Here is a 144,179-nt window from a genome sequence, read left to right on the forward strand (position 1 = left end):
TTTTAGCTAGGACTTCCAGAACTATATTGAGTAATGGCAGGGAAAGTGGACACTTGTGTCTTGTTCCTGATCTTAAGGGGAATGCTTTCAGTTTTTCACAATTGAGAATAATGTCTGCTGTAGGTTTATCATATATGGCCTTTACTATGTTGAGGTAGGTTCCTTCTATGCCCATTTTTTGAAGAATTTTAATCATAAATGGGTGCTGAATTTTGTCAAAGCCTTTTTCTGCATCTATTGAGATGATCATATGGTTTTTATCTTCAATTTGTTAATATGGTGTATCACAGTGATTGATTTGCATATATTGAAGAATCCTTGCATCCCTGGAATAAACCCACTTGATCGTGGATTATGAGCTTTTTGATGCATTGCTGAATTCTGTTCACTAAAATTTTGTTGAGGATTTTTGCATGTATGTTCATCAGTAATATAGACCTGTAGTTTTCATTTTCTGTGTTGTCTTTGTCTAGTCTTGTATTCCTTTTTAGGATGTCAGGTGTCATCATTCCTAAACCCAGGCTACTACAAATTTGCAAGTGACTTCCCAGAATACGATCAGTGATAAATACAGAGGATGCTCTTCAAAGAGGCATAATGATCCTACAGAAACCAACAAAACAGGGAGCCAATCCTGGGAATGGATCTTGGGACCACATCCTAGAAATTCATGGGATGTTGTTAGGACCTACAACTTGTTTTTTCAGAATTATTAAAATAATTGCTTTACAAAAATATTATGAACTTTCAGTTACTTAGAGGAAGATGGGATATTGTTTTTCCCATTACAACTTAATTGTCAGGTGTCCAGTTATAATGAAAGAAGTCTCATATCAAGTTCTATCAGACATAAATATTTATCATTATGTGACCAATAAAACAGTCATTCACCCTCTTATGGGAGCTCACTGAAGCCTAGCTTTGCACTTTCTGCTGCTATGACAGCACATACCACAAAAGATTTACCAAGACAGCTCTAAAAGTAGACTAATGGCAGAAGGTGATTTATTTTCCCTCAAGGAGAACAAGATGGTAAGAGCATAATAAAGGTGTCCTACAATCTATTTCAGCTTTATTGACTACGCCAAAGCCTTTGACTGTGTGGATCACAATAAACTGTGGAAAATTCTTAGAGATGGAAATACCAGACCACCTGACCTGCCTCTTTAGAAACCTATATGCAGGTCAAGAAGCAATGGTTAGAACTGGACATGGAACAACAGACTGGTTCCAAATAGAAAAAGGAGTACATCAAGGCTGTATATTGTCACCTGCTTATTTAACTTATATGCTGAGTACATCATGAGAGATGCTGGGCTAGAAGAAGCACAAGCTGGAGTCAAGATTCCCAGGAGAAATATCAATCACCTCAGATATGCAGATGACACCACCCTCATGGCAGAAAGTGAAGAGGAACTAAAAAGCCTCTTGATGAAAGTGAAAGAGGAGAGTGAAAAAGTTGGCTTAAAGCTCAACATTCAGAAAACGAACATCATGGCATCTGGTCCCATCACTTTATGGGAAACAGATGGGGAAACAGTAGAAACAGTGTCAGAATTTATTTTAGGGGGGCTCCAAAATCACTGTAGATGGTGATTGCAACCATGAAATTAAAAGATGCTTACTCCTTGGAAGGAAAGGTATGACCAACCTAGATAACATATTCAAAAGCAGAGACATTACTTTGCCAACAAAGGTCCGTCTAGTCAAGGCTATGGTTTTTCCTGTGGTCATGTATGGATGTGAGATTTGGACTGTGAAGAAAGCTGAGGGCTGAAGAATTGATGCTTTTGAACTGTGGTGTTGGAGAAGACTCTTGAGAGTTCCTTGGACTGCAAGGAGATCCACCCAGTCCATTCTAAAGGAGATCAGTCCTGGATGTTCACTGGAGGGACTGATGCTGAAGCTGAAACTCCAGTACTTTGGCCACCTCATGCAAAGGGTTGACTCTTTGGAAATGACCCTGATGCTGGGAGGGATTGGGGGCAGGAGGAGAAGGGAATGACAGAGGATGAGATGGCTGGATGGCATCACTGACTTGATGGACATGAGTTTGGGTAAGCTCCGGGAGTTGGTGATGGATAGGGAGACCTGGCGTGCTGCAATTCATGGGGTCACAAAGAGTCGGACAAGACTGAGTGACTGAACTGAACTGAACTGAAAACCTGAGTGTCATTTTGATAGGTGTGTGCTTCCTGGTCACTGTATTCTCACCCCTACCTAAGCGAGACCAGGAAGGCTCACATGGTATTCCCTGTCACTCCACCTCCCTCAAACACCATGATTTCCACCAAGAAGCAGTAATTTCTAGGTATTTCCATGCTATTTAACACAATTTCCTGTTTGTGGGAAATAAAGATAGCTAATGCTCTGAAGCAGCCTGTTTGGGAACATGAACTTCTGTTATTTTGGTTGACTTTATGGATTTGTTTCTTTGCTTTTTCAAAATGCTGGCAAACTAACAATGCATTTTTTCAAATGCTAATGAAACACATGCAGTATGAATTCCCAACTAAAAAACTTAAAATGTCAATAAACTGCTCCTAAGGTGTGAACTGAGATAAATGTGTATGTCAGACACTCAGTATGTGGAGGTACTTTAAAATAAATGATAGATAATCTTGCAATTGTCTTGGGTCACAGATTTCTGAGTATCCATTTCTTTATCTTTAACTCTACTAGTTTGAAATATCCAGTGGAAATCAAGTCTATAAATGTTCCTTAGATAGGAACTAGCACAACATTTTGCTCTTTTTGTTAATATTTAAGGGATATGCTAGTCAACTTCTTCTTTTGAAATATCTGACCTGTTTGCAAATTCATAAAGTAGATTATGTGGAAGCAATAATATATCATTTGTTAAGGGCCACCTATATGCTATTCCCTCTAATCCTCATCACAAATCCAAAAGTTAGACATCAGAACCCACTCATGTGATGACAGATCCCCACCCAGTTCATCATGCCTTTCCTGACGCTTTGGGGGCACCTCCTCTTGCAACATGGAACCAGGAGAGCCTTGGAAGTCACAGTATCAGCTCTGGGACAAAAGTGATCTCTGCCACCAACCTTTGTGGCTCAAGGTAAGAGCTGTATTCTCACTATCAGCCAAGGGTAACAGAGGTAGGAAGCCAGTGCAGTCTTGTTTCTGTGGATGTTAATACAGCTCAGCACAGCTGAAGAACATTCTAAAGCATAGGTCAGGCCATAAGCTCCACCTCTGTCATGATGCAATAGGTGATTTGTGAACTTTCCCTTTTCATTTTTAATCATAAGAGGAATGTTGAGCTCTGATGTTAGTGGAATTCAGAAAAGTTTACAGAGCTGAGGTATTCCTCAATAACTTAGTGTTATCTTTAATAAAGGCTTTCCTGATGGTTCAGACAGTAAAGAATCTGCCTGCAATGTGGGAGACTTGGGTTCAATCCCTGGGTTGGGAAGATCCCCTGGATAAGGGAATGGCTTCCCACTCCAGCATTCTTGCCTGACGAATTCTATGGACAGAGGAGCCTGGCAAGCTACAGTCCATGGAGTACTAAAGAGTTGGACACAAAAGAGTGACTAACGCTCTCACTTTTCATCTTTAAAAAGTGAGATGTAGTTTTAAAGAAACTCCAAAAATGAAGAGAACTCAAGTGGCCTTTAAGAGTGGACGCTTGGATCCTGCTCTGACCCCAGTACTAAGTACTGGCACAGACCCAGGAAAGAGAAATCCTTCATATTTATTTAATCGATTCCTTCTTTCTGGGCTTCCCCAGTGGTTTGGTGGTAAAGAATTCACCTGTCAATGCAAGAGACACAGGTTCAATCCCTGGGTTGGGAAGATCCCCCAGAGAAGGAAATGGCAACCCACCCCAGTATTCTTGCCTAGATAATCCTATGGACAGAGGACCCCGGTGGGATACACTCCATGGGGTTGCAAAAAGAGTCAAACATGACTTAGAGACAAAGCAACAACAAGTTCTTTCCAGAGCCTGGTAAACATGACAGATGCCTGTTTTCAGATACCCCCTAAATTCGATTTTATTTTAAAAGCTGGATCTACTCTCTTAAATGCTGTTCTCTGAAATTGCAGGGAATCTGAGTAACCCAAGGGAGACTCTGAGGAATCTAGTACAGTATTTCCAGGACAGAAATTGTCCCATATTTTTTGCAACCTGCTTTCAAGGACATTTCAGCTTTTTTTCTAGGGCTTATACAGGAGCAGAGAAAAGAAAGTCATGGATGTGTCACTGCATTGGGCTTCCAGGGACACCATCTGTGTCTCAGCGCTTTGCCACTTCCTCAGCATCCGGAAGTCACGCCAACTGGAGCTGAGCCTCCAGAGCAGACGAGGCAGTTGTGGGCATCCAGCACACATCCCTTCTAGTCCCCGGCCCAGTGCCACCCTCAGCAGGTTTGGAAATACAGGGGTGACTGTACCCCTTGTACCATGTTCCCCATAATGTCAACAGGCTCATGTATCTACCATGAAAAAAATTATCCAGGACTGTCATGACTGTTCTGTCCTAGGTTGACCTGTCACATTGAGAGGTCCTGATGACTCACCTGAGCTGGATCCTCAGGAGCTTGCCAACCATGAAAGACTGTTCTGGGACTTCAGAGGAACAACTGAGAAGTTACCTTTGCTCCTGATGGATGTCAGCTACAATTTGACATTTTACTGAAAGCATTTTTTTCCTGATGGTTCATGAGATGTAAAGTGCAGTTGCAAAGATATGTATAAAAGTAGCAGGCTTTTTTTTTTTCTTTTTTTTGCACCATCTGCTTCTTAGGAAGAATAACCATTTTCATATTGCAGATACTTTAGTATTTGTTGTTGCTATTGTTTTATTAGGTCCATGAATCAAGGCAAATTGGAAGTGGTCAAAAGGAGATGGCAAGAGTGAACGTCGACATTACAGGAATCAGCAAATTAAAATGGACTGGAATGGGTGAATTTAACTCATATGACCATTATATCTACTACTGTGGGCAGGAATCCCTTAGAAGAAATGGAATAGCCATCATGGTTAACAAAAGAGTCCAAAATGCAGTACTTGGATGCTTCTCAAAAACGACATGATGATCTCTGTTTGTTTCCAAGGCAAACCATTAAATATCACGGTGATTCAAGCCTATGCCCCAACCAGTAATGCTGAAGAAGCTGAACGGTTCTATGAAGACCTACAAGACCTTTTAGAACTAACACCCAAAAAAGATGTACTTTTCATTATCAGTTCAGTTCAGTTCAGTTCAATTCAGTCGCTCAGCCGTGTCCGACTCTTTGCGACCCCATGAATCACAGCAAGCCAAGCCTCCTTGTCCATCACCATCTCCCAGAGTTCACTCAAAGTCATGTCTATCTATTTGGTGATGCCATCCAGCCATCTCATCCTCTGTCGTCCTCTCTTCCTCCTGCCCCCAATCCCTCCCAGCATCAGAGTCTTTTCCAATGAGTAAACACTTCACATGAGGTGGCCAAAATACTGGAGTTTCAGCTTTAGCATCATTCCTTCCAAAGAAATCCCAGGGCTGATCTCCTGCAGAATGGACTGGTTGGATCTCCTTGCAGTCCAAGGGACTCTCAAGAGTCTTCTCCAAAACCAGTTCAAAAGCATCAATTCTTCAGTGCTCAGCCTTCTTCACAGTCCAACTCTCACATCCATACATGACCACAGGAAAAACCACAGCCTTGACTATATGAACTTTTGTTGGCAAAGTAATGTCTCTGCTTTTGAATATGCTATCTAGGTTGGTCATAACTGTCCTTCCAAGGAAGAAGCATCTTTTAATTTCATGGCTGCAGTCACCATCTGCAGTGATTTTGGAGCCCAGAAAAATAAAGTCTGACACTGTTTCCACTGTTTCCACTGTTTCCCCATCTATTTCCCATGAAGTGTTGGGACCAGATGCCATGATCTTCGTTTTCTGAATGTTGAGCTTTAAGCCAACTTTTTCACTCTGCTCTTTCACTTTCATCAAGAGGCTTTTTAGTTCCTCTTCACTTTCTGCCATAAGGGTGGTGTCATCTGCATATAGGGGACTGGAATACAAAAGTAGGAAGTTACACCTGGAGTAACAGGCAAATTTGGCCTTGGAATACAGAATGAAGCAGGGAAAAGGCTAACAGAATTTTGCCAAGAAAACGCACTGGTCATAGCAAACACCCTCTTCCAACAGCACAAGAGAAGACTCTACACCTGGACATCACCAGATGGTCAGCACCAAAATCATATTGATTATATTCTTTGCAGCCAAGGATGGAGAAGCTCTATACAGTCAGCAATAAACAAGACCAGGAGCTGACTGTGGCTCATATCATGAACTCCTTATTGCCAGATTCAGACTTAAATTGAAGAAACTAGGAAAAACCACTAGACCATTCAGATATGACCTAAATCAAATCCCTTATGATTATACAGTGGAAGTGAGAAATAGATTTGAAGGACTAGATCTGATAGAGTGTCTGATGAACTATGGACGGAGGTTCATGACATTGTACAGGAGACAGGGATCAAGACCATCCCCATGGAAAAGAAATGCAAAAAAGCAAATGCAAATGGCTGTCTGAGGAGGCCTTACAAATAGCTGTGAAAAGAAGAGAAGCGAAAAGCAAAGGAGAAAAGGAAAGATATAAGCACCTGAATGCAGAGTTCCAGAGAATAGCAAGGAGAGATAAGAAAGCCTTCCCCTGCGATCAGTGCAAAAAAATAGAGGAAAACAACAGAATGGGAAAGACTAGAGATCTCTTCAAGAAAATTAGAGCTACCAAGGGAATATTTCATGCAAAGATGGGCTTGATAAAGGACAGAAATGGCAGGGACCTAACAGAAGCAGAAGATATTAAGAAGAGGTGGCAAGAATACACAGAAGAACTGTACAAAAAAGATCTTCACGACCCAGATAATCACACCTAGAGCCAGACATCCTGGAATGCAAGGTCAAGTGGACCTTAGAAAGCATCATTATGAACAAAGCTACTGGAGGTGATGGAATTCCACTTGAGCTATTTCAAATCTTAAAATATGATGCTGTAAAAGTGCTGCACTCAGTATGCTAGCAAATTTGGAAAACTCAGTAGTGGCCACAGGACTGGAAAAGGTCACTTTTCATTCCAATGCCAAAGAAAGGCAATGCCAAAGAATGCTCAAACTACCACACAATTGCACTCATCTCACACACTAGTAAAGTAATGCTCAAAATTCTCCAAGCCAGGCTTCAGCAATACATGAACTGTGAAATTCCAGATGTTCAAGTTGGTTTTAGAAAAGGCAGAGGAACCAAAGATCAAATTGCCAACATTCACTGCATCTTGGAAAAAGCAAGAGAGTTCCAGAAAAATATCTATTTCTGCTTTATTGACTATGCCAAAAGCTTTGTCTGTGTGGATCACAATAAACTATGGAATATTCATAAAGATATGGGAATACAAGACCATTTGACCCGCCTCTTGAGAAACCTATATGCAGGTCAGGAAGCAACAGTTAGAACTGGATATGGAACAACAGACTGGTTCCAAATAGGAAAAGGTGTACGTCAAGGCTGTATATTGTCATCCTGCTTATTTAACTTCTATGCAGAGTACATCAGAGAAATGCTAGGCTGGAAGAAACACAAGCTGGAATCAAGATTGTTTGGAGAAATATCAATCACCTCAGATATGCAGATGACACCACCCTTATGGCAGAAAGTGAAGAGGAACTAAAAAGCCTCTTGATTTAAGTGAAAGAGGAGAGTGAAGATGTTGGCTTAAAGCTCAACATTCAGGAAATGAGGATCATGGCATCTGATCACATCACTTCATGGGAAATAAATGGGGAAACAGTGGAAACAGTGTCAGACTTTATTTTTCTGGGATCCAAAATCACTGCAGATGGTGACTGCAGCCATGAAATTAAAAGACGTTTACTCCTTGGAAGGAAAGTTATGACCAACCTAGATACCATATTCAAAAGCAGAGACATTAGTTTGCCAACAAAGATCCGTCTAGTCAAGGCTATGGTTTTTCCTGTGGTCATGTATGGATGTGAGAGTTGGACTGTGAAGAAGGCTGAGCACTGAAGAATTGATGCTTTCGAACTGTGGTGTTGGAGAAGACTCTTGAGAGTCCCTTGGACTGCAAGAAGATCCAACCAGTCCATCCTAAAGGAGATCAGTCCTGGGTGTTCATTGGAAGGACTGATGCTGAGGCTGAAACTCATAATTTGGCCACCTCATGTGAAGGGTTGACTCATTGGAAAAGACCCTGAAGCTGGAAGAGACTGGGGGGAGGAGGAGAAGGGGATGACAGAGGATGAGATAGCTGGATGGCATCACCGACTTGAGGCACATGAGTTTGGGTGATCTCCGGGTGTTGGTGATGGATAAGGAAACCTGGCGTGCTGCGATTCATGGGGTCGCAAAGAGTCAGACATGCCTGTGCAACTGAACTGAACTGGACTGAACTGTTTTTTGGGGTGGCTATTGACCAGGCATCAGGACTTGAAGTGATCAGCAGGGAACCTTAGTTCCTGTCCTGGCCTCATAGTGACAGGCTCCAGGTTCATAACACAGGACAATTGCTTGGCCTTCCAGGAAAATCCTAGGAATTCATAAAAGACCCTTTTAATATGCCCTTCAGAGAGGATCAGTTTGCCCTAGAAAGACAAAATAGATTCCTTTTGAAGAATATCAGAAGAAACTGCTTAGTTTTAACTCAGAAAACATATTAAAAAACAGAGGCAGCAATAGAGAAACATAAGCCACCACATCAGGCAGATGGACCCAGGGAAAGACAATCATGTTCCCCAATGAAACAAAGAATTTCTTTAAGCACTTTAATACAAAGCCTCTAGGGTCTGTCTCACATTTCACATGTGTAATCAACTCTAAAATATTTATGTTAAAAAACAAAGCCAGGTTAGTGTTATTTTTTTCTGCCCCACTTCCAAAAAATCTTAAAACCTTAGCATTCATTTATAGATCCATTTTTTTATATAGATCCATTTTTAATCAGACACTTCCAATATTTATTTGACCCTTGTCTTTCAAAAATGTCATTAAGCTCCAACTCTGAGATTTCTTTCAAATATAAGAGTCTAATTCTACTACAAAAGGGAAACTCTTGCTTCTATAATTTTTGATACATTGAGGTCCACTACATTTTATTGACTGTGCCAGTCTCTTTATTGCCTGGAATTTGATTTTATAATTCTTGTCCCTTATAACTGCATGAAAATGCAGCTTCTGACTTTCTTTCCCTGAAGCTTTTAGGCTAAGGAGCCAATTGTGTGTGTGGATGACGAGGATGACAGTGCATCTCTAGGTTTACACACAAGGTGATCAAGGTAAATCTGAAGCTTCAACTCACCTGTAGGATTCAAATATATCAAGTTGTGGGTATGTATGTGAGGGGCTATTGTGTGACTATACTTGGGTGATTAAGTTAAAATCCCATTCAGCTCTTTGGAAAGAATGTAGTCCCATATAAACTGTTCTGACCCAGACTGTATTGCTCTTTAAAAAAAAAAAAAGTAGAATATTAAGCAAGTTTCCCACTAAATTCAACTCTCTAAGATGTACTGGCAAACAAAACAAAGTTCAAAGCAAATTACCACAGCTTTCTCCTAAGTTTGCCAACTCACTTTACAGGCAGCTGGGTACTTTGAACTTTTAATTTCATTTGTGAAGCATAATTGAAGTATCTAAACCATTTTGGTTTTAACATCCCCAGCCTATAAATTGCAGCTGAATGTGGTGATTGGATCACAAAGTGATGAAGCATCAGTCTTTGAAATTTGTTAATACTCCTCAGTCAGTAAGACTTCAAAGGGGCTGGGGTGTACCTCTGTCACCCTTGCTTACCTGGCCAGGTTCTTAGCACAACTTTATAAACAAGTAGGCTACAGGGCACTTGTGTTCTGCTAAGAATACATCTCTATCTCTTAATAGTAAAGCTTCAAAGTGAGCTTGAAGTGGTAGTCATTCAGTCATGTCTGACTCTTTGCAACCCCATGGACTGTAACCCATCAGGCTACTCTGTCCACGGGATTCCTCCAGGCAAGAATACTGGAATGGGTAGCCATTCGTTTCTCCAGGGGAACTTCCTGACCCAGGGATTGAACCCAGGTCTCCTGCAATGCAGACAGATTCTTTACCATCTGAGCCACCATTCTTGCTACTTGCAAACCACTGGAAGTGAAACACAAATGTGTATTAAGGATAGCTGCATCTCCTTGTGATCCATTTATCTGTGTCCATCTAATCAGCTTGCAAAGATTAGCTGTCCTGCCACTGAAATGTGAATATCTTTCTCTTTGATCTAAAGTTCCACATATCATGTTTTAAAAAACAAAAACAAAAACTTTAGACTATTATTCCTATACCTAGATACTCTACTCTGACTCTCTTCTCATACACACACACACACACACACACACACACACACCAACAGACCAGGGCTTTTCCTTCTTCATTTTTAAGCCTTTTTGTTCTTGAAGTTTCTACTAGCAGTTAAAGTGACTATCCAACAATTTGGTTGGATTCAGTATGATTAATAGCTCAAAAATGAGAGTGTTAAAAATTATAATTTATTTTATTTTATTATTAAAAATTATTCTGAGCAAGTTTTTAATATCCAGAGGCTCTCCATCCAAGGCCCAACCTGAGCTTATGGATTTCATCATTCAGAGATGCATCTAAATGAGACTTTAACCTGAGAATATACTCCCTGGCAGCTGGTCAGGGTAGCAATTCCGATGCCTGACTCAGACACTATAAACTGGTCTGTCCTAGAGAGTTTAGGTGAAGTCTTGTCTGGAGGTTGTGGAATAAGCTGAACAATCTCTTAAAGTCCCACGGAGCCCTTTGATTCTACATTAAGTGGGCCCCAGACCACACACAGGCTCTTTTTATGACATTGCTTCCTTGAATATTTGTTTTCTTTATGGAGCAGATGGGAAAACAGAAGAAAAAGTCCTCTTTATCATAACAGATTCCCTCAAATGAAAATGATTTTACAATACAGATAAAATGACAACAATAAAAGATAAAATATTTTTATTTATCAGCTTGATGTTGAATTCAATCCAGAGTTTAAGAATAAGCCTTAAGAAAAGCATAACATTTCTGCCTGGTTTCGTGTCAGGATATATATCTTCTCAGAAGTGACCACACCAAGAAAGAACATTTTCCTTCTGGTCAGGGTGGTGGAAGCATGATGTTCATGTTTAGTCTGTATCATTACAGAATTTATGGTCTGGTTTTGACTCAGAAGGATAACTCCAAATAAGGAACTATGAGAATTTATAAGCTCTGTGCTGCAGAGAAAAAACATATGTTACATTCAAGCAAGGGAAAAAGTAGGGAATTTCCTACAAATGATGAATTCATGGCTCTGCTATTTCTGCGGTCCAATAATGATTTGTAAATAGGTCTGGAAATACATATAATGAGTTTTCTCTTTCCTTGTAAGGATCAAGGAGCAGATGGTGTCTCACTGAGAGCCTTTTCACAAGCTTATGAGATTTTGAGGATTTTTCTAAGTACACAGCTACTCATGAGAAATTGATCCATATATTCTAGACCAAAGAGTGCTGATAATCCAGAACATCCTTTTTCTCCAAATAACATTTTTATGAAATACATTTATTACAAAAACTAAAATTAAGAGTGGGAAGCTTGCCTTAGATTAAGTCACACCTTTTCAGAAAACTTCATTCAGAAGTATTCACTCCATCTTCCCTTCTCCAGGGCATCACCCTGTACCTCCATGGTCCAAGGTCACAATAAGTAAAATCTTTTCATGTCCTGATGTTTCTGTGCTATGTGTGAGTTTCTGACTTGTCCGTACCTGAAGTCTCTGAAAATTTGGTTTAATAATATGTAACTTACATTAGTATTAACTAATGAGTATATAAATATAATTATCACAGTTATTAATAAAAATAGCAAAATAATTCACTAAAATCCCCATTACATGGCAGGTATTCTACTAGGTACTTTATCAACATCATTTCACACAACTCAGAATGTTAGCCTGTGAGGTAGAAATTATTGCCTGCATTTACATAAAACAAACTGAAGCTCAGACAGTTTTAGCAAAATGTAAAGTCGACACAGCCAGCAATGCACAGAGCAGAGGTTCAAACAAAGGCTCATTAACACTCAAGGCAATGCAATTTCCCTTACAACCATATCTTCCCACTACTTTCATTCATATATAAAGAATGCTAGATCTCCCCCTTTTAAGCAAATATATTTTTTACTATAAAATACCATTAATCTTTTCTTGGTGTTTAATTGAAGTATAGTTGATTTACAATGTTGTGTTAGTTTCAGGCTTAAAACAAAGTGACTCAGTTTTGTTGTTGTTGTTCAGTTGCTAAGTCATGTCCAACTCTTTGCAACCCCATGGATTATAGCACACCAGGCCCCTCTGTCTTCCACTATCTCCCAGAGTTTGCTCAATTTCATGTCCATTGAGTCAGTGATGCTATCTAACCATCTCAATTTCTACTGCTCCCTTTTTCTTTTGCCTTCAATCTTTCCCAGGATCGGGGTCTTTTCCAATGAGTCAGCACTGCATACCACGTGGCCAAAGTATTGGAACATCAGCTTCAGCATCTATCCTTTCTAAGAGTATTCACAGTTGATCTCCATTTAGGATTGACTGGTTTGATCTCCTTGCTGTCCAAGGGACTCAAGAAACTTCTCTAGCACCTTAATTCAAAAGCATCAGTTTTCTGACACTCAGCCTTCTTTATGGTCTAACACTCGCATCCATGCAGGACTACTAAAAAAAAAAAAAAATAGCATTCACTATACAAACCTTTGTTGGAAAAGCGATGCCTCTGCATTTTAATACACTGTCTATATTTTTCATAGCCTTCCTCCCAATGTGCAAATGTCTTTAAATTTCATGGCTGCAGTCACTGTCCACAGTGATCCTGGAGACAAAAAAAATAAAATCTGCCACTGCTTCCACTTTTTCCCCTTCTGTTTGCCATGTAGTGATGGGACCAGATGCCATGATTTTAGTTTTTTGGATGTTGAGTTTCAAGCCAACTTTTTCATTCTCTTTCACCCTCATTAAGAGGGTGAAAATTTCACCCTCATCAAGAGGCTGTTTAGTTCCTCTTCACTTTCCGCTATAAGAGTGGTAACATCTGCATATCTGAGGTTATTGATATTTCTCCTGGCAATCTTGAATCCAGCTTGAGCTTCATCCAGCCCAGCATTTCACATCATGTACTCTGTATAGAAGTTAAACAAGCATATTGTCATATTCCTTTCCCAACTTTGAATCAGTCCGTTGTCCCATGTCCAATTCTAACTGTTGCTTCTTGACCCATATACATGTATCTCAGGAGATAGATAAAGTATTCTGGTTTTCCCATCTCTAAGAATTTTCCACAGTTTATTGTGATCCACACAGTCAAGGGTTTTTCATAGTCAATTGAGGAGAGGTAGATGTTTTTCTGGAATTCCCTTGCTTTCCCCATGATTCAATGAATGTTGGCAATTTGATCTGTGGTTCCTCTGCCTCTTTGAAACCCAGCTTGTATATCTGGAAGTTCATATATATGTGTGTATACACGTATGTATATGTATATACATCTATTTTTTGTTCAGGGTTTCCCTACTGACTCAGATGGTAAAGGATCCACCTGCAAAGCAGGAGACTTGGGTTCAATCCCTGGATTGGGAAGATCCTCTGGGGAAGGAAATGGCAACCCACTCATATTCTTGCCTGCAGAATCCCATGGACAGAGGAGCCTGGGTGGGCTACAATCCATGGGATCGCAGAGTTGGACATGACTGAGCAACTAACATTTTCACTTTCAGTCTTTTTCAAATTCTTTTCCCTTAGAGATGATTACAAAATACTGAGTGTAATTCCCTGTAAAATAAACAGGGTGACAATATATAATTTTGGTCCTTGTTGGTTACCTGTTAGTTTGACTCTGCTAATTCCAAACTCCTAATTTATCTCCCCTACCCTTTCCCTCTTCATAACCACAGGTTTATTTTATATGTTTGTTTCCAGGTCCCCAAACTAAAGTTTGACCACATCTTTGTGTATGTGTGTGTCCTATCCTCTCCATGACCCATTTTGTTAAGATGTCATTTTTCTTGTTGCCAGTCCTTCCTGGCTTCCCTTTCACTCCTGAGCCCCACTGGGTTTCTACCTCTGATGCTCTAAGTCAGCAATGACTTCCTAGTGGATGGTCTGACAGGTTTCTTTCAGCTCGGTCATATGACTGAACTCACATCTAGCCTGCAACCCTGGACCATTTTATGTTCTTTCCTCCCCATCCTCCTTCATGGGCTCCCACCTTCAATCCAAAGCAGCACACTGTCTTGTTACTGCTCCTACATCTGGAACTCCATCTGCTCTTTCATCTAAGTCCTGACCCATCTTCCTTCCTCTGTTTTGCAAGCTCTTCCTCGGTGACCCTCAACCACCAGATTGATAATATGTCAATCTGTCTTTCTAGACTAGACCTTCCCCTCCAGATCTGGACTCACATAGGAAAATGAATTCTCAATTTGGCCAATTATTTTTCCATAATCACCTCAAACTCTACAGGTTTTGGACAGAATTCATCATCACAGGTCTTCCTCGGATCATCCATTATGAGTCTCCAATCTTAACAAGTGACATCAGATACATTTTGTTTTTTTGTTTTTTTGTTTTTTTTAGTATTTATTTATTTATTTATTTTTTTTATTCTTCCAATTTTATTTTATTTTTAAACTTTACATAATTGTATTAGTTTTGCCAAATATCAAAATGAATCCGCCACAGGTATACATGTGTTCCCCATCCCGAACCCTCCTCCCTCCTCCCTCCCCATACCATCCCTCTGGGCCGTCCCAGTGCACCAGCCCCAAGCATCCAGCATCATGCATCGAACCTGGACTGGCAACTCATTTCCTACATGATATTTTACATGTTTCATTGCCATTCTCCCACATCTTCCCACCCTCTCCCTCTCCCACAGAGTCCATAAGACTGTTCATCAGTGTCTCATCAGATACATTTTGGATGCCAATCCAACATCTGTTCACAATCAGGCACTCCTCTTATTCCATGTATCCAATCAGTGATCTTGCAATGATATTACAAATTTACAGCCTCTCAAATCCATCTCTCCCTTTTCATTCTCACTAATTCCCTTGACCTCAAGTATAGGTCTGCAGAGAATTTCATGTCTAACAACTTCATAGCTGCTGACCTGCTTCCATCCTTGCCAATCTGCCCCTTCATTCTGCACAAGGCAGCATTACTTCTAGATTTATGCTTATTTATGTTCAAATGCCAACATCTGCTGGATCATGGAAAAAGCAAGAGAGTTCCAGAAAAACATCTATTTCTGCTTTATTGACTATGCCAAAGCCTTTGACTGTGTGGATCACAATAAACTGTGGAAAATTCTGAAAGAGATGGGAATACCAGACCACCTGATCTGCCTCTTGAGAAATTTGTATGCAAGTCAGGAAGCAACAGTTAGAACTGGACATGGAACAACAGACTTGTTCCAAATAGGAAAAGGAGTTCATCAAGGCTGTATATTGTCACCCTGTTTATTTAACTTCTATGCAGAGTACATCATGAGAAACGCTGGACTGGAAGAAACACAAGCTGGAATCAAGATTGCCAGGAGAAATATCAATCACCTCAGATATGCAGATGACACCACCCTTATGGCAGAAAGTGAAGAAGAACTAAAAAGCCTCTTGATGAAAGTGAAGGTGGAGAGTGAAAAAGTTGGCTTAAAGCTCAACATTCAGAAAACGAAGATTGTGGCATCCAGTCCCATCACTTCATGGGAAATAGATGGGGAAATAGATGGGGAAACAGTGGAAACAGTGCCAGACTTTATTTTTCTGGGCTCCAAAATCACTACAGATGGTGGCTGCATCCATGAAATTAAAAGACACTTACTCCTTGGAAGGAAAATTATAACCAACCTAGATAGCATATTGAAAAGCAGAGATATTACTTTGCCAACAAAGGTTCATCTAGTCAAGGCTATGGTTTTTCCTGTGGTCATGTATGGATGTGAGAGTTGGACTGTGAAGAACGCTGAGCGCCTAAGAATTGATGCTTTTGAACTGTGGTGTTGGAGAAGACTCTTGAGAGTCCCTTGGACTGCAAAGAGATCCAACCAGTCCATTCTAAAGGAGATCAGCCCTGGGATTTCTTTGGAAGGAATGATGCTGAAGCTGAAACTCCAGTACTTTGGCCACTTCATGCGAAGATTTGACTCACTGGAAAAGACTCTGATGCTGGGAGGGATTGGGGGCAAGAGGAGAAGGGGACAACAGAGGATGAGATGGCTGGATGGCATCACTGACTCGATGGACGTGAGTCTGAGTGAACTCTGGGAGTTGGTGATGGACAGGGAGGCCTGGCGTGTTGCGATTCATGGGGTTGCAAAGAGTCGGACACGACTGAGCGACTGATCTGATCTGATGAACTTTTTTTTTTTTTTTTGACTGGATTATTTTATGTTTATTTACAACAGTGAACTTTTAAAAAAACTTTTTAAAAAATTAAGGCTGGTGCACTGGGATGACCCAGAGGGAGGGTATGGGGAGGGAGGAGGGAGGAGGGTTCAGGATGGGGAACACAGGTATAACTATGGCAGATTCATTTCGATATTCGGCAAAACTAATACAATATTGTGAAGTTTAAAAACAAAATAAAATTAAAAAAAGAAAAGAAAAGTGAAAGTGAAGTCGCTCAGTTGCGTCCGACTGGGGAAAAAAAAAAATTATCTTCATTGAACCTGGACTGGTGACTCGTTTCATATATGATATTGTACATGTTTCAATGCCATTCTCGCAAATCATCCCACCCTCTCCCTCTCCCACAGAGTCCAAAAGACTGCTCTATACATCAGTATCTCTTTTGCTGTCTCGTATACAGGGTTATTGTTACCATCTTTCTAAGTTCCATATATATGCATTAGTATACTGTATTGGTGTTTTTCTTTCTGGCTTACTTCACTCTGTATAAAAAAAAATTATCTTCATGATAAAATTCAAAATGTTTAGAAAGGTTCTACTTCATCCAGCCTAAAATTTAGCAAAAGGGTGGCCACATTGAGAATATTTTAGGCTCTGAGGAAGATAAAGTCTCTGATAGAGCTTCTCAATTCTGCTGTTGCTGTAAGAAAGGCCATTGAACACATGTCAATACACAGGCATGGTTGTGTTTTGGTAAGGCTTTACTCACAGGTCTAGACTTCAGGCCAGATTTGGTTAGCAGGCTGGAGCTGACAGTCACTGGTCTAGCTGACCCCTTCACCTGCTTCTCCAGCATGATCTTCATCTTTCCCACCTCTCACATCACATTCTGACCAACATAAACAATTTTCAGTTCCTTGACTTGTCATGCTTTTTCTTGCTTCTAAGACTTTGCATTTGTTCTTTCTTCTTTCTCTTAGAAGAATATTCTTCTAAACATTTTTCAAGGATATAATTCCTAGTTCTGTTTCAAAATTCAGTTTAAATATGACATCTTAAAGGAAGGCTTCTTCACCTTCTCCCACACCATAATCATCCACCTAATTGCATTTTCCTCCCATTCCAATGTGTGTTCCCTAAGGACAGGGACTATGGTCCTGTCTTTTATCTGATTATTTGCTAAGGTATCCATACACTTTTCTCTGTGATATATGTCATAAACTCTTGGTAGTAAATGAATTAAAACATGACCATGTAAGACTTTCTGGTGATCTAATGATTAAGACTTTTTGCTTCCACTGCAGGGGACAAGAGTTCCGTCCTTGGTTAGGGAACTAAGATTCCACATGCTGAGTGGCATTGTCAAAAAACAAAAATAAAACAAACAAACCCCCCCCAACGATGTGTTTCTAAATCCATTTGGGATCAAGACAGGCAAAGAGAGGATTTTTAGGGGTTGCTTAGCAAAGGAATTTAACAGGTTCATGCATGCATGCTAAGTCACTTCAGTCATGTCTGACTCTACAACCCCATGGACTGCAGCCTCCTAGTTTCCTCTGGCCATAGAATTCTCCAGGAAAGAATAGTGGAGTGGGCTGCCATGCCCTCTTCCAGGGGATCTTCCCGACCCAGGGACAGAAGCCATGTCTCTTACGTCTAACCTGCATTGGCAGGTGGATTCTTTACCACTAGCACCACCTGGGACAGTAAATTTCAAATCTCTACACATCATCTACTTTTGGCTCCAATAATACAGAGTTCACCAGCTAATAGCTATCATCTTTAACTGCTTCACAGAGGTAAACTTTTTAGGAAAACAAACAAAGATGTGACTTCATCTACAGATACTATACCATAATGTCACACATGTTGGAGAATGTTCAAGGATCAAGAATATGTTTCTCAAGATACCTGAATCCATGGGCAGAAATCAGCTCTACAATAGAAGGATCAAATTTTAGAATAGCCATCACTGAAAATACAATAGGAATGAGGAAGTTTTAGTTAGTCTCTATTAAAGAGAAACATGCAAAGTAGAAAAACAGAAGCAAAGCTGAAAGCAGGCTAGTGTGAAATATTTTGATCAAGAAAACACTTTTACACATGTTTCTTTGGTTAGGAAATGTATTTGTGTGTAACAGGACAGTGAATCTACTTTTGTCTTCAAATGAAGAGGTTGTTTTAGATATGTTATCATCAGATAGGGGCTTCCCTAGTGGCTCAGCAGTAAAAAGAACCTGCCTACAATGCCAGAGATGCAGGAGACTCAGGTTCAATCCTTGGGTCAGAAAGATCCCCTGGAGGAGGAAATGGCAATCCACTCTGGTATTCTTGCCTTTAGAAGCCCATGGACAGAAGAGCCTGGTGGGCTGTATAGTCCATAAGATTACAAAGAACTGGACATGACTGAGCGACTGAGCAGGCATGCATGCATTATCAGATAGACAGCCTTGGTGTAAAGTAGCACTTTTTCACACTGAAAAGAATAAAATATCTACATTTTCAGTCACCACTGCAGCCCTAACTCAACTTGCTTCTTTTTTCCCCATAAAGCTTACTTTTTAATCAGCCCCAAGTTTGGACCTCACTTGCCAATAATGGTGTCAGGTACAGTGTGCACTGCATTGAGAGCTCTGATTCTGCACTGGACTCTGTTGGTACATACACAACATCATTTATGAGCTATGTAACTATATACATTTTACTCAACCTTTTTTGTCTTTTTGCAGGAGATAGCAGTTGAAAATGTGTGACATTACTTCCATTCACATATTTTGGAATCACCCTGTCATTGCCATAATACAATTTATATAATACAATAAAATCATTTGATTAGCAAACAGTCATATAGGTTTCACTCTGATTAAAATAATAATAGCAATGATAATAATAACAATAATAGCAAAAGCTCATATAGCACTTACTATATAGCAAACATTCTTAACACTTTACAAGTATCCATTCATTTAAAGTCCTTTCACAGACCCTGCAATTTATGGCAGTGGTTACTATTATCTTCCCCAGATGAGAAAATTGAATTATGCATAATTTAGACTTTCCCAAAGTCACACAGTGGCAAGGCTAGAATTTAAACCCAGACAGCCTGGCTTCCACATGCATGTATGTACTTCACTACTATACTCTACTGACCTGCAAGCATTAAGTAGAATGTCTATTTTGGAGTGTGAAAGCTACTGTATTTTTATGGACCTGATCCACATTCAAATAATGAAGAGAACATGAATGAACTGAAAGCTTATGATAAACATTTGCTATTTTACTGTCAATGAACCAAATTCCAATTCAAATATTAGAAGCCACTGGCCTGTTTCTAATAAAAATGGAATACAAAGTAAAGCATAAATCACCCAAACACTTATAAAGCACTTCCTTAAAATCAGCATCTAAAGGAATATTGCCTCTCTATTTGCAAGAAGCAGTAAAGGAAGTAAAATATATACTCAGATCACCTTGGCATACCTTTCTGAAACCTTATAGAATGTCTATGGTAGCAAGTAATCTTTGGGAAATTCAAAAACTGTCATTACCTTCAGTGCTGGCAGGCAGGAAAAATGGAAGTACCCTGAAATGGCATGCAGAAGAGGTTAGCATGTTCACTGAGGATATTTCAAATTGAAAGATAATATGCTCCTTTCTGCATTAACATTCAAACAGCTCTTTGAGGGAAATGGAAAAGCTGCAGTTCTGTAGCTGGGGTGAATATTACATTGTCTTTAGTGCTGATCACCCAAACAAGTGGTAAGGCTGCGTTTCTTACTTTTGAACTTGAGGGAGATGGTGTGACAGGTGTCACCTCTGAGCACCACCTCTGAGTGCCCCTGAACTCTGGGCCCTTTCACTTCCCCTGCTGTGCTGTTTCAGACAGACACGGCAAACAGCTGTCTGTGGGGCTGAGACTCTCCTGGCACCAAGAGAAATGCACATCTGTTGTGTTAAGTCTTGGAAATTTAGGACTTGGCTGGGGATGATATACTTCATCACAATCTAACCTAACAAATACACACTGGCCTCCACAAACTCAGGTTTCAAAAGAAAAAAAGAAAAGGTCATTCCTTTATTTTCTATCATGGAACCAGAAACCAGAATTTAACTTAAGGCCTCCATCATCTTGCGTTGACAGTAAATTTAATGTTATTCTATATTGGAGTTCACTTCCCATTTCCTAAATTTTATCAATATTCTGGTATTTTATACAACAATTTAATGTCAGGGGATCCCCTTTGGTTTCCTCTACCAGACAGTTATCTCTGGTAAAGACCATCCAGGGCCATCTGATGCTGAACAGTGAATGAATTCAGAAGATGTGCTGTGTGTGTATGTTAGTCACTCAGTCGTGTCCAACTGTTTGTGACCCCATGGACTGTAGCCCGCCAGGCTCCTCTGTCCATGAAATTCTCCAGGCAAGAATACTGGAGTAGGTTGTCATTTTTTGCTCCAAAGATGTGGTACATATGCACAATAGAATATTACTCAGCCATGAAAAAGAATGAAATAATGCCATTTTCAGCAACACAGATGGATCTTAAAAATGATAAAAATGAACTTATTTATAAAACAGACTCACAGATTTAGAAAATAAGTTTATGGTTATCAGGAAAGGTGGATGGGGGGACAGGTAAATTAGAAGTCTGGGATTGACATGTATACACTACTACGTGTAGAATAGGTAACCAACGAGAATGTACTGTATAGCACAGGGACCTCTGCTCAATATTCTGTAATAACCTAAATGGGAAAAGAATGTGAAAAAGAATAGATACATGTATATGTTTATGAATCACTTTGCTATACCCCCGAAACTAATACAACATCGTTAATCAACTATGTTCAATATAAAATAATTTTTTAAAGAAGACCGTTGTCTGAATCCTATTTGTATCCAATAATCTTGTTGGATGGTGGGAACCTTGCTTCCCTCTGGGCACACCAAGGGTGGGCAAGATATAAAATAAAAGCAGAGAGAAAAGACCTATCTCCAGACACCCTTACCTTAATTTCAAGTTCTGTCTCTTTTTATGTTTAACACCTGTTAACAGGTAAGAGTCCAAGTGTTATGGGGAGCTGAGCATATATAGTTTGAAAAAGCTATTTTTGATCAAAGGAAACTATCAATATAATTTCTTTATCTTAATCCCAGTGGTAGTTACAAGGATACATGCATTAGGATGAATTCACTTAGCACTTCTGTATTTTGCCATCTGAATGTTATATGACAAGAAAAAATTTAGGAATAAAAATATTATTTTGAAATTAGGCTCAGGACTTTGTAAGCCTTCTCAGTGGCTGAGAGCTCCACAGGGTCAGATTCATAAGTGGTCAAATTCATGAGTGGTCAGGTAAAGCAGTGTCTCTGACCTTAGGCCTCCCTCCTGACCTCTGTTGCTCTGTTAAAGTAAACCCACTCCCTCTTATCCCAGGATACTCCATCCCAGCAGCAGGGAAATTCAAGAACAAAAGTCAGAAAGGGGCTAGTCCTTAATTTCCCCCTGAGACTAGGGGGGTGTACAGTAACTACTGGGAGTGGATAAAAGATGATTATACCAAGACTGTGAGAAATAATATCCAAGTAAACGACCCGTCACATATAGATGTCAGGAGAGAGCTATATAGATCATGCGGAGCTACATTGCAATCAATCTTGTCTGTTGTCACCTGAAATATCACAATTTTCTTTAAATCAAAGGTCCAAAGAATCTTATCTAGGATATGTCAACACTGGTACACACCACCTTGGAATGTCTATAATTATAAGAGAAACTGAGAAAAATGCACAGTTATTCCATATGCATATTCATTTCTGTTATAGTGGTTAAAGGAAAACATAATGCAAACAAGGGATATCCTATTAACAGACATTTCTTGTCTTAATTCTGCAATATAATAAAAAACATTTTCCAAGATGACTTCAAAAATTTATTTTTTAATGTATTTCCTGATGTACAGTTGACTTTCAGTGTTGGGTTAATTTCTGCAATACAGCAAAGTGATTCATATACATATATATGTGTATGTATATGTATGGTATTTTCCATACTCTTTTACATTATGGCTTACCATAAGATATTGAATAGAGTTCCCAGTAAAGAAAACTATTAACTTAAGTGAAAGTTAGAGATCCAAAAAAGTGTGAAATATTTGTACTGTTAACTGGAAAATAATCACCATGTGGCTTCTGAAGCAATGACAAATCCTCTGTTGTTTGATTTTGAAATATCTATAAATGCCACAACTGACTTTTTTTTTAACTATTATATATAAATTTATTTTGAAAATAAAATTTACAATGTAGTACTATGATCCAGAAATATCAGCAGTTCTAAAGCTGGACAGAGAAGAAAAAAGTTTAATCCTTTTTTCCCTCTGCCCCACCCTGTCTCACCATCTATTTGTTTTTTGTTTGTTTTTTTTTATTAATTATTTTTTTCTAAATTTTTAAAAGAAAATCCATCCTGAACCCTCCTCCCTCCTCCCTCCCCATACCATCCCTCTGGGTCGTCCCAGTGCACCAGTCCCAAGCATCCAGCATCATGCATTGAACCTGGACTGGCATCTCGTTTCATACATGACTTTTATTCTGCATTTGGCTTTCCCAGGAGAACAGAATTATGAATTCTATTTTTAATGTAAAATTTTCTAAGGGCAGGTAGCAAAGCAAGATCTCCAAAGTTTCACATCATGGGGCCCAATGTTATTTCAATAAATTGCAAACTTTGTTATAATCATCAGTGGTCTTAAAAGCTGGTTTACTTAGGCCAATTACTTTACTTATGTTGTGCTTATTTTTTTTCTGTCTCTGACACACTTTCCTATAGTGAAAGAATTCTGTTCTTTGTAGTGAATTTGACGTTATTAAAAGCCCTGGCACATGCTTCCTATCTTATACAAATAGCATTAATCTAGGATACATCTTTATTTCCAACACATGAAGCTTGTTCTATTATCTTCATGGTAAAAATGTCATATAACATTACACATCCCCTCATGTGAACTGGATGTGTGCATACAGATAATTTCTAGTTCAAAATTATTTAAGATATTAAATTTCAAAAAGGGTATTAAAATTCAAAGCAGGAAATTGATAGTAGAAATTGATGAATATTCATAGAGAGGATTTTTAAAACTTCTGCTTTTAAAAATTAAAAAAATTTTTAAAATCATGTGTAACTTTTCACACATGATTGGTGTAAGTAGTTTTAGAAATGTGTATAAACTAACACCAAAAATACAAATGACTGATTCTAGGATGCTATTATTTAACAAACAAGGCATTGATATTCTCAATGAGATCATTAGCAACACACATTTTAAAAGTTTTCCAGAAATATGGTATTTACAGTCTCAAGTGCACCAGCAAAAAAGCACAGCTTCAGCTGCAGGAACCATATTATCTGAGAAAGCAAAAGCTGCCTTGCATGTTGGTTAGAACTTATGGATCTCTCTCTCTCTCTCTCTCTCTCTCTCTCATTCCCTAACAAAACAGTAAAGCGCACTAAACAGAAACACCTGGTTGGCCTCTGGTATTTAAGTCGTTCACTAGGAAAGTTCAAAGCTTTTTATAAACATCTTGCTGCCTGACTAGTAATTAAATTATGTCCATAATTTGTGTATTGCTCACCTATGAAAGTTAATTAACCCTTTCCATGTACTAGGGCATCATTATTATTTTATTATATGCAAACAATCATACCTTTAGAAATTGTATAAATTGAAATATGAAGGCAGAGTTAGGGGTTCAGAACCTAATTACTAGGCATTTTAGTGCAAATAGAATGAATAAAACCTTCATTCAGACCATTAAGAATGCTGCCATAACTCTTATTTCAATATAATGCCCACATATAAGTCATTAAGATTTTAGCAATATGACAATGTTTTAACATTGCTTATATGGAAATGTAGGATTTTTTTTCTCCACAAACACATATTTTAAAGAAAACATTAATATTCCTAGGAGATCTGAAGAGAAAATAGTAGATACTATAGCATAAATTACCAGAAAGTATAAAGGTAAAATAAAAACTTTAATGAGAAGAAATCCTCATCCACCAGGATGCTCCAATGGGACAGATCCAGAATTTTGCTTTACACTTCTGGCCAAGTCTAAGCCCTGATTTTTTTTTCTGTAGAGTGAGATGCTGTCCCATTGGGGTTTCCAAAACTGATATTTAAAAAAAGAGAGAGAGAGAGTAGACATCCACCAGAGAGCACAGAAGAAGCAAGAAGAACTACAATCCCACAGCCTCCAGAACGAAAACCACAATCACAGATAATTAATCAAAGTGAAAAGGAGGAGGATTCTGACACAGATGAAGGAGCAAGATAAATTACCAAAAAAAGAAAACAAAAAACCTAAATGAAGTGCCTAGATGAGCTGGACTTAACTGATATTTATAGAGCATTCCATCCAAAAGCAGCAGACTGCACATTCTTCTTAAGTGCACACAGAACATTCCCTAGGATTCACCACATGCTGAAAATAGGCAACATTCCATGAAAAAAGAATTCAGAATAATGATAGTGAAGATGATCTAGGATCTCAAAAAAAAAGAATGGAGAAGACTCAAGAAATATTTACCAAAGACCTAGAAGAACTAAAGAACAAACAAACAGATATGAGCAATTCACTGGAAAGAATCAATAGCAGAATAACTGAGGCAAAAGAATGAATAAGTTACCTGGAAGACAGAATGGTGGAAATTACTGCCACAAAGCTGAAAATAGAAAAAAAGAATGAAAAGGAATGAAGATAGCCTAAAAGACCTATGGAACAATATTAAATGCATTAACATTTGTATTATTGGGATCCCAGAATTACAATGGAGAAGGCAATGGCAAACCACTCCAGTACTCTTGCTTGGAAAATCCCATGGATGGAAGAGCCTGGTAGGCTACAGTCCATGGGGTGGCGAAGAGTCAGACACGACTAAGCGACTTCACTTTCACTTTTCACTTTCATGCATTGGAGAAGGAAATGGCAACCCACTCCAGTGTTCTTGCCTGGAGAATCCCAGGGATAGGAAGCCTGGTGGGCTGCTGTCTTGGGGTCACACAGAGTCCGACATGACTGAAGCAATGTAGCAGCAGCAGCAGTAGCAGCAGAATTACAAGAGAAGGAGATAGGAGCTGAGAAAATATTTGAAGACATAATAGCTGAAAACTTCCCTAACATGTGAAAAGAAATAGTCAACCAAATCCCGGAATCCAGAGTTTCAGGCAGGATAAACTCAAGAAGGAACACACTGAGATACATAGCAATCAAACTCACAAAAAGTAAAGTCAAAGATATAATATTAAAAGCAACAAGGGAAAAAAGATAAATAATATACAATGGAACTCTCATCAGGTTATCAGCTGATTTCTCAGCAGAAACTCCACAGTCAGAAGGGAATGACACGATATATTCAAAGTGATGAAAGGGATGAAACTACAGCCACGAATACTCTACCCAATGTCTCTCATTCAGCTTTGATGGAGAAATCAAAAGCTTTAAAGACAAACAAAAGTTAAGAGAATTCAGTGCCACTAAAGTAGCTTTATGACAAATGCTAAAGGAACTTTTCTAGGCAGGAAACACAAGAGAAGGAAAACACCCACAAAAAATAGACCCAAAGCAATTAAGAAAATGGTAAAAGGATCATACATATCAATAATTATCTTAAATGTAAATGGATTAAATTCACCAACCAAAAGAGAGAGACTGGCTAGGTGGATGAAATAAGGAGACCCAAATATATGTTATCTACAAGACACTTTCCTCAGATTTAGGTTTACTTACAAACTGAAAGTAATGGGATGAGAAGAGATATTCCACACAAATGGAAATCATAAGAATGCTGGAATAGCAATATTCATATCAGAAAAAATAAACTTTAAAACAAAGAATGTTATAAGAGACAAAGAAGAACACTACATAATGAACAAAGTCCAAGAATAATATATAACAATTATAAATATATATGCAACCTATATAGGAGCACTTCAATATGTAAGGCAAATACTAACAATCATAAAGGGAGAAATCAACAGCAACACAGCAATAATGGGGGACATAACACTCCACTTTCACAATGGACAGGTCATCTAAACAGAAAATTAATAAGGAAACAGCCCTTAATGACACCTTAAATGAGATGAAGTTAATTGATATTCATAGACCATTCCATCCAAAAACAGGAGACTATACATTCTTCTCATATGCACATGCTGGGCCAAAAAAGTGAGCCTTAGTAAATTTAAGAAAATTGAAATCATATCAAGCATCTTTTTGACTACAATGCTATGATATTAGAAATAAGCTACAAAAAAAACTCTAAAAAAACTAAAAATCACAAACATGTAGTGGCTTAACAATATGCTACTAAACAACCAATGGATCACTGAAGAAATCAAAGAAGAAATAAAAAATACCTAGAGACAACAGAAAATGAAAGCTCAAAACTTATGGGATGCAGCAAAAGCAGTTTTAAGAGGGAAGTTGATAGAAGTATAATCTTACCTCAAGAAACAAGAAAAATCTCAAATAAACAACCCAAACTTACACCTAAAACAACTAGAGAAAGAACAAACAAAACCTAAAGTTAATCAGTTCAGTTCAGTTCAGTTCAGTCGCTCAGTCATGTCCGACTAAAGTTAATAGAAGGAAAGAAATCATAAAGATCAGGGCAGAAATTCATGCAATAGAGACCAAGAAAACAATTGCAAAGATCAATGAAACTAAAACTGGTGCTTTGAAAAGATAAACAAACTTGATAAACATTTAGCCAGACTTATGAAAAAAAAAAAAAAAAAGATGTGGGGGCGGGGGAGAGGACTCAAATCCATAAAATTAGAAATGAAAAAGAAGAAGTTACAGCTGATTCTACAAAAATACCAAGGATCATAAGAGACTACTATGAGCAATATGTATGGCAATAAAGTGGACAACCTGGAAGAAATGGGCAAATTCTAACAATGGTATAATCTCCATAGACTGAATCAGGAAGAAATAGAAAATATGAACAGATCAATCTGAAGCACTGATATTGAAACTGTGATTAAAAGCCTCCCAAGAACCTGATAGTTCAGTTGGTACAGAGTCTGCCTGCAAATGCAGCAGACCCCGGTTTGATTTCTGGGTCAGGAAGATCCTTTGGAGAAGGGATCGGCTACCCACTCCAGTATTCTTGGGCTTCCCTTCTGGCTCAGCTGGTAAAGAATCATCCTGCAATGCTGGAGACTTGGGTTCAATCCCTAAGTTGGAAAGGTCCCCTAGAGAAGGGAAAGGCTACCCACTCCAGTATTCTGTCCTGGAGAATTCCATGGACTATACAGTCGATGGGTTGCAAAGAGTTGGACATGACTGAGTGACTTTCACTTTCACTTTCAATAAACAAATGTTTAGAATCTGATGGCTTCAAGGGTGAATTTTATCAAACATTTAAAGGAGAATTAACAACAATCCTTCTGAAACTGTTCCCCAAAAATTGCAGAGAAAGGAAAACTACATCTGTAAGAAAATATAGGCAGAATACTCTCTGACTTAAATCACAGCAATATCTTTTCTAATCCATCTCCCAGAATATTGGGGAAAAAACAAAAATAAACAAATGGGACCTATTTAAACTCAAAAGCTTTTGCACAAAGAAGGAAACAATAAACAAAACAAAAAGACAACCCACAGATTAGAGAAAATAGTTGCAAATAATGTGACCGATATTTTGTGATTAGCCTCCAAAATTTACAAACAGCTCATATTTAATAATATCAAAACAAAAAATCCACTCAAAAAATGGGCAGTATACCTAAATAGACATTTCTTCAAAGAAGACATAAAGATAGCCAACAGGCACATGAATAGATCTTCAGCATTGCTAATTATTAGAGAAATGCAAATCAAAAATGCAGTAAGATATCACCTCACACCAGTCAGACTGCTGCTGCTGCTGCTATGTCACTTTAGTCGTGTCGGACTCTGTGTGACCCCAAGACAGCAGCCCACCAGGCTTCCTATCCCTGGGATTCTCCAGGCAAGAACACTGAAGTGGGTTGCCATTTCCTTCTCCAATGCATGAAAGTGAAAAGTGAAAGTGAAGTCGCTCAGTCCTGTCCGACTCTAGCGACCCCATGGTCTGCAGCCTACCAGGCTCTTCCGTCCGTGGGATTTTCCAGGCAAGAGTACTGGAGTGGGGTGCCATTGCCTAGCTATCACCAAAAAAAAAAAAAAAGTCCACACATAAGTGAAGGGAACCCTCCTCCACTGTTGGTGGGAAAGTAAATTGGTACAGCCAGTATGGAGAACAGTATGGAGATTCCTTAAAAAGCCTAAACATAGAGACACATATGATCCTACCATCCAATTCAAGGGTGTATATCCAGAGAAAAATATGATCCAAAAAAATTAATGCACTTGAATGTTCATTGCAGCATTGTTTACCGTAGCCAATACATAGAAGCAACCTAAACATCCATTGATAGAGGAATGGATAAAGATGTGGTACATATACACAATGGAGTATTGCTCAACCATTAAAAATAATGAAATAGGCCATTTTCAGTAACATGGAAATACCTAGAGATTCTCATAGTGAGTGAAGTAACTCCGAGAAAGAAGGAGAAATAGTATATGATGTCCCTTTAGTGAAAGTGTTCATCACTCTGTTGAGTCCAACTCATTGCAACCCCATGGCCTGTAGCCTCTGTCCATGGAATTCTCCAGGCAAAAATACTGGAGTGGATAGTCATTCCCTCCTCCAGGGGATCTTTCTGACCCAGGGATCAAACTCAGGTCTCCAGCATTGCAGGCAGATTCTTTACTGTCTGAGCCACCAAAGAAGTCTGATATGTCTTATATGTAGAATCTTAAAAAAAAAAAATACAAAGGAACTTACCTAAAAAACAGAAAGAGACTCAGAGACTTAGAAAATGAACTTATGGTTGCCAGGGGGAAGGGACAGTTAGGAACTTTGGGATGGTCATGTACATACTGCTGTGTTTAAAGTAAATAACAAACAAGGACCTATTGTATATCACATGGAACTCTGCTCAATATTATGTGCCAGCCTGGATGGTAGGAGGGTTTGGGGAAAGTGGATACACGTATACATATGGATAAGTCCCTTCATTGTTCACCTGACACTATCAAAATATTTTTAATCAGCTACACCCCAATACAAAATAAAAGTATTTTTAATTAATAAATAAAAAACTTAATGTAAAAATATTAAATTTTCATTATTCAATTAACAAAGTAATTATAAAAATAATGTCTGCTTGCTCTTTAAAAGAAAATCAACCTAACTTAAAGTGATTTGGGTGGAGAGTTCTGATAAAATTTGGTCCACTGGAGAAGGGAAAGGCAAATCACTTCAGTATTCTTGCCTTGAGAACCCCATGAACAGTATGCAAAGGCAAAAAGGTATGACACTGAGAGATGAACTCCCCAGGTCAGTAGGTGCACAATATGCTACTGGAGAAGAGTGGAGAAGTAACTCAAAAAGAATGAAGACCCAGAGCCAAAGCAAAACAATGCTCAGTCCAACGTTGTAAGAGCAATATTGCATAGGAACCTGGAATGTTAGGTCCATGAATCAAGCTAAATTGAAAGTGATCAAACAGGAGATGGCAAGAGTGAACATCAACAATTTAGGAATCAGTGAACTAAAATGGACTGGGATGGGCAAATTTAATGAAGATTACCATTATATCTACTACTGTGGGCAAGAATCCCTTAGAAGAAATGGAGTAGCCTTTATAGTCAACAGTCCTAAATACAGTTCTTGAGTGCAATCTCAAAAACGACAGAGTGATTATAGTCAACAGTCCTAAATACAGTTCTTGAGTGCAATCTCAAAAATGACAGAATGATCTCTGTTTCCAAAGCAAACCATTAAATATCACAATAGTCCAAGTATATGCCCCAACCAGTAATTCTAAAGAAGCTGAAGTTGAACAGTTCTATGAAGACCTACAAGACTTTCTAGAACCAACACCTGAAAAAGATGTCCTTTTCCTTATAGGGAGCTGGAATGCAAAAGTAGGAAGTCAAGAGATACCTGGAGTAACAGACAAATTTGGCTGTAGAGTACAAAATGAAGCAGGCAAAGGCTAACAGAGTTTTGCCAAGAGAACTCACTGGTCACAGCTAACATCTTCCAACAACACAAGAGAAGATTCTACACATGGACATCACCAGATGCTCAATACCAAAATCAGATTGTTTATATTCTTTGCAGCCAAAGGTGGAGAAGCTCTATAGAGACAGCAAAAACAAGACCGGGAGCTGACTGTGGCTCTGATCATGAACTCCTTATTGTCAAATTCAGACTTAAATTTAAGAAAGTAAGGAAAACCACCAGACCATTCAGGTATGATCTAAATCAAATCCCTTGTATTATACAGTGGACCTGACAAATAGATTCAAGGGATTAGATCTGATAGACAGAGTGCCTGAAGAACTATGAACAGAGGTTTGTGACATTGTACAGGAAGCAGGGATCAAGATCATCCCCAAAAAAAGAAATGTAAAAAAGCAAAATGGTTGTCTGAGGAGGCCTTACAAATAGCTGTGAAAAGAAGAGACATGAAAGGCAAAGGAGAAAAGGAAAGAAATACCCATTTGAATGCTGAGTTCCAAAGAATAGCAAGGAAAGGTGAGAAAGCCTTCCTTGCAAAACCAATAAAATATTGTAAAGTAATTAGCCTCCAATTAAAATAAATAAATTTAAATTAAAAAAAGCCTTCCTCAGTGATCAATGCAAGGAGAGGAAAATGATAGAATGGGAAAGACTAGAGATCTCTTCAAGAAAATTAGAGATACAAAGGGAACATTTCATGCACAGATGGCCACAATAAAGGACAGAAATGGTATGGACCTCAGAAGATATTAAGAAAAGGTGGCAAGAATACCCAGAAGAATGATACAAAAAAAAAAAAAAAAAAACATCTACATGACTCAGATAACCATGATGGTGTGATCATTAACCTAGAGCCAGACATCCTGGAAAGTGAAGTCAAGTGGGCCTTAGGAAGCATCACTAGGAACAAAGATAGTAGAGGTGACAGAATTCCAGTTGAGCTATTTCAAATCCTAAAAGATGATGGTGTTGAAATTTTGTTCTCAATATGCCAGCAAAATTGGAAAACTCAACAGGGGGCACAGGACTGGAAAAGGTCAGTTTTCATTCCAATCCCAAAGGAAGGCAATGCCAGAGTGTTCAAACTACTGCACAATTGCACTCACTCATACACTAGCAAAGTAATGCTCAAAATTCTCCAAGCCAGGCTTCAGCAGTTCGTGAACCATGAACTTCCATATGTTCAAGCTGGTTTTAGAAAAGGCAGAGGAACCAGAGATCAAATTGCCAAAATCCGTTGGATCATCAAAAAAGCAAAAGAGTTCCAGAAAAACATATACTGCTGCTTTATTGCCTATGCCAAGCCTTTGACTGTGTGGATCACAACAAACTGTGGAAAATTCTGAAACATATGGGAATACCAGACCACCTTACCTGCCTCCTGAGAAATCTCTATGCAGGTCAGGAAGCAACAGTTAGAACTGGACATGGAACAACAGACTGGTTCCAAATTGAGAAAGCAGTATGTCAAGGCTGTGTATTGTCACTCTGCTTATTTGACTTTTATGCAGAGTACATCATTTGAAATGCCAGAATCAAGCTGGAATCAAGATTTCCAGAAGAAATAATAACCTCAGATATGCAGATGATATCACCCTTATGGCAGAAAGTGAAGAACAACTAAAGAGCCTCTTGATGAAAATGAAAAAAGAGAATGAAAAGTTGGCTTAAAATTCAACATTCAGAAAACTAAGATCACAGCATCCAGTCCCATCACTTCATGGCAAATAGATGGTGAAACAATGGGAAGAGTGGCAGACTTTATTTTCTTCAGCTCCAAAATCACTGCATATACGTTACTTTGCCAACAAAGGTCTATCTAGTCAAAGCTTTCGTTTTTCCAGTAGTCATGTATGGATGTGAGAGTTGGACTATAAAGAAAGCTGAGTGCCACAGAGTTGATGCTTTTGAACTGTGATGTTGCAGAAGACTCTTGAGAGTCCCTTGGACTGCAAGAAGATCCAACCAGTCAATCCCAAAGGAGATCAGTATTGAACATTCATTGGAAGGAATGATGCTGAAGCTGAAATTCCAGTACTTTGGCCACCTAATATGAAGAACTGACTCATTCGAAAAGACCCTAATGCTGGGAAAGATTGAAGACAGGAAAAGAAGGGGATGACAGAGGATGAGATGGTTGAAAGGCATCACTGACTTGATGGACATGAGTTTGAACAAGCTCTGTGAGTTGGTGACGAACAGGGAGGCCTGGTTGCTGCAGTCCATGCGTTCAAAAAGAGTTGGATACGACTGAGCAACTTAACTGAACTGATAGTTTAGATACCTTTCGATATTAATTTATAATATTTTCAATCAGTTCAGTTCCTCAGTCGTGTCCGACTCTTTGGGACCCCATGAATCGCAGCACGCCAGGCCTCCCTCTCCATCACCAACTCCTGGAGTTCACCCAGACTCACATCCATCAAGTCAATGATGCCATCCAGCCATCTCATCCTCTGTTGTCCCCTTCTCCTTCTGCCTCCAATCCCTCCCAGCATCACAGTCTTTTCCAATAAGTCAACTCTTCACATGAGGTGGCCAAAGTACTGGAGTTTCAGCTTTAGCATCATTCATTCCAAAGAAATCCCAGGGCTGATCTCCTTCAGAATGGACTGGGTGGATCTCCTTGCAGTCCAAGGGATTCTCAAGAGTCTTCTCCAACACCACAGTTCAAAAGCATCAATTCTTCAGCACTCAGCTTTCTTCACAGTCCAACTCTCACATCCATACATGACCACTGAAAAAACAATAGCTTGACTAGACAGACCTTAGTTGGCAAAGTAATGTCTCTGCTTTTGAATATGCTATCTAGGTTGTTCATAACTTTTCTTCCAAGAAGTAAGCATCTTTTAATTTCATAGCTGCAGTCACCATCTGCAGTGATTTTGGAGCCCCAAAAAATAAAGTCTGACACTTTTTCCACTGTTTCCCCATCTATTTCCCATGAAGTGATGGGACCAGATGCCATGATCTTCGTTTTCCAAATGTTTTACTTCATTCTTTATAAGGACCACTCAGTGATTCATTATATGAATATAACACATCTATTTAAACTATTCTCCAGTGATTAAGATTTAGATTGTAGTTTTTTACTCCATTTAACAATACTGGAAAATGTAGTTAATAATGTGGGTACATATGACTATATGTAAAATATATAAAAAACAAGGACCTATTGTATAGCACAGGGAACTGTATTCAGTATTGTGTAATAACCTATAATTGAAAAGTATTTGAAGAAGAATATATGTATGTGTTCATGCAAAGATGGGCTCGATAAAGGACAGAAATGGTGTGGACCTAACAGAAGCAGAAGACATTAAGAAGTGGCAAGAATACACAGAAGAACTGTACAAAAAAAGATCTTCATGACCCAGATAATCACGATGGTGTGATCACTCATCTAGAGCCAGATATCCTGGAATGTGAAGTCAAATGGGCCTTAGAAAACACCATTACGAACAAGGCTAGTGGAGGTGATGGAATTCCAGTTGAGCTATTTCAAATCCTGAAATATGATGCTGGGAAAGTGCTGCACTCAATATGCCAGCAAATTTGGAAAACTCACAGGGGCCACAGGACTGGAAAAGGTCAATTTTCATTCCAATCCCAAAGAAAGGCAATACCAAAGAATGCTCAAACTACCGCACAATTGCACTCATCTCCCATGCTAGTAAAGTAATGCTCAAAATTCTCCAAGCCAGGCTTCAGCAATATGTGAACCATGAACTTCCTGATGTTCAACCTGGTTTTAGAAAAGGCAGAGGAACCAGAGATCAAATTGCCAACATCTGCTGGATCATGGAAAAAGCAAGAGAGTTCCAGAAAAACATCTATTTCTGCTTTATTGACTATGCCAAAGCCTTTGACTGTGTGGATCACAAGAAACTGTGGAAAATTCTGAAAGAGATGGGAATACCAGATCATCTGCCCTGCCTCTTGAGAAGCCTGTATGCAGGTCAGTTAGAACTGGACGTGGAGCAACAGACTGTTCCAAATAGGAAAAGGAGTACATCAAGGCTGTATATTGTCACCCTGTTTATTTAACTTATATGCAGAGTACTTCATGAGAAACGCTGGACTGGAAGAAGCACAAGCTAGAATCAAGATTGCCAGGAGAAATATCAATAACCTCAGATATGCAGATGACACCACCCTTATGGCAGAAAGTGAAGAGGAACTCAAAAGCCTCTTGATGAAAGTGAAAGTGGAGAGTGAAGACATTGGCTTAAAGCTCAACATTCAGAAAACGAAGATCATGGCATCTGGTCCCATCACTTCATGGGAAATAGATGTGGATACAGTGTCAGACTTTATTTTGGGGGCTCCAAAATCACTGCAGATGGTGACTGCAGCTATGAAATTAAAAGACGCTTACTCCTTGGAAGGAAAGTTATGACCAACCTAGATAGCATATTGAAAAGCAGAGATATTACTTTGCCAACAAAGGTCTGTCTAGTCAAGGCTATGGTTTTTCCTGTGGTTATGTATGGATGTGAGAGTTGGACTGTGAAGAAGGCTGAGCGCCGAAGAATTGATGATTTTGAACTGTGGTGTTGGAGAAGACTCTTGAGAGTTCCTTGGACTGCAAGGAGATCCACCCAGTCCATTCTGAAGGAGATCAGCCCTGGGATTTCTTTGGAAGGAATGATGCTGAAGCTGAAACTCCAGTACTTTGGCCACCTCATGCGAAGAGTTGACTTATTGGAAAAGACTCTGATGCTGGGAGGGATTGGAGGCAGGAGGAGAAGGGGACGACAGTGGATGAGATGGCTGGATGGCATCACTTAACCGATAGATGTGAGTCTGAGTGAACTCTGGGAGTTGGTGAGGGACAGGGAGGCCTGGCGTGCTGCAATTCATGGGGTCGCAAAGAGTCAGACACAACTGAGCGACTGAACTGAACTGAACTGAATATGTTTGTGTACTAGGTCAGGAAGATTCCCTGGAGGGCATAGCAACCCACACCAGTATTCTTGCATGGAGAATTCTATGGACAGGGGAGCCTGATGGGCTACAGTCCATAGGGTCACAAACAGTTGGCCATGACTGAAGTGATTTAGGACACACGTGCATTCACATGCACACACACACATATGTGAATCACTTTTATATACACTTGAAACTAACCCAATATTCTAAATCACTATTTGGTTGTTTTTGTTTCATGATCAATTTGTGTCTGACTCTGTGCGACCCTGTGGACTGTAGCCCACCAGGCTCCTCTGTCCATGGGATTTCCTGGCAAGAATACTGGAGTGGGTTGCCATTTTCTTTTACAGGGTTATCTTCCCAATCTAGGGATTGAACCTGCATCTCCCGCTTGGCAGGCAGATTTTTATCACTGAGCCACCCAAGAAGCCCACTACTTCAATTAAAAAATAATAATGTGGTAGAACCACAATAATTTCCAAAGTGGAGCTGATATATATATGTCAAACAGTTTGAGCCTTTTAAATTTTCAACTTACTGTTGAATTTCTTTCCCATAAACTCTGTGATGGTCCTTCTTTCTCCCAACACACACTGCTAAGAAGTGACTTAGGTAAACTTTGCAAATTTGATAGCTCTATATCAATACCTCAATATTTATGCATTTATACCTACTTTATTTTGATCGATGCTATTCATTATTAGCCATTTGTATTTCTTTTCTATTCTACAGAGGTTGATCCTTTTTCTTCTGATGTTTAAATACTTTTTATATGGAGACGATGTTTACATCTTTTGTATTAAAATGGAATAAAGTTTTTATGTTCTGAAATGTATACTTCTATTGTTCACAATTTTATATTTGGGGATGTGGAATTATGTTTTCTATATAAATGTTCTTTTGTAATATATGTGTTCTTAAAGAAAACTTTCTTGAAATATAGCTGATGTACAATATTATGGTAGTTTCAGGTGTACTCTATAGTGCTCTGGCATTTGCATCAATTACGAAATAATCTCCATGAAAGTCTAGTGACCATCTGTCCCCATAAAGTTCTTATAAGATGATTGATCATATTCCTTATGTTGCATATTTCGTCTCAGTGGCTTATTTTTTATCTCTGTATCTATGAGTTCTGTTTTGCTTTGCTTTGTTTGCTTATTTATATTAAAATAATCTCTTTATCTTTAATTTTTTCCCTTTTAATTATAAGATGGCTTGTTATGGAACCTCTTTTATTTCCTTTTTTGGGAATCTCTCTGCTTCTGTGACCTAGATGTCTGCTTCCTTCTCCAGGTTATGGAAGTTTGGAGTGAATATTTTTTCACATAAATTCTGTGCCATTTTCTCACTAATGGATTTGAGTGCTCTTAATCAACACAGCCTTCTCAGCTGACACATTTTTACAGCTCTTCCTAAAAGATAAATCCAAAATTACTCTATGCTTATAAAAATTGTCCCATGGTTAACCCTCTTTAATCCTTTTGTTCCTGCCTAATCATTCTAACCACCAAGTTACTAGTGGTCTTCAAATGAAAAAATTTCATAATAATTTCTCAGGATCCATCATGTGTTGAATACTGTTTTGAAGGCCAGCATCAGTCTCAAGTGTGTACTGTAAGTGCAGAAATGGCTGAGGCACGTGCTCCAGATCTTGGTTACTTCACATAATCAGTGACCCTGAATTGGATAACCCATCTGTCTTCAGCTATCATATCTTTATTTGTAAAAGATGGACATTAATTCTACTTAGGAGTGTTGTTTCAAGGATTACTTACCATGGACTAGGTGCTCAACAAATGGTACTTTTATTATTTCTAAGGAAGTTACGTCTTCATGTACAATGCATTTATTATACATGATTCCAAATGGATTCATTTTCCCCAAATTATTCTAATATCAAAGTCTAGAAATCTTTGATTCAGCCACTTACATTTTTTCCTCTGTTACTTCTTACAATCTATATTAAGTTTTAGTATACATTACTCATGTATAACTATTATTCACTGTATCCCTGACTACCACTCCATTTTAATCCAACAGTGCTTTACAAACGGATTCCACGATAAAACCCTTCCACTCCAACTCTGGGCTTCAAAAGTGCAGAGCATTTTATAAACTGTAAAATTGTTAGTAAAAACAGTAATAGTGTCATTTTTAGGCAATGCATTACACTTTCATTAAATTTAGTGTCTATCTCTTCAGAACATCTAAAAATTTAAAGGTCCTCAGGGTTGTGCATGGGTTAAAAATAGAAAAAGAGGAAGTACTGAACAAAGATGCAGTCAGTCATAATTCAAAAACTAATGTTCTTTTCTCTTGGTTTCATAAACTATACTATCATTTTTTCAATGAGCTGGCAAGATTTAATAAAGATATATAATATAAAAATACATAAAGATTAAATTATATATATGATTGTTATCTTCTACCAGATTATTCTTTCAACATTACTTTATGATGCCATTTCCCAACTCCAGTAAATAATTGTTTTCCTCTTTTCTGCTACATCCATGTCTAAGTGTGGGTACCCATGTAACCTGGATGAATCTGAGCAATTAAATCTCATGTTCGTCTAATCCCCAGTAAATTCTCCTTTAGTTATCCTGATCTCATCACTCCATTAGTAAGCCCTGCTGGTAGAAAGATATGTAATTCTCATACAAATGGGACACTTTTCAGAGTGTGAAAGGGAGCTAAAAATTAGAGGAGAATCACAGTTAAACTCAGGTTGATTCCATACAAAATGGAATGTTTGGTCAATGCTACCCTTGGCCTTCAGGGCACTCCTCCTCTTTGATTCACACATGTGATATATTTCCTGTAAAACCTGGCCCAGAGCCTACCTTCTCCACACATCTCTCATCACTTAGATTTATCTTTTTTCTGAATCCCTTAAGCATCCAAGCTACTGGACCACTCTGTGGTCCAAGTTGTGAGCTCTTTCATGGAAGACTGTGGCTAACGATTTTGTTTCGTTTTCCAGAAGCCCATCCAGCACAGGGCAAGCAACAGATAATCAGTGACTACTTGTGAAATTAATTGGATAAGTCTTTCAGTTTTAAAGCCCCCACTGCTAGCTGGGGAGGGGGAGAGAAAAAGAATTGCAATTAGTTATAGTTTAAACTTAGTAATTAAGGAATAATTTAACTGATCCCCTTCTAAAGGGAGTTTAAACTAGAAGCAAGGGAGTTTAAACCATGGGCACAGAGTGGATATATTTTAATAATATTAAACCGAGGGTCAGAACATGAAGTGCTCTCTGGAACAATGGTTCTGGTGTGAAAAACTTCTTAGGCTGACATCAGCCAAGAAGAACTTTCATTTCTGAATTTAAAAAATAAATAAAAATAAACAGCATAGGAAAGAAAGCCAAGAATGGGCTAAAGACAAATTCTCCTTATTTCAGAGTTTTTCTCAGACTGGCACTGTTTGGACCCTTTCTTTCTACGCAGACACAGCAGCTTCTTCTCAACTTACTACTCAGAGGCTTTATGTAAGTTTGCTGCCCTCTGTCTGTTCTTCCTGCCCAGCCTGTGGGTTGAGGGCAAGCCCAGCATCTTTTTACCTCTTCACATATACTACAAATCAAAACAGCAGTATGAATGATTCCATATTGGAGCTTGAGATTATGGTTCACAGAAGAAGAACCCGGGTAGTAAAACAGAAGCTATTTTGGTAGTAACAGGCTTCCAGAACTTGAGGACAACTGTCACCAGGCATGAGCACTTATCTGCTAAGAATATGTTCTGTTCTGAGTGCATTTCAGCTGAATGCATACAATCCAAGCTCATTTTAAAGGCTGGTGGATCAAGGGCTTGTTTAAAGTTCTGTACAACTGCTAAAAGGACCACAGATGGATTCCCCACGTTCAGATAATCATGATGGCACCTTCCTCCACTTTCTCTCCAGTTTAGAAGACTGCACTTCATTTGCTAAGCAGTACATTATCTGACTCTGCTCATTTCCTATGATCAGTCTTGGGACTGTTTAACTTCATTAAAGGCAGGAAATATAATGAAAGCCGTGTTTGGCCAGGCAAAGCTGTGTAGAATAGCAATGTAATTCTCGCAGCTCACCTGCCCCACCAACCTGACACTCAACAAAGGACTCTGCCTTGTACGTGTACCTAATAATACTGAGTACCAGATCCCAGACCATTTATCGCAAGCCCGTATATGAAGAAATAACTTAGATATGGCTGAAGGGAACTATATGTACCTCTAAGTTAGAAAAGTAGCACAGTAGTATATACAGCTGCACAGTCAATATAACCTAGAGTCTATAGAAACATACAATACTCAGTTGTATATATACATACATCACATGCATATCACGTCATTGCATAGATAGAGAAGATCCTGACAAAATTCCTCAAAATGGTGATAGTTAGAAATATTAGATGGTTTTATTTTCTTCTTTTTGTTATTTTATTTTCTCAATTGTCTAAAATCAGTGAGTCATGTTTTCTCTTTGTTAAGAGATCTGCTGGTGATGCTGGTACAGGTGTAAATAATTCCTGAGGGATTCTCTGTGGCTTCTGCTGAGTGAGGGAGAAGAACCTCAGTTACAACTCCTTCTCCTCTCTGAGAGCTTGTAGAAATCAAATGTGAAATTATGCCCCCCCCCTTTATGTCTAACCTACTTTCCAGATGAAATCTGATATTCTAGAAGGAATAGGCAGTTATAAATGCCCACGAGCAGCTCTTCTCCTGCCCCTCTCCTTTTTGTTTGCTTTCCTAGAATCTAGGAGGATGTTCTTATCAGCCTTACATATGGTTATATACTTTTAATAAAACATTGCAAGCATTTAAATAATATCTATAAGTATGTATTATTTTAAATTATGGATTGACTTGTTGCTTTTGAAATGTCTAGCATCCATTACCGGAGAAGGCAATGGCACCCCACTCCAGTACTCTTGCCTGGAAAATCCCATGGACGGAGGAGCCTGGTAGGCTGCAGTCCATGGGGTCGCTAAGAGTCGGACACGACTCAGCGACTTCACTTTCACTTTTCACTTTCCTGCATTGGAGAAGGAAATGGCAACCCACTCCAGTGTTCTTGCCTGGAGAATCCCAGGGACGGAGGAGCCTGGTGGGCTGCCGACTATGGGGTCGCACAGAGTTGGACAAAAGCAACTTAGCAGCAGCAGCATCTAGGTACTAGCTTCTGAAAAGAAGAAAATTTTGTTATTAAATTATATGATGATAATTATAATCAGTTTGTTTAATACACCAGTATCTATATTTGAAAAAAAGTACACTCCATACTTTTTATGTAACAGAAGTACTTTACTTTAAAAAACAATGCCAACAAAACACATGCATGTAGATACATACATATTTAACACATCATAAATATTAGCTCACTACATATATTAATATATATGGATAATCAATAAAGTGATAATGATGCTGTTGTTTAGTCGTTAAGTCATGTCTGACTCTTCTGTGACCCCATGGACTGTAGCCTGCCAGGCTCCTCTGTCTATGGGATTTTCCAGGCCAGAATACTGGAATGAGTTGTCATTTCCTTCTTCAGAGGATCTTCGCAACCCAGGGATGGAACCCACATCTCCTTTATTGGCAGATTCCTTCACTGAAGGGGGATTCTTTACCTCTGAGCCAACAGGGAATCTCTGATAATGATATGGAAAAATTCAAAGGCATTAGGGACACCTTTGCTTAAATAAACTCTATGACAAATCCTTTTATAGACTTACATACACCTTTGATATAATAAATGAATAGTCCTGATTTGTATATTTTTCAATGAGTATTATTTTCTATAGATTGAATTTCTTAATGATCATGATATAAACTTGGTAGGAAAGCAATAGAATTTTGAAGGTTGCCTGTACTTTTCTTCCATTTCTGAATTTGCCTTGTTGGCCTCCTTCAGGAAATCTTGTTTTCTAAATAGTAAAGATACAGTGCTCAGACCTCGTTACATCCCCCATGGTCTCTCCAATCAATTCTGGCATCACTTATGCAGTGATAACTCCCCAATCTCTATCTTCATTTCAGATGTCTTCCCTGGGTGACAGATTTGTAATAATATATATAAATATCTGCCCCTCATCTCCAGCAAGGACCCAAAGCTGAGTGGATCCTGGGGCAGACCATATTGACTCACACCAGTCCAGATTGAACACAAACATCAGTTCAGTTCACTGAACTGTTGTGTCCGACTCTTTGTGACCCCATGGACTGCAGCACACCAGGCTTCCCTGTCCAACACCAGCTCCTGGAGCTTACTCAAACTCATGTCCATCGAGTCAGTGATGCCATCCAACCATCTCATCCTCTGTTGTCCCCTTCCTCTCCTACATTTAATCTTTCCCAGCATCAGAGTCTTTTCCAATGAGTCAGTTCTTCGCATCAGGTGGCCAAAGTATTGGAGTTTCAGGATCAGCATCAGTCCTTCCAATGAATAATCAGGACTAACTTTTGTTACAATTGACTGGTTGGATCTCCTGGCAGTCCAAGGGACTATCCAGAGTCTTCTCCAACACCACAATTCAAAAGCATCAATTGATTGGCGCTCAGCTTTCTTTATAGTCCAAATCTCACAACCATACATGACTACTGGAAAAACCATAGCTTTGACTAGACAGACCTTTGTTGGCAAAGTAATGTCTCTGGTCTTTAATATGCTATCTAGGTTGGTCATGGCTTTTCTTCAAAGGAGCAAGTGTCTTTTAATTTCATAGTTGCAGTCACCATCTGCAGTGATTTTGGAGCCCCCTCCCAAAAAAATCTGTCACTGTGTCCATTGTTTCTCCATCTATTTGCCATGAAGTGATGGGACTGGATGCCATGATCTTAGTTTTCTGAATGTTGAGTTTTAAGCCAGCTTTTTCACTCTCTTATTTCACTTTCATCAAGAGGCTCTTTAGTTCTTCTTTGCTTTCTGCATAAGGGTTGTGTCATCTGCATATCAAAGTTATTGATATTTCTCCCCACAATCTTGATTCCAGCTTGTGCTTCATCCAGCCTGGCATTTCGCATGATGTACTCTGCATAAGAGTCAAATATGCAGGGTGACAATAAATAGCCTTGATGTACTCCTTTCCCAATTTGAAACCAGTCTGTTGTTGCACATTCAGTTCTAACTGTTGCTTCTTGACCTGCATACAGATTTCTCAGGAGGCAGGTAAGGTGGCCTGTTATTCACATCTCTTGAAGAATTTTACACAGTTTGTTGTGATCCACACAGTCAAAGGCTTGGCATAGTCAATAAAGCAAAAATAGATGTTTTTCTGGACTCTCTTGCTGTTTTGATGATCCAACAAATGTTGGCAATTTGATCTCTGGTTCCTCTGCCTTTTCTAAATCCAGCTTGAACATATGGAAATTCACGGTTCATGAACTGCTGAAGCCTGGCTAGGAGAATTTTGAGTATTACTTTGCTAGTGTGAGATTAGTGCAATTGTGTAGTAGTTTGAACATTTTTTGGCATTGTCTTTCTATGAGATTGGAATGAAACCTGACCTTTTCCAGTCCTGTGGCCCCTGCTGAGTTTTCCAAATTTCCTGGCATATTGTGTGCAGCACTTTAACACCATCATCTTTTAGGATTTGAAAAAGCTCAGCTCGAATTCCATCACCTCCACTAGCTTTGTTCATAGTGATGCTTCCTAAGGCCCACTAGACTTTGCACTCCAGGATGTCTGGCTCAAGGTGAGGGATCACACCATCGTGGTTTTCTGGGTCATGAAGATCTTTTTTGTATAATTCTTCTATGTATTCTTGCCACCTTTTCTTAATATCTTCTGCTTCTGTTAAGTCCATACCATTTCTGTCCTTTATTGTGGCCACCTGTGCATGAAATGTTTCCTTGGTGTCTCTAATTTTCTTGAAGAGATATCTAGTCTTTCCTATTCTGTTGTTTTCCTCTATCTCCTAGCACTGAACACTGAGGAAGCCTTCCTTATCTCTCTTTGCTCTTATTTGGAACTCTGCATTCAAATGGGTATATCTTTCCTTTTCTCCTTTGCCTTTCACTTCTCTTCTTTTCACAGCTATTTGTAAAGCGTCCTGAGACAACCATTTTGCCTTTTTGCATTTCTTTATCTTGGGGATGGTCTTAATCCCTGCCTCTTGTACAATGTCACGAACGTTTGTCCATAGTTCTTCAGGCACCCTGTCTATCAGATCTATTCCCTTGAATCTATTTGTCACATCCACTGTATAATATAAGGGATTTTATTTAAGTCATACCTGAATGGTCTAGTGGTTTTCCTTACTTTCTTCAATTTAAGTCTAAATTTGGCAATAAGGAGTTCATGATCAGAGCCACAGTCAGCTTCCAGTCTTGTTTTTGCTGACTGTATAGAGCTTCTCTATCCTTGGCTGCAAAGAAAATAAATATGATTTCTGTATTGACCATCTGGTGATGTCCATGTGTAGAGTCTTCTCTTGTGTTGTTGGAAGAAGATGTTTGCTGTGACCAGTGGGTTCTCTTGGCAAAACTCTGTTAGCCTTTGCCCTGCTTCATTCTGTATTCCAAGACCAAATTTGTCTGTTACTTCAGGTATCTCTTGACTTCCTACTTTTGCATTCCAGTCCCCTATAATGAAAAAGACAACTTTTGTGGGGTATTAGTTCTAGAAAGTCTTATAGGTCTTCATAGAACCATTCAACTTCAGCTTCTTCAGCATTACTGATTGGGGAATATACTTGGATTACTGTGATATTGAATGGTTTGCCTTGGAAATGAGCAGAGATCATTCTGTCATTTTTGAGATCATTAAAACATTGTTAAAACTAGATTACACAAAGTTACAGTCACATGAATTACATTAGAAACAAAAATATTAAACCTGTCAACCCATCACTTCTGAATTGCTTAATTATTTTAGTCTTATCTTTGTCTTTGTCCTCGAGGTTATTTTCATCTGTTGTATTTGTGTAGCAGAAATGCTCTACACTGGTGTGTTAACCTACATCTTTCTGAACCTGTGGTCAGTAATGGGGTGTTTGTTTCTTGAAATCAGTCTCTTAAGAGTAATGACACCAGGAAAACAGACAAATGCTACAAAGCAGGGCTTTCCTTTTTCCTGGAGAGCTGATTGTGGAGCACTTACCACCAGACTGCTGTTTAGACCAGAGTCAGCCTCTGCCAGTCACTGGTCTTCTTGCTCCAGATACATCCACAGCCCTTCTCTTGAACACAGTGTGTTTCCAAGAAGCTGGGACTGGGCGATGTATTCCCAGACTCCCAGAACTGCTGTTTCAGCTGACTGCCACCAGCAGGAAGCACCTACATGGAACTGTCTGGTGAGGGAAAGCAAGATGCATGCAAAGCATCAGACAGCAATGCCCCTAGATCTAGCTGCAGGGGTGAATTTGGAGCTAAGAGGCAATTTATTGAAATTGGCACAGTTCATGTTGTGTTCCTGATAAGGATCTGGTAGATAAAATTCTCAAAGTTAAGACCTTCATTTTATAGTATTGTCTTCCTATAATCTCTCCCTGTGTTCGTGTGTGCTCAGTTGCTTCACGTGTGTCTGACTCTTTGCGACCTTATGAGCTATAGCCCGCCAGGCTCCTCAGTCCATGAGATTCTCCAGGCAAGAATACTGGAGTGGGTTGTCATGCCTTCCTCCAGGGAATCTTCCTGTCCCAGGGATTGAACCCAAGTCTCCTGCAGTTCCTGCATTGCAGGCTGATTCTTTACCTCTCAGCTACCGGGGAAGCCCAACCTCTTCCTAACATCCAATTTTTTTTAAAAAGAGAATTTCAGTGTCTCCATTGATGACTCCCAGTCAGTCAAGGCTTTGTCTTGATTTAATATCTGTCTTGAATGTACTGTCTACAGGACTTATTTAAACTTTAAAGCTTTGGAGGGAGGAGGGTTCAGGATGGGGAACACATGTATACCTGTGGCGGATTCATTTCTATATTTAGCAAAACCAATGCAATAGTGTAAAGTTTAAAAATAAAATAAAATAAAAAAGAGAACCATTGGCAAAATAAGAAAACAACCTATGGAATGGGAGAAAATATTTGGCAATGATGTGACCAAAAAAGGGTCAATATCCAAAATAAAATAGCTCTTATAACTTTGTAGACAAAAACAAAAACCAATCCAATCGAAAAATGGGCAGAAGACCTGCACAGACATTTTTCCAAAGAAGACATACAGATGGCCAAAAGGCACATGAAAAGATGCTCAACAATGTTAATTAGTTTCAAGTATATATTAAAGTGATTCGTGTGTGTGTGAGCACATGTGCATGTTAAGTCACTTCAGTCATGTCCAACATTTTGCGACCCTATGCATTGTAACCAGTCAGGCTCCTCCCTCCATGGGATTCTCCAAACAATAACACTGGAATAGGTTGCCATGCCCTCCTCCAGGGGATCTTCCTGACCCAAGGATCAAACCTGCATCTCTTGAGTCTTCTGCACTGGCAGGCTGATTCTTTACTGCTAGCACCAAATGAAGGGTACCTAATGTGAAAAGACAGGAATTTGCCTTATTTAAGCATCTTCAAGGAAGATAGAAACATATCTGAGAGAGAGTGAGGTAGGGGAAGAGAGAGAAGCACAGAAGTATTCAAGGAGATGAGGCTTAAGAGGGAGCCAAGTCTTGGACCATGTGAATCTTGAAAGCAATGCTAATGTTTGGGATGTTATCCACAAGCGAAGGGAATCAGTAGTCTCCTAACTTGTTTAGTTTATGTTTCATAAGTCTCTTCTGCCAATCTTCCAATCCAAATTGTCTATATATTTTTCTGGTGTGATTTTGGCATCTTTCCATCCTCAATATCTCCCTCTTCTCAGGCCTGGAGGAAGCCAGTTGCCATATTATGAGAACACATAAAAAGCCCAAATGGGATGCTAATGAAATGAATATCTGAGGTCTCCTGCCAACAAACAATGACGAATTGAAGTCTCTTTTCAATAGTCAATAGAAATGGGGGCTTCTGCCACTAGCCACATGAATTAATCATCTTAGAAATGGATCCTTTTCCAATCAAACCATGAATAATTGACACCCTGCGGCTGTTGCTAAATCACTTCAGTCGTGTCCAACTCTGTGCGACCCCATAGACGGCAGCCTACAAGGCTCCTCCGTCCCTGGGATTCTCCAGGCAAGATCATTAAAGTGGGTTGCCATTTCCTTCTCCAATGCATGAAAGTGAATGAAGTCGCTCAGTCGTGTCCGACTCTTCATGACCCCATGGACTACAGCCTCCAAGGCTCCTCCATCCGTGGTATTTTCCAGGCAAGAGAACTGGAGTGGGTTACCACTGCCTTCTCCAATTGACACCCTAGCCAACATCTTACCTGCAGCCTCATGAAGGACTCCAAATCAGATCACCCAGCTAACCTCTCCCAAATTCTAGATAACTGATATGCTCCTAGTTATTCATTTTTACTCTTACCCAGTCAAAACTCTCAGATTCAAGATAAATCTATCAATTAAAATGTCAGAGAGGTGAGTCACATGAAGTCATCTAAATGCCAAGTTTCTTTGTCCCTAATATTTTCTATGTGACTAAGGTCAGGGAGCAGATCCCACAGGATACTGTGGTACTTAGAGGCTGTCACAGGCTTGGCCATATGTAGAGTCTCATCGGTAAGTAGCCATAAGATGTTATTAACAATCAATCTTAATCAATTTATACATTAGTAAAAATCTCAGCTCGGACACTGGTTCCTCTGGGAAAGTTTCCCTCTTTGCTTAGGATGTACTATAACCTCTTGTGTTATGTGTTTCATAGAACTTTTTTGAAAACCTCTATCACACATTTATTAGAGTGCATTATGATTCATTTTTGTTTGTTTTTAAGACTCCTTATTAATATCTAAGCTTTACTACTTTATGAATCAACTGGAAAATTTAATGGATAGAGAGAATCATGGAGCATGGGTTACAACATACTCATTATATCAATTGTTTGCAAGGTTCCAACAGTGAGTGTGGATGGAGTGAGGTTGGATGGCATCACCAACTCAATGAACATGAGTTTGGGCAAACTCTGGGAGATAGTGAAAGACAGGAAAGCCTGGCATACAGGCATACATGGGGTCACAGAGTTGGACACAACCAAACGACATGAGCATATAAGTATGAAATATATATGGGATCAGGCCAATACCAGAAATCAGGAAAACAAGAGTTTGCAAAACAAAATATACTAACAAGTTGTATGACAAACAGAGAAAACCATTAGCTAAAATCAAAATTTGTTCCAAGTCTGAGAGAAGAAATAGAGCAAGATAATTGGATAAATCACCCAGACAGATGTTGAAATGATGATATTTTGTCTGCTCTTTGAAGCCAGTATTTACAACTATTGAACCTTGTGGTTGTTGTAATATGTGACAACCAGAAAAGCTTTTGGAAAAGTGAGTTTTCCTGCATATGGTTAAATTATATCTACCCCGGTAATGCTGTAGTCAAAGGTGAAATGTACAGTCCTCCACATGTGTCTTCATTCTACCACTTGGTGGGTGAGGATAGTCTTTATTTAAGTTATCAAACCCAGTATAGAAATTTCCAGGGACAGATTCTTCTCTATGACTGATGTCTCTCCCAGGGAAGAGAGCTAGTTCATGAATACTGTTCCCTGAGTGGGTATCACAAAGGGAATTAATTTAATAGCCGCCTAGGTAACTAAATTATCATTAAATTCTATCTCTGATATTCTAACATATGTAGCATTATAAAGGAGAAGGCAATGGCACCCCACTCTAGTACTCCTGCCTGGAAGATCCCATGGATGGAGGAGCCTGGAAGGCTGCAGTCCATGGGGTCGCTGAAGGTCGCACATGACTGAGAGACCTCACTTTTACTTTTCACTTTCATGCATTGGAGAAGGAAATGGCAACCCACTCCAGTGTTCTTGCCTGGAGAATCCCAGGGACAGGGGAGCCTGGTGGGCTGCCGTCTATGAGGTCACACAGAGTCGGACACGACTGAAGTGACTTAGCAGCAGCAGCAGTAACATTATAAAAACATCTAATTTTAAGAACTACACCTGTGAATTTATTTTAGCCAAAAAGAAAACAAAAAAGTTAGGTTTGAATTCACTCTTTTTTTTTTAAATTAATCTCTGAGTCATTTCCTCTACTGCCATTGTTGCTAAGGTCTCCTGGCAACACCCTGGGCTGTAAAGCTGAGGGTAAAAATTGCTGTAAACTAAAACAGGAGCAGGAAAGTTACTAAAGAGAATATTCTACAGCTGCAAAAAGACCTCTAAGCCTTCCTCTGACAAGATGCAACCCCTCTGTGCTCAGAGACAGCTACAAGGTCATAGCATCTGAAACACTCCAGAAAAAAAAGTCTGGTTGCAGCTTTCGGAGGTTGCCAGTAATTAGAAAAATTCCCACTCTCATAGAAAAATCATAACAGGGATTCTTCACACTGAAACTACCAAGTTCTTAGAATCAGACAGTCTAGATAGTAGAGCCAAATGATGCTCCCTCAGGCCCAGGAACCTGATGCGAATAAAACACAGTAAGCAAAGCTTAGATGTGTGATGTTCACGGTTTGACTCCCTGCTTTGGAAGTGTTCATGAGATAACTTCATGAAGGAATTGGGTTAAGTATGCTGGAGGTTGGTCTAGATCAGCAGCTCTTGAATTTTAGGTTTGTATCAGGTGACAGAAACATTGTTAAACACAGATTTCTGGGCCTTATGCCTAGAGCTTGGGATCAGTAGGTGAGGGCAGGGGCTGGATAAGTTCCACTTCTAACAAATTCCTCAGTGCTACTGCTTCTGCTGCAGTTGTGGAATCAGAAGCTACTATTGGAGAATCACTATTTAGAGATAATTGCTTGAGAAGTTAGAATTTTGTCCTAATGAAATACAAATATTTGCCCATTCAATTAACTGAATTTTATTTCAAAGGGATTATAATCCTGAATTTTATTTCATAGGGATTACAACCCTGAATGCTATAGTTACTTGTCTTAGTTCTAACATGTTTCTATGGGAAGCTAAACTCTAGTCTAATTTTTTCTGAATAATATCATTGTGATGGCTAACATTTATATAGTCTTGGATCTGTATGCATCGTGTTTCTAACTGTTTGAAAATTATACCTGGACAGGTTTAGAGTTTCTTCCCAAGATGCCTCAGTGGACTCGTCTACTGGAGATAATCAAACAGCATTCCCAGAGTACTTCCTTTCCTGGCTTTTGGTCCCCAAACCTTGGGACCTCCAAAGCCCAAGTGCACCAGAACTTGATCTTTGATAACTGTCTGCTTCCCAGGTTACCCCCCTCCTTTTTTAGGGAGAGGGAGGTTGTTTCAAGTTCTTGGCCAAGTCCGTTAGTCTGTCTGTGCATTATCTAACTCATTCATGGCCAGAGGCAAGGATTTCCTGGAACCCACTCAGCCAGCCTCCTGGCAGTTTTTGGAACATCCAGTGTAGACCCAAGTGAGTTGTGTATGCATCAGTGACTCAGAATCTCCACCAGAATGATGGGAATCTAGCCCATCTGGTGAGAGGAAACAGAATATCTGTTTTGTTATCATTTGTTTGTTCATTTTGCTGTATATTAACTCAAATCAGTTAAGAAAATATTTTTGAATATAGAATAGAACAGACCCCTGAGATTCATATTTCTTTGTTTATTCTTGACTTGTTGCTAAGCTTGTGGAATTAAAACTGAAAATTGCCTATATGTCTGTAAAATGAAAAAAGTCTTTTCCTATCATTATGTGAATTTCCTGTTATCATGTGAATATATCTTCCTACCTCTAGAGAATAATTATTACACTGGATTATGAGCAACAACAACAAAAATAAAAGCCCCCAAATTAAAGAAATTCTGGTTTAATTGATATTTAGAGAAAAATAAATGATTCGATACATCTAATATTTTCAGAACAATAATGAAACCAAATTTTTAATACTTTAAATATGCTAATCTTTTAAGAAAAAGTCCTCATGAAACCATTAACAATCATCAACATTTTTACATAAAAATTCAGGTTCACTAATTTGAGGTAAATCTTTGAACAAACAAGACTGTCTTAATAATTTTGCTTTAAAAAGTATATATAATTCACAGACTTGATCAGTACATTATACAAAAACAGGCATACATTTTAATTTTTTTCTTTTCTTTTTTTTAAACTTTTTTATTTTTTAACTTTACAATACTGTACTGGTTTTGCCATATATCAACATGAATTCACCCCAGGTATACACGTGTTCCCCATCCTGAACCCTCCTCCCTCCCTGTACCATCCCTCTGGGTCGTCCCAGTGCACCAGCCCCAAGCATCCAGTATCAAGCATCATTGAAACATTTTAATTTTTAATAGGATTTGGGTTTGTAATTTTATGAAGCTAGTTAATCTGGTTTGCTTACATTTCTTATACTGATTTACTGTATAGAATATATTATTACTTCTACAGACTGTTTAGGATTGTGAAAATGGAAAACTAGTGTTCTGTCAAATTTAATCATTATCCTGGCAATGTCTTCATATTTATTATATTCTGAAGTATGTCTATTTAAAGTCTGAAATTTTTGGTTAACTCCTTGGAAATGACTAATAGATGATTTTTAGTTATATGGATAATTTTTAAATAAGAGATAATATTGAAGCCTCACTACAGAGCAGATGAGGCTCTGATCATATTAATGTGTGTTTGCTTCTGCAATAACTTGCAAAAGTGATGTGAGTGGCTGTAAGCTTTGCTGGACTGCTGAAATACACTGCATATCAGACAGTACTTAGTCACCCACTCCCCAACCCCAGTGTTGTCTGTGAATTAGAATGTACTTTATTTGGTTAAGAGTCATTTCGACTCTCCTAGAGATCACAATGGTAAAACGTATAACTTTAGATATGTTTCTGTTTATCAAGTAGAAAATTGAGAGAAGTTTGTTTAAAAGTAAAGTGCTTGGTTTCTCCAGAAAGGGAAAAAAAAAAATGGCAAGATAAAACTTGAATAAATAAATTGCCATAGGTTTTCAGAAAATTTATTTCATTTTTCTTAGTTTGTAATAACTATAAGTAATGTGTCTAAAAAGAAGTAATGAGATGTGTTAAAATTTTGGCAAAGCTCTCTTAGTTGATGTGCTTAGCTGATTCATGTTCATGTATGGCAAAAACCATCACAATATTGTAAAGTAATTATCCTCCAATTAAAATAAATGAATTAATTTATTTTAAAAAGAACTTTTAAATGGGGGTTGTGGAGGGGCGGTCCTAAGATGGCAGAGGAATAGGACAGGGAGACCACTTTCTCCCCCACAAATTCATCAAACAACATTTAAACACTGAGTAAATACCACAAAACAACTTTTGAGTGCCGGCAGAGGACATCAGGCACCTAGAAAAGCAGCCCAGTGTCTTCAAAAGGAGGTAGAAAAAAATATAAAAGACAAAAAAAGAGACAAAAGAGGTAGGGATGGAGCTCCATCCTGGGAAGGGAGTCTTAAAAAGAGAGAAGTTTCCAAACACCAGGAAATACTCTCACTGCCGAGTCTGTAGTGAGCCTTGGAACCACAGAGGGCAACATAACTGGGAGGAAAAATAAATAAATAATTAAAACCCACAGATTACGTGCCCAATGGTAACTCCCCCAGAGGAGAAGCAACGCAGACGCCTGCACCCACCACTAGCAAGTGGGGGCTGGGCAGGGAGGCACGGGCTGTATTGCTTAGACTAAGGACCAGGCCTGAATGCCTCGAAGGCAATCTGAGGGAACTAACCGGCTAGCAAACCAGACTATGGGATAGCTACCACGCAAAAAGCCCTAACCTAAGACACTGACAGGCCCGCTCACAGAACAAAGGACTGAACAGAGCTAGCCAGCTGCAGACCATACCCCTCCAGTGACAGGCAGCCAGAGCCGGAAGGGGACAATTGCAGCCCCAGAGAGACATTATCTACCAAACTGCAAGCAGGTGTCTTTGCCAAGTAAGACTTCTTGAGATTCTGGACAGTCAACATCCACCTGAGAAGGTGCACTGGGTGTACACCCAGAAAACCAAGCAGCAGGGACGGGGGAGGTGATAAGTCGCAGCGACCACGCTTGCCAAACACCTGATCACCTGAACTGCTCGGACCTGGGAAGGGCACAAAACGCAGGCCCTACCGAGTCTGTGCCTCCGAGGACTACCCGAGCGCCTGAACCTGAGCGGCTTAGACCTGGGAAGTGCATGCAGCCCAGGGCCGGCCTCAGACGGTTCCCGGAGAAGCAACCTAGAGCCTGAGCAGTGTGGGCAGGGAGGGCACACGTGCTATGAGCGGGGGCAGGCCCAGTGTAGCTGAGACACTGCGAGCACACCCCAGTGTTATTTGTTTGCAGTGTCTCTCCCTCCCCACAGAGCGACTGAACAAGTAAGCCCAAAAAAAGTGTCTACCACCGCCCCCTTGTGTCGGGGTGGAAATCAGACACTGAAGAGACCAGCAAACAGAAGCTAAAACAGAGGGAACCGCCTTAGAAGTGACAGGTGCAATAGATTAAAACCCTGTAGTTAGTACCGACTACATAGGAAGGGGCCTATAGATCTTGAGAAGTGTAAGCCAGACCAACTAACTATCCGAAAATGAACTGACCCCACAACAATACCAGAGAAAGTCCTAGATATATTTTTTTACTATTTTTACTATCATTATTTTTTTAATTTTCTTTAATTTTTAAGTCCTCTATTACTCCTTTAATTTTCATTTTTATAACCTACTATTACTTTGCAAAAAAAAAGAGACCCTATTTTTTAAAACAAACTTCATATATATATATATATATTTATATTTATAATTTTTGTGACTTTTTTCTTTTCTTTAATATTATATTTTTGAAAATCCAACCTCTACTCTAGATTTTTAAACTTTGCTTTTTGGTATTTGTTATCAATTTTGTACCTTTAAGAACCCAATCTTCAGTACCCATTTTTACTGGCTTGACTGCTCTCTACTCCTTTGGACTCTCCTTTTTCTCCACCAGGTCGCCTCTATCTCCTCCCTCCCCCTTCTCTTCTCTACCCAACTCTGTGAATCTCTTTGTGTGTTCCAGACGGTGGAGAACACTTAAGGAACTGATTACTGACTGGATCTGTCTCTCTCCTCTTGATTTCCCCCTTTTTCCTCCTGGACACCTGTCTCTGTCCTCCCTCTTCTCTTCTCTGTATAACTCCATGAACATCTCTGAGTGGTCCAGACTGTGGAGCACACATAAGGAAGTGATTACTGGCTAGCTTGCTCTCTCCTCTTTTGATTACACTTCATCTCATTCAGGTCACCTCTAACTCCCTCCTCCCTCTTCTCTTCTCCATGTAATGCTGTGAACCTCTTTGGGTATCCCTAACTGTGGAGAAACTTTTCATCTCTAACCTAGATGTTTTATCAATGGTGCTGTATAGATGGAGAAGTCTTGAGACTACTGTAAAAATAAGACTGAAAACCAGAAGCAGGAGGCTTAAGTCCAAATCCTGAGAACACCAGAGAACTCCTGACTCCAGGGAACATTAATTGACAGGAGCTCATCAAATGCCTCCATACCTACACTGAAACCAAGCACCACCCAAGGGCCAATAAGTTCCAGAGCAAGACATACCATGCAAATTTTCCAGCAACACAGGAACACAGCCCTGAGCTTCAATATACAGGCTGTCCAAAGTTACTCCAAAACCATTAACATCTCATAACTCATTACTGGACACTTCATTGCACTCCAGAGAGAAGAAACCCAGCTCCACTCACCAGAACAACGACACAAGTTTCCCTAACCAGGAAACCTTGACAAGCCACCCTTACAACCAAACCCGCAGTGAGGAAACTCCACAATAAAGAGAACTCCACAAACTGCCAGAATGCAGAAAGGCCACCCCAAACACAGCAATATAAACAAGATGAAGAGACAGAGGAATACCCAGGAGGTAAAGGAACAGGATAAATGCCCACCAAACCAAACAAAAGAGGAAGAGATAGGGAATCTACCTGATAAAGAATTCCGAATAATGATAGTGAAAATGATCCAAAACCTTGAAACAAAAATGGAATCACAGATAAATAGACTGGAGACAAGGATTGAGAAGATGGAAGAAAGGTTTAACAAGGACCTAGAAGAAATAAAAAAGAGTCAATATATAATGAATAATGCAATAAATGAGATCAAAAACACTCTGGAGGGAACCAACAGTAGAATAACGGAGGCAGAAAATAGGATTAGTGAAATAGAAGATAGAATGGTAGAAATAAATGAATCAGAGAGGAAAAAAGAAAAACGAATTAAAAGAAATGAGGACAATCTCAGAGACCTCCAGGACAATGTTAAATGCCCCAACACTCAAATCATAGGAGTCCCAGAAGAAGAAGACAAAAAGAAACACCATGAGAAACTACTTGAGGAGATAATAGTTGAAAACTTCCCTAAAATGGGAAAGGAAATAGTCACCCAAGTCCAAGAAACCCAGAGAGTCCCAAACAGGATAAACCCAAGGCAAAACACCCCAAAACACATATTAATCAAATTAACAAAGATCAAACACAAAGAACAAATATTAAAAGCAGCAAGGGAAAAACAATAAATAACACACAAGGGGATTCCCATAAGGATAACAGCTGATCTTTCAATAGAAACTCTTCAGGCCAGGAGGGAATGGCAGGACATACTTAAAGTGATGAAAGAAAATAACCTACAGAACAGATTGCTATACCCAGCAAGGATCTCATTCAAATATGAAGGAGAAATCAAAAGCTTTACAGACAAGCAAAAGCTGAGAGAATTCAGCACCACCAAACCAGCTCTCCAACAAATGCTAAAGGATCTTCTCTAGACAGGAAACACAAAAAGGGTGTATAAACTCGAACCCAAAACAATAAAGTAAATGGCAACGGGATCATACTTATCAATAATTACCTTAAACATAAATGGGTTGAATGCCCCAACCAAACGACAAAGACTGGCTGAATGGATACAAAAACAAGACCCCTATATATGTTGTCTACAAGAGACCCACCTCAAAACAGGGGACACATACAGACTGAAAGTGAAGGGCTGAAAAAAGATATTTCATGCAAATAGAGACCAAAAGAAAGCAGGAGTAGCAATAATCATATCAGATAAAATAGACTTTAAAACAAAGGCTGTGAAAACAGACAAAAAAGGACACTACATAATGATCAAAGGATCAATCCAAGAAGATATAACAATTATAAATATATATGTACCCAACATAGGAGCATCACACTATGTAAGACAAATGCTAACAAGTATGAAAGGGGAAATTAACAATAACACAATAATAGTGGGAGACTTTAATACCCCACTCACACCTATGGATAGATCAACTAAACAGAAAATTAACAAGGAAACACAAACTTTAAATCATACAATAGACCAGTTAGACCTAATTGATATCTATAGGACATTTCACCCCAAAACAATGAATTTCACCTTTTTCTCAAGCACACACAGAAACTTCTCCAGGATAGATCACATCCTGGGCCATAAATCTAGACTTGGTAAATTCAAAAAAATTGAAATCATTCAAGCATCTTTTCTGACCACAGTGCAGTAAGATTAGATCTCAATTACAGGAGAAAAACTATTAAAAATTCCAACATTTGGAGGTTGAACAACACTTTGCTGAATAACCAAAAAACCACAGAAGAAATCAAAAAAGAAATCAAAATATGCATAGAAATGAATGAAAATGAAAGCACAACAATCCAAAACCTGTGGGACACTGTAAAAGCAGTCCTAAGGGGAAAGTTTATAGCAATACAGGCATACCTCAAGAAACAAGAAAAAAAGTCAAATAAATAACCTAACTCTATACCTAAAGCAACTAGAAAAGGAAGAAATGAAGAACCCCAGGGTAAGTATAAGGAAAGAAAGCTTTAAAACTAGGGCAGAAATAAATGCAAAAGAAACAAAAGAGACCATAGCAAAAATCAACAAAGCCAAAAGCTGGTTCTTTGAAAGGATATATAAAATTGACAAACCATTAGCCAGACTCATCAAGAAACAAAGGGAAAAAAATCAAATCAATAAAATTAGAAATGAAAATGGAGAGCTTACAACAGACAACACAGAAATACAAAGGATCATAAGAGACTACTATCAGCAATTACATGCCAATAAAATGGACAACTTGGAAGAAATGGACAAATTCTTAGAAAAGCACAACTTTCCAAAACTGAATTAGGAAGAAATAGAAAATCTTAACAGACCCATCACAAGCACGGAAATTGAAACTGTAATCAGAAATCTTCCAGCAAACAAAAGCCCAGGTCCAGATGGCATCACAGCTGAATTCTACAAAAATTTAGAGAAGAGATAACACCTATCCTACTCAAACTCTTCCAGAAAATTGCAGAGGAAGGTAAACTTCCAAATTCATTCTATGTGGCCACCATCACCCTAATACCAAAACCTGACAAAGATGCCACAAAAAAAGAAAACTACAGGCCAACATCACTGATGAACATAGATGCAAAAATCTTTAACAAAATTCTAGCAATCAGAATCCAACAACACATTAAAAAGATCATACCCCTTGACCAAGTGGGCTTTATCCCAGGGATGCAAGGATTCTTCAATATCCACAAATCAATCAATGTAATACACCACATTAACAAATTGAAAAATAAAAACCATATAATTATCTCAGTAGATGCAGAGAAAGCCTTTGACAAAATTCAACATCCATTTATGATAAAACTCTCCAGAAAGCAGTAATAGAAGGAACATACCTCAACATAATAAAAGCTATATATGACAAACCCACAGCAAACATTATCCTCAATAGTGAAAAATTGAAAGCATATCCCCTAAAGTCAGGAACAAGACAAGGGTGTCCACTTTCACCATTACTATTCAACATAGTTTTGGAAGTTTTGGCCACAGCAATCAGAGCAGAAAAAGAAATAAAAGGAATCCAAATTGGAAAAGAAGTAAAACTCTCACTGTTTGCAGATGACATGATCCTCTACATAGAACCCTAAAGACCCCACCAGAAAATTATTGCTGCTAAGTCGCTTCGATCATGTCTAACTCTGTGCGACCCCTGAGACGGCAGCCCACAAAGCTCCGCCGTCCCTGGGATTCTCCAGGCAAGAACACTGGAGTGGGCTGCCATTTCCTTCTCCAATGCATGAAAGTGAAAAGTGAAAGTGAAGTCGCTCAGTCGTGTCCGACTCTGAGTGACGCCATAGACTGCAGCCTACCAGGCTCTTCCATCCATGGGATTTTCCAGGCAAGAGTACTGGAGTGGGGTGCCATTGCCTTCTCCGAGAAAGCTAATCAATGAATATAGTAAAGTTGCAGGATATAAAATCAACACACAGAAATCGCTTGCATTCCTATACACTAATAATGAGAAAATAGAAAAGAGAAATCAAGGAAACAATTCCATTCACCATTGCAATGAAAAGAATAAAATACTTAGGAATATATCTACCTAAGAAACTAAGCGCAGGCGGCTGCGACCAGCGCACTAAGTGTGGTGGAGAGGAGTTACCCCACATCCGAAGTCAGAGGCAGCAGCCAAGAGTGCAAGGCTGGGACAGCGCAGGAATGGCCGAGAGGAGCTACCCTTCTTCCAAGGTCGAGGTGGGGACGAGAAGAGTTACCCCGCTTCTGAGGTCAGGGGCAGCGGCCAGGAGGACCAACCCCACTTCCAAGGAGCGGTGGCTACGTGGGCGCAGGAGGGCCTAGAGGAGCTATCCCACGTTGAAGGTCAGGAAAGGCAGCGGTGAGGAGACACCCCCCGTCCAAGGTAAGGAGCAGGAGCTACACTTTACTGGAGCAGCTGTGAAGAGATACCCCACACACAAGGTAAGAGAAACCCAAGTAAGACAGTAGGTGTTGCAAGAGGGCATCAGAGGGCAGACGCACTGAAACCATACTCACAGAAAACTAGTCAATCTAATCACACTAGGACAACAGCCTTGTCTAACTCAATGAAACTAAGCCATGCCCATGGGGCCACCCAAGATGGGCAGGTCATGGTGGAGAGATCTGACAGAATGTGGCCCACTGGAGAAGGGAATGGCAAACCACTTCAATATTCTTGCCTTGAGAACCCCATGAACAGTATGAAAAGGCAAAATGATAGGATACTGAAAGAGGAACTCCCCAGGTCAGTAGGTGCTCAACATGCTACTGGAGATCAGTGGAGAAATAATTCTAGAAAGAATGAAGGGATGGAGCCAAAGCAAAAAAAAATACCCAGTTGTGGATGTGACTGGTGACAGAAGCAAGGTCTGATGCTATAAAAAGCAATATTACATAGGAACCTGGAATGTCAGGTCCATGAATCAAGGCAAATTGGAAATGGTCAAACAAGAGATGGCAAGAGTGAATGTCGACATTCTAGGAATCAGCGAACTAAAATGGACTGCAATGGGTGAATTTATCTCAGATGACCATTATCTACTACTGTGGGCAGGAATGCCTCAGCAGAAATGGATTAGCCATCATGGTCAACAAAAGAGTTCAAAATTCAGTACTTAGATACAATCTCAAAAACGACAGAATGATCTCTGTTCGTTTCCAAGGCAAACCATTCAATATCACAGTAATCCAAGTCTATGCCCCAACCTGTAACGCTGAAATAGCTGAAGTTGAATGGTTCTATGAAGACCTACAAGCCCTTTTAGAACTAACACCCAAAAAAAGATGTCCTTTTCATTATAGAGGACTGGAATGCAAGAGTAGGAAGTCAAGAAACACCTGGAGTAACAGGCAAATTTGTCCCTGAAATACGGAATGAAGCAGGGCAAACAGTAATACAGTTTTGCCAAGAAAATGCACTGGTCATAGCAAACACCCTCTTCCAACAACACAAGAGAAGACTCTACACATGGACATCACCAGATGGTCAACACCGAAATCAGATTGATTATATTCTTTGCAGGCAAGGATGGAGAAGCTCCATACAGTCAGCAAAAACAAGACCAGGAGCTGACTGTGGCTCAGATCATGAACTCCTTATTGCCAAATTCAGACTGAAATTGAAGAAAGTAGGGAAAACCACTAGACCATTCAGGTATGACCTAAATCAAATCCCTTATGATTATGCAGTGGAAGTGAGAAATAGATTTAAGGGCCTAGATCTGATAGCTAGAGTGCCTGAACTATGGAATGTGGTTTGTGACATTGTACAGGAGACAGGGATCAAGACCATCCCCATGGAAAAGATATGTAAAAAAGCAAAATGGCTGTCTGGGGAGGCCTTACAAATAGCTGTGAAAAGAAGAGAAGCAAAAAGCAAAGCAGAAAACGAAAGATATAAGCATCTGAATGCAGAGTTCCAAAGAATAGCAAGAAGAGATAAGAAAGCCTTCCTCAGTGATCAATGCAAATAAATAGAGGAGAACAACAGAATGGGAAAGACTAGAGATGTCTTCAAGAAAATTAGAGGTACCAAGGGAACATATCATGCAGAGATGGGCTCGATAAAGGACAGAAATGGTATGGACCTAACAGAAGCAGAAGATATTAAGAAGAGATGGCAAGAATACACAGAAGAACTGTACAAAAAAGATCTTCACGACCCAGATAATCATGATAGTGTGATCACTGACCTAGAGCCAGACATCCTGGAATGTGAGGTCAAGTGGGCCTTAGAAAGCATCACTACGAACAAAGCTACTGGAAGTGATAGAATTCCAGTTGAGCTCTTTCAAATCCTGAAAGATGATGCTGTGAAAGTGCTGCACTCAATATGCCAGCAAATTTGGAAAACTCAGTAGTGGCCACAGGACTGGAAAAGTCAGTTTTCATTTCAATCCCAAAGAAAGGCATGACAAAGAATGCTCAAACTACCGCACAATTGCACTCATCTCACATGCTAGTAAAGTAATGCTCCAAATTCTCCATGCCAGGCTTCAGCAATATGTGAACCATGAGCTTCCTGATGTTTAAGCTGGTTTTAGAAAAGGCAGAGGAATCAGAGATCAAATTGCCAACATCCGCTAGATCATGGAAAAAGCAAGAGAGTTCCAGAAAAACATCTACTTCTGCTTTATTGACTATGCTAAAGCCTTTAACTGTATGGTCACAATAAACTGTGGGAAATTCTGAAAGAGATGGGAATACCAGACCACCTGACCTGCCTCTTGAGAAATCTATATGCAGGTGAGGAAGCAACAGTTAGAATTGGACATGGAACAACAGACTGGTTCCAAATAGGAAAAGGAGTATGTCAAGGCTGGATATTGTCACCCTGCTTCTTTAACTTCTATGCAGAGTACATCATGAGAAATGCTGGACTGGAAGAAATACAAGCTGGAATCAAGATTCTGGGAGAAATATCAATAACCTCAATATGCAGATGGCACCACCCTTATGGCAGAAAGTGAAGAGGAACTAAGAAGCCTCTTGATGAAAGTGAAAGAGGAGAGTGATAAAGTTGGCTAAAAGCTCAACATTCAGAAAATGAAGATCATGGCATCCGGTCCCATCACTTCATGGGAAATAGATGAGAAAACAGTGGAAACAGTGTCAGACTTTATTTTTGGGGCTCCAAAATCACTGGAGATGGTGACTGCAGCCATGAAATTAAAAGACGCTTCCTCCTTGGAAGGAAAGCTATGACCAACCTAGACAGCATATTCAAAAGCAGAGATATTACTTTGCCAACAAAGTTTCGTCTAGTCAAGGCTATGGTTTTTGCTGTGGTCATGTATGGATGTGAGAGTTGGACTGTGAAGAAGGCTGAGCGTCAAACAATTGATGCTTTTGAACTGTGGTGTTGGAGAAGACTCTTGAGAGTCCCTTGGACTGCAAGGAGATCCAACCAGTCCATTCTGAAGGAGATCAGCCCTGGGATTTCTTTGGAAGGAATGATGCTAAAGCTGAAACTCCAGTACTTTGGCCACCTCATGCGAAGAGTTGACTGATTGGAAAAGACTCTGATGCTGGGAGGGATTGTGGGCAGGAGGAGAAGGGGACGACAGAGGATGAGATGGCTGGATGGCATCACTCACTCGATAGATGTGAGTCTGGGTGAACTCTGGGAGTTGATGATGGACAGGGAGGCCTGGTGTGCTGCGATTCATGGGGTCGCAAAGAGTCAGACATGACTGAGCGACTGAACTGAACTGAAAGAAACTAAAGACCTATATTTAGAAAACTATAAAACACTGGTGAAAGAAATCAAACAGGACACTAATAGATGGAGAAATATACCGTGTTCATGGATGGGAAGAATCAATATAGTGAAAATTAGTATACTAACCAAAGCAATCTATAGATTCAATGCAATCCCTATCAAGCTACCAACGGTATTTTTCACAGAGCTAGAACAAATAATTTCACAATTTGTATGGAAATACAAAAATCTTCAAATAGCCAAAGCAATCTTGAGAAAGAAGAATGAAACTGGGGGAATCAGCCTGCCTGACTTCAGGCTCTACTATGAAGCTACAGTCATCAAAACAGTATGGTACTGGCACAAAGACAGAAATATAGACCAATGGAAGAAAATGGAAAGCCCGGAGATAAATCCACGCACCTATGGACACCTTATCTTTGACAAAGGTGGCAAGAATATGCAATGGAGAAAAGACAATGTCTTAAAAATTGGTGCTGGGAAAACTGGTCGACCACTTGTAAAAGAATGAAACTAGATCACTTTCTAACACCATACACAAAAATAAACTCAAAATGGATTAAAGATCTAAACGTGAGACCAGAAACTATAAAACTCTTAGAGGAGAACATAAGCAAAACACTCTCCGACATAAATCACAACAGGATCCTCTATGACCCACCTCCCAGGATATTGGAAACAAAAGCAAAAATAAACAAATGGGACCTAATTAAACTTAAAGGCTTCTGCACAACAAAGGAAACTATAAGCAAGGTGAAAAGACAGCCTTCAGAATGGGAGAAAATAATAGCAAATGAAGCAACTGACAAACAACTAATCTCAAAAATATACAAGCAACTCCTGCAGCTCAATTCCAGAAAAATAACTGATCCAATTAAAAAATCAGCCAAAGAACTAAACAGACATTTCTCCAAAGAAGACATACAGATGGCTAACAAACACATGAAAAGATGCTCAACATCACTCATTATCAGAGAAATGCAAATCAAAACCACAATGAGGTACCATTTCATGCCAGTCAGAATGGCTGCTATCCAAAAGTCTACAAGCAATAAATGCTGGAGTGGGTATGGAGAAAGGGAACCCTCTTACACTGTTGGTGGGAATGCAAACTAGTACAGCCACTATGGAGAACAGTGTGGAGATTCCTTAAAAAACTGGAAATAGAACTGCCTTATGACCCAGCAACCCTCTACTGGGCATACACACCAAGGAAACCAGAACTGAAAGAGACACATGTACCCCAATGTTCATCGCAGCACTGTTTTATAATAGCCAGGACATGGAAGCAACCTAGATGTCTATCAGCAGATAAATTGATTAGAAAGCTGTGGTACATATACACAATGAAGTATTATTCAGCCATTAAAAAGAATACATTTGAATTAGTTCTAATGAGATGGATGAAACTGGAGCCGATTATACAGAGTGAAGTAAGCCTGAAAGAAAAACACCAGTACAGCATACTAACGCATATATATGGAATTTAGAAAGACGGTATCGATAACCCTGTATTCAAGACAGCAAAAGAGACACAGATGTATAGAACAGTCTTTTGGACTCTGTGGGAGAGGGTGGGATGATTTGGGGGAATGGCATTGAAACCTGTATAATATCATATAAGAAACGAATCACCAGTCCAGGTTCGATGCAGGATACAGGAAGCTTGGGGCTGGTGCACTGGGATGACCCAGAGAGATGTTATGGGGATGGAGGTGGGAGAAGGGTTCAGGATGGGGAACATGTGTACGCCTGTGGTGGATTCATGTTGATGTGTGGCAAAACCAATAAAATATTGTAAAGTAATTAGCCTCCAATTAAAATAAATAAATTTAATTTTAACAATAAATAAAAGGGGGTTGTGGTTGTCTTACTACCAGTTATAATTATATAGCAATAATATATATTAATACCAAACCATATGTGATAATAATAAATTATATTAATAGCAAACCAGAATATTTGGCTTTCTTTCTATTAAAATAAATTGATTTTTAAGTATTTAATTTTCTCTTAAAAATAGCATTCTTTACCTTCCTTGAAATATTCTCCGACAACAGAAATTCCATATCATATTGAAATAATTTTAGGTGCTTTGCATTGATTTTGGAATGTCCTTATTATTACAAACGAAACAAAGTAAAAAACTTTTCACAAAGAGTCGGACATGATTGAAGAGACTTAGCACACACACACACAATATGAGGTATATGTGGCCATTCTATATTCAAGTGTTTGAAACTTCATTTTGACAGTAAATGCCCTGGTTCTTACTGGTTGTAACCACCTTACATTACAGAAAGCTTTTTATCACAGCTACTTTTGTTCCCTGGGCCTATTTTTCTCCATTCCTAAAGATCCATGGTCTGCTCAGTTGAGCTCTAAAAGGACAGAAATGCCATCAGTCTAAATTCCACTTTGGCCAGCTTTGATGTTTAAAGAAAATTTATAAGTATTTCTTTTCAAGTGATGTGTCAAATGGCACGCCCTAACTTGACATGATATAACCAAAGACAGATGTTAATGCAATAAGCTGTGAAACATTGTTAAAATTGACAAGAGAGTTTAAGAGCTCATGTTTGTCACGTAATGACTTACTTACTTCTCTTAGTCTTTCTCTTCATTTTGGAGGATTATGACTGCTTAGATCTATAGTTTTTTTAAACAAGGATTTTAAAGAAAATTTTTTTAATATTAAAATGTACACACACAGGTGTGTGTATGTGCATGATTTCTCAGATTGTGAAGGACATGAACTAACTCTTCACAGTCATTGCTTCTAGGGAGTAGAATTGTGATTACGGAATTTAAGCATCTCATTGGTAGTTTCATACAAGACTTTTTCTAAGTTTATTTTTTATTGGAGTACAGTTGATTTACAATGTTATGTTTGTTTCAGATGTACAATTAAGGAATTCAGTTACATACACACACACACACACACACACACATTTATCTTCTTTTTCTGATTCTTTTCCCTTATGATGTTGCTGTTCAATCACTATGTCATGTCCAACTCTTTGCAACCCCTTGAACGGTAGCACCCTGCATTTCTCTGTCCTTCATTATCTCCCAGAGTTTGCTCAAATTCATGTCCATTGAGTCAGTGATGCCATCCAACCACCTTTGTGGCCCCCTTCTCCTGTTGCCCTCAATCTTTCCCAGCATCAGGGTCTTTCCCAATGAGTCAGCTCTTTGCATCAGATGGCCAAAGTATTGGAGCTTCAGCTTCAGCCTTGGTCCTTCCAATGAATATTTAGAACTGACTTCCTTTAGGACTGACTGGTTTGATCTCCTTGCTGTCCAAGGGACTCTCAAGAATCTTCTCCAACTCCACAGTTCGAAAGCATCAATTCTTAGGTGCTCAGCCTTTTTATGGTCCAACTCTCACATCCATGTATAACTACTGGAAAAACCATAGCTTTGACTATATGGATGTTTGTTGGTAATGTGATGTCTCTGCTTTTAATACGTTGTCTAATTTTGTCATAGCTCCTCTTCCAAGGAACAAGCATCTTTTAATTTCGTGGCTACAATCACCATCTGCATTGATTTTGGAGTCCAAGAAAATGAATTCTGACTGTTTCCACATTTTCCCCATCTATTTGCCATGAATTGATAGGACCAGATGACATAATTTTCCCTTATAAGTTATTATTAATACAAGATATTGAATATAGTTCCCTGTGCTATACAGTAGTTCCTTGTTGATTATCTATTTTATATATAGTCGTGTGTGTATGTTAGTCACAAGCTCCTAATTTATCCCTTTCCCTTTCCCCTTTGGTAACCACGAGTTTGTTTACTGTGTCTGTGGGTATATTTCTGTTTTGTTTAGTTTATATCGTTTTCATTAATGTGGAAACTTAAAATGAGTGAATTACCTTTTTAAAAAATATGTAATACAGTGAAGAGGAACTAAAAAGCCTCTTGATGAAAGTGAAAGAGGAGAGTGAAAAAGTTGCCTTAAACCTCATAATTCAGAAAACCAAGATCATGGCATCCGGTCCCATCACTTCATGGGAAATAGATGGGGAAACAGTGGAAACAGTGTCAGACTTTATTTTGGGGGCTCCAAAATCACTGCAGATGGTGATTGCAGCCATGAAATTAAAAGACACTTCCTCCTTGGAAGGGAAGTTATGACCAACCTAGATAGCATATTCAAAAGCAGAGACATTACTTTGCCGATAAAGGTCCATCTAGTCAAGGCTATGGTTTTTCCAGTAGTCATGTATGGATGTGAGAGTTGGACTGTGAAGAAAGCCAAATGCCAAAGAATTGATGCTTTTGAACTGTGGTGTTGAAGACTCTTGAGAGTCCCTTGGACTGCAAGGAGATCCAACCAGTCCATCCTAAAGGAGCTCAGTCCTGGGTGTTCATTGGAAGGACTGATGCTGAAGCTGAAACTCCAATACTTTGGCCACCTCATGAGAAGAGTTGACTCATTGGAAAAGACCCTGATGCTGGGAGGGATTAGGGGCAGGAGGAGAAGGGAACAACAGAAGATGAAATGGCTGAATGGCATCACTGACTCAGTGGACATGAGTTTGGGTAAACTCTGGGAGTTGGTGATGGACAGGGAGGCCTGGCATGCTGCAATTCATGGGGTCACAAAGAGTCGGACGCGACTGAGCAATGGAACTGAACTGATATAGTTTTCGTTAATGTGGAAACTTAAAATGAGTGAATTACCTTTTTAAAAAACATGTAATACATATTCAAGTTCCAACAAATGAAAATCAACTTGCATAGCACTTCCATGGGCTTTTACCTTTTCTCTTGACAATGTGTCAGTGGAAATAACTGAGCTGTTCATGGTTCCTTCCTTTCTGCCCCTGACTATCTGATTATTTTCTGCAATATTTGTACAATTTCTTTCCTGCAGATCTTGAGATCAATAATGGAAAAGCAGAGCTTTGTAACGACTGCTTCATACTCATTCAGTTCAATCATTGCTCAAGAGAGGAACTCCCTTCTCTGCTGAGCCACTGGCATGGAGGCCTTTCTGGAGAGTTCATTCTGGTCCCCTTGAGCCCTGAAAATACCAGAGCAGTAGGTGTCCTTTCAGGAGGGAAGGGCAGAATCCCCTGGGAAGCACACCCTCCTCCCCAACTCTGGGAATGGCCCCCTCCCCACTGTGCCTGGGTGCTCCTTGCCACTTGCTTTGATGTGCGTTCCATTCACCTAACTGCTTGTGTTGGTTTTCTCATTATTTTGAACCATATATCCCAAAATAGCTCCTGTTATGCTGTCCTCAGCACAGACGCTCATAAAGACTCAGCAAGAGGAATATTGGCTGCATTCTCCTCCTCCTGCATGTGACTAAAAGTTTAAAAGAAAAGAAGAAAGTGCCCAAAGTAGGAAGTTGCAGAAGACCTGAGGACTGAGGTCTTAAAAAAGACTGGAGGACAAACATTCTGCTTGCTTCTCTTCCCGCCCAAGAAGATACAGTTCTAGGACAGGGCTTTAGATTAAAAACAAGCAGAGACCTGAGAGTTGAGCCATCCTGACTAGTGTCCTCCAACACGATCTGTCATCAGCCACTGAGGGAAAACCTCCCTTTAGCCTCTTTGGATCTTCACTTATTCAAATGTTTAAAAAGAGGTGGATTCATGTTGATGTATGGCAAAACCAATACAATATTGTACAGTAATTAGCCTCCAATTAAAATTAATAAATTTAAATTTTAAAAAAAGAGGCGATGTATTGAGAAACATGCAGATAAAACATTTAAGTGCAGAGTAGCACATATACAGGTGTCATAAGTGCTGGTTAAGCTCATGGAGTGCTTTGTAAAGCTCCTTCTTCATGGAAAATTTAATTCTCCATGACTTCTGAGAGAATATAAGTTGCTCTCAATGTACGTAAGGCTCCAAGAATAGTATCTGCACACAGCTGATGATTTTAATAGTGAGGCAAAACTATACATACCTGTGCTAGATTGAGACAGTCCCTCAGGAAAATCAGTGAGGAGGAGAGGGGGGTTGCTGCCACTTACCTGTTTCTTGCCTGAAAAGACCCCAGTGCCTTCACTATCTCTCTCTGCTCCCCTAAGGGAGTGGGATCCTACCCCCACATCAACTTTCTGCTGATTTCCTGCACAAGCCTGTTTCCAAATAAACATCTTCTCTCCCCTGTGTGGGCTTCCCTGGTGCTTCAGATGGTAAAGAATCTGCCTGCAATGCAGAAAACTCAGGTTCAATCCCTGGGTGGAGAAGATGCCCTGGAAAAGGGAGTGTCCAAGCAACCAACACTTTCACTTTCACTCCCCTGTGAATCCCCCACAGGGGAGTCCTTGATCCTCCCATCCTTGATGCTCCCTCTGAATTCAGTTCAGTTGAGCCACTCAGTCCTGTCTGACTCTTTGCAGTGCCATGGACTGCAGCACATCAGTCTTCCCTGGCCATCACCAAATCCAGGAGCTTGTTCAAACTCATGTCCATCAAGTCAGTGATGCCATCCAACCATCTCATCCTCTTTTGTCCCGTTCTCCTCCTGCCTTCAATCTTTCCCAGAGTCAGAGTATTTTCCTATGAGTCAGTTCTTCACATCAGGTGGCCAAAGTATTGGAGTTTCAGCTTCAACATCAGTCCTTCCAAGAATATTAAGGACTGATTTCTTTTAGGATTGACTGATTTGATCTCCTTGCTGTCCAAGGGACTCTCAAGAGTCTTCTCCAACACCATAGTTCAAAAGCATCAATTCTTCGGCACTCAAGTCCAACTGTCACATCCATACATGACTACTGGAAAAAACGTATCTTTGACTAGACAGACTTTTGCTGACAAAGTAGTGGCTCTGTTTTTTAATATGCTGTCTAGGTTGGTTATAGCTTTTCTTCCAAGGAGTAAGCATCTTTTAATTTCATGGCTGCAATCACCATCTGCAGTGATTTTGGAGCCCAAGAAAATAAAGTCTCTCACTGTTGCCATTGTTTCCCCATCAATTTGCCATGAAGTGACGGGACCAGATGCCATGATCTTAGTTTTCTGAATTCTGAGTTTTAAGCCAACTTTTTTACTCTCCTCTTTCACTTTCATCAAGAGGCTCTTTAGTTCCTCTTCACTCTCAGTCATAATGATGGTGTCATCTGTGTATCTGAGATTATTGATATTTCTCCCAGCAATCTTGATTCCAACTGTGCTTCATCCAGTCCAGCATTTCACATGATATACTCCGCATATAAGTTAAATAAGCAGGGTGACAATACACAGCCTTGACATACTTCTTTCACAATTTGGAACCAGTCTGTTGTTCCAGATCCAATTCTAACTGTTGCTTCTTGACCTGCATACAGATTTCTTAGGAGGCAGGTAAGGTGGTATGGTATTCACGTCTCTGTCATAATTTTCCACAGTTTATTGTGATCTACACAGTAAGTCAAAAGCTTTGGTGTAATCGATAAAGCAGATGTTTTTCTGGAACTCTCTTGCTTTTTTCATGATCCAGCAGATGTTGGCAATTTGATATCTGGTTCCTCTGTCTTTTCTAAATCCATCTTGAACATCTGGAAGTTCGCTGTTCACATACTATTGAAGCCTGGCTTGGAGAATTTGGAGCATTATTTTGCTAGTGTGTGGGATGAGTGTAATTGTGCAGTAATTTGAACATTCTTTGGTTTTGCTCTTAATTAGGAACAACTTAACACCTTTCCTTCTGAGTAACTACCTCACTTTAAACTTTGCTGTCACTAAACCAATTGCTTCTTTGTTTTTTATTAAGGATGTCTGTGCCCAAGATTGACATTCAGGCCTAGAATTATCCTCAGTTGCTATAAATTCTTCCTGCTGTATTTCTTTTTCATGTCTTTACTTATGAGATTGTGTGTGTATGCTTAGTCACTCAGTTGTGTCCTTCTCTTGAGGCCCCATAAGTTATAGCCTGCCTGGCTCCTCTGTCCATGGGGTTCTCCAGGCAAGAATACTGGAGTGGGTTACCATTTCCTTCTCCAGGGGATCTACCCCACCCAGGAATCGCACCCAGGTCTCCTGATCACACACAGGACATAAAGCTTATGTAATTATGTTCTTTCAATTAAACTTTCTTATTTCCTTTTTAAATGCATATAAATACTTCAAAAATGAATTATTTTGAATCTATTGATGTGTTTAAGATTCACATAATTAAAGGGTCATTAATTTTATTACTTTTCTTACTCTTTTTTTCTTAATTCAACATTGTTTTGATATTGATTTACCCATCTATCTAATACAGCTTTGCTAGATACATAAATCATCAGCCATTCTGCTGCATAGAATCCCTTATTATGTATATATTTTTAAATTTATTTTATTAGAGTATAGTTGATTTACAACGTGGCAATAATTTCTGCTGTACAGCAAAGTGACTCCATTATATCACATAAACACACACACACATATAATATTATTTCCATGATGGTTTATCATAAGATACTGAATATTGTTCCCTGTGCTATACATTTCTGTTTATGATATTGTTGTTCAGTCATGTCCAACTGTTACTGATCCCATGGACTGTAGCCCGCCAGGCTCCTCTGTCCATTGGTTTTCTCAGGCAAGAATACTGAAGCAGATTACCATTCCCTTCTTCAGGGGATCTTCCTGACCCAGGGATCGAGCCTGAGTCTCCTGCACTGCAAGTGGATTCTTTACCCCTGTGCCTCTTTGTCTATCAGTTCTACATATAATAGTTGATATCTAATTCCAAACTCTCCATCCAAACTCTTGTGCCTTGGCAACAACAAGCCTATTCTCTATGTCTGTAAGTCTGTTTATGTGTCATAGATACATTCGCTTGTGTCATAGATTCTACCTTATGTGTATATTATATTTTACATATAAAGGGAAACATTTTGCTTTCAATACTTTGCTACAGTCACAGGATTTACTGACCATCCTTTTCAGTCTTCTCCAGCAAGTATATTCCAAGGGTAGGATTATGAATCATAGGAGAAATGAGAACAGCTTTACCAATTTGAGCTAATTATTGCCAGTATTTAGAGGCAAATTCGGAGAAGGCAATGGCACCCCACTCCAGTACTCTTGCCTGGAAAATCCCATGGATGGAGGAGCCTGGTAGGCTGCAGTCCATGAGGTCGCTAAGAGTCAGACACGACTGAGAGACTTCACTTTCACTTTTCACTTTCATGCATTGGAGAAGGAAATGGCAACCCACTCCAGTGTTCTTGCCTGGAGAATCCCAGGGACAGGGGAGCCTGGTGGGCTGCCATCTATGGGGTCTCACAGAGTCGGACACGACTGAAGCGACTTAGCAGCAGCAGCAGCAGAGGCAAATTAGCTGATATTTCCTTGTTTGAATTTACCTTTTTTTCTATGCCTGCAAGTGACATTGAACACTGATATATGCATTAGTCTTTCTCATTTTTAATTCTGTGAATTGCCTATTTATAATCTTTGTCTAGTTTCTTATTGGATTTTAAAGTTTTTCCTTGTCAACTTAAAGGAAGTCCATGTATAATATGTACATTAATTCTTTGATGGTTTTAGGCATTTAAATATATTTCTCCAGTTGAACATCAGTCTTTAAACTTTGTGACATTCTTAATTAAACAGAAAGTTTTGTTGTGATGGAGTCAAATCTGCCCTAAACAGTTAAGTTATACACAAGGCTATGTAACAGGAAACAAACAGATGCACCAAGAAGGTTTTTCCTAGACCTTTCCAGCTTTCTGATACTCTTTCCCGTGCATAAACAAGCAGTACTCAGTCACCATTGTCTCCCCAGGGCTCCTGTGATGTTTGTGTTAGTAGTCAGACCTTTGGATTCATCACCCCTATTGCTTCTTTCAAAATTCCAGGCATAAAAAGTCAGCATTGTGTGATGATTTGCTCTCTTGTCCCTCACGTGTCTTAGGATCACAGGATTTATCAATTATTCTTTCCTCAACCTGGAGAATCCCAGGGACGGGGGAGCCTGGTGGGCTGCCATCTATGGGGTCACACAGAGTCGGACACGACTGAAGCGACTTAGCAGCAGCAACAGTATCTAAACTTTACACTGAGATTTCTTACCTGGAGGACATCTGCAAAGTCAAAATCTCCAGACCTCCTCAGATAGCCAACACCAAGACTGGTTGAACATTTGGTTCTTTTTGACCACCTAGCCTCTTCCTATTTAAGTGATCTGCCTTTCCAGGTGCTTTTATGTATGCTTGGGTTTGCTTTTGTTTGTTTTGTTTTGCTTTTCAACAGACGTCTTTCCTAAGCCCAAAATACACACATCACTCTAACCTTTGGTGACAAGACAATTGCCTCTTTCCATTCCTTCCCCAGGGATTGCAAACACCACTATGTTTTCCATTTTCTCTGTGCATATGTCAATTTCAAATCTAAGTTTGTAACCCTAACCTCTTCTCTGAGCTCTAAACAAGCTTTCCATCTATTTTTTACTACCTCCAATTAGATAGTCTTCGGAAACTTAAATATAAAATATCAAACACTTTTTCCCCTAGATTTCTTATTTCTCTGCTATGATTCTTTCTGTTAGTTTTCAAGTCTAGTCATCTTTTTTTTTCCTCCAGAACCCCATTAAACAGTGAGCAGCCAAGAAGGACGGACAATCTTAGTGTTTTTTCACCACTTTTTCATTGTATTTTCATTGTAAAACCCTAGAGCATATCTTTACTTATCCAGTAGCTAATTTTTAACTTTTTCAGTTGAATATTTTTTCCATATAGTTCTAGATTCACATGCAGAGAGAGTTCCATGTACACTTCACCGAGTTTCCCCTAATGATAACATTTTGCAAAACTGTAATCTCCATGTTTGTTATATTCAGTGAAACTACATTGACACATCATTATCCATCAAAGTCCTGAGTTTTCACAAGGACTCGCTGTTTGTGGAGTGTATTCAATGAATTTACACAAATATGCAATGACATGTATCCACCACTGCAGCATCACTGCCCTGAACCCTCTATGCTTCTCTGATTCCTCTCTCCCTCCTTCCTAAGCCCTGGCAATCACTGATCCTTCAAATGTCTCTGTACTTTCCCCTTTTCCAGAATGTCACAAACTTGGGATCACATAGTATGGTACTTTTCATATTCATGTCTTTTACTCAATATGTATTTAAGCCACCTCTATTTCTTTCATGGCCTGGTATCTCATTTCTTTTTAATAGTGAATAATAGTACATTGCCTGGATGGACCACAGATGGACCATTCATCTACTGAAGGACATCACGGTGGCTTCCAATATAAGGTAATTATAAATAAAACTGTTGGAAACATCCATGTGCAAGCTTTTGTGCGGACATAACTTTCCAGCACCTTTAACTAAATACCAAGGAGCATGACTGCTGAGTCATATGGTAAGAGTATGTCTGGTCTGGTAAGAAACCATCAAGCTGTCTTCCCAAGTTGGCTGCTCCATTTTGAATTCCTAAGAGCAAAGAATGAGAGCTCCTGTTGTTCCACATCCTCATTAGATATAGTCAAAGATTTAGATTTTGCTCATTCTAATAGGTATGTAGTTGCATTTCATTATAGTTTTAATTTGCAATTTCCTAATGACATATGATGTGAAGTATCTTTTCATATGCTTATTCACCATCCTTATATCTTCTTTGGTGAGGTATTATTTAAGTCTGTTGCTCATTTTTAATTGGGTTATTTATTTTCTTATTGATAAGTTTTAAGAGTTTCTTGTATATGTAGGAGATCAGTCCTTGATCAGATGAGTCTTTGTAAATATTTTCTCCTGGTCTATGTTGGTCTTTTTGTTTTCTTGACTTTATTTTCAGAAGAGCACAAGTTTAATTTAATGAAATCCAGTTGATAATATATTTCTTTCATAGATTATGCTTTTGATGTTGTATCTAAAGTTATCATTATACCCAAGATTATCTAAGATGTCTCCTATGTTATCTTCTAGAAGTTTTACAGTTTTTCATTTTTTATTTAGATCAATGATCCATTTTGAGTCAGTTACTGTGAAAGGTGTAAGGTTTGTGTTTTTTTAGTATTTTTGCATGTGAATGCCCAGTTCTTCCAGCACCATTTGTTGCAAAAAATATTTTTGCTCCATTGTTTTGCTTTTGCTCCTTTGCCAAAGACCAGTTGAGTATATTTATGTGTCTATTTCTGGGCTCTATTCTTTTCCATTAATCTATTTCTCTATTCTTTTGCTCAGACCACTCTGCCTTGATTATTGTAGCTTTGTGGTAAGTCTTGAAGTTGGTTAGTGTCAGTTTTCTGACTCTGTTCTTCTCCTTTATGATTGAATTGGCCTTACTGAGTGTTTTGTCTCCATGTATAAACTGTAGAATCTGTTTATCAAAATGTACAAGATAACTTGATGGGATTTTGATTAGGACTGGGTTGAATCTATAATCAAGTTAGGAAGAACTGATATCTTCACAATATTGAGTTTTTCTGCCTGTGAATATGCAATCCCCTTTCCATTTATTTAATTCCTTGATATCTTTCATTAGAGATTTGTAGATTGCCTGATACAGATCTTGTACATATTTTGTTAAGCATTTGATTTTGAAAGCAGTGCTACTATAAATGGCATTATGTTTTTAATATCAAATTCCACTTGGTCATTGATTATTTATAGGAAAACATTTACTTTTTTATATTAAACTTCTATCTGTAAGTTTTCTTTGGTCACTTATTAGTTCCAGGGGCTATTTTATCAATTCTTTCAGGTTTTCTACATAAAAGACCATAATATTGGCAAAAAAAGACAATTTTGTTTCTTCTTTCTAACCTGGATACCAGTTATTTCCTTTTCTTGTCTTAATGCATTAGCTAGAACTTCTAGTATGATGTTGACAAACAGTAGTGAAAGGGAAAATCCTTGCTTTGTTTCTAATCTCAGCAGAAAGGCTTCAAGTCTCTCACCATTAAGCATGATGCTGTTTGTAGGTTTTTGTAGACTATTTTTTTTTTTAATCAAATTGAGGGGATTTCCCTATATTCCGTTTTTGTTGAAAGTTTTTATCATGAATGTGCTTTGGATCTTTGTCAAATGCTTTCCCTGCAGCTATTGATATGAACGTGGGCTTTTTTTTTTTTTCCCTTCTTTTATCTCTTGATGTGATGGACTCTACTGAGTTTTCAAATGCTGAACTTGCATTCCTGGGATACATCTGACTTGGCTGTTCAGTTCAGTTCAGTTCAGTCACTCAGTCATGTCCGACTCTTTGCAGCCCCATGGACTGCAACACACCAGGCTTCCCTGTCCATCACCAACTCCCAGAGCTTGTTCAAACTTATGTCCATCAAGTTGTTGATGCTATCCAACCATCTCTTCCTCTATCATCCCTTTCTCCTTATGCCTTCAATCTTTCCCAGTGTCAGGGTCATTTCTAATGAGTTAGTTCTTCGCATCAGGTAGCCAAAGTATTGGAGTTTCAGATTCAGCATCAGTCCTTCCAATGAATATTCAGGTCTGATTTCCTTTAGGATGGACTGGTTGGATCTCCTTGCAGTCCAAGGGACTCTCAAGAGCCTTCAACACTGCAGTTCAAAAGCATCAATTCTTTGGCACTCAGCTCCTTTTCATACATTTTGGATTCAATTTGCTAGTATACTATCGAGAACTTTTGCATATAGTTCATGAGAAATATTGATCTGTAGTTTTGCTTTATTTTAATGCTTTTATCTGGGTTTAATATTAGGGTAATGCTAACCTCAGAATGAATTAAGATGCATTGCCTCTGCTTTTACCTTCTGGGAGAGATTGTAGAGAATTCATATTTCTTTCTTTCTTAAGTGTTCGATATAGTTCACTGGTGAATACATATAGACACGGTGTTTTGTGTTTTGAAAATGTATTAATAACCAACTCAGTTTCTTTAATAAATATATATATCAAGACCTATTGTGATTGTATATTTCTTCTTGTATGTTTTTTGATAGTTTGTGTCTTTCAGGAAATTGATCCATTTCATCTAAAATATCAAAACTGTGGGTATATAACTGTTCATAATATTCCTTTATTACCCTTTTCAATGTCAATAGAAACTGTAATGTAGTGTGGTGATGTCATTTTTTTCATTCCTGATATTAGTAATTTGAGTCTTTTTTTGGTTGTTGTTGCTGTTAGACTAACAATAGGTTTGTTGCTTTCACTGATCTTTTCAAAGAATTAGTTTTTCAAAAAATAACTCCATTGATTTCCTATTTTAATTTCACTGATATTTATTAATTTTTACTGATTCTTTTAACTTCTGCTTACTTTGGACTTAATCTGCTCTTCTTTTTCTTATTTCCTAAGGTGAAAACTTAGATTGTGGATTTTAGAGCTTTCCTGTTTTCTAATATATATGGTCAATGCTATACATTTTCCCTCTTTTCAGTTTTTTTTATTGAATCTCTGCTTTGTCTTTCACTCCAGTTTGGAAGGCAGTGGATTACATGGTGGGCTCACTTTTTTGATAGAGTCAGGAAGAGTTGTTGATTTTTTCATTTGTTCAGTTTTTTACATGTTGTTAATACATAATGAACACTTCTAAACTTCTGACGTGCCAGTCAGGAAACTAGAAATCTTTAACTTTCATGGTGTCTTGTCCCAACACTTCATGGCAAATAGATGGGAGAAGAGTGGAAACAGTGACAGATTTTATTTTCTTGGGCTCCAAAATCACTGTGGATGGTGACTGCAATCACTAAATTAAAAGACCCTTGCTCCCTGGAAGAAAAGCTATGACAAACCTAGACAGGATATAAAAAGCAGAGACATCACTTTGCCAACAAAGATCTGTATAGTCAAAGCTATGGTTTTTTCACTAGTCATGTATGGATGTGAAAGTTGGTCCATAAAGAAGGCTGAGCACCAAAGAATTGATGCATTCAAAGTGTGGTGCTGGAGAAGACTCCTGAGAGTCCCTTGGACTGCTGAAACTCCAATATTGTGGCCACCTGATGTGAAGGGCTGACTCGTTGGAAAAGAACCTGATGCTGGGAAAGATTGAACGCAGGAGGAGACAGGGACAACAGAGGATGAGATAGTTGGATGGCATCACCGACTCAATGGACATGAGTTTGAGCAAACTCTGGGAGATAGTGAAGGACAGGGAAGTCTGGCATGCTGAAGTTCATTGGGCCACAAAGAGTCAGATGTGACTTAGTGACTGAATAACAACAACAAGGATGAGTTCATAGTAGAAGTGGGTTTGAACTGGTTCTGAAGAATAGGTTCAAAAACTAACTAAATGACCTGCTGCAATCAAGTAGACTTTTTCAGTGCCTTGAGGACCCTGTATTCGAAATGCAATTCTGAGGGACTTTCCTGGTGGTCCAGTGGCTAAGACTCCAAGCTCTCAATGCAGGAGGCCTGAGTTTAATCTCTGGTCAAGGGATCAGATCCTACATGCAGCAACTAAAGATCCCAGATGTCACAATGAAGAATGAAGATCCTGCATGCCACAACTAAGGCCTGGCATAGCCAAATTAATAAAATTTTTAATAAAATTAATAAATAAAATTAATTTTATCCAATTAATAAATAAAATTAATAAAATTTTTAAAAATGCAAATTTGAATGTCTTCTCTTATTATCATGGTACTTTTAACAGTTATCAACAAACTATGGCCAGTGGACTGATCCAGTTGCCACCTATTTTTTGTAAATAAAGTTTAATTGAAATATAACCAGTTCTGTTAATTTACATGTTTTTACTTAACAATGGCAGAATTGAGTAGTTGGACTACAGAGATGATATGACCTGTAACTTGAAAATATTTACTATCTGGCCTTTGTAGAAAAATCTTGAAGACCTCAGCTTTAAAAGTAAAAATGGGGAGCTCTTTGGAATAAAAAGAAAAACAGAATAACACAAATTCCAGATTTTTATTAAATTTTTCATTTACATTAACCTGAATACATTAAGAACTTAATACTCAAAGCAATGGTTCACTGAACAGCAGCATTGAAATTATCTATGAACATATTAAAATACAAAATCTGAAGCTCCATGCCAGAGCTACTGACTTAGAATCTGCACCTTAGCATTCAATTCATGGACATATACTGTTGTTTGAAAAATTGTGCTTTAGCTTATTGAAGATTTCAAATGCAGACTTAAGCCATTTACAATCACAACAAAAAGATAAAATGTTCAGAAATAAATTTAACCAATGAGGTGAAAGTTCTGTACACTGAAAACTGTAAGATATTATTGGAAAAAATTAAAGAAGTAACAAATACATGGAACAATATTCCATGTCCATGGATTGGAATAAATAGCCTAGCTAAAATGTGCATATTACCTAAAGCAATCTACAGATTTCATGAAATTCCTGTAAAAATCTGAAGGGCATTTTGCAGAGAAATAGAAAAGTCCTAAATATATATATGGAACCACAAAAGGATCCAAATAGTCAATGCACTCCTGAGGGAGGAAAAATGAACAAAGCTGGAGATATCACACTTATTGATTTTATAAACCATATTGCAAAGGTATTATGATCAAAATATTATGATATTGGCAGAAAAACACAGACACATAGATCAATTTAACAGAATTGAGAGCCCTGGAAATAAACTCACACATATATGGACAACTAATTTGTAACAAATGGGCAAAGAACATATAATGGATTAAAGACAGTCTCTTCAATAAGCATTGTTGGGCAACTGGACAGCCACATTTTTAAAAAGTGAAACTAGACCACTGTCTCACACCATACATAAATATCAACTCAAAGCGGATTAAAGACTTTAATGTAATATGGGAAGACATAAAACTCCTAAAAGAAAACATATACAGTATGCTCCTTCATCAGTCTTAGCAATATCTTTCTAGATCTCTCTCCTCAAACAAGGAAAACAAAAATAAGCAAATCAGACTACATCAAAGTAATAACTTCTGCACAGCAAAAGCAAACCATCAATAATAGAGAAAGACAACTTAACAAATGGCAGAATATCTTTGCAAATCATATATTTGATAGGTGTTAATACTGACATACAAAAAGAACTCATATAACTCAATAACAAAAAATAGACAATCTAGATAAATATGGGCAGAAGAGTAAGACTTTTCAAAAGAGGACATACAGATGTCCAACAGGCACATGGAAAGAGAATCAGCATCACTAATCATCAGGGAAAGGCAAATTAAAACCATAATAAGATATCACCTCATGCCTTGTTAGAATGGCTATCACCTAAAAGGCCAGAAATAATAAGTGTTGGCAAGGAGGTGGATAAAAAAGAGGACACTTCCACATTACTGATGAGAATATAAATTGGTTGGTTCAGTCACTATGGAGAACAGTATGGGCATTTCTCAAAAAACTAAGAATCTGATCCTGCTATTCCACTTCTGAGTATTTACCCAGAAAAAATATGAAAACACTAATTCAAAAACTTATATGCAGATACATGTTTATGCAGTCTTATTTACAACAGCCAAGATACAGAAGCAACCTAAGTGCCCATCAATGTATACATAAATATACACAATGGGATACTACTCAGCCATATAAAAGATGGAATCTTGCCATTTGCCACCATATAGATAGGCCTTAAAAGTATTATGCTAAGGGAAATAAACCAGATGGAAAGGGCAATTGTCATATGATTTCACTCATATGTGGAATATACATAAAATAAAATAAATGAACAAACCAAACACATAGATACAGATATGGTTACTAGAGGAGAAGGGACAGGGAGAGCAAAATGGGCACAGGTGGTCAACTGTATAGTGATAGATAGAAACTAAATTCTTGGTGGTGAGCATGCTGCAGTGTATACAGAAGTAGGAATGCAATGTCATTCACGTGAAATTTATAAATTTATGAACCAATGTTACGTCAATTAAAATAAATAAAAACAAACTAATGTTACCTCAATTAAAATAAATGCCATTGGAAAGCCAATTGGCTTATATCAATTAGCAAAAGTGAAGTGAAATGAAATGTTAGTCACTCAGTAGTGTTAGACTCTTTGCAACCCCATGGACTGTAGCCCACCAGACTCCTCTGTCCATGGAATTCTCCAGGCAAGAATACTGGAGTGGGTTGTCATTCCCTTCTCCAGGGGATCTTCTTGACCCAGGGATCAAACCCAGGTTTCAGTTAGCAAATTACTGGCTAATTAATAACAGTGCTTCTGATCCTAGCAGATACAATTCTAAATCAAAGCCCTTTTTCCAGCAATAACCAACCAGCATGATTTTTCTTCAAGTTTCTCAGAAACTTTCAGTATTTTCTTCAGTTTTTCCCAAAGCTTATATATGAGTTTAAATGGCTGAACAATATGATACCAAAACTTACTTCATTTTGACAAGAAAGAGCACTTCCAGAGTGTCTGCTACTTGACTGCTTTTCTGGAACACACTGACATCTAAAATCACCTTGACTGACTATGAAATAGTCCATACCTGAATTAGGACCACTGTGGACAATGCCTTAGAGCTACTGCTTCTGGGAATTTCAAGAAGAACATGTTTACTTGTGGGTTAAGAGGCTATTTCATGGGCACCTGTAGATGCTTAAAAGGATAGTAATTTAATCAGAAGGCATTTAAAATATAAATCCATTGATTGATTGGGGATTTGGATGAGTCCTTACATCTGGAAGGAAGGACAAAAAATAGGACTCATTTTTGTGTATGAAATAAATCAGCCTTTAAATCTGAGATCAGCGAGGAATTTGCTATATAGGATAGTGCTAGCTAATGCTCTTTTCTTAAAACTGTCATCTTCAAATATATTATATATTTGAGTAATGTTCAGGTTATGTTTCTAAAAGTGAGGGCTTTTTTTAAAACATAAAAATCTAAAGTGTAATATCTGAAGGAGAAATTTTTTTCAAGCCTGTTGGTGGGCAGTGGGAAGGGTAGAGCTGGGGAGAGTGAGCCTTGAAAGACTCAAGGGAAGATTCTAGAATCACATAGATTAGTATGATAGGAACTAGTAACATAAGAATGTTTAGGCTAAAAATTATAATTAAATTAAAAATTTGTTTCTCGAGCACACTACACACATTCAAGTCATAGGTAACCACAATCCAGCTAATGGCTTAATTTCAGAACAAAACAGAAATATGTCCATTTTTTAAAATGTTTAATTGGACAGCACTGCTCTTGGAATACAACAAAGAATATAAAAGAACAAACTTAAATAATTTGACTTGGAATATGAAAGTTATCTAAGATCCATCAGAATTTACTCTAAAAGCTTCCATTCTATTTTATAGAAAGCTAAGTATTAGGATGTTCTTTCAAACTAATTTCATTGAATCAGTGTGTGATTTCAAGTTCTGTGGAAACTGATAGTTGACTTTTTATTTTCCTTTATTATTCCTTTATTATTTCCTTTATTTATTTTATTTATATAAAGGCTTCTATAGATTTTGACAGGGAATCTGAGGACTTCTGGTTTAATAATGAACCTTACAATAGAAGCACCACAGGTGTCATTATGAGGGATTCAGCAGCTCGGTGGTAAGTTCAGTTCAGTTCAATTCAGTTTAGTCGCTCAGTGAAGTCCAACTCTTTGCGACCCCATGAATCTCAGCACGCCAGGTCTCCCTGTCCGTCACCAACTCCCGGAGTTAACTCAGACTCACATCCATCGAGTCAGTGATGCCATCCAGCCATCTCATCTTCTGTCATCCCCTCCTCCTCCTGCTCCTAATCCCTCCCAGCATCAGGGTCTTTTCCAATCAGTCAACTCTCTGCATGAGGTGGAGAAAGTACTGGAGTTTTGGCTTTAGCATCAGTCCTTCCAAAGAAATCCCAGGGCTGTTCGCCTTCAGAATGGACTGGGTGGATCTCCTTGCAATCCAAGGGACTCTCAAGAGTCTTCGCCAACACCACAGTTCAAATGCATCAATTCTTCGGTGCTCAGCCTTCTTCACACTCCAACTCTCACATCCATACATGACCACTGGAAAAACCATAGCCTTGACTAGACAGACCTTTGTTGGCAAAGTAATGTCTCTGCTTTTGAATATGCTACCTAAGTTGGTCATAACTTTTCTTCCAAGGAGTAAGCGTCTTTTAATTTCATGGCTGCAGTCACCATCTCCAGTGATTTTGGAGCCCCCAAAATAAAGTCTGACACTGTTTCCACTGTTACCTCATCTATTTCCCATGAAGTGATGGGACCGGATGCCATGATCTTCATTTTCTGAATGTTGAGCTTTAAGCCAACTTTATCACTCTCCTCTTTCACTTTCATCAAGAGGCTTTTTAGTTCCTCTTCACTTTCTGCCATAAGGGTGGTGTCATCTGCATATCTGAGGTTAATGATATTTCTCCCAGAAATCTTGATTCCAGCTTGTGTTTCTTCCAGCCCAGCATTTCTCATGATGTTCTCTGCATAGAAGTTAAATAAGCAGGGTGACAATATACAGCCTTGACGAACTCCTTTTCCTATTTTGAACCAGTCTGTTGTTCCATGTCCAGTTCTAACTGTTGCTTCCTGACCTGCATGTAGGTTTCCTAAGAGGCAGGTCAGGTGGTCTGGTATTCCCATCTCTTGAAGAATTTTCCACAGTTTATTGTGATCCACACAGTCAAAGGCTTTGGCATAGTCAATAAAGCAGAAATAGATGTTTTTCTGGAACTCTCTTGCTTTTTTGATGATCCAGCAGATGTTGGCAATTTGATCTCTGGTTCCTCTGCCTTTCCTAAAACCAGCTTGAACATCAGGAAGTTCACAGTTCACATATTGCTGAAGCCTGGCTTGCAGAATTTTGAGCATTACTTTACTAGCATGTGACATGAGTGCAATTGTGCGGTAGTTTGAGCGTTCTTTGGCATTGTCTTTCTTTGGGATTGGAATGAAAACTGACTTTTCCAGTTCCAGTGGCCACTGCTGAGTTTTCCAAATTTGCTGGCATATTGAGTGCAGCACTTTCACAGCATCATCTTTCAGGATTTGAAAGAGCTCAACTGGAATTCCATCACCTCCACTAGCTTTGTTCATAGTCATGCTTTCTAAGGCCCACTTGACTTCACATTCCAGGATGTCTGGCTCTAGGTGAGTGAGCACACCATCATGATTATCTTGGTCATGAAGATCTTTTATGTATAGTTCTTCTGTGTATTCTTGCCACCTCTTCTTAATATCTTCTGCTTCTGTTAGGTCCATACCATTTCTGTCCTTTATCGAGCCCATCTTCACATGAAATGTTCCCTTGGTATCTCTAATTTTCTTGAAGACATCTCTAGTCTTTCCCATTCTGTTGTTTTCCTCTATTTGTTTGCATTGATTGCTGAGGAAGGCTTTCTTATTTCTTCTTGCTATTCTTTGGAACTCTGCATTCAGATGCGTATATCTTTCCTTTTCTCCTTTGCTTTTCATTTCTCTTCTTTTCACAGCTATTTGTAAGGCCTCCCCAGACAGCCATTTTGCTTTTACACATTTCTTTCCATGGGGATGGTCTTGATCCCCATCTCCTGTACAATGTCACGAACCTCATTCCATAGTTCATCAGGCACTCTATCTATCAGATCTAGGCCCTTAAATCTATTTCTCACTTTCACTGTATAATCATAAGGGATTTGATTTAGGTCATACCTGAATGGTCTAGTGGTTTTCCCTACTTTCTTCAATTTCAGTCTGAATTTGGCAATAAGGAGTTCATGATCTGAGCCAAAGTCAGCTCCTGGTCTTGTTTTTGTTGACTGTATAGAGCTTCTCCATCTTTGGCTGCAAAGAATATAATCAATCTGATTTTGGTGTTGACCATCTGGTGTTGTCCATGTGTAGAGTCTTCTCTTGTGTTGTTGGAAGAGGGTGTTTGCTATGACCAGTTCATTTTCTTGGCAAAACTCTATTACTCTTTGCCCTGCTTCATTCCATATTCCAAGGCCAAATTTGCCTGTTACTCCAGGTGTTTCTTGACTTCCTACTTTTGCATTCCAGTCCCCTACAATGAAAAGGATATCTTTTTTGGGTGTTAGTTCTAAAAAGTCTTGTAGGTCTTCATAGAACCATTCAACTTCAGCTATTTCAGGGTTACTGGTTGGGGCATGGACTTGGATTACTGTGATATTGAATGGTTTGCCTTGGAAACAGAGATCATTCTGTCATTTTTGAGACTGCATCCAAGTAATGCATTTTGAACTCTTTTGTTGACCATGATGGCTACTCCATTTCTTCTAATGGATTCCTGCCTGCAGTAGTAGATATAATGGTCATCTGAGTTAAATTCACCCATTCCAGTCCATTTTAGTTAGCTGATTTTAGAATGTCGACGTTCACTCTTGCCATCTCCTCTTTGACCACTTCCAATTTGCCTTGATTCATGGACCTGACATTCCAGGTTCCTATGCAATATGGCTCTTTACAGCATCGGACCTTGCTTCTGTCACCAGTCACATCCACAGCTGGGTATTCTTTTTGCTTTGGCTCCATCCCTTCATTCTTTCTGGAGTTATTTCTCCACTGATCTCCAGTAGCATATTGGGCCCCTACTGACCTGAGGAGTTTCTCTTTCAGTATCCTATCATTTTGGCTTTTCATACTGTTCATGGGGTTCTCAAGGAAAGAATACTGAAGTGGTTTCTCATTCCCTTCTCCAGCGGACCACATTCTGTCAGACCTCTCCACCATGACCTGCCCGTCTTGGGTGGCCCCACAGGCATGGCTTAGTTTCGTTGAGTTAGACAAGGCTGTTGTCCTAGTGTGATTAGATTGACTAGTTTTCTGTGATTATGGTTTCAGTGTGTCTGCCCTCTGATGCCCTCTTGCAACACCTACCATCTTACTTGGGTTTCTCTTACCTTGGACGTGGGGTATCTCTTTACGGCTGCTCCAGCAAAGCGCAGCCCCTGCTCCTTATCTTGGACGAGGAGTATCTCTTCACCATGGCCCCTCCTGACCTTGACATGGAATAGCTCCTCTAGGCCCTCCTGCGCCGGCACAGCCACCGCTCCTTGGACCTAGGGTTGCTCCTCCTGTCCGCCCCCCTGGCCTCCCGCGGAGGGTAGCTCCTCTCGGCTGCTCCTATGCTGTCGCAGCCTGGCGCTGTCGGCCGCCCCCCTGACCTCATACGTGGGGTAACTCCCCTTGGCCTCCGCCCCTTGGGCATGGGGTCCTCCCAGTTTCTGCCCTTGACCTCGGAAGTAGGGTAGTTCCTCTCTGCCACGCTCTGTGTGCCGTTGCAGCTACGCACACTCTGTGTAAGTAGCTGAGCAATAATCTAGACTTGATTTCTGCAGTTTGATTTGGAAAAATAGAATAAAAGCAAACTCTGAGAGAGACTGAAGAACAGGGAAGCCTGGTGTGCTGCAGTCCATGGAACTTCAGAGTCTGACATGACTTAGTTACTGAAAAACAACAAAGATAAATCAGATCACATCTGGACTCGATTTTGGAGCAAACCTGTTTTATTTGAATCTTCTGGGAAAGGACCAGGATCAGACAGGTGAGAGAAAATAAGAAGCTCTATCCTCTTTCATCCACTCTGCTCCATCATATTCCTACCTCTTCTATACCGTGATGCACCCAGGACACACTGAGGAACTTTGAAAACTAAGTTTTGGTATCAAGCTGTTTTTCAAAAGCAAACATTATGTCTACATTGGAGTTTCATGATATCACATAGCACCTAAGAATTCTTGTTTTTAATAATACACTGTCTTCAATAAATGTCATTTTATTGCAAGCAGATACTCAAATTCTTCCATAGTTTGGCAAGTTATGACAATATATTAGCTATATTAATTATCTTTATGACTTCCCCCACCCATATTACAAAATGCATAATGTTACACTGCAGAGTAATAGTGATTCAATGTATAGTATGTTATAGCTTACAAAATCCTCCCAGAATTGAAAGAGACACATGTACCCCAAAGTTTATTGCAGCACTGTTTACAATAGCTAGGACATGGAAGCCACCTAGATGTCCATCAGCAGATGAATGGATAAGGAATTTGTGGTACATATGTACAAAGGAATATTGCTCAGCTATTTAAAAAAGAACACATTTGAGTCAGTTCTAATGAGGTGGATGAAACTGGAGCCTATTATACAGAGTGAAGTAAGTCAGAAAGAGAAACACCAGTACAGTATATTAATGCGTATACATGGAATTTAGAAAGATGGTAACAACTCTATATGCAAAACAGCAACAAAGACATAGATGGAAAGAACAGACTTTTGGACTATGTGGGAGCAGGTAAGGGTTGGACGATATCAGAGAAAAGCATTGAAACAGGTATATTACCATATGTAAAATAGAAGACCAGTGCAAGTTCGATGCATGAAGCAGGGCACTCAAAGCTGGTGCTCTGGAACAACCCAGGGGGATGGGTGGGGAGAGAGGTGGGAAAGGGGTTCAGGATGGTAGGACACATGTACACCTATGGCTGATTCATGTCAATGTATGGCAAAAACCAGCACAATATTGTAAAGTAATCAGTCTCCAATTAAAATAAACAATTAAAAAAATCCTTTCAGTGAAGACATTTTTCTTTATCCAAAAAAAGGGGGGCAGTGGGAGGATGGATGAGAAAACTATGCAGTCCTCATTACAGAAGAGAATATTCTCTGAAATAAGAGCATGTGAAAGTTGCTCATTAAGAATTTTCCAGCAGCTAAGAATTTTCACAAAAATCATGGCAAAGAAACATATTGTATGGTGTTTATACTTTTTGAGTGGAAATTGCATTATATATTCAATATTTACAAATCAATACAATAAGAAATGAAAACTCATAAACTTTCTTTATTCTCACGTGGTTTGATCTTGATTTAATCTGATGAAATTAGCTTTATCATGTTTAATTTCCTTCTGCTGATGTTTTTTAACTGGGCTGCTGCTACTGCTTGTAGTTACTGATAAGACTTTCTATTTTTTCCCAAAAAAAGAAAAAAAAAACCTATGTTGTCAGAATTTAATGTATCCAGGATTACATCATTAATCTGGAAATCTGTCAGAATTGTCTGAAATAACCCTGTTTGGCCAACAGAAGACATATACACAGAACTATCTTCACAACACGGTGGCTTCAATTACTTTATGTGTATTTGTACACTCTTCACTCAGGCAGCTAAACCAAAAGATGCTCCATGCCAAACACCCAGGAAGAGCAGGGCAGCTTGAGTGGACACTAGAGTGACAGATGGTGACAGCCAGAGCCACCTGCCACTGTACCTTTACCATAGCCACGTTTTCTAGAGTAAGAGAGAAGAAGAGGGAAAGGAGTCATTTCTGTTAATTCCTATTTAAAAGAGCAGAAACTTTTCCTCTGAATTATGACAAAATTCTGGAATAAGGCAAAGGTGCTGCTAGTCCTTTTCTCTTCTGAAAATATAACAGCTCCACCTTGAGGCAAAATGATTTTATTATACTACAAGAGTTTCGATTTTAAGAATACAATATTTGTGATGATTCATGACTAATAACCCCTCATGGAAAAATAAATAAAGGAACTCCAAAGTTATACAATGAATTTGGTGCACAAAGCACCTCTGCTTCCACTTTTGGTCAAAAATAATAAATATTAGTTACCAAGGAAGACAAATTATTGTAAAGTGAATGACCATTTTTAAACTAGAATATCATTTGGCCAAATCCATGTTGATGAAATTATATTCAAAGTTACTCAAGAGGCAAAATAAAAAAATTTTTAATATATTTTATCTCTATTGGTAAATAAATGTCTAACAGTAGGCAGCCGAGAAAACGCCAAGTGAAACATTTTCTACAGCCTCCCATTTGTATCTTACTTTTGGCAAAATGTTACTGCTTGGACGTGAGAGAAATGGTGAAAGCTAGCAAATAAAATTCCATATTTCACTTGCTTTCTGCAACTTAGGCTTAAGGCTGGTCTTTATTTTTCATTTTTCTTTTTGGTTCACCTAGCAAGGATCAGAATGGAAGCTGCAGTAAAAGAAATGTGGAGGAATTGAAATCTGTCCCAGGCAAGCTTAGAATAATTGTTATCATCTTCCCTGTGTTCTTCTCCTGGTTACATATATGCTAGGAAGCATACTTGTCATTAAAAAATGTATTTTCTTCTGATTCTTCTGTAATTTCATATAGTTTGCTTAACTATTTAGTCTTCTTTGAATTTGTGTCGTGTGTTCATAAATGATACTGCAGGCTAATTTTCTAGATTAATAACCTTATGCCCACACCATGTGTTTCTGAGTGATCGGTTCAGATATAAGGGGAAATTACATATTATTTATGCTAATCATGTATTGCTAGACCCTCATTAATTTGATTAGTTTTTAACTAGGTTCTCCTTTTTACAGATGGCTAACAAACACATGAAAAGATGCTCAACATCACTCATTATCAGAGAAATGCAAATCAAAACCACTATGAGATACCATTTCACACCAGTCAGAATGGCTGTGATCCAAAAGTCTACAAATAATAAATGCTGGAGAGGGTGTGGAGAAAAGGGAACCCTCTTACACTGTTGGTGGGAATGCAAACTAGTACAGCCACTATGGAGAACAGTGTGGAGATTCCTTAAAAAACTGGAAATAGAACTGCCTTATGATCCAGCAATCCCACTGCTGGGCATACACACTGAGGAAACCAGAAGAGAAAGAGACACGTGTACCCCAATGTTCATCGCAGCACTGTTTATAATAGCCAGGACATGGAAACAACCTAGATGTCCATCAGCAGATGAATGGATAAGAAAGCTGTGGTACATATACACAATGGAGTATTACTCAGCCATTAAAAAGAATACATTTGAATCAGTTCTAATGAGGTGGATGAAACTGGAGCCTATTATACAGAGTGAAGTAAGCCAGAAGGACAAACACCAATACAGTATACTAACGCATATATATGGAATTTAGAAAGATGGTAACGATAACCCTGTATACGAGACAGCAAAAGAGACACTGATGTATAGAACAGGCTTATGGACTCTGTGGGAGAGGGAGAGGGTGGGAAGATTTGGGAGAATGGCATTGAAACATGTGAAATGTCATGTATGAAACGAGATACCAGTCCAGGTTCAATGCACGATGCTGGATGCTTGGGGCTGGTGCACTGGGACGACCCAGAGGGATGGTATGGGGACGGAGGAGGGAGGAGGGTTCAGGATGGGGAACACATGTATAATTTTTTTAAATTAAAATTGAAAAAAAATAAAAATAAAAAGCAGACACATTACTTTGCCAACAAAGAAAAAAAAAACTTATTCATTTTTAATTGATGGATAATTTCTTTACAGAATTTTGTTGTTTTCTGTCAAACATCAACATGAATCAGCCACAGGTGTACATATGTCCCCTCCATCTTGAACCTCCTTCCCATCTTCCTCCCCATCCCACTCTCCTAGATTTTTGATAGTTGGGCTTATATACAAATAATGCTACCTTCTTTTTTTAAATTGAAGTATAGTTTACTTACAATGTTGTATTAATTTCTGCTATACAGCAAAGTGACTCAGTTATACATACATGTATATTCTTTTTCATATTCTTTTCCATTAGGGTTTATCACAAGATATAAAATTTAGTTCCCCATATTACCTATATGAAGTGCTATACAGTAGGACCTTGTTGTTTAACTATCCTATATATAATAGTTTGAATCTGTTAACCCCAAACTCCCAGTCCATCCCTCCCCTCCCCACAGTGCTACTTCTCTTGAATCAATGTAGTAAGATTTTTCCTAAGAAATTTTGGCCACCTCATATGAAGAGTTGACTCATTGGAAAAGACCCTGATGTTGGGAGGGATTGGAGGCAGGAGGAGAAGGGGATGACAGAGGATGAGATGGCTAGATGGCATCACCGACTTGATGGACATGAGGAAAAATTTTCCTAAGAAAATTTTCATGAGAAACGCTGGGCTGGAAGAAGCACAAGCTGGAATCAAGATTGCCGGGAGAAATATCAATCACCTCACATATGCAGATGACACCACCCTTATGGCAGAAAGTGAAGAGGAACTAAAAAGCCTCTGATGAAAGTGAAAGAGGAGAGTAAAAAGTTGGCTTAAAGCTCAACATTCAGAAAACTAAGATCATGGCATCTGGTCCCATCACTTCATGGGAAATAGATGGGGAAACAGTGGAAACAGTGTCAGACTTTATTTTGGGGGGCTCCAAAATCACTGCAGATGGTGATTGCAGCCATGAAATTAAAAGACGCTTCCTCCTTAGAAGGAAAGTTATGACCAACCTAGATAGCATATTAAAAAGCAGAGACATTACTTTGCCAACAAAGGTCCGTCTAGTCAAGGCTAAGGTTTTTCCTATGGTCATGTGTGGATGTGAGAGTTGGACTGTGAAGAAAGCTAAGCACCAAAGAATTGATGTGTTTTGTTTTTTTCTTTTTTTAGGTTTTCTTTTTTATTTTTTTTAAACTTTACAATATTGTATTGGTTTTGCCAAATATCGAAATGAAGACTCTTGAGAGTCCCTTGGACTGCAAGGAGATCCAACCAGTCCATCCTAAAGGAGATCAGTCCTGGATGTTCATTGGAACGACTAAAGCTGAAACTCCAATACTTTGGCCACTTCATGCGAAGAGTTCTCATTGGAAAAGATCCTGTTGCTGTGAGGGATTGGGGGCAGGAGGAGAAGGGGACGACAGAGGATGAGATGGCGGGATGACATCACCAACTTGATGGACATGAGTTTGGGTAAACTCTGGGAGTTGGTGATGGACAGGGAGGCCTGGCGTGTTGCAGTTCATGGGATCACAAAGAGTTGGACACGACTGAGTGACTGAACTGAATTGAACTGTTTATTAATCTAATAAATTATTTTTTACTATTTTTATATCTTTTATGTATTAGAGTTTAGAATTTCCTTTATTTTGGATTCTTTGGTGAATTGAACAAGGAGATACAGGTGGCACGGGCCCATGTCATGAGATTAGTATCCCCTGGTAGAGGAGGATGTCACAGTCTTGGGTCAACTATCTGAGTGCCACTTACTGCAGTGTACCCCTCACCAAGTGTGGCATCTTGCCAACATCTCAGAGATCTGGAAGGGAAGGAAGGAAAGAAGGAAGAAAGATGGGGAAAAGAAGCTGAGCATGGCTGGGTCAGAATCTCTCACTGACTTTTTCACCAAGTGTGGCCAGGAAAGCAGCTGGGTTCTCATTAGAAAAACAAGCCCTTATAAATATGCCCACTCTCCAGCTGTTAAATCCCACTAAAATGCCCTATTCTCACGGCCCATCCCTAACACCTTCCCCTGACAGCTGTGGATGCTTTGTCTGAGCTTGGGTGGGTAAGGAATGTCTAGGGGGAGGGGAAAAAAACATATTTTGATGAACATTCTCAAAATAAGGGAAGAAGAAATATTTAAACAAACATGGCAGATGTGTTGTGATAATTAATAGAACTGAAATAAAACATTTTGGGAACTGAAAACCAATTCTTACACTGTATCAGAATACAAGTGTTCTCCTTGGATATTAAATGCATTTAAATATATGATGCATTCAGTGGGAGGAAATATGTACTTTTTTAAAAATATAGAAGCCCTTTCTATACAGACTTTTAGAGATCACCTTATAAGGATGACTCTCTTTGGAAATTGGGAATAAAAACCATAATTTTTGGTACTGGAAAAAATGGGCAAGCCTACAATTTGTTGATTTGTTTAGAGACAAGAATGTAAAGTAACCAGTAAGTACTAGCTATTTTCACAGATTAAAAATGAATGCCACTTCAAGGAAGAAATTCCTGTGCCTCACGCTTTCTAAATGCAAAAGAGAGATGATCATACCCATCAGGTGACTAACGACCCAGGGTTGAAAGAGTCTGTTAAGGAAAGCATGGATCAAGCCCCCAAATCTCACAGTAGCCTGTAAGTCTTCTTGATGGAAATATATACATTTCATCTTTCTGCTTGATGCCAAAGTAATATGTTTTATAAAACCTGAAAAAATTGCCTTTAAGCAAAAATTCTTGAAAGGGCTTTTGCTATTTGTTAGCTCCAAAACAAACAGATCACCAAGCCCCTTCCCTGAAATTCAGTAACTACTTGGGTGGTATTTTTATATAAAAGAAGAAAAAAATACAAGTTTTGTACTTTCTATAAGAAATGTAAAGATGTTTGATCTCCACATGGATGTCTCTCTAGGGGGAATGAGGGGTCAGGGAGACCAGGTGAGGAAAACCTGGTCCCTGCTTTGCTTAGTCCCTGGCACTTATGCTACCAGACAGACAGGGGTTGAAGGGGTCTGGGAAACAGACATCATGAGTGACAATAAGAACACTGAGGAAGGTTCTGCATGAGCCTGGCAGCTCTCCCTGGCTCCATGACTAAACTCAGTGTGTTGCCACCAAAAGCCCCTGTATCTGAGGCTGCTCATGGCTCCTCTACTGGGGTCCCTTCATAGGCAGTGAAAAGCCTTGCATTCTGGTCCTTGCTTTATCATGTACTTTATGTATTAATTATGCTTTTGGTTTTCTTTATTTCCTGATGCTTTAATATCTTGGGCCTTGCATATTCTAGGACTGTCCCTTCCAGGATTTGCTAATTCCTAAAGAGAACAAGCACATGCCAGGAAGCTCACCTTCTTACGCAAACCAAGCAGCCAGAGTACAACCCCTAACCACCACCTTGACCAAGCTCCTGCACTCCTGGTCACTCTCCCTACCCTAGTGACCCAGAACTGGAAACTGTGGCACAGCCACTGTGCCCCAGAGCCTCCCAAACTGTGCAACTAGCCCAGCCTAAGCCCAGGTAACCTGTTTCTCCAGTCCAATCCAGTCCATCCCTTTGCTCAAGAGCCACAGCAAATGTCCTTGCACCCCTCGCTTTGCCTCCCACCCAGCTGATGGCCAGAGTGTCCCTGACTTAGGAACCACCTCCTCATCTGCTGGCTTCACCATAAACGAATGATAGCAAATCTACATTTTACAGCACCTTGTCCCTCCCCATTCTGCCCACTCTAAACACACACACATACACACGCATGTACACAAAGAAGAATCTTCTCTTGCTGAGCATCTCTTGTTTTACAACTCATTCTGCTGACAGTTGTACTCTCTTCTGGATTTACAAGAATATATCCTCCCCAACTTTGAAACAATCCCTGACTTCCCCAGGCAGAGCTGGAGTTTCCCTTTGAGAGCCCAGCAATTTGAGTGTCTTAGTCATAGCATTTGGCACATTGCTCTGTAATTGTTTACTTCTCTGATACTTCTTGATCAAGAACATTGTGTTATTTAACTTTGGAATTCCTAATGTCTGGGCCATCTGCTCACTGTTGACAGAGTTCAAGAGATACTTACTTTGTGAATTACGGTTTTTGAACAAATAATTTTTTTTTGTTGCTGAAAATGACATTTTCTTTTTCCAGACTCATTATCCGTACCATTTCTTTGCCAGCTTCTCACTACAATGGATGATGTCTGATGTGTATATTTCAGCTCCCAAACTAGACTGCAAATTACTAAGGTTAAAACACCTTGTGCTTTCTGTACCCTTAAAATCAAGCCCAATGTTTGCACACATCAATAGCTAATTAAGGACTGAGTGACTTCACTTTCACTTTCATGCATTGGAGAAAGAAATGGCAGCCCACTCCAGTGTTCTTGCCTGGTGAATCCCAGGGATGGTGGAGCCTGGTGGGCTGCCGTCTTTGGGGTCTCACAGAGCCAGACACAACTGAAGTGACTTAGCAGCACCAGCATAGATACAATGAGCAATCCAAACTTATTCAAAGACTTTTTAGAACAGAACAAGAAATAACCAATCACTCTATGAATATATCTTAAAGTATAAAATCTTTGACTACCTCTAAGAGCCTATTGCAATTCTTGGCTCATTAAGATACAAATATGTATAATATCATATATGAAACTAGTCACCAGTCCAGGTTCAATGCGTGATACTGGATGCTTGGGGCTGGTGCACTGGGACAACCCAGAGGGATGGTATGGGGAAGGAGGAGGAAGGAGGGTTCAGGATGGGGAACACATGTATACCTGTGGCAGATTCATTTTGATATATGGCAAAACCAATACAATATTGTAAAGTTAAATAAAATAAAATTTTTTTAAAAAAGATACCTCACTGTTAGCTCTTCAAGTGTGTGCTGGATTGCTCAAATATTAATTCTGTCCTCATCAAAACACACAAAATAATAGAATTGTCTGACATAAAAACATGTGAATTAGCATAAATGTAAATAAATCATACTGTCTTGTTTAGGAATAATTAGTCTACAAGGATTATAAAGTCCTCAGAAATTTTTCAAGGGGAAAAAAAAATCTTCTTAAAGAATTTACTACTGTCTCCTGGACCCCAAGGAGGGATGCTAAAGATGAGCTGGAACTGAGACATAATTGTTATCAGAAGCAGAAGAAAAGTACCGTCTCTTTCTCTCTAACCATCTCTTTCTCTCTCTCCCAATCTTTTCTTCTTTATTTTTATCTCACTCTTCCGATTTTCCTTGAGGTTCTCCCTATGTTCCTTGAGGTTCTTGTCCCTAAAGCATCACTCTGGCCCCAAAGGGCACATCATCGTTCAGGGAACTAGGCACACCAACACTGCTTTGTGTCTCCACATCGGTGTCCAGGGAGAAAACTGGTCAGGTACTTTAACGGGGCCTTTTATTTGGAGTAGGGAGCAAAATCCAGGATACATAGGAGGCTGTCCTCTGGATTTTGGGGGAAGAGGATTCATTTTGAAGACTCAACTCCAGATTCATCTTTGATTTCTCTCCTGTCTTCTATATCCCTAACACATCATCCTAAATGTCTGTATGTTTACTTCCTAAAAGTCTTATTTGATTCATCTTAATGAAAAGTTATGATCTGTGAGTCATGGCTTCTAAAATTTCAGATGAAGCATGTCCCTTTGAGGCTCCATTTCAGAATGACTTTGGATTCCTATTCCCTTCAGTTCAGTTCAGTCATGTCTGACTCTGAACTGCAGTATGCCAGGCCTCCCTGTCCACTACCAACTCCAGAGTTTGCTCAAACTCATGTCCATTGGGTCGGTGATGCCATCCAACCATCTCATCCTCTGTCATCCCCTTCTCCTCCCACCTTCAATATTTTCTCAGCATCAGGGTCTTTTCCAATGAGTCAGTTCTTCACATCAGGTGGCCAAAGTATTGGAGTTTCAGCTTAAGTATCAGTCCTTCCAATGAATGTTCAGGACTGATTTCCTTTAGGATGGACTGGTTGAATCTCCTAGCAGCCCAAGGGATTTCCAAGAGTCTTCTCCAACACCACAGTTCAAAACCATCAATTCTTCAGGGCTCAGCTTTCTTCACAGTCCAACTCTAACATCCATACATAACCACTGGAAAAACCATAGCCTTGACTAGACAGACCTTTGTTGGCAAAGTAATGTCTCTGCCTTTTAATATGCTGTCTAGATTGGTCATAACTTTCCTTCCAAGGAGGAAGCATCTTTTAATTTCATGGCTATAGTCACTACTGCAGTGATTTTGGAGCCCAAAAAAATAAAGTCTCTGTTTCCTCTGTTTCCCCATCTATTTGCCATAAAGTGATGGTACGAGATGCCATGATCTTCGCTTTCTGAATGTTGAGTTTTAAGCCAGCTTTTTCACTCTCCTCTTTCACTTTCATCAAGAGGCTATCTAGTTCTTCACTTTCTGCCATAAGGGTGGTATCATCTTCATATCTGAGGTTATTGATATTTCTCCCAACAATCTTGATTCCAGCTTGTGCTTCATCCAGCCCAGCATTTCGTATGATATATTCTGTATATAAGTTAAGTAAGCAGGATGACAATATACAGCCTTGACGTACTCCTTTCTCAATATGGAACCAGTCTGTTGTTCCATGTCCAATTCTGACTGTTGCTTCCTGACCTGCATACAGACTTCTCAGGAGGCAGGTCAGGTGGTCTGGTATTCCCATCTCTTTCAGAATTTTCCACAGTTTGTTGTGATCCACAAAGTCAAAGGCTTTGGTGTAATCAGTAAAGCAGAAGTAGATGTTTTTCTGGAACTCTCTTGCTTTTGCAATGATTCAACGGATGTTGTCAATTTAATCTCTGATTCCTCTGCCTTTTCTAAATCCAGCTTGAACATCTGGAATTTCATGATTCACGTAGTGTTGAAGCCTGGATTGGAGAATTTTGAGCATTACTTTGCCAACCTGTGAGATGAGTGCAATATTTTACTCCACAATAGCATCGCTCCTTATCACATTTGGCAAACTGCACAGGCTTTTCTTCTCTGAAACCATTATAATGTCCTCCTTATAAAAGAAAAATTTCTCTCATGTAGCTTAAAATTTTTGCTGTTTAGTTGCTAAGTCATGTCCATTGCAACCCCATTGCCTGCCAGACTCCTCTGTCCATGGGAATTCCCAGGCAAGAATACTGGAGTGGGTTGCCATTTCCTTCTACAGAGTATCTTCCTGGAGGGATCCCCTCCTGACCCAGGATTGAACCTACATCCCCTGGATTGGCAGATGGATTCTTTACCTCTGAGCCACCAGGGAAACCATACTTTTGTGCTAATGGTTTTCACCATGTATGGTGTCTAATGAGTGGCTTGAAACCTTAAATTTGGCTACACAATTATCAAAGAAGAAAGAGATTTGACAAGTGACACAATGGGGCCTGTAATGTACACAAATCTTAGAAAGTGAATAATGAGTTTTCATTTAACAATAATATCCCAGTATTATTAAAAGGAAATAGATCTGGCTATACACCTTGTAAAATAACTAGAATCCAAAACATGGGCAACACCAAACTCAATGCAGAGTATCAGGAACCCCTGCTCATTGCTACTGAGAATGCAAAATGGAGCAGTTACTTTGGAAGGTGGTTTTGTGGTTTTTCACAAAGCTGAACATTTTCTTACCATAGGATCCAACAATCTTTCTCCTTGGTATTTATCAGAGGAGTTGAAAATTTATGCCCACACAAAAAGTTGCACATACTTGCAGCCCTATTCATAATTGCCAACTTGGAAGCAACCGAGGTATCCTTTAGTAGGTGCATGGATACATAGTGGTACATTCAGCTAATGGAATATTATCCAACACAAAAAAGAAATTAATTATAAAGCCATTAAAAAACATGAAAGAAACGTGGCCTATCATTGAGTAAAAGAAACCAATCTGAAAATGTTACGTATTGCATGATTCCAGCTATACAACACTGAAGAAGGTAAAGCTATGCAGACACTAAAAAGAACAGTGATTTCTTGGGATGGTGCTGGGGGAGATGAATAGGCAGAGCACAGAGGATTTTTTAGGGCAGTGAAAATACCTTGTATATTACAGTGATAGATACATGTCACCATACATTTGTCCAAATTCATAGATTGCTCAACACCAAGAGTAAATCCTAATGTAAACTATGGACTTTGGATAATTATGATGTGTCAACATAGGTTCATCCTTGGTTAAAAAAAAAAAAATACCATTCTGATGAATGACTTTGATAACACAGAGGCTGAGTATGTGTGAAGGTAAAACCTCTGTACCTTCCTCAGAATTTTGTTGTATACCTAAAACTACTCTAAAATAATAAAGTCTTTTCAAAAGAATTTAATTATAGTTGTTGCCAGGGCATAAATTTGATTGCCAACTATCTAGATGAAGCCTGAATTATTTTCTTAGTTTTGGTAAGTGTTACAGAATCAATAGTCAGGCTCCCCTTCCATTTACAAAAGGTTTTAAATTGATAATTCATTCCAAGTTTTTAAACTTTTATTTATTTTAGCTTCATTGTACAATAAAGATACCTTTTAACGAAAGATGTCTTTAACCGAAAAATAATGAATTGAGTTTGGCCCTAAATTCAGTGTCTGTACTGGAAAAGCCCAGCAATACAACCTTTGTACTGCAGTGTGTGACTTTACCTCTGCCGTAACAAGCAGAGTGTACCAAGGATTGTTAACAGTCCATCAGAAACTTTCCTTTAAACCCAATTTCTAAAGTATCCTGTCTTTTCCTGGGCATAAATCTGTTTATGAAACGAAAACATTGATCAGTGTAAAGGTAAAACCACCAAGACTGTTTATGGGCAGACTTCTAATTATTAAAAGGCTGCAATGATTCAGTAATTATAACTGAATTAAAAGCAAGGCTTTATGTTTGTTTCAGTGAGAGACATCTATATAACTTGTGGTATAATCCATTTCACAGTTTATTATGAGGTATTAATGAAAACTTATCTTAATCATATACAGCTGAATTGTCTCACATCAATTTATGAGTTTAACAGATGTTTTTTCTGGCACATTCGGATCATTTCCTGAACATTTTCCTCTGCTGATGAGCTGCTGTTTCTACTGCAAGGAACACTTAAACATAATTGTAGTACAGCTGTACCATAAATGGTTTTGACAGTGTTTAAGCTCCACAGTATCTTAAGTGGCTTCTCAAGCCTCAATCAACATGGATTTATGTGATTAAGTCAGTGTTTTGTAGATAATGATTTGTGTCTTAGACATAATAGTCAGGGGCTACCATATTGTACCTTTAAAAAATGTAAAATGTTGTATCACAGCATAATTCTGTTTTACTACTGAAAACAAAAACAGGAGATTTCTTGAATTCAAAATGAGCAACTAAGAATGAGAAAAATAAATTTTTATTTTCTCTTTACTTATTACTTCTTTAATGTTCTTCCTTTCTTCAGGTAAATCTGAATTTCTGACCTATATTTTTAATCTTTCCTCTGAAAAGGAAAATAGTTTTTACAAGGCAGGTCTACTGACAACAAATTCCTCCAGTTTTTTGTGTACTAGAAAAAAGTCTTTATGTCTTTTTCACTTAAAAGATAATTTTTCAGGCTACAGAATTCTGAGTTGGTGAGTTTTCCCCTCCTAAGCACTTTCTTAATTCCATTCCCCTCCTTCTTGCTGGTGTCTGAAGAGAAATCAGATGTGATTCAGATTGTTGATCCTCTATAGGTAAGGTAATTTTTCCTCTGGCTTCTTTCAGGAGTTTTCCTTTATTTTCATTTTCTGTAGTTCAAAAATGATAAGCCTAGGTGCATTTTTGCCATTTAACCTGCTTGGTTTTCTCTAAGCTCCTGCATTTGAACCTTGGTGTCTGATTTTAAGTTGGAGATATTTTCCATGATTATTATTTCAAAGATTCATCTGTCCTTTCTGTATTTCTTCTCCTGGTTTTCCCATGATGTGCATTTATACTTTCTGTATTTGTCCCAAAGTCCTTGGATGTATTCTTCTGTTTCTTCAGTCTTTTTTCTCTTTGCTTTCAGTTTGGGGTTTTTTTTTAATTGAGATATTCAGCCTCAGAGATTTTTTTCAACTATGTTTAGTCTACTATTGAGTCACCAAAGTCATTCTTCATTTCTGTCACAGTGTTGTGACCTCTAGAATCCCTTTTTCCCTTTTTTGATTAGGATTTACATCCTGTCTGTGTTGCCTGTTTATCCTTACATACTGTCTACTTTATTCATTACAGCCCTCAGCGTATTGATCATAGTGTTTTAAACTCCAGCATCCTTGCTAAGCCTGGTTGTGATACTTGCTCTGTATCCTCCAACCTCATGTTTGCCTGTTAATATGCCTTGTAATTTTTTGATTGCTGGACACTGTGCCTTGTAATTAAACTGGTAAATAGAATAAACAAGCCTCTAGTAACATAGTGGTGAGGTGTTGGGGACAAGTGCATTCTGAGGTCCTGTGAGTAGGTCTATATGTTCTAGTGAGTCTCTGTTCCAGACTGTGCACTTCCCAGTGTGCCCCAGGTTTGTTCTGCCTTCATAGGTGAGACAGGAAGGCTAGAGGGGCAAGAGCCATGCACTTCCCTCATGTCTGGCATGTGGGCTCTGTTAACACCCCAGTAGTGTAGATTATGGGTAACTAGCTTCTCCTGAGGGTCAGCTTTGTTAAGAGCAGAGAGCTTCTGTGCATTTCTAGATGGTCCCATCCCCCTCTTCCACCAGAATTGAGCAAGGGGGGCAATTTTTTTTTCCTAGTTTTTATTGTGAGAATCCAATCCAGTGCTTGGAGGTAAATCTCGCAAAATGTGGGACCCCCTTTCAACAACTTGGTCCTCTGGAGTTGTTATTTTTCAGGCTCACTCCCACTGACCTTCCAGCAATTCACCAAATCCAAGTGAGGTTTCCTACCCCAGTGCTGGCTCCCAGGGTGGTTTCTGGTTTGCAAAGATGTGGGTCACCCATCTCTTCAAGCTTACAGGCAGAGGTATGCTATGCATCCTTGGCTCTCTTAGGGACTTTCAAAGAGCTGCTGATTTTCTAGTCTGTTCAGGTTTTCACTTGTTGGGGTGAAGTGGCAAACATCCAAACTTGTCATATGTGCAACCTCAAGACAATGTTATATTTTCACGGCAGAATCAGGACAGGGTAAAAAGAGTGTGGACATAGAGGATACTGAAATCTAGAAGGAGCACAGATGACTCTTTTAATGAGACTTGCTTTGACTTTTCCTCACTTCTTTTTCTTGTGTTAGAAAAGAAACAACAAAATGTTAAGACATGCTTGCAGATGGTTTGATCATGTTTCCAGTCACAGTTGGGGCACAGTTAAGAATGTGTTTATTGATCACTTAGGCTTTATATGGCCTATCAATAGGTTTCCAATAATCATCTACTTTAAGTCTAATGCTACTTCATCAATAAACTTCATCAGCTTATTCTGTCTTCATATTTCCCTCCAGACCCTAATGTGGGAAGACTCAGAACTTTCTTGCAGCATAATTGCTTCATAATCATTTTCCAAAAAGAATGACAAATAGAGAAAAACAATAACAAAGCACACTGCTATTTTCTTTGTTCATTTCCAAACAACAATTTAAAATAAAACAGAAAAACATCAAACAATCTTCATGATAGTATAAAAAATATGTTTGACCTTTCAATCTAGTTGTTAGAACTCTGATGCTTAGGTCAAAAAAAGCCTGAAATTATCCCTTTGATAAACCCAATTACACTTTTAAATGAACCTAACATGAAGCAGAAGATCTTAGTGTTTTAAAAAATTACATCTTTGGGATTTCATTCTCCCAATCAGCCCTCCAAAAAGAAATAAAGTTCATTATAAATAAAATAAGCAAGAATACAATATATATTGAAATATATATTGATTGATTTTGATGAAATAAAGTAAGTTTCAGTGCTTCCTTCTTCAGATTTCATTTTTAATGTATCTCAGTCTTAAATTTACCTTTCACTCTTTTTTTCCTGCATTTTATTTTTTAAATTTTTTTACTTTTAATATAAATTTATTTCTTTTAATTGGAGGCTAATTACTTTACAATATTGTATTGGTTTTGCCATACATCAACATGAATCTGCCATGGGTGTACACATGTTCCCCATCCTGAACCCCCTCCCGCCTCCCTCCCCATACCATTCCTCTGGGTCATCCCAGTGCACCAGCCCCGAGCATCCTGTATCATGCATTGAACCTGGACTGGTGATTCGTTTCTTATATGATATTATACATGTTTCAATGCCATTCTCCTAAATCATCCCACCTTCGCTCTCTCCCACAGAGACCAAAAGACTGTACTATACATCTGTGTCTCTTTTGCTGTCTCACATTCAGGGTTATCGTTACTACCTTTCTAAATTCCATATATATTCGTTAGTATACTGTATTGGTGTTTTACTTTCTGGCTTACTTCACTCTGTATAATAGGTTCCAGTTTCACCCACCTCATTAGAACGGATTCACATGTATTCTTTTTAATGGTTGAGTAATACTCCATTGTGTATATGTACCACCGCTTTCTTATCCATTCGTTTGCTGATGGACATCTAGGTTGCTTCCATGTCCTGGCTATTATAAACAGTGCTGCAATGAACATTGGGGTACACATGTCTCTTTCAATTCTGGTTTCCTCGGTGTGTATGCCCAGCAATAGGATTGTTGGGTCATAAAGCAGTTCTATTTCCAGTTTTTTAAGGAATCTCCACACTGTTCTCCATAGTGGCCGTACTAGTTTGCATTCCCACCAGCAGTGTAAGAGGGTTCCCTTTTCTCCACACCCTCTCCAGTATTTATTGCTTGTAGACTTTTGGATAGCAGCCATTCTGACTGGCATGAAATGGTACCTCATTGTGGTTTTGATTTGCATTTCTCTGATAATGAGTGATGTTGAGCATCTTTTCATGTTTGTTAGCCATCTGTATGTCTTCTTTGGAGAAATGTCTATTTAGTTCTTTGGCTCATTTTTTAATTGGGTCGTTTATTTTTCTGGAATTGAGCTGCAGGAGTTGCTTGTATATTTTTGAAATTAGTTGTTTGTCAGTTGCTTCATTTGCTATTATTTTATCCCATTCTGAAGGCTGACTTTTCACCTTGCTTATAGTTTCCTTTGTTGTGCAGAAGCTTTTAAGTTTAATTAGGTCCCATTTGTTTATTTTTGCTTTTGTTTCCAATATCCTGGGAGGTGGGTCATAGAGGATCCTGCTGTGATTTATGTCGGAGAGTGTTTTGCCTATGTTCTCCTCTAGGAGTTTTATAGTTTCTGGTCTTACATTTAGATCTTTAATCCATTTTGAGTTTATTTTTGTGAATGGTATTAGAAAATGTTCTAATTTCATTCTTCTACAAGTGGTTGACCAGTTTTCCCAGCACTACTTGTTAAAAAGATTGTCTTTTCTCCATTGTATATTCTTGCCTCCTTTGTCAAAGATAAGGTGTCCATAGGTGCATAGGTTTATCTTCACACTTTCTATTCTGTTCCATTGATCTATATTTCTGTCTTTGTGTCAATACCATACTGTCTTGATGACTGTGGCTTTGTAGTAGAGCCTGAAGTCAGGCAGGTTGATTCCTCCAGTTCCATTCTTCTTTATCAAGATTGCTTTGGCTATTTGAGGTTTTTCATATTTCCATACAAATTGTGAAATTATTTGTTCTAGCTCTGTGAAAAATACCGTTGGTAGCTTGATAGGGATTGCATTGAATCTATAGATTGTTTTGGATAGTATACTCATTTTCACTATATCGATTCTTCCAATCCATGAATACAGTATATTTCTCCATCTATTAGTGTCCTCTTTGATTTCTTTCACCAGTGTTTTATAGTTTTCTATATATAGGTATTTTGTTTCTTTAGGTAGATATATTCCTAAGTATTTTATTCTTTTCATTGCAATGGTGAATGGAATTGTTTCCTTAGTTTCTCTTTCTATTTTTTCATTACTAGTGTATAGGATTTCAAGGGATTTCTGCATGTTGATTTTATATACCTTTCACTCTTTAATGAGTATATAGACAATGGCAAACTGTTGAGAGTGGTCTGAGGTCCTAGAAAGTGATCAGAGTTGGAGCAGGGAGTCCAGGGTGAAGCCCTTATCCTCACTTCCTGCTGCCCTGGTCCTTGGATCCTCACTCACATCTTCTCCTGAGCACAAAGGCAGGAAGAGACACATTGGGAGAGGCCTTGAGATAATTAAATGAGCTAACACCTGTATAGTATCTCACACAGAGACCAGAACACTTGATAAATATTAATTCTCTCCCTAGTTTTTGTTTCTTGAGGCCCAAGTGGAAGGTTTTCTCCAAAGTTGACTCATATGGAAGAAATCTGGATCACTGATTCAGAGACCTAAATATGTCAACACTAAAATGAGGAGGACCTGTAGGCTACTGATCATTAAGAGTGGGAGAAGCTCTTTTATAAATGAATCTGTGAGAGGTTTTATCTGTTGATAAGTAAATATACTTCAGGCCCAGGCTTTGGAGCAGTAAGCTTCTGTGTCCTGCAGAGTATAGCTGAGAATCACCAAACAAAACTCACTGGAAATCTACACTCTGAGCCTCATGAACCAATCTTGCTGGAACACTTACAAGGGTTCACTTCCCCACAGCCAGCCCTCTGCTTTCATCACAGATCAAAACAACCACCCCACCGTAAAGCAAACGAACAAAACCCTTCTGCCAAAGAGTGTCCATGCTCACTCCATAGTTTTTGGCTACAGACTCACATGAAAATTCCTTTACATTTTAGTAGCTAGATAATCAGTTTCTTTTAAAATATCAGCAAGTCTCCTTTTATCTGATAATAATTGTTACACAATCTGCGTTTCTCTTATCATCTGTGGCTGCTGGAAACCTTAAGACTCCTGTTTGCAAGTTATAACATGCATTAACTGGCATTAGCCAGACCAGTGAGATGTTCACTTTGTCATTATTATATGCTTTTTAAAAGGTACATATTCTTTTCTATATTGTACGTAATCACTTGAAACTTTCTTTTTCTAAGCATGAAAATAAAACACTGGAAGTTGGTTCTTTGGCTGAATTCTAGACTGATTTTCAAGTTATTAAATGTTATATTCCCAAGAAGGCACAACTCAGACTGTCATAAGAAGTGTTCAGTCTTGTATTGACAAGTATTGATAACTTTGACAGCTGGTAAAGTCAGATCATTATTTTATGGCTCAGGGAAAGTTATTTAATATTTTCATAACCACTCACCTTGCAATGCTAAGCTTCTATCAGCAAGCACCTATAGGTTGTAGAAGCTGTAAGCACATATGAATCATTGGCCAAAATCAGTCACTTTATGCTCCCCAAGACAGAATCCCAGTATAGAGAAAAGATTGGATTGAAAAAACTTTAAGATATATTTCTCTAAGAAAAATGTAAGGATGACCTTTAAAAAATCAAAATACAATTTTAAAGCAACTTTAACCGTAAGTTCTACATTGTAGGACTTTAGATAAAATATGTCATCTTACCATTACTTGTTCCAGAATTTGTATGGAAAAAAAAAAAAGAAGAAGAAAGAATTTTTAAAAGCTACAAACCAAATGTTCAGCAAAGTTAAGAAAAAGACACATTTTCAGATTCAAAAATATGTAAGGTTTACAAGAGCAAGTGAGATGGAACAGACCTGAGCTGGGAGGAAAAAAGAAAAATGCTGTGGCCCATTGCTCAAGGCAGCAGATCAGCTTGTCTCAGCAAAGGCATTCATTTCTTAAAAGTGAGAAGGTTATCCAGCAGAGCAAAGTCATATCTATTCTTGACAATAATGAAGGAAGGAGCTATTGGCTCAGCAGGATGGGAAGATGACTTCTCATCACAGCCTTTATTCAAACAGACAAGAGAAGCAGGACTGCAGGAAGAATTACCAAGAGACCCTTTTTGTGTGAAGCCACAGCCACAGCGGGTCCTCAGGGGGCATTTCACTGTGTCTGGTTGGCTGCACGGGCACTGATTCTAGAAAATGTGACTTATACAGTGGTGAATTTTAAAACAGCATCCAAAATGTGTACCAAAAAAGGAAAAAAAAATATTTTAAAGAGCAGAAAAATAAACAATGGATGAAAATTTATTAAAAACAAAATATTGCCATGGAGCAGTTAAAAAAAAAAAAAAAACTATGTCCAAATAGTTTCCATGAATCAAAAAATCTTAATAGATTAAAAGCATTTATTAAAGAAAATCACTGATCAGAAAGTCAAGAACTGCAAAAACTGGTGTCAAGATAACAGAAGGAAATAAATGGGAGCTGGAAGCTACAGAGGAAAAAAAAAAAGAAAATCAAAGAAAATATAACAAAAATAAAGTTGATATTGCAGGAACACAAAAGAAAATAGACTTTATGGGAAACACAGTAAAGGACATCTAATCAAGAAATAAAAATAATGACATGAAGAGACGAAAAGGTAGACTATTTAAAAAGAAAATACTGTTTATAAAAGATAGGCAAAGTATAAATAAATGTATTTGTTTATAAATAAATATAATATAAGCACCAGCATAAACATAATTTAAGCACTAAAGAAAACATAGCAATAGAACAGAACACAGAGTCAAAAACTAAGAAAAGCAACATTATTTATCAAAATAGTGCAGTCATTGAGAAAGAGAAAAAAAGAATAAAAAGGAAATAGGCCATTTTAGCATGGTTCATAGTAAGGAAGAGATTGTCTTTAAAAACTTGACATCTAAGAGAAAGATATAATTTTATTAAGAATAAGAATTTTAAAAATCACAGTCTATCAAAATAGCACAAAAACTTTGCAAAACAAAAAGAAACACATACACACACATGAAAACATAGCAAAAAAATAGCCCACAAAACAAAATTCTTTCAGTAACTATTATATAAAGTTAAAACACAAAATAACACAAAAGACCAATATGATTCATTTTAAATGTATGTAGCTTTATTCTCAGAGAAGGCAATGGCACCCCACTCCAGTACTCTTGCCTGGAAAATCCCATGGATGGAGGAGCCTGTTGGGCTGCAGTCCATGGGGTCACTAAGAGTCGGACACGACTGAGTGACTTCACTTTCACTTTTCACTTTCATGCATTGGAGAAGGAAATGGCAACCCACTCCAGTGTTCTTGCCTGGAGAATCCCAGGGACGGGGGAGCCTGGTGGGCTGCCATCTCTGGGGTCGCACAGAGTCGGACACGACTGAAGCAACTTAGCAGCAGCAGCAGCAGCTTTATTCTCTTAAGACAAAAAATATTTTTTTAATCTATTCACAAAATAAAATCTAAATCTATACTATATACAATTTTAAGAAAATTGACCATAAATTTACTCACAAAGAAAATCTAAATAAATTTTAAAAGAAGTCAAAAATAGCATAGAAAATACTAGTCAAAACTGAATGAAGCAAAAATCTACTAACAGAATTATAAAATGCCTCTTCTAATGCAAAACTTTAAAACACTTCCTTAAACAAATCTTGGTTCAGAGAGGAAATATGAAATGAAATTCAGAATATGACAACAAAAATATAAAAACTTATCAGATATAACTAAAAAAGCACTTTTATTGGAAAGTTCGTAATTCATATATTTTCATCAATTAAAAAGATATTGAATATAAACTATTTAAACACTCTCAAAAAGCTAGAAAAAGGTAAACAATATAAAATAAAGGAAAAAGAAAGGGAACATTTCATGCAAAGATGAGCTCAAGAAAGAAATGGTAAGGACCTAACAGAAACAGAAGATATTAAGAAGAGGTGGCAAGAATACATAGAAGAACTGTACAAAAAACATCTTCATGACTCGGATAATCACGATAGTGTGATCACTCACCTAGAACCAGACATCCTGGAATGTGAAGTCAAGTGGACCTTAGAAAGCATCACTATGAACAAAGCTAGTGGAGGTGATGGAATTCCAGTTGAAGCTATTTCAAATCCTGAAAGATGATGCTGTGAAAGTGCTGCGTTCAGTATACCAGCAAATTTGGAAAACTCAGCAGTGGCCACAGGACTGGAAAAAGTCAGCTTTCAGTTCAATCCCTAAGAAAGGTAATGCCAAAGAATGCTCAAACTACTGCATAATTGCACTCATGTCACATGCTAGTAAAGTAATGCTCAAAATTCTCCAAGCCAGGCTTCAGTAATACATGAACTGTGAACTTCCAGATCTTCAAGCTAGATTTAGAAAAGGCAGAGGAACCAGAGATCAAATTGCCAACATCCCCTGGATCATCAAAAAAGCAAGAGAGTTCCAGAAAAACATCTATTTCTGCTTTATTGACTATGTCAAAGCCTTTGACTGTGTGGATCACAATAAACTGTGGAAAATTCTGAAAGAGATGGGAATACCAGACCACCTGACCTGCCTCTTGAGAAACCTGTATGCAGGTCAGGAAGCAATAGTTAGAACTGGACATGGAACAACAGACCGGTTCCAAATAGGAAAAGGAGTATGTTAAGGCTGTATATTGTCACCCTGCTTATTTAACTTCTATGCAGAGTACATCATGAGAAACGCTGGGCTGGAAGAAACACAAGCTGGAATCAAGATTGCTGGGAGAAATATCAATAACCTCAGATATGCAGATGACGCCACCCTTATGGCAGAAAGTGAAGAGGAACTAAAAAGCCTCTTGATGAAAGTGAAAGAGGAGAGTGAAAAAGTGGGCTTAAAGCTCAACATTCAGAAAACGAAGATCATGGCATCCGGTCCCATCACTTCATGGTAAATAGATGGGGAAACAGTGGAAATGGTGGCTGACTTTATTTTTTTGGACTCCAAAATTACTGAAGATGGTAATTGCAGCCATGAAATTAAAAGACGCTTACTCCTTGAAAGGAAAGTTATGACCAACATAGATAGCATATTGAAAAGCAGAGACATTACTTTGCCAACAAAGGTCCATCTAGTGAAGGCTATGGTTTTTCCTGTGGTCATGTATGGATGTTAGGGTTGGACTATAAAGAAAGCTGAGTGCTGAAGAATTGATGCTTTTAAACTGTGGTGTTGGAGAGGACCCTTGAGAGTCCCTTGGACTGCAAGGAGATCCAACCAGTCCATCCTAAAGGAGACCAGTCCTGGGTGTTCATTGGAAGGACTGACGTTGAAGCTGAAATTGAAATACTTTGGCCACCTCATGCGAAGAGCTGACTCAATGGAAAAGACCCTGATGCTGGGAAAGATTGAGGGCAGGAGAAGAAGGGGACGATAGAGGATGAGATGGTTGGATGGCATCACAGACTCAGTGGACATGGGTTTGTGTGGATTCCAGGAGTTGGTGATGGACAGGGAGGCCTGGCATGCTGCAGTTCATGGGGCCACAGAGAGTAGGACACGACTAAGTGACTGAACTGAACTGAACTGAATAAAAGTACAAATATAACTATAAAAACCTTAGGAGTAAATGAGAGCAGAAAAACTGGAATTAATAAATAAACATAAATCAAGAAGTATTAAGATTGTGAGATAATCTAATCATGGAAAAAAGGGAGCAGCATAAATAGATGCAATAAATAGTAATAAACAAAATGTACAGAAATTCTCACAAAATTTAAAGAATAATACCAGATTATTGTCCCTCTATCCACATAAATATTATACTTAGTGATTAGTTCCAACTTTAAATGAAGCATGTGTGAATTATTGAAACAAGGGATAATTTCATGAGTGTAATAATAATTAAAATAATATTCATTCTCCAAAGTCCTGAAAACATTAGTCCCTTTTATGATTTTACAAACAGAAAATTCACATGGGAATCTTTGGACACTGACATTCTCAAGCACATCACAGACAGACATTATTTTGAGATGGTTGTTCACAAAAATATTTCACAAAAATGTCAATATAAAATTGAACTTATGTAATTGATTATGACTAAGTTTTTTCCTTATTATCCATTTCATATCCCTAGTTCTGTACATTAATATCACTTTCTAAGGAAAGAGCATTAAAATGAGAAAGCATCACAGTCATTTTCGTATATAGGCTGAGAACTCCGAACAAGTATCTGAAGTCTAGTTCCTTGCAGCTGTCTCTAAGGCCCTGTGTGGGTTGCCCAGCCTCTGGGCCCCCATCCCTCACACAACATCCCCTCCTACTCTCTTAGGGTTCACTAGTCTCCCATGGCAGATGTGCTTCTACCACTGGCCCTTTGCACTTACTGGTTTTACTGCCTGCAATATCTTCATGGGTCATATATTACCGCCTTCAGATTTCGGTTGAGTTATTACTTTTTTTAAGACGCTGTGTACTTAACTTATATAAGAATACATCTTGTGAAATGCCAGACTGGATGAAGCACAAGCTGGAATAAAGATTGCTGGGAGAAATATCAATAATCTCAGATATTCAGATGATACCATGCTAAGGGCAGAAGCGAACAGGAACTAAAGAGCCTCTTAATGAAGGTGAAAGGAGAGTGAAAAATCTGGCTTAAAACTCAACAGTTAAAAAATGAGGAAGATGGCATTAGGTCCCATCACTTCATGGCAAACAGATGGGAAACATGGCAACAGTGACAGACTTTATCATCTTGGGCTCCACAATCACTGGGGAGAGTGGCTGTAGCCATGAAATTAAGATTCTTGCACCTTGGAAGGAAAACCATGACAAACTTAGTGTATTAAAAAGCAGAGACATCACTTTGCCAACAAAGGTCCATTTAGTCAAAGCTGTGTTTTTTGTTGTTGTTGTTGTTGTTGTTTTTCCCAGTAGTGTGATGGATGTGAGTTGGACCACAAAGAAGGCTGAGTGCTGAAGAATTGATGCTTTGAAACTGTAGTGTTGGAGAAGACTCTCAGGAGTCCCTTGGATGCAAGGAGAACAAACCAGTCAATCTGAAAAGAAATCAACCCTGAATATTCATCAGAAGGACTGAAGCTGAAGCTCCAATACTTTGGCCACCTGATGTGATGAGCCTAATCATTGGAAAAGATCCTGACTCTGGGAAAGATTGAGGGCAGAAGGAGAAAGGGACAACAGAGGATGAGATGGTTGGGGGGCTTCACCGACTCAATAGACATGAGTTTGCATAAGCTCTGAGAGCTAGTGATGGACAGGGAAGCTTGGTGTGCTGTAGTCCATGGGTCACAAAGAGTAGGACATGATTGAACGACTGAACTGAACTGAACTGAAGTTTTCCACTTAAACTTTTAAAGTAATTTCCGATCATGAAAAATTGCAAGAATATACAATGCATACCCATGTTACTCACCAAAATTCATTATTTTAATATTTGCTACATTCTTTTTCCCTCTCTTTTTCTCCCTCTGAATATGTGTGTGTGAGTGTATGTATGTCCATCCAACCATAAACTAAAGACTGATCCATTTGAAAACATAAAGACACATGAAACTTTACCTCCAAATGTCTGGCAGGGTATTTTTCTTAATAAAATACTATGTAATTATCACACTCAGGAAATCTAATCTGACAATATTATCTAGTACAATAATTTCCCTATTCAAGTTTTTTTTTTTAATTCTTCCAATTTTATTTTATTTTTAAACTTTACATAATTGTATTAGTTTTGCCAAATATCAAAATGAATCCGCCACAGGTATACATGTGTTCCCCATCCCAAACCCTCCTCCCTCCTCCCTCCCCATACCATCCCTCTGGGCCGTCCCAGTGCACCAGCCCCAAGCATCCAGCATCATGCATCGAACCTGGACTGGCAACTCGTTTCCTACATGATATTTTACATGTTTCATTGCCATTCTCCCAAATCTTCCCACCCTCTCCCTCTCCCACAGAGTCCATAAGACTGTTCTATACATCAGTGTCTCTTTTGCTGTCTCGTACACCTATTCAAGTTTTTATAATTGCTCAAATAGTGACCTTTATGGTTACTTTTTATGTCAATCAAGAATGCAATCAAAGTTTACCCATTGATTGCATTAAGATATCATGTCTGTTCTATCTCTTTTAATGTAGAGAAGTCCAGCTTTTTTGTTTTTAATGACATTGTTATTCTTGAAGAGTATAGAGCAGTGCTTCTGCAGGGTTTTTCATAATTTGGACTCTTCTGGTTGTTTACTTAATAAGAGATTCACATTAAACATGTGATCAGGATTACTACAGAGGTGACACAAGCCCAGTTTACATCAACATAGCTGACGACAGAAATCACTGAGCACTTCCTCTTCGAAGACTGAGTGCTGTAATAATTTTCTGTAATGCTGGTCAGGCCTCCAGCTGCCTGCAGTGACCCTAATCTATGTTAAGATGGAGCAACTACGCAGAGCCCTGCTTTGGATTAATTCACCATCTGCACAGAGACAAGAAGGATGAGCCTTGACTACACAGCACAGTAAAATGTGTTAAGTAACAACAGGCACAAAGTTGTGGTGGTCAAGGACAACCACTTGGAAAAGACACTGGCCCTATGTGAGTGGGCTGTCTGCAGATGGTGGACATGACAGAAAGGCCTTAAATGAGAAGAACTGAATATGCAAGAGCCTAGTTGGAGAAGGCAATGGCAACCCACTCCTGTACTCTTGCCTGGAAAATCCCATGGACAGAGGAGCCTGGTAGGCTGCAGTCCATGGGGTCACTAAGAGTCGGACACGACTGAGCGACTTCACTTTCACTTTTCACTTTCATGCACTGGAGAAAGAAATGGCAACCACTCCAGTGTTCTTGCCTGGAGAGTCCCAGGGAAGGGGGAGCCTTGTGGGCTGCCATCTATGGGGTCACACAGAGTCGGACATGACTGAAGCGACTTAGCAGCAGCAGCAGAGGAAGAGAACTATGTGTATATGCATGTCTGTGTGTATGTATATATATGTATATAACTTAATACATTTTTATATTTTTTCATATTGTATTATATACTAGGCTGTATGTCCATTATTTGAAAACTGGAACACTGCATGGTTTCTATAAGCTAAAGAATTTAAATAGCATCTTGAGAATGACAAAGATTGATAGGATGATTAAGAAGTTTTAGCAAAAATGTCACAATTTGATTTGCATTTGAAAATAATGGATAATTAGTGATGGATTTGAGGGTAATTAAAGTGGTTCTGTGCACAGATCTTGATGCCTTACTGAGTGTGTGAGATGAGAGGCAGAGGTCCAAGAACAATGGTTTGGAGCGTGGGCAGTTTGGGGTGTCAAGGAGGCAGAGTAGAAGCAGGTGTGGAAGGTAAAATATAATTAAGAGTAACCTCTTCTTTTTTACAGGCTTCCCTGATAGCTCAATTGGTAAAGAATCTGCCTGCAAAGCAGGAGACCCTGGTTCCATTCCTGGGTCAGGAAGATCCTCTAGAGAAGGGATAGCCTATCCATTCCAGTATTCTTGGGCTTCCCTTGTGGCTTAGCTGGTAAAGAATCCACCTGCAATGTGGGATACCTGTGTTCCACTTGGTTCAATCCCTGGCTGGGAAGATCCCTGGAGAAGGGAAAGGCTACCCACTGCAGTATTCTGACCTCAAGAATTCCATGGACTGTATAGTCCATGGAATCACAAAAAGTCAGACATGACTGAGCATCTTTCACTTTCACTTCTTTTCTACTCCTATTCCCATCTTCGGAATTTAAAAAATTACAGAATTTCTCTCCTTGTTGTTAGTGGTGACACATTACCCTGTGCTTTACTTCTTCTATTTCCAAAGAAAAACTCTGGAAAAGAAAAAAGGATGCTGAGAAGTTGTTTCCAGGTGATAGTGCTTCTGCAGGTTGTGGGTCTGAGGGATGACTGGACTCTGGAAAATTATGCTCACTTTGTGAAAGTGAAAGTGTGAATCATTCAGTCATGTCCAACTCTTTGTGACCTCCATGGATTGTAGCCCACCAGTCTCCTCTGTCCATGGAATTCTCTAGGGAAGAATACTGGAGTGGGTAGCCATTTCCTTCTGCAAGGGATCTTCCCAACCCAGGGAATAATCCAGTCTCCTGCATTGTAGGCAGATTCTTTACTGCCTGAGCCACAAGGAAGCCCTGTACTTCTGTGTTTACACTGCCATAAAAGTTTATGAAGTTTATCTGCCATAAAAGAGTTCGAGGGAAATCTCACAAAGTCTTCGTCCATTCTTGGTTTGTCATGTATGAGAGTTACAGTCTTGCTGTAGCTGAATCAAGTGTTAAACAAAATCCTGAGAACAGACTGAAAATTACAAAGAGCTTATGGCTGGGAGCTGTTTGGGAGCCTTGGGGTTTGGGGCCAAGAGAAGCCACGTTGCAGGGTCCCAGGGCTTTGAGCAGACAGGGTTGGGGTCTTGGTCATCCAGAACAAGAGGCTTTGCCCAGGAGTGTTGGGCTTCCCTGGTGGCTCAACAGCAAAGAATCCACCTGCAGTACAGAAGATGCAGGATTGATCTCTGGGTTGGGAAGATCCCCTGGAAGCAGAAATGACAACCTACTCCAGTATTCTTACCTGAAGAATCCCATGGACAAAGAAGCCTGGCAGGCTATGGGATCACAAAGAGTCAGACACAACTGAAGCAACTTAGCAGCAGCTATCATCAAAAAAGAAACCAGACAGTGAACAGAACTACACATTTCCAATACAATATTGTAAAGTAATTAGCCTCTAATTAAAATAAATAAATTTTTTTAAAAATTAAAAAAAAATACTGAAGCATGTCTGCAGCCCTTCCTGGGCCACCTGCCAGAGCCCTGGGCTGTTTGATTTCAGAAGGGCGAGGGGAACATAGAACACAGCTTGAATGAGGTGTGAATGGATGAGTCCTGTACAACTTAAAGTCTGATATTGTAGTTTCACACACACACACACACACACAAAAAAAAAAAAAAAAAAAAAACAGGTAAAATCAAGGTGAATATGAACTCTACACACCTATTATGTTTTCTCTCTACGGGGAGACAAAGAACAGGGCGTGATGGGAGTGGCTTCATTCAGGACATAGAACTACATATCCCACCCCCTTTGTTTAGAGCAACCTCCCTTCCTTCTGGACCTACCCTGAACTTTCATTCCAGGAGACTCTTGGGGACAGAGGGAAAGCACCTGTTTTGGAGGATCTGGAGCATTAAGGTGTAATCAAATTTTCTCAAGATGGTGCTACTGGCATTTCTCTCTATTGGTTTAAAAATCATTCACTTGATTTTTAACTAAGAGGACTCAGCCAAACAGTGCTGAGCTTAATTTTTGTTCCTTTAAATAGTTTAGAATTAAAGGTGTCCTCTTGGGGTTCATGATGAGCCACATTAATAGAATGAAGTCATAATATTTAAATTTAATTAGAAGTTTGAGCTTAACACAAAGCCCATTTTATGAGGTTAATTCTCATTTCATGGCACATGTCATCTAGGTTAGGGAAGAGCAAGGAGATCTTTGGACATTAGTTTTAGGTGGTGAATTCCACAGGTAATCATGCAACCAGCTGACTTGTTGTTGTCTCTGGAAGGGTTAAAATCCCAGGTCCCTAAATCAAAGCTGAGGTGGATTTTATTCTTAGTTAAATTATAGGAAAGAAGGAAAACTTCAGCGTTCTGTGAAAACCTCCTTGTGTGGGCAGAGCATATTGTAGGATGTTAGGCAGTATAAACACCCCAGGGAGATGCATCCTTGAGCCATTCCACTAATGGCAGGTGACAAAAATCCTCTTTCAGCAGCATAATTATAGGATTATGAATAATATGCACCTGCTGACTAGACTCTGGGATTTTAAAAGTTCATTTACTCTGTGAAAACGAATCTTTCTTCTTCAAAATGAAAATCGAAGAGATGAACACACACTTCAACACGTGTTTGAAAACAGTCAAAATAAAACCACTCAGTCATGTCCTACTCTTTGCAACTCCATGGACTATAGAGTCCATGGAATTCTCCAGGTCAGAATACAGGAGTGGGTAGCCATTCCATTCTCCAGGGGATCTTCCCAACCCAGGGATCGAACCCAGATCTCTCACATTGCAGGAGAATTCTTTACCAGCTGAGCCATCAGGGAAGCCCAAGAACCCAGAGTGGGTAGCCTATCCCTTTTCCAGCAGATCTTCCCTACCCATAAATCAAACTGGGGACTCTTGCATTGCATACAGATTCTTTACCAGCTGAGCTACCAGGGAAGCCAGTCAAGTTTGCTGTTAATAACCTCATCAGAGGAAAAGCATCGTGACCGTTCTGTAATGAATGCTGTGAATTGAAGTATCTGAAAGGAAACTCAAAAATGGAGGGAAAAGGGTAATTGAATGATCACAATTTAATTAATAGTTTAATTTATTTGAATAGCCAGAAGTTATAATTTCATGATCCTGTAGAAAAAGTACACACACATTTGCTTCTTCTTCCTTCTCTTATTTGTATTCAGATCACAAAGGTGGCTGACTATTTCAGCTTTTACATAGAATGTTTTAACCTAATGTCTCTGAAAGGGTAACTACAAAAGACAATTTCTCATCAAATACTGATATTTATACATTATCCAGCATATATTAAAGAGAGGAGTCCTTTCCAAGCAGGATAATTTTCTGTGTAGCTGTGGTACATGGATTCATTGTCTCCAGGGAAGGATATACAGGAAAAGACTGGGTGATTATGCTGAAATAAATCCCATTATTCAGTACAGTCTATGCGGCCACAGTTGCTATGGTAACTTCTTTCTTACAAGACCCTTTATACATAGTAATTTTCATGCTTTTTTTCCATTCCAATCAATGTAATACCCGTATGTCCTTGTTGAACGACATGCTTTCTCCCTTGGTGTTCTTGGAAAGGGAAAGATCCACTATTTGCAAGTAACGGCAGGTCCTAGACTTCCCCTTATTTTGTGACTTCCTTAATGCATGATTTTAATGAGCAGCCACCTTGAGACTAATGAAGAAGAGGCAACAACTTAGAAGCTTCTTTATCAAGCAGGGTAAAGCACCTCAGTGAAGCCTTATCATTTTTGCCCTACATTTTATGCACAACGTTTTTTGTTTGGTGATTGTTTAAACGTTGTCTCATTTTAAGAAATAGCCCCAGGGCAAAAAATAGGGGAGAATCAGCAACTTGTGTCAAAAGCATTCACAGAGAACATGTATGTAAATGGTGACTATCATCCCACAAAGTGAAATTTAGAGGTAAATTAAAGAATGAGATATGTTGATTTTTTAAATCATCATTTAAAGGATGCCTACAATGCGTGTAAGGGAGAGGGCATGAAGTAAATCAAGGTCTGTGTTCATCTACTCTTCAGGCCATGTGGGGATATGAGCAGTGGGCAGAGTCCCCCACTCTTCCTGCAGGTCCTCAGATTAGCGGGAAAAGACTTTGAAAAGGAACACAACTTAGGAATGCTTCCTTTACCTCTTCATTGTGGGATTTTGAGCAATTTACCTCTCTGATTCCTTCCCTCTGACCCCCACTTGGGAGTAAAAATGTAAAATCAGTCATGTGTTCACATAATTTTACTGAGCAGATAATGTACAGTAAGATATCTAAGGAACAGAGAACCTAGCTATTTCCTAGCAACTGTTTCTGGAATTTGCTTCTTTCTGTAAAAAGGATGGGGAACACGTATATGCCTGTGGCAGATTCATTTCGATATATGGCAGAACCAATACAATATTGTAAAGTTTAAAAATAATTTTTTTTTAAAAAAAGCAAGATTCTGCTGTAAAAACTTTCCTGCACCTATCCAAGAATTCAGAACATCAAAGAGGAAAAAGGAACAATTGCTGTGTAAGAAATCACACAACAGACATTGAAAACTAAAGAAGGTATTCCTAGTACTTTCTTGGTTTTTTAAACAATGCTTTGAAATAACTTTGGTATGAGATCCATGAACTTGCGTGTGTGCGTGCTACATCTCTTTAGTCATGTCCGATTCCATGCAACCATATGGACTATAGCCCTCCAGGGTCCTCTGTCCATGGGATTCTCCAGACAAGAATAGATCCAAGGGTCAAACTCACATCTCTTATATTTTCTGCATTGGCAGTCAGGTTCTTTACCACTAGCACCACCTGGGAAGCCCATTCACACACTTGACAGACTCCAAATGACAATAACAATCAGAGTTCTAGTTCTAATAGGTAGACAAGTAGCGCCCAGATATATAGGATACATGATGATTCAACAAAATTTTTCTCATTTGTGTATCAGAATATAAAATATGTTTGAGCCTTAAAAAGACACAGAAGTTATCAAGTTCATTTAAAATGCATTACATCTCAGAGTTTTTCACCTTGTGCTTAAAAGTTGCCTAATATAGAAATCAAACAGCATGAGTCTATTATCCAGTGAATTTTCTTTAAAGAACAAAGTTCAGTTCAGTTCAGTTGCTCAGTCGTGTCCTACTTTTTGCGACCCCATGAACTGCAGCATTCCAGACCTCCCTGTCCATCATCAACTTGCAGAGTTCACCCAAACTCATGTCCATTGAGCGATAAAACCATCTCATCCTCTATCACCCCTTCTTCTCCTGCCCTCAATCTTTCCCAGCATCAGGGTCTTTTCAAATGAGTCAGCTCTTTGCATCAGATGGCCAAAGTATTGGAGTTGCAGCTTCAACATGAGTCCTTCCAATGATCAGGACTGATCTCTTTAGGATGAACTCATTGGATCTCCTTGCACTCCAAGGGATCCTCAAGAGTCTTCTCCAACACCACAGTTCAAAAGCATCAGTTCTTGGGCACTCAGCTTTCCTTATAGTCCAACTCTCGTATCTATACACGACTACTAGAAAAACCAGAGCCTTAACTAGACAGACCTTTGTTGGCAAAGTAGTCTCTGCTTTTTAATATGCTCTCTAGGTTGGTCATAACTTTCCTTCCAAGGAGTAAACGTCTTTTAATTTCATGGCTGTAACCACCATCTGCAGTGATTTTGGAGTCCCCCCCCAAAAAAAAATAAAGTCAGCCACTGTTTCCACTGTTTCCCCATCTATTTGCCATGAAGTAATGGGACCGGATGCCATGATCTTAGCTTTCTGAATGTTGAGCTTTAAGCCAATGTCTTCACTGTCTTCTTTTACTTTCTTCAAGAGGCTCTTTAGTTCTTCACTTTCTGCCATAAGGCTGGTGTCATATGCATATCTGAGGTGACTGATATTTCTCCCAGCAATCTTGATTCCAGCTTGTGCTTCTGCCAGCCCAGCATTTCTCATGATGTACCCTGACTATAAGTTAAATAAGCAGGGTGACAATATACAGTCTTGATGTACTCCTTTTCCTATTTGGAACCAGTCTGTTGCTCCATGTCCAGTTCTAACTGTTGCTTCCTGACCTGCATATAGGTTTCTCAAGAGGCAGGTCAGGTGGTCTAGTATTCCAATCTCTTTCAGAATTTTCCACAGTTTATTGTGATCCACACAACAAAGGTTTTGACATAATCAATAAATCAGAAATAGATGTTTTTCTGGAACTCTCTTACTTTTTCGATGATCCAGCGGATGTTGGCAATTTGATCTCTGGTTCCTCTGTCTTTTCTAAAACCAGCTTGAATATCTGGAAGTTCACAGTTCATGTATTGCTGAAGCCTGGCTTGGAGAATTTTGAGCATTACTTTACTAGTGTGTGAGATGAGTGCAATTGTGCCATAGTTTGAGCATTCTTTGGCATTGCCTTTCTTTGGGATTGGAATGAAAACTGACCTTTTGCAGTCCTGTGGCCACTGCTGAGTTTTCAAAATTTGCTGACATATTGAGTGCATCACTTTCACAGCACCATCTTTTAGGCTTTGAAATAGCTCAACTGGAATTCCATCACCTCCACTAGCTTTGCTCATAGTGATGCTTTCTAAGGCCCACTTGACTTCATATTCCAGGATGTCTGGCTCTAGGTGAGTGATCACACCATCATGATTATCCGGGTCATGAAGATGTTTTTTGTACAGTTCTTCTGTGTATTCTTGCCATCTCTTCTTAATATCTTCTGCTTCTGTCAGGTCCATACCATTTCTGTCCTTTATTGAGCCCATCTTTGCATGAAATGTTCCCTTGGTATCTCTAATTTTCTTGAAGAGATCTCTAGTCTTTCCCATTCTGTTGTTTTCCTCTATTTCTTTGTGTTGATATCTGAGGAACATTTTCTATCTCTCCTTGCTATTCTTTGGAACTCTGCATTCAGATGGGTATATCTTTCCTTTTCTCCTTTGCTTTTCACTTCTCTTCTTTTCACAGCTATTTGCAAGGCCTCCTCAGACAGCCATTTTGTTTTTTTGCATTTCTTTTTCTTGGGGATGATCTTGAACCCTGTCTCCTGTTCAATGTCATGAGCCTCCGTCCATAGTTCATCAGGCACTCTGTCTATCACATCTAGTCCCTTAAATCTATTTCTCACTTCCACTCTATAATCATAAAGGATTTGATTTATGTCATACCTGAATGGTTTAGTGGTTTTCCACACTTTCTTCAGTTTAAGTCTGAATTTGGCAATAAGAAGTTCATAATCTGAGCCACAGTCTTCCCCCGGTCTTGTTTTTGCTGACTTAATGATTCAAAAGCACTGCAATAATAGGTACATAATACTTACATTTTAAATTAGTATTAAGAACCTATCAAATATCATGGTTAAACATTTTTATCTACATTAAAATTTATAGATTTGAGACTCTAAAAATAACAATTTCATGTTGAAAAATCACCAGTGAGCTTCAAAAAGGTGAATAGCTGACTTCTCAACAGGAATAAATAGTTGAGAAGTTGGGGTGATATACTCAAGACTAAGTTAAAAAAGAAAAGTCACACAAGAATAGCATATCCTGCAAAACTGTCCTTCAAAAATAAGGGAGAAATTGGTAGATTCTCAGATAAGCAAAAATCAAGAATTCTTCACCAGCTGACCTGCCCTACAAAATATAGCAAAAGGTTTCCTTCAGGTGGAAATTAAAGGACAAGGGCTAGGAACTCAAATCCACCCCAATAAATATATAGCATTGGTAAAGGTAGTAAGGAAATAAATAACACCAAAAAAATAACCATATAAATAATTTATTGTATAAAGGACACTAACTATAGCCCTAAACTTTTAAATGGATGAATGATTTGAACAGCTATTTATCTAAGAAGTTATGAAAATGGCAATTTATAATGAAAAGATATGACAAACCTGCTAAGTCGCTTCAGTCGTGTCCAACTCTGTGGGACCCCATAGACGGCAGCCCACCAGGCTCCCCCATCCCTGGGATTCTCCAGGCAAGAACACTGGAATGGGTTGCCATTTCCTTCTCCAGTGCACAAAAGTGAAAAGTGAAAGTGAAGTAGCTCAGTCATGTCCGACTCCTAGCGACCCCATGGACTGCAGCCCACCAGGCTCCTCCGTCCATGGGATTTTCCAGGCAAGAGTACTGGAGTGGGCTGCCATTGCCTTCTCCATGACAAACCTAGATGCACATTAAAAAGCAGAGACATTACCAACAAAGGTTCATGTAGTCAAAGCTATGATTTTTCCAGTAGTCACGTATGGATGTGAGAGTTGGACCATAAGAAAGCCGAGTGCTGAAGAATTGGTTGGATGGCATCAACTACTTGATGAACAAGCTTGGGCAAGGTTCAGGAGATGGTGATGGACAAATAAACCTGGCATGCAACAGTTCATGGGGTCACAAAGAGTCAGACACGACTGTGTGTGGCTGAACCGAACTGAATGAAAAAATGCCCAGCATCATGTCTTTAGGGAAATACAAATTACAACCACTGTAGCTGATACCATTTCCTACCCAGAAGGAAGGCTGAAATAAAAAGATAGACAATACAACCAACAAGTGTTGTGGGAATGTGGGGGGAAAAAGACAACCTTCACTCATTACCAATGGGCATGGAAAATGCTGCAGCCATGCTGGAGAACAGGTTGACAGTTCCTCAAACTGTTCAAGATAAAATTCCCATAGGACCCAACAATTCCAATCCTGATTCAAGAAAAACAAAAACATATGTTCACATAAAACTTATGCTTATAGCAGCATTATTCTAAATAGCCAAAAATAGAAACACCTCCAGATATCTACCAACCAATTAATAGATAATCAAATGACTTTGTCAACAACAAGGATGAGTATGGATGCATGCTACAACATGGATGAACCTTGAGAGAAAGCCATTGCTCATAATTCCATTTAGGTGAAATATTCAGAAAAGGCAAATCCACAGAGACAGAAAGTAAGCCAAGTCACCAAGGGCTGGAGGGAGCAAAGAAGGGGATGTGACTGGCAATGAAGCAATGGAATTAGACATGGTGATAGATTAGAGATTGCAGAATGTTTTGGATACATTTCAAAAATCACTGAATTGTGAGCTACAGTTAAGTCGCTTCAATTGTGTTCAACTCTGAGATCTCATGGACTGTAGCCCACCAGTTCCTCTGTCCATGGGATTCTTCAGGCCGGAATATTGGAATGGGTTCTCACTCTCCTCCAGAGGATATTCCCACACAGGGATCAAACTGGTGTCTCTTAAATCTCCTGCATTGGCAAGCGGGTTCTTTACCACTAGTGAATTACCACCTGATGAATTGTGCACTACGCAGAGCTAATTTATGGTACATGAATTATATTTCTAAATAAAGGTTTTATTTAGAAAACAAGAAAAAGGGAGAGTCTCTGACCCAGAATGAACAAATGATAATCATTTATTTGGCCCTCATCTCTTTATTCCACAGATGAGGAAACAGAAGCCAAAGATAAATTTTGTTTAAGGGCTCAACACTCAGATCAGCTGACTGAATTCAGTGCATGTCCCACTTCATTCATGTAGTGTCAGAGTCCTTGAAGGTTACTTAGATATGTCTTTAATATCTAAGCAATAGATTTGATTTTTCTTCAGGGACCCTGGGAAGATTACCCCTTGTGTAAGCATCCCAAGCTATAAACAAGTATTAGTTAGAACTATACTTAATAATTATAATATACTTATAATTCAGCTTTACATTGTTGGGACTTAAATACCTTTTAGGATAGAGATTTCATACACAGCCTGTGGACTCAGACAGACTTGCCTCCAAGTACTGGTTCAAGTGTGACCTCAGGTCACACTTGTTAACTAAACTAGTTAACTAACTGTGCCTGTATTTCTTTAAAAGCAAGTGGGCTAAGATAAAAATACCTGGATCATGGTGTTTTGAAAATTAAATGAACAAATACATGTGGCATGTTGATTTTAGTGCCTGACACATACAAAGCCAGAAGTAAGTGGTCCCAACCTTGATGATAAGAATAATGATGATGATACTGTTCTCAGTAATGGGTACAGAGGTTATGTGGGTGGTTCATCTCTCCTCCTGAGGGTCCTGTTATCATCATGATCATTTATGTAATAATACATTGTTGGAGCTATAAATGACGCCCCTCTTCCCATTTCTCCATATGGGAAAATCTGAATTTGCAGAGAAGCAAGAAATAAAATAGGAGGTGATAAAGATCATAAAGGAGCTTCCTTCATATCAGTTCAGTTCAGTCTCTCAGTCGTATCCAACTCTTTGCGACGCCATGAATTGCAGCACGCCAGGCCTCCCTGTCCATCACCAACTCCCAGAGTTCACTTAAACTCATGTCCATCGAATTGGTGATGCCATCCAGCCAGCTCATCCTCTGTTGTCCCCTTCTCCTCCTGCCCCCAATCCCTCCAAGCATCAAGGTCTTTTCCAATGAGTCAACTCTTCGCATGAGGTGGCCAAAGTATTGGAGTTTCAGCTTTAGCGTCAGTCCTTCCAATGAGTACCCAGGACTGATCTCCTTTAGGATGGACTGGTTGGACCTCCTTGCAGTCCAAGGGACTCTCAAGAGTCTTCTCCAACACCACAGTTCAAAAGCATAATTCTTTGGCACTCAGCTTTCTTCACAGTCCACCTCTGACATCCATACATGACCACAGGAAAAACCATAGCCTTGACTAGAGGGACCTTTGTTGGCAAAGTAATGTCTCTGCTTTTCAATATGCTATCTAGGTTGGACATAACTTTTCTTCCAAGGAGTAAGCGACTTTTGATTTCATGGCTGCAGTCACCATCTGCAGTGATTTTGGAGCCCAGAAAAATAATCTGACACTGTTTCCACTGTTTTCCCATCTATTTCCCATGAAGTGATGGGACCAGATGCCATGATCTTCATTTTCTGAATGTTGAGCTTTAAGCCAACTTTCTCACTCTCCTCTTTCACTTTCATCAAGAGGCTTTTTAGTTCCTCTTCACTTTCTGCCATAAGGGTGGTGTCATCTGCATATCTGAGGTTATTTATATTTCTCCCGGAAATCTTGTTTCCAGCTTGTGCTTCTTCCAGTCCAGTGTTTCTCATGATGTACACTGCATAGAAGCTAAATAAGCAGGGTGACAATATACAGCCTTAACGTACTCCTTTTCCTATTTGGAACCAGTCTGTTGTTCCATGTCCAGTTCTAACTGTTGCTTCCTGACCTGCATATAGGTTTCTCAAGAGGCAAGTCAGGTGGTCTGGTATTCCCATCTCTTGAAGAATTTTCCACTGTTTATTATGATCCACACAGTCAAAGGTTTTGACAGAATCAATAAATCAGAAATAGATGTTTTTCTGGAACTCTCTTGCTTTTTCCATGATCCAGCGGATGTTGGCAATTTGATCTCTGGTTCCTCTGTCTTTTCTAAAACCAGCTCGAACATCTGGAAGTTCACCATTCATGTATTGCTGACGCCTGTCTTGGAGAATTTTGAGCATTACTTTACTAGCGTGTAAGATGAGTGCAACTGTGCGGTCATTTGAGCATTCTTTGGCATTGCCTTTCTTTGGGATTGGAATGAAAACTGACATTTCCGGTCCTGTGGCCACTGCTGAGTTTTCCAAATTTGCTGGCATACTGAGTGCAGCACTTTCCCAGCATCATCTTTCAGGATTTGAAATAGCTCAACTGGAATTCCATCACCTCCACTTGCTTTGTTCGTAGTGAAGCTTTCTAAGGCCCACTTGACTTCACATTCCAAGATGTCTGGCTCTAGGTGAGTGATCACACCATCATGATTATCTGGGTTGTGAAGCTCTTTTTTGTACAGTTCTCTTGTGTATTCATGCCACCTATTCTGCCATTTCTGTCCTTTATTAAGCCCATCTTTGCATGAAATGTTCCCTTGGTATCTCTAATTTTCTTGGAGCTTCCTTAACATGACTTTTTTGGCCCATCTCTCTTGTAATCCTGTTTTCCCTTTTCCTTCTTTAATTCAGCAGCTGCTACAGATAAGAGAGCTAAATAATAAGAGTGCTCAAAGATGGGGGAGATATTCAACCTGAGTGATCAATGTAATATTTCAGAGACAGTGCATCTGCCCAAAAAGAGTCAGAATATGTTACACATGTAGAAACAAATCTTGGAATAAATGACTGAAAATCTATTGTGCATGACTCTCATATATTGATGTAATTTTGTTCAACTATTTGTCATTTCTTTCTTAGAAGATACAGATAAATAGACATTTGTGTCTATTTAGACATTATGTCTAAATATGACATTGCCTAGAGATTGTATTTGTCCTATGTCTCTGTGACATACATGATATTTCCTGGAATCATACTTATTAGAAATAGTCTAGACACAGAATAAAGGAAATGATTTTTGCTCACTAGGCCTGCAAGTCATGCCAGTCAACTTTCTAAGGCCACATGTAGACATCAGTTTCTAATTCTATAAATGAAACTCAGAAGCACATAATGACACATGGCTACTTCGTAGCAGAATAAGAAGTTGTATGTTCCCTTTTTAACCTAATAATTTTATAACAACATTATTAAGACACAATTCATATGCCATAAGTTTTCTCAATGACAGAAAAAATTATTTGTCTCATTTGCAAAACTGATACTCTTTTCTACTACACAATCCTGCTTTTCTTTAGGTGAAATATGACAGCAAGGGGAAAAAAATGCATCCTTACTATTGTGCCAAGGACAAGTTTAAAAGTAGAGTGCATAGCTTATATGGTAATCCTCATGTCAAAGAAAATCTGCAGATAAGCCTGATTCTCTAAACTGGAACATCAAAGGGTTAAGTCGTTGTGGCTGAGGATAAAGGAGTTTCCAACCCAAGCCCTGGGAACCACACCCCACGTTACCCCTGGGATAAGTTTACTTCCAATTCCAGATCTAATTTAGCAGCTATGTGACTTTGGGCTTAACATTTCAAAGAATCCATTTCCTTATAGAATTGATGCAAGATTTTGATAAAATGTTTATAAAGTATTTTTTCTTTGTGTTACATACATTTTGAGGTCTCATCAAGGGCACATTCTTTTCCTCTGTTCTTATTTCCTTTGCCCTCTTTAAAATATGAGTATTCTGGAAAGTAAAGAGCATTAAACACATTTTAATAAGATCTTGAATTCTCATATATATTATCTGTCAGCAATTAGGGAAGGGCCGTAGTTCCCTAAGTGGTGGGATAGGGTGGAGAGGGGCATAGTGAGAGGGATGAAGAATTATGCAGCAGAAAGGAAGGGTAAGCAGACTAAGGAATATTTCAATGTAGTTTGCACTGTATCTGGAGATACTGCTTCTTCTAGTGCCAGCTGTTTAGTCATGCCTGACTCTTTGCAACCCCATGGACTATAGCCTGCCAGGCTTCTCTATCCATGGAATTCTCCAGCAAGATTACTGGAGTGGGTTGCCACTGGAGTGGTAGCCTTCTTCTAAAGCTAATTTAAAAGTGAAGATCATGCTTTCAAGACCCCATGAAGTCTTTGTTTCCTCTTACAAAACAGGGATTAATGATCACTCTGAAAACCTCAAGATCAGAGCCTATACCCTACCTAAAGTATTCAAATTCAATATAAATGCATAACAATAACTATGCTGGTCAAAAGAAACAGTTTTGTGCTGGATAAAGGGAATGGCATTGTGTCTTCCAGCTCTGATACATGCATGTACTCCAGGCTGTTCAGCTTCCAGTGAGACAGGCACCCACTACTCTTTGTGGCCTGATAAGCCCATTCACTCTCATCCATCCTCCAATGGTAACTAACCACCTGTTCAGTGTGACGCCTGAGCTAGGCTGGGAGTAGCGGAAATGGCAGAAGTAAAAGACACTCATAAATGTTGTCCTTGTCTTTAAAAAACTAAACATGCCTTATTACAACCTCTTTATGACTATTACTAAGACTAGTAGTACAGAGCTGACTGATTTTAGGCTGAACAATATAATTATGAAATACAGACCACATTTGTGTAATTCTTCATAGTCACATATAAATTCTGTGACCAGATACCTACTGCAGGATTTTGGAGACCACTATTTCTGTTTGGTATCAAGTTGCCTACCTTTTTATATTTAGCAAAATTATTTTCTTAAATTTAAAGAAAAAGAAAACTTAAAATATGATTTTAAGAACATGACTGAGTTCATATATCTCACTAGAAGAGTTAAAACCTCTTTGCTGTAGCCAATAAAATGCCTCCCCCAGAATCAGTGGGTAGTTCACTTTTCACTTTCATGCATTGGAGAAGGAAATGGCAACCCACTCAGTGTTCTTGCCTGGAGAATCCCAGGGACGGGGGAGCCTGGTGGGCTGGCGTCTATGGGGTCACACAGAGTCGAACACAACTGAAGCGACTTAGCAGTAGCAGCAACAACAACAACCAAACAGAGTTGATAAGGAAATAGTATCACACATAACATGCTGATTCAGAACTTATAGACCAAAGGAACTTGCTCCAGAAGGAAATCTGAAAGTATTAATGTAAAAACAAGCAAATAAAGAACAACCACAAAACATAAGCAACAAAACCTCCCTGAGAACTCTAGGGAAGTTAGAAATGATTTGACCTGACTGCTAGCATCCACATTTTATAACTACCCTCATCTTCTATTGCAATAAGTTTTCCAAAAGAAAGACTTTTTTCTCTCTCTTTGGATAAAATACAAAATCAGAAGCAAAATTAGTTGTAAATATGAATATTACTAAAGAAACCCTTCAATAAAATCTACTGGATTCTTCAAAGTGATTTGAAGATTATTTTAGGTTACTTAATTTCAGAGAACAAAGTTTTATAGTTTTTCCAATCTAAAAAAAAAAAAAAAACTATGGTTGACTATGATTTCTTAAGTTAAGCTGTCAGCTATCCTCAAATGAGTTTGCTACTTTTAAATTTCACTACTTTTTGGTGATAATATTAGCTATTATGCAGTTCCATGAAAGAGAGATGATAGACATTTTTTAATAATATGTTGCTTTTTAAAATATAAATGTATTTATTTTAATTGGAGGTTAACTACTTTACGATATTGTAATGGTTTTGTCATACGTTGACATGAATCCACCACGGGTGTACATGTGCTCCCCATCCTGAACCCCCCTCCCACCTCCCTCCCCATCCCATCCCTCTGGGTCATCCCAGTGCACCAGCCCCAAGCACCCTGTCTCATGCATCAAACCTGGACTGGTGATTCATTTCACATATGATAATATACATGTTTCAATGCCATTCTTCCAAATCATCCCACCCTCGCCCTCTCCATATGTTGCAAAATTAAAGAACTCAGTAAGAGAAATACAATAGAAAGAAACAAAGCAAAATAAAGTGGTGTACAAAGGACATGATTCACCAGCCCTTAACTGGAGATTAGTACATGCCTTATGGAACTGTTTTCAGTATAAGACTTCTCCATGATTAAATATTAATTTTTATAGAATTTTCCAGGGTACAATGAATTTTCATTAAAATCTTTTAAATTGATGAACTATGTTAACTTATAAATCCACAAAAACTAATGTTCTTTGATCAAAACAAAATCTAACAGTTCTTTTCAAAGCTTTGGAATAATTTAAAAAGTAACTGTAGTACATGAGGACAGCCACATTCCAAATTAAGAACTAAAAGCAAAATGGAAACCCAGAGAAGTGTAATAAGTATATAGCCTTGGGATATAGCCAAGGAACCAGATATTGATAACCTGTTCATTTCTAACCCATCTCCACGAATTCATTCACAGAAACTGTTCTTTTGAAACAAGACTTCCTTAGATCCAAGGCACAAGAGAGTCTGTATGGTGTTTCATGGAGTCTCATACACTTTGTCTCTCTCTATATATACATCCTACCTGGCTTCTGACTCACTGGCTCCCAACTAATTCATAGAATGCTGCTGCCTTGTCAGTGCAATTGCCCTAACAACCAGGAATCGATAATGCTTCTGTCTCTAGAATAAGCAACCTCCACCCTCACTCCTGAAACTGTAGCAGAAGATCACATACAAAGGTGGGAAAGGTTTGCAAATAAATTTCCAATGGGTCATGTGGTCAAGCCTGCAGATACTAAGGGAAGGCTCTTTGGCATCTATCTTTCATGAGGAAATTAGTTACATTTGAGGCCTTTGTATGTACTGATAAAATATTAGCAACTAACTATCATGACATTTGCACTCAGTTTTGGCATTGAAAAGGAAGCAAGTTGAATGTTTGATCCATGGCAAATGATTGAGTAAAATTCTAAAATGTCCTTATTTCAGATAAAAATTAATAAGAATTTCCTACAACTATTCCATGCTGCTATTTCCTCCCCCTAGAAATTTTTCTTTGTGATAAAATCTACATAACATAAAATGCACCATTTTTAAGTCTACCATCCAGTGGCACTAAGTATATTCACAATATTGCCCAACCATCACTGCTATCCATTTCAAAAACTTTTTTCATCATGAACAGAAGCTCTGTACCCTTTAAACAATAAGTCCTAATTGTCTCCTCCCTTGAGTCCCTAGGAACCATTTGTATAATTTTTGTCTCTATTAATTTGCTTTTTCTAGATACCTTATATAAGTGGAATGATACAATATTTGTCCTTTTTGATTTATTGGGATTTTTTTCCCACAAAGAAACCAGTTTTCTTTTCCCATGGGGAGAACTGTCTATTTTTATTGAAGTATAATAGGTTTACAATGTTATGTTAGTTTCAGGTGTACAGCAAAGTAACTCGGTTATACTTGCATCCACTCTTTTTAGATTCTTTTCCCATATAGGTCATGACAGAGTATCAAGTAGGGTTCCCTGAGCTACACAGTAAGTTCTCATTTGTTATCCATTTTACACATAGCAGTGTGTACCTGTAGATCCAACCTCCCAATTTGTCCCTCCCCTACCTACCTCCTGGTAACCATAGTTATGTGTGTTTTGTCTCACTTAGCATAATATTTCTAAGGTTCATCCACATTTTAATCTGTGGAAGAATTTCATTTATCATTAAGACTAATATTCCACTGTATGTGTTTACCACATTTTGTTTACTCACCCATCCCGTGGAGAATGTTTGGATTGTTTTCATCACATTGTTCGATTGTAAACAAGAAAAGCTTATCATCTATCATTCTATAATGGCAGATAGCCCTCCCCCCACCTTTAACAAGGGACCTGGAGGAAACAAAATCCCCTGACCCTCCCCAAAAGACAGAATAACAGTTCCTTTCATGTGGGGTCGATTCTATGAAAATAAGCAGCACAGATGCTGCATCACCTGTCTGCCTCATTTCCTCTTCCGCTTACCAGTAGTGGGGACACCTACTTCCTGTTTCCAGCCTGCTTCTCACCAAGGTCATTCAGCAGATTCAACGTATATTTTGTGTCTTTCATCCAAACTTTGACTCACTAAGGGTCAAACTTTTATTTAATTCCCTTTCAATAGAAGAAAGAGTGTTAGATAACTTTTGGCCTTTAATAAAATAGAAAAATGGAGTTTGCTATTTGCTGGTTAATTGCATTTGCACAATCTCCATCCAATTGCTGATCAAAAGAAAATGAAGTTCTATATTTTGCTTTATGCCAAATTAAGAACATATAATTGTAACATAAGTAATGAGAATTATCTTCCCCTATTTCAGCATGTAAATGAAGATTTAGAAATTTTCTTTTTAACTTTGCTTCCCACCAAAAGACTCCCTTCTTTAATCCATTTTTAGATGTAGGGTTTCCAAATGATATCAGCTATAACCCTGAATAGTAACATTTCAAAGTATGTCTGCCCAAATTAGCACCGTGACCTTAAACTTCAACCCTGTGCAGAGGTAAGTTTGTTCAAAGGATGGAAGATATATTATTAATGGCCTGAAATCTGTAATAAGAATTACCACCTTGGGCCTTGGTCAAATGATTGCCTAAACTTCTCTTAAGAATGAATATTTTCATGCTTCATAATCTGTAATGGTAATTCAAACTAATTGACTATAGAGCTCATAAAAATGTGTGGATTATACTCACAGTTCTAAAGAAATTTTTCTGAATCCATGATGTCTTGAGTTACCACAATTTATAGCACAGCTGTCATACAAATACTCAATTCATTTATTTCTATGTGAATTTTAGAAAGCAATTTATTAGATTCTCAGACTATCATATGTAAATTGTATAAAATAATATATACATCTTTTAACTTGGATAACCTCATTTATTTTTTTTTTTTTTTTGGGCAGGTACATTCTTTTTTTTTTTTTTAAACTTTACATAATTGTATTAGTTTTGCCAATATCAAAATGAATCCATCACAGGTATACATGTGCTCCCCATCCTGAACCCTCCTCCCTCCTCCCTCCCCATACCATCCCTCTGGGTCGTCCCAGTGCACTAGCCCCAAGCATCCAGTATCGTGCATTGAACCTGGACTGGCATCTCGTTTCATACATGATATTTTACATGTTTCAATGCCATTCTCCCAAAGCTTCCCACCCTCTCCCTCTCCCACAGAGTCCATAAGACTGTTCCATTCATCAGTGTCTCTTTTGCTGTCTCGTACACCGGGTTATTGTTACCATCTTTCTAAATTCCATATATATGCGTTAGTAAACTGTACTGTTGTTTTTCCTTCTGGCTTACTTCACTCTGTATAATAGGCTCCAGTTTCATCCACCTCATTAGAACTGATTCAGCAGATGAATGGATAAGAAAGCTGTGGTACATATACACAATGGAGTATTACTCAGCCATTAAAAAGGATAACCTCATTTAATGGTTACCAAAACCCAAAGAAGTTGCCATTGTTCCCATTTCTACAACTAGGAAAACAAGCTCAGACGGTTTTTTAAAAAAATAAAATAACCTTGTCAAGTTAATCTGTAGAATCTGTATCACAATCCAGGTAGGACAGGAGTGACTCTGATGTATGTGCCTTTTCCAGCTAAGCTCCCTGCCATCTTCATTCATTTGGAGTATTTCCAGACTTTTATTACTGATTCTGGGATCACAGTCACCCCACTGGTTAAGTGACAGGTATCAGCACAGAGACCCTGGCCTCCCTAGAGCATCATCACACCACCCCCACCTCCCAGCCACGCCCATGAATTGAGCACAAACAGTACAAGTGAAGTGAAGTGAAAGTCGCTCAGTCGTGTCCAACTCTTTGCAACCCCATGGACTATACAGTCCATGGAATTCTCAAGGCCAGAATACTCGAGTGTGTAGCCGTTTCCTTCTCCAAGGGATCTTCCCAACCCAGGGATTGAACCCAAGTCTCCCACATTTTAGGTAGATTCTTTACCAGCTGAGCCACCAGGGAAGCCCACAAATAGCAAAAAGCCCTTAATAATAAGTACTCTTTATATTTTCTTGAGAATTAATTCTTAAACTGTCTTTAAAGCTACTATGATTATTTTTTTTCTTGGATTTGGTGATACTTTTGCTCCTAAGAATCTAAACTCCTTCTTCTGCTTTTGAAGACTGAGATTTGGGGAAAGACAGACCCCTTCCTTGCCTTCCAAAAAAACCCTAGATACTTGCTTTTCCTGAGTAATTGGAATAAGGCATATACAATAATCATAATCCTAACCAATCATATGGTACTTTCTTAGGTGGGTGACCCCACCTGGAAAAAAAAATCCAGGAAAGGTTTAGATCTGCTTTTCCAGGATGGTGCCTGGCATGCAGTCATGGGGCTGGCAGCCATCACAGGTGTGTCCACTGATCAGAAGCCATGTCAATGCCAAAGCCAGCATAGGGTGACCTTGGAGATGTTTTGCCCAAATCAGTGACCTTGCCTCTTGCTTATTTTTGAGTCTTCATGATAATTATTTTTCTGCCCAAGTAATTCACAATCAGTTTTTGCTGTTTGCAAAAAGAATCATGACTGCAGAGATCAGTACCTATAGCCTATCAATAAATATTATCTTCCTCAGTCCCTCAAACCAAAGCCTGTCTGGTAAAGCCCAACTTTCCCATAAAGCCTTTATAATCACCCCTCTTTGTAATGTACCCTAAGGGCCCATGACTGCCACAGTGTCCATTGTGAAAAGCTGTTCTATGAATTGTGCAGGGGGCATCTTTATGGTCAATCTCTTACTAATCAAGACCTTAAAAGACTGGCATTTTGACAATTAAGATAACATAACAGGGACAAGTGGAATAAGATCATGTATTAGTTAAGATTCTCCAAAGGACTGCTGTATACTTATTTACTATAAAATTTATTATACGAAATTGTCTCACATGACTTGGAGGCAGAGAAGTTCCAAGGATGTCTTTGGCACGTGGAGCCCTGGGAGGCTGGGTCCCAAGGCCTGAGACAAGGGTGCTGACACAGTTCAGGTCTAAAGGCCGCAGGCTCAAGAGCCAAGCAAAGCCAAGAGGTCAGTTTCCCAGCTACAACAGACAGGACGAGGAGCCCGCCTTCCTCACAGAAGGTCAGCCTTGCAGTCTATAAAAACCTTCAAAAAACTAGAATGCTAACTATCCATACTGGGCAGATAACCTGCTTTACTCAGCATGTGGATCTCATCAAGACACCATCAGAGAAACACTGAAAATATTGTCCACCAGGTATCTGGGAACCCTGTGGCCCAGACTAGTTGACACAAAACTGACCATCACAGACCAAGCATGTTAAATGTGCAGGCTCTTTAAAGGGACAGTTAGCACACAGTGTGTTCTAGAAACAAGGAAGATGATAGGAAATAGTGAGTCCTGCCAGCCTGAGACGCGGGTGCCAGGAATCAGTGCTGGGGAAGGGGAAGCTTAATTCTTTGTCCTTAAAGTGTCCTTTTGCTAGAGCAAAAAGATGAAGGGTGAGTGAAATAGAATCCTATTAAAGATTACCAAAAGCCAGATGTGTGGTGCTCAGTGTCATTCATATGGTATAAGAATAGAAATAAAGAAAATCAAAAGAAGTCATAAACAACACAAAACTGAATTCAACTTGGAAATAAGGCCAGGCTGTATATATGTTCACATTTTATTATCTGCATATGTGTTTATATTATACTTTAGAGCAACCTGAAATAAAATGGCTTACCTTTTCACAATGTGTCTTCTCCAAAACACAATAAATATGGCTCAGAAATAAAGCAGAAGGCAAGACTGTGTTAGCATGAGACTAATGGAATCACAGCCGTGAACTTGAATATCAGCTAAATGGGAAAGCCTGGGGCTCATGTTCTGACTGCCTCCTGCTTTGAAACAGGGATTCTCTGCTCTTTCTTGCCCAGGCCTTGCCGCTGACTCTAAATCTCTCCTTCAGACAACTGTCCATCCTCCAGAAGACAAGAACTTTAGCCTTTTGACATTTTAGAACAAAGGGGATCAGCATTACATTCAAATTTGCATTATTTATGAGTATGTAATGCTAGATTTCCTGTTGTAAATAAATGCTACACACACTAATATATTTATTTAAAACCAGGAAAACATTATTTTTGTCTTTTATACTCAAGGTTGTTTAAATCCTGAACTGAATTCACATATCAGTACCCATTTTTCCCTTTTTTTAAAATCAAGATTTCTTAAATCAATCATTCCAAAGTTTCTATGGCCCAAACATTCCTGAAGAAAATGCTTTAGCAATTACTTTATTCAATATTCATGGCAATGATCAGCGACTTCATTTTCTTTAAAAGAAGCCATAGTGAATAGAATATTACATATGACTGACATTCAGAAATAGTTACTGAATTATTTAAAAGTGAGTGCAAGGCTTCTATTGAAGAAAAGGTGCAATATTTCCAAGCAGCCCTATGGCTTCATAGCGATGATCATGGATGCGTGTGATTCCTTGTGGAATATGGTAATTTAAACAATTTCATTACAGTCAGAAGGTTCCCTCTTTGAGAAGCAGTAGAATATGGTGGTTAGGTGTTCTAGACTCTAGAACAAGAGTGGGTTCTAATCTCACCTTCTTGGCATAAAATTCCTCAACTGGAAAATGTGGGTAATAGCAGTTTCTGCCTTGAGGGAGGTTGCAATTGTCTGAGAAGCATACAGATGTATCAGTTCAGTTCAATCCCTCAGTTGCGTCTGATTCTTTGCAACCCCATGGACTGCAGCACGCCAGGTTTCCCTGTCTATCACGAACTCTCAGAGCTTGCTCAAACTTATGTCCATCGAGTCAGTGATGCCATCCAACCATCTCATCCTCTGTTGTCCCCTTCTCCTCCTGCCTTCAATCTTTCCGAGCATCAGAGTCTTTTCCAATGAGTCAGTTCTTCATATCAGGTGGCCAAAAATATTGGAGTTTCAGCTTCAGCATCAGTCCTTCTAATGAATAATTCAGGACTGATTTCTGTTACAATTGACTGGTTGGATCTCCTTGCAGTCCAAGGGACTCTCAACAGTCTTCTCCAGCACCACAGCTCAAAAGCATCAATTCTTCGGCACTCAGTTTTCTTTATAGTCCAACTCTCACATCCATACATGACTACTGAAAAAACCATAGCTTTGACTAGACAGACTTTTGTTAGCAAAGTAATGCCTCTGCTTTTCAATATGTTGTCTTTGTTGGTCATGGCTTTTCTTCCAGGGAGCAAGCATCCTTTAATTTCATGGCTGCAGTCACCATCTGCAGTGATTTGGGAGCCCAAGAAAATTAAGTCTGTCACTGTTGCCATTGTTTCCTCATCCACTTGCCATGAAATGATGGGACCAGATGCCATGAGCTTCATTTTTTGAATGTTGAGTTTTAAGCCAACTTTTTCACTCTCCTCTTTCACTTTCATAAAGTTCCTTTTCACTCTCAGTCATAAGGGTGGTGTCATCTGCATATCTGAACTTATTGATATTTCTCCTGGCAATCTTGATTCCAGCTTGTGCTTCATCCAACCTGGCATTTCACATGATGTGCTCTGCATATAAGGTAAAAAAGCAGGGTGACAATATACATCCTTGGTGTACTCCTTTCCCAATTTTGAACCAGTCTATTGTTCCATGTTTGGTTCTAACTGTTTTCTTGACCTGCACACAGGTTTCTCAGGAGGCAGGTAAGGTGGTCTGGTAGTCCCATCTCTTGAAGAATTTTCCACAGTTTGTAGTGATCTGCACAATTAAAGATTTGGCATAATCAATAAAGCAGAAACAGATGTTTCTCTGGAATTCTCTTGCTTTTTCTATGATCCAGCAGCTGTCAGCAATTTGACCTCTGGTTCCTCTACCTTTTCTAAATCCAGCATGAACATCTGGAAGTTCACAGTTCACATACTTTTGAAGTCTGGTTTGGAGAATTTTGAGCATTACATATACAGATATATAGATATGCAGATACACACATATATGAGAGTATATTTTATATATAATACAGTGTGTGTGTGTATATATATATATATCAATAGCAAGAAGAGATAAGAAAGCCTTCTTTAGCGATCAATGCAAAGAAATAGAGGAAAACAACAGAATGGGAAAGACTAGGGATCTCTTCAAGAAAATCAGAGATACCAAAGGAATATTTCATGCAAAGATGAGCTCGATAAAGGACAGAAATTATATGGACCTAACAGAAGCAGAAGATATTAAGAAGAGGTGGCAAGAATACACAGAAGAACTGTACAAAAAAGATCTTCACGACCCAGATAATCACGATGGTGTGATCACCGACCTAGAGTCAGACATCCTGGAATGTGAAGTCAAGTGGGCCTTAGAAAGCATCACTACAAACAAAGCTAGTGGAGGTGATGGAATTCCAGTTGAGCTATTCCAAATCCTGAAAGATGATGCTGTGAAAGTGCTGCACTCAATATGCAGGCAAATTTGGATAACTCAGCAGTGGCCACAAGACTGGAAAAGGTCCGTTTTCATTCCAATCCCAAAGAAAGGCAATGCCAAAGAATGCTCAAACTACCGCACAATTGCACTCATCTCACACGCTAGTAAAGTAATGCTCCAAATTCTCCAAGCCAGGCTTCAGCAATATGTGAACCGTGAACTTCCTGATGTTCAAGCTGGTTTTAGAAAAGGCAGAGGAACCAGAGATCAAATTGCCAACATCCGCTGGATCATGGAAAAAGCAAGAGAGTTCCAGAAAAACATCTAGTTCTGCTTTATTGACTATGCCAAAGCCTTTGACTGTGTGGATCACAATAAACTGTGGAAAATTCTTCAAAGATGGGAATACCAGACCACCTGATCTGCCTCTTGAGAAATTTGTATGCAGGTCAGGAAGCAACAGTTAGAACTGGACATGGAACAACAAACTGGTTCCAAATAGGAAAAGGAGTTCATCAAGGCTGTATATTGTCACCCTGTTTATTTAACTTATATGCAGAGTACATCATGAGAAACGCTGGACTGGAAGAAACACAAGCTGGAATCAAGATTGCCTGGACAAATATCAACAACCTCATATTTGCCGATGACACCACCCTTATGGCAGAAAGTGAAGAGGAACTCAAAAGCCTCATGATGAAAGTGAAAGTGGAGAGTGAAAAAGTTGGCTTAAAGCTCAACATTCAGAAAACTAAGATCATGGCATACGGTCCCACCACTTCATGGGAAATAAATGGGGAAACAGTGGAAACAGTGTCAGACTTTATTTTTCTGGGCTCCAAAATCACTGCAGATGGTGACTGCAGCCATGAAATTAAAAAACGCTTACTCTTTGGAAGAAAAGTTATGTCCAACCTAGATAGCATATTGAAAAGCAGAGACATTACTTTGCCAACAAAGGTCCATCTAGTCAAGGCTATGGTTTTTCCTGTGGTCATGTATGCATGTGAGAGTTGGACTGTGAAGAAGGCTGAGAGCCGAAGAATTGATGCTTTTGAACTGTGGTTTGGAGAAGACTCTTGAGAGTCCCTTGGACTGCAAGGAGATCCAACCAGTCCATTCTAAAGGAGATCAGCCCTGGGATTTCTTTGGAAGGAATAATGCTAAAGCTGAAACTCCAGTACTTTGGCCACCTCATGTGAGGAGTTGACTCATTGGAAAAGACTCTGATGCTGGGAGGGATTGGAGGCAGGAGGAGAAGGGGACGCCAGACGATAAGGTGGCTGGATGGCATCACTGACTCGATGGACGTGAGTCTGACTGAATTCCAGGAGTTGGTGATGGACAGGGAGGCCTGGCGTGCTTCGATTCATGGGGTCGCAAAGAGTCGGACACAACTGAGCGACTGAACTGAACTGAACTGCAGTTAACAATGCAAGCCTTTCTCTGGAGGTTTCAAACATTCAATGGACTCCATAGTTCCAAATATTTACATCAGAGAGTGCAATTGTTGCTTCCAGGGAAATTGTGGCCTAGTGTGGAAGACAGATTCCTGATGCTTCCTACTAAGCTCTTCCCTCAGTTCAGTTCAGTCGCTCAGTCATGTCCGACTCTTTGCGACCCCATGAATCGCAGCACGCCAGGCCTCCCTGTCCATCACCAACTCCAGGAGTTCAGTCAGACTCACGTCCATCGAGTCAGTGATGCCATCCAGCCATCTCATTCTCTGTCGTCCCCTTCTCCTCCTGCCTCCAACCCCTCCCAGCATCACAGTCTTTTCCAATGAGTCAACGCTTCACATGAGGTGGCCAAAGTCCTGGAGTTTCAGTTTTAGCATCATTCCTTCCAAAGAAATCCCAGGGCTGATCTCCTTCAAAATGGACTGGTTGGACCTCCTTGCAGCCCAAGGGACTCTCAAGAGTCTTCTCCAACACCACAGTTCAAAAGCTTCAGTTTTTTGGCACTCAGCCTTCTTCACAGTCCAACTCTCACATCCATACATGACCACAGAAAAAACCATAGCCTTGACTAGTTCGACCTTTGTTGGCAAAGTAATGTCTCTGCTTTTGAATATGCTATCTAGCTCTTCCCTACTTCATACAAAATAATCATGAAATTATTTATTTCTTTTTCTTGCTCTCTCTTTTTCATCAAAGGGAATAATTATTTTGTAGAACTTAGCTTATAAGGAAGCTAAAATAATAATACATATATCTATCAATATCTGTCTCTATCTATAGTTAGATATACTTGTTTTTAAACTTCTGTATAGAGGCTTAATATTTCCTAAGAGTAGAACACAATTGTCGGGTCTAAGGAGAGTACATTTAACAATCTTTTAGTTTCTAATAAAATTATTTAACATACATGGAAGTATGAATGGTTTTTGAGTAATATATAATGATCCATATTATATTAATGTCTGAATTGTACAGAATTAGTAGTACTAAGTAATAAAAAAATTCAACAGTCTATTTATTTTCATATTTACTTATTTTTGTCATGTTTCTTTCTGAGAGGCAGGGTATAGTATTTCATGGTGTTCAGCTGTCTACAATGCAGTGTCTGATCCTGTCTGTGACATGAGAACAACCAAAGTTCATGTAGGTTTATAGTTTATGTGTGGCTCTAGAAGTTAACTGCTTCTGCTTAATGGCTCACAGAGGGTTTCCCGGTAACCAAAGAAATAAACTTCACACAGAAACATAGGTTTGCACTGTTCAGTGGATAGCTTAGGCTTCACTTTTTTTTTTTTTTTTTTTTTTGCCAAATGGCTATTACAATGGGAAAAAAGAAAAACTATGTATCTTTTCATCGAAGATATGGGGAAAATTATAAGAAAGAAATCTTTCTTGAATAGAGAAATAGCAAATAAATGGAGAGATATATAAGCAGCAGAACAACAAAAGGATCCTTCTTCACATTTAGCTAAGAGGAAACCTTATAAAACCATGAAATACTAGTCTATTTCTAAGCTCTTCCCTACTATATGCAAAATAATCTTGAAAATGTTTCTTTTTTCTTCAAAGAGGTATGACTATTGCCATAGACCATAGCATAGAAGAACCTATTTCTTCCTTGAAAATATACACTAGTTAGTCAATGTCTCAAAAGTAATAAACTTTGGAGTAATACAAAAATAAAGAAAAATATAGTAAATTATCTGGATTTGAAAGAGCAATGTTTTACCAGGCTTTATCAGGAAACAAAATTAGGCTTTACAAGCCTTACTTTTTAGTTTCCTTAATGATTGCCTCACATCATTTAATTCCACGACTGAGCGACTGAACTTGAACTGAACTGACTGAATCACCTTGCTGTACACATGAAATTAATCGAATATTGGGAAAAAACCCAGACTTTCTATTTTATCTGTCACTTTCCTGATAAAGAGTCTTACTAAAATATGCTTCTAATAAAATCATTTGTCTCCATCATTAGTGAATATAGTGGATAGTTTCTGTAACCATTACAATTACTATTTCTAATAGAAAAACATGTGGATGAATCTCTCATGAAAGCATGTCACTGCTACAGAAGCATGTCCAACAGAACCTCCACTGACGATGGTGATGCTCCTCACTGTACTGTCCGTGGGTGGCCATCGAGAGCCTTAAAATGTAGCTAATGGGAGAGAGGAACTGCATTTTTAAGCTTACTTTACTTTTATTTTAAATTTAGGAACATGTGGTTAGGCCCTACTGCACGGGGCAGTAGAGCTTGAGAGAGTTGTTTAGAAAGGAAAGCTGTCAAGGGAAAACATTATGTGTGATAAATTTTTCAGAGACTGATTGAACTGTTCTCTGGGATGGACACTGGATGCACAAGTATGGCCAATGTCAGCCTGAAGACTGAGATTCAGAATTTTCACCCATGTTCATGACATTTACTGTTAACAAAAATTTTCTAAAATGCTATGAGGAAAGTAAATAGGAATTAGTACAGCTAAGCTATTTCTGAAAAACCAAAATGTTAAATTATAGCTTCAATGTACTGATTTTGCTAAAATATATGTTCAAGCATTTTTAAAACCAAGCTACAGATAATGAAGAAACCCCAGGAATAAGGAATTATGCTTTCCTAGAGACTTCTTTCAATCTTCATAATGCGTCTTAACTGCCTTTCTCTATTTTAATATCTAAAAGAAAATCTATTCTTATACCATGCTATTATAAATAAGAAACTAGGGAAAACTGGCTGAGAAAACCTAGTGATTTTCTAAGCTGGAGATTACTATAATTCCATCACTAAATACCACTTGAAGTGCGACAACAGTGTTTTTCTTTTATTACTTGAAGAAAAATTATAGATCGTAATATTTTAGCCAATTATTTTAAATAAAGAGGACATTATAGAAAAGTAGAATAGTTAATAATAGAAATTAACTAATATAGGAATTGGGAGCTTGGGGCCTATAGACTGAGAAATATTTACAAATACAGTCCACAAGTTAGGGCTTGCTTTTTATTACCCACGGTTAATTTTAACATGGCACAGATTTAAGAATACTACGGTCCTTTTTTCCTTTCCTACCCAGCTTTTACAACAGAATAAACAACCAGTAGAAAACTAGTCATCTCAAAAGGCAAGTACATGGGAGTTCTAAAAAGTTTTTTACCTTTTATGAATATAATAAGTAATTGTGTTCAGTTGAATAATTATTTTGAGTTTTTGACTGACATGATGTTGGTCACATTTTTTTAGAATTTAATATATATGCCATAAATAGTAATCACTTTTCACTACTCAGCCTGTAATAAATGGGCACAACCCGTCAAACTATGGAGTGCCCCCTAAAAGCAATCATAGAGAAAAAGAGAGATTATCTATAAAGTAATAGTGATTTCTGTGATAGAGGACAACTCAACAAAACGGAATCCAGAGGAGTGCTACATCTTTGAAGTGCTGAAAACAAATGATACTCTATGGTTTTACACCAACTTCAATTATCATTCAAAAATGTTAATAAATTGTTTTCAGTCAAAAAGAAAAGATGGAAAATTTTTCTTAAAAATTCACACTGGAATTTGAAAAGACAATTTTGATAGTTAAAAAACTGAACACAAATTAAAACACTGAGACTCAATATTTCTATTGTTTCAAGAAAATATTATTTTCAAGTAACCATAAAAATTTATGAACATTAACCATGCAAATATTATTCTATAAATATTTAGAGTTAGAGTGAATCTAATAAGTTACAAACAGTGAAGATCATACAGGCTATATTTCCTTATTACAATGCAAAATTTCCTTATTACAATGCAAATCTATCGGAAATCAATATAAAAAAGATAAATTTAAATTTAATGTGTTTAAAACTTTATGAAACAAATTTCTAGATGAACTAGAAAAAATAATATGTCAATTGGTAAATACTTAAAATTGAAAAGAACAATAAAGCATGTTTTTAAAGTACTAAGAGCAAAGTATTAAACACTTATTTTTGAAAATTTGGCCTGAATATTGATTTGAGCACACAATCACAAAGTTAAGAAAAGAACTTAGAAAATCATCAATAATTTGTTCAAAGGTAAGTTATAAGGCTAAAGATACTAACTAAGGCAAGAACAAAAGGGCATAGATAACAAAGAGAAATTCAACAAGCCAAAAAGGACTTTTGAAAACACTAATAAAACAGAAAAACCTCTGGCAAGATCTTCAGATCACCTAATTGATGACCCCATATTATTTTATTTGTATTGAGACTGGATCAATACTATATTTAAAAAGGAAATTAAATTCAGTCTTATTGATAAACATATGTGCAAAAATCCTAAAAACGTTTTAGTAGATTAAATCCAGTGACGGATTCAATAGAAAATTTACAAGTTTTAAGTAATTCTTGGAATTCAAGAAGTCTAATATTAGAGAGTCAAATTGAACTCTTATTGACTACGGAAGAAATATCATATGATCATTTTCATACGAGCAAAAAAAAAAAAAAAGCATGCAACAAAATTTTATCATCATAAAAGTGTAATCTTAGCCAATTTGGATAAATGGTTTTCCCTTAACCCAATAAAGAGTATTAGAGTTGTGTTGTTTGTGTACCAAAATGTATGTTTTTTTCTTTCCTCCATAGAAGCAAAATTAAAGCTGATCACAATAGTTTCCCTGTAATATTATTCCCGGGTATGTTTCCCAGAAATATCCCTGGTGATACTTCTTAACCATCCTCAAAGTTAGTGGTAACCATATAACTAAGTTCTCACCAAGAAAATGTGACCAAAAGTCACAGTTCCACTTTCTAGTAGAGTACTGACACACTGGTTGGGCAATGTGGATGAGCCTTCTGAGAGATGTAATCTGATCTTTGTCACATACAAGTCTAGATTCAAGAAAGCCACTTAATGCACATTGAAAGAGATGTGATAAAGTTGAAGGGGATATAGATGAATAGAATAAAATAGTGAAAAATATTTTTTAAAAAGATAGAGAAATATGGACTTCTTCAGAGAGAAAAGTGAAAAAATCAGTGTCAAACAACAGTAATTGTCAAGTTACATCAATTCTGGTAATGAAATGGTGGATCAGATTCCTCTAAACTTACAAATAACCAAAATAGAGAACATTAATTCAAATTAAAGCAAGAATGATTAAAATTAGAAGCAATTATTATATCATCATTATTATTCATTGAACACCTTTTATCTCAGAGCCTACTGAAGCAGATCTTAAACACAAATAGAAATAGGAGGCATAGTCCATGAGCTAAAATATGCCTCAATAAGGCCTTATTGCTTGTCTGCTTATGGCCTCATAACAGAAAATCCTGCATTACGTGAGAAGGTAAATGAAGAACAGCAAATATCTCTGAATTCTAGCATACTTGCTTTTTCTCTCTCACATACAATTTCTCTCTCACATACACATAACCTACAACTTGAAAGCCAAGGCTCTAAAACCTTATTTGTATTGGAATCAATAGGAAAGTTGCTTAAAATGCAGATCTTTTAGCCCCACCCTCAGAGATTTTGATTCAAACTTGGATTTGGCAGTGGCGTTGGAGAATGAATGGTAAACAACAAGGAATTACCAAATCCTAGCTCAGACACTAGAAATAATTCTTTAGCATCTGTGTCATAAGATCACTATCTATGAGTGTTTATTAAAGATCCACCTGCTTATTATTCTATCTACTTTTGCACAAGCATTTTGAATTTGATATGAAAAATATGGCATATATATATATGTGTGTGTGCTTTGTCACTCAGTCACGTCCGACTCTTTGAGACCCCATGGACTGTAGCCTGCCAGGCTCCTCTCTCCATGGGAATTCTCTAGGCAAGAATATTTGGAGTGGGTTACCATGCCTACCTCCAGCAGCTCTTTCCCAACCCAGGGATCAAACCCAGGTCTTCAGCACTGCAGGCAGATTACCATCTGAGCCACCAGAGAAGCCCATATGTGTGTGTGTGTGTGTGTGTGTGTGTGTGTGTGTGTGTGTGCAGTTAACTTCCTTTCCCAAACAGTTCTAGGGATTTGGAAAAGAGTACTTTGGAGAATTGTTTTCTAATGATTTTTAGCATCAAAATAAATTTTTTTCTTACTGGAAAGAAATTGGGATATTCTGGGCTTGAATTTTAAACAATTTGAAGTGCTTATATGCTTAATATTGAATGATTTTTGATGTTGTTGTTCAGACACTAAGTTGTATCTGACTCTCGCAACCCCATGTCCTTCATGCCAGGCTTCCCTGTCCTTCACCACCATCTCTTGGAGTTTGCCCAAATTCATGTCCATTGATTTGGTGATACTATCTAAACCATCTGATCCTCTGCTGCCACCTTCTTTTGCCTTCAATCTTTCCCACCATCAAGGTCTTTTCCAATGAGTTGGTGGCCAAGGTATTGGAGCCTCAGCTTTAGCATCAGTCATTCCAATGAATATTCAGCATTGATTTTCTTCTGGATTGACTGGTTTGGTCTCCTTGCTGTCCAAGGGACTCTCAAGAGTCTTTTCCAGCATCACAATTCAAAAGCATCAATTATTTGGTGCTCAGCCATTTGGTGGCTCAGATGGTAAAGCATCTGCCTGCAGTGCAGGAGACCCGGGTTCGATCCCTAGTTTGGGAAGATCCCCCGGAGAAGGAAATGGCAACCCACTCGAGTACTCTTGCCTGGAAAATTCCATGGACTGAGGAGCCTGGTAGGCTACAGTCCATGGGGTCGCAAAGAGTTGGACACGACTGAGCGACTTAACTTCTCCACTTCACTTCAGCCTTCTTTATGGCCCAACTCTCACATCTGTGCATGCCTACTGGAAAAATCATAGCTTTGAATGATTAAGGGCACTCATATTCCCCAGATGAGATGACTTATATATATTTTATTTAAAATCACAGAACAGCACTGCCGTCTTTGACAGGGTCTTGTCACCCTTTACTTCTTTCTCCCTGAGGGACTCAGCAGCCCACTCTGAGCATCACATGCCTTTTCTCACCTAAGGATCCTGTTCACACTGCTTTCACTATCTCAGCCGTCTCTCCCATATTGCCATGTTCTTGTTTATCTTTTACTTATTTTTCAAGACTCATCCTGATTGATTTCATCAAATGTTTGCCTGTTTAACAAAATCCTCCACATTCTATCATAATGACCATCCTTTTATTAATATACCTCACTAGTTAACTTGAGGGTTTCTCAAAGGCAGGGACTATGTAGTGTTAATGTTTTTTACCCCCCAAATTTAGCTTAGTATATGATCAGTACTTACTAAATGAATGAGCTGGTAGGAAACAGTGATGCTATTTAAACATTACAGTGTATCCTCTATCTATCCATCCATCCATCTGTTT

The sequence above is a fragment of the Bos javanicus genome, chromosome 17 (assembly GCF_032452875.1).
Source record: "Bos javanicus breed banteng chromosome 17, ARS-OSU_banteng_1.0, whole genome shotgun sequence".
Lineage (NCBI taxonomy): Eukaryota > Metazoa > Chordata > Mammalia > Artiodactyla > Bovidae > Bos > Bos javanicus.